The following is a 144179-nucleotide window of genomic DNA, read 5'->3' as shown; positions in this document are numbered from 1 at the left end:
AATTCATAGATGCATGGAAAGGGTTGCATGAACTGATTCAGAGGACAATAAAAAGTAGGAAGATGATATGCATAATTACATTCAACAATGTAAATAGAAAAAAATGAGATTGAATGCTATGTAATTATAATGACCAATCTTGGCTCTAGGAGAGAGATGAAAGCATACACCAGATTCCCTTCTTGGGAGAGGTTGGGTACAATGGATATGGAATATTGGATATGCTGTTGGGTGTGGTGGATATTCCAGTTGGTTTTCCTAGATTGTTCTTTACTTTTCTAATCTTGGTGATGGGCAAATGAGATGGATTATAGACTTTTTATGTCAATGTGATCCCCAGTTCAATTTTACCATCAGGTCATATTGCCCCTTAAGTGACCACTTCTTGACTTCATCAGTTTTGGGCGTAGGGCTATAACCTCTGATTCACTGTTCCCCAAAACCAGATCAAGATCTTCTGTTTTTAAGATGGTGAGGAAAGAGAAGGTAGGCAAGTAGCCCCCTTTTGGCCTATTGACTATTCTATAAGGTACCAAAGCTTGAGAATTCAAGAGAATATTCAAAAGAGATTTTTTTTGCTGCTATTGTAAGGGATAATCAACAATTTTCTATTATTAAGCAATACTTTTCCATTGAGCCATTTGAATTTAATTATAGTCTTATTTCCTTTCCCACCTGACAGGGCCCATGACACTCTCCTTAGAATGATAAAGCAGTATGTAAGCCTTCATTGAATTTTCACCCCACAACATTCCTCTTCTCTGTAGGACATTCATGACTTATCCCATGTGCTTAAGTGCACCCATGCACTAGTTTAATATAGTTTGTATTATTAATTCATTATTTCTGAGTGAGACAATTCTGGGGATGGCTGTCAAGCTGCTACCTAAATTAAGTCACTTTTACCCACTTCATTTGCCTCTACACCAAGATCAGTAATCATAATCAAAGAAACAATTACCTTTGTTTGGCATAATCTATTTTTAATTGAATCATGTTTTTTTTCTGTATTTAAAAATTCTTTTGTAATTATTTTTCTAATAGATCCTCATGCTCTAATATCTTGTAGAATAGGTATTAAGCAAAAAAAAAAAGTAAAAAGAAACTCAAGTAGATTTTGCTTCCAAAAAGAAATGGAAGCCTAGAAGCTTTCCAAGTCTTAGACTCAAAACGCTTAAGGTCTTTTAGAACACATATCAGTTGATCAACTAATTATAACCCTGAGTCATTTAAGTGGTCTCTGAACTTACCTCCTCCTACTAGGAGTGTCCTTGTCTTAAGCCTCTATCTGACTTAGGGTTAGAAAGTCTTTATAACTACTATTTTTCTGCCTTAAGGGCTTGTGACTCAACCCACTTCAGGAGACTCCTTTAAAGAAACTTTACAAAAGCTTTGTTTGAGACATCACAGTTTTCCTTCCATATTGTACCTCTTTCACCCATACAGAGTCTTCCATGACAAAGAAAGAGGGAGAAGGCAAGAGTAAACAAAGTCATTGTCTTCCATTTCAAATCTTTGTTCTAAATTCTTGTCATTGTCAAGCATATGTGGCCTGCACAAGCGTCCCAGGATTTGAATCAGCTTCTATTTTAATCATGTTATTCAAAAAATTCCATGTTTGAGTTTCAGAGGGCAACTTGGACACCAAGTCAGGATGGAACAACTAGAAAAAATGATCACAGTAACAAAGATTGTTGCACAATGTAAGGATTATGGCCAATCTATCTTAAAATCTACCCCTAATTCTTAAAGTGATTTCATCAGCTCTAGCTGTGTAACCCTGGGTAGATCACTTAATCTCTATCTGCCTCAGCTTCCTCACCTGTAAAATGAGGCTAATAATACAGGGTTGTTGTGAAAATCAAAGAAGACAACAATTGTAAAAGCATTTAGCACAGTGCCTGGCACAGAGTAAGCACTATATAAAATGTTAGTTATTGTTACGTTCCACCAACATGGCACCATGATATGCCCACAAAACCTCCTGTTGGCATTGTGGGATCATGACAACTTGTCCATTGAGATATTGTATGTCACAATACTATTTTTTTAAAGCGCCCAGTCCCTTGTTCCAATACTGTCTGTGTTTTGTTTTGTTTTGTTTTGCAGTTTTGCAAGATTCTTTAGCTATATGTAGCAGAGCAAGGCATTTTCCAAAGTTTTCTTCATTCTGGGCACATGCATTAAGAAAAGAAAAAGGAGAACAAGTATCCATCCTGCATAAAATCCAGATAAAATGGGCACATTTTTAAACATCTACTAAATGTTTTGCCTACTGAGAACCATTACTGAGTGTTGTGTCCCTTCCATACAATATGGTCATACTCCTAGAATCACCTTAATTGCCAATAATTTCCTATCCATTATTATATATTTTCTCTCCATGTGTATCAACTGGCATGAATGATAGATGACAGGTACACACACAGTTAGCAACTTGGGATTTTTTCCTTGCAATTTTTTCCCAAGTGTGTATCTATATGCCATACCTAGGGTTACCCTTGTTACATTAGTCTCTACTTGTTAATACTTGCTTATCATTAGTTACAAATATTAGGACTAGGATCACATCAGCAGCATCTTCTTTTAAGTGTGAAACACCCTTTCTTGAATTAGTCCCTATCTAATCTAACCTCTGTTAAAAGAGGTAATGGAACTCTGCAAATTGGGAGTACCTAGGAATAAGTGTGTGTGTATATGTGTGTGTGTGTGTGTGTGTGTGTGTGTGTGTTTGTATACACATGCAGGAGCAGTGATTTCATGTTTTAATCAATATAGGGAAAGTCCTATACAAATGCAGACCTGCACCTTCTCTGCAATTTGTAGTGGTGGAGAGATGCCTCAGCACTGATAGATTAGATGACTTGCTCCAGGTAAGACAGTCATTATGTGTCAGAGTTGGAACTTGAACCTAAGTCCTCCAGAGTCGGAGACTAACTCTTTGTAGTATACCACACTGCCTCAGAAATAAATTACCACTAGATATATGCAGTTCCAGAAAATTACTTCAAGGCTTTCAGTCCAAGGAACAGTCTTGTGTGACCTGTATTCTCTCTCTATCAGTTTAAGTTCTGTGTAGTCCTGAAACAATCTCCCAAATGTTACTTTACAGTAGTGAAAAATACATTTCTTCAAATTCCAATTCAGTCTATGATACCATAACCCTTTTGTTGGAGACATGCTGATGTTCATGCCATGGAAAATGTAAAAATGTCATTCAGAAATGTGATGAATTGATTCCGAAGATCATAAAGAACAAACTTTAATTAAATGCAGAAATGTTGTAAGGGCATTAGCCAACCCCAAAAGGCATAATCTCAAGAGTTGGTTTCTGATTGGTATTTCCCTTTCCTATCTCCTCTACCATTATTGGGGCTTATAATACATGGACTAAGGTGATTGGAATAATCCATTCAATTACCCAAGGTAGTTGCTTAAGAAAGAATTTGGAAGGAATTTATATATGTTGTCGGATTAAACCAAGTAGGCAAAGCTCTTTTGAGAAGGATATCATTTGCAGTATCCGAAAGGCAAGGCAAGGAACATTAAGATTTGTAGTCATTATACATAAATCTGGTATTAGTGACTGAGGTTCTCTGGGAGATGACTAATGGTGGGATTTCTTTTTCCTAGACAAGCTTCCACAAGGAGAAGGTCATAGGCTAAAGGAGAGAAAGTCCTATAACTGGGCACTGGGAGACAGTGCCTTAGAAGGAGACTTCCTCAGATGGAGTCACAACTGTGAGTGATGTATGACACCACTAGCAAGGACCCATGGGAAAATGTGGAAGGTGCTATAATATTATGCAGTATTGCCAAATGCTGAATATTATATACAATTTCTGTTCAGTCATGCCCAATTCTTTGTGACCCCATTTGGGGTTTTCTTGGTAGAGATACTGGAGTGGTTTGCTATTTCCTTCTTCAGCTCATTTTACAGATGAGAAACTGAGGCAAACAGGGTTAAGTGACTTACCCAGGATCACATAGCTAGTAAATGTCCGAGGCCAGATTTGGACTCAGTTCTTCCTGACTCCAGGCCTAGAACTCTCTTCACTGTACCACCTAGCTACCCTTGTAGAAGAATTACAGGAGAAGATGGTGGACTGAAGGCCTGCCTAATTATGGCTCTAACTAGATGAAACAGAGTTGGTCCTTAGGGTGCTATCCTATTTTCAGAAATTTTTATGGTGAACATCTTGGTATACATTTTTTTAACCTTTCAGCAACATTTTCCTTCATTAGTTTGTGAATTATATCATTATAAGAGCAGTTTTGTATCAACACTTTCAAAGATAGAAAGTAATGATTTTCCATGATTTTGTGGATATGGGCTATGAGCCAGAGAAATGATTTTTAAAAATCTCTTTTGTGAATTGGGCCTCTAATGCAGTGAGATTTTCTGATAATACAACCATTCATGGTGTCCAAATCTAGTATAGAAGGGTGTTTTGCACTGCTACCAGACCCTGGTTCTCAAAGGATTATAAATCCCATCTAAATTCAGATTAATATAAATGTAGGTTCCTGTGTACTTCTCTTTCCACTGTAGATCAGTGGTCTCTACTCTTTCTTGATCATATGGCAGCCATACCAATAAAAAATATTCTAAACACTCCCCAATAATTCTATACTTATTTATAAATTATAGTTTCATACTATATTAATTTATTTACATTATTCACTTACATTTATATATTTTCATATTTATTAATATTTACATATTACATGTTTACATTATAAAATACATACAAAAGAGATGTTTAAAAAGAAATGGCATTATTAAATTATTTAATTTTTCATTAATGGTACAAAATCTTTTTGATCTCACTAAATTATTTTCACATTAACAATATTATTAGAATATTTTAATGGGTACCACAATTTAATATGCTTTATTATTTTTCAAAATCAAAATGACTATACTTTATGATGTAGTCATTTGAAAGTGTGATTCTAAGGTCATTTTATTTCTGTATTTCTTTGTACTGACTTTTATCGCTGAAAGAGATACCTTACACACGTATATAGAACCAGGAAGAAGTTCATCATTTGCTAAAACATAATAGTCATTTTTCATTTTCAGCCACCAATTAAGCAAAAGTTTTTGTTGGAAGTCAGGCAGTAAATTTCCATCTTCCCCGATGTCATTTGGTTTTTCTTGCAAATTAATCAGAAGGTGTGTTTTTGTATTTTTTTTTTAACTGACTCAAAACCCAGTGAAACCCTCTATTTGGAAGATTTTTAAACAGATAGGAAAATTCTGTTTCCAAGTTTTTAAGTGAGCGGATGGAAATTCTTTTGCACATTTCACAATTACATCATTTGTAGGAACGATAGCTTAGTTTTTAAATGCCTTGCTAATTGTGATGGGTTCTTACTATCACTATCTCAAGGCACAATGTATAATTAGAGTGAAGTTAATCATTCACGATAATGCATATATAAATCCATATTGCAAATAGTCTTTGTTTTCTTTTGGAAGGGGGAAGGCAAGGCAATTGGGGTTAAGTGACTTGCCCAAGGTCACACAGCTAGTTAGGAGGAGCTCAGGTCCTCCTAACTCCAAGGCTGGTGCTCTACTCACTGCCACCTAGGTGCCTGGCAAATAGTCTTGATTGATGTTGAACGTACGGGGCCAACTTCTTGTCAAATCTGGCTAGGTCATTGTTTTTACTCTACGTTGTGGCTGATGGAGATCTCCTCCTAGCAGTAGGATGCCATTTTCTTATTGTTCACTTGGACTCACATGATCGATGTGTTCTTCAATCTAAGATGTTTTTAGAGTGAGGCTGGTGACTTTGCACGGCCCTGCCTCACTTAAATCCAATTCACTTGCAAGTCAAGACATCACCTTCCGGATGTCATTGGTCCTCTTCAAGAAAGAAGGATGAACAGCAGCAACAACAATCTTTGCAGGAAACTTCATAAGCTATTTCTTGACTCCCTGCCTTTGCAAAGACTGTCTCCATGCCTAAAATGCATTCCTTTGCCATCTCTGCCTTTCACAATCCCCGTTTTTTTTTTTCCAAGTTGTTGCCATTCACTAAGGGAAGACTTTGTTGATCCCCCTAGTAGTTAGCGCTTTCTTCTTCCTCACGTTATTTATATGTTTGTTATTTCCCATATTGTATTCCCACAGTGGGATAGCTAACTTTTAGATCTAGATTCTCTCCCCTCCCTCCTTAAGCAGACCTGAATATTCTAATTGACTTAGGATATTACATTAGCCTTCTTAGTCTTTTAGAATTAGAATTCCCTGAGGAAAAGCTCAAGATCTTCCATTAGTTCCTCTGTTCTCTCTGATTTTGATCCCCATTTTAAATTAGGCATTTGTTTTTTCCTGGTCCCTCTATTCCTGATTGGTTTACTTTTTCCATTTCTAGCTTAACTCAGATTCTCAGCTGTTGCAATTCTTGAGCCATCTTCATCCCATCCTGTACATGGGCCCCTTTCCCTTTAACCTTTAGTTCTGTGGACAAAAATGAATTTAGCCTCAATCTTGTTGTGCTCTCCAGTAACCAGCTACCTACCTTCCCTATCCCTGTTATGGCTTTGTCCCCAGGACTGGACCGGCATAAAGTTTTGCTGACAAATCATTTAGATCATAATGTACTTTAAAGGGTAGGGATATCAAATGGACTAAAATTGAAGTCAAATTTTGGGGGGAAGTTTTTACTGCCAGTAACTGGGAAAAAAATATAAATCAACACCGTCAGGAGTATTACTGATGATAAAATCATCAGAGCAGCAAACACAGAAAAAATACCAAACTGCAAAATGACCAGGGTGATTAAAACCAGGGACTGCTATTTGCAGCCAGAGAAATCAATACTCATAAATGCAGAGGCCTGCATGCAGGGAGAGGAAATAAACAGCCCACACACCCACTGTGGACATCTGTTCAGAAAGAAGGAAATTTACCTGCAAACTAGCCCACCCAACTGGAGCTCATGCTATTATTATGGATAGGGACATGTGAGGGGCCTGACTACATTCCTGGAATGTGACTGCTTGCACTGTCTGTGGGCGAAAGGGGTTTTGGTTTTGGTGTGTCCTGACGAGAGTTGGTCCCTGCACTTTCTAATTTTTAATGTTCAGATTCATTTTCCTTTTTAATAGAACACTAACTGTGTTTCCATCCATCAGATGTCAGCAGCTAATAAATGTATTCAATCTCTCCCTATGATAATATAGCTTTCTTGGGAAAAGAATTAACAGATTTTGCCCTTTCCTTCCCTTTTCAAGGGAAAAAAAATGAGGCTAAGGGGAATATAGCAGATAGATCTGGTAGGCCTTAAAGAGGGAGGTAAAATTTTACAATTTTTGGGAAAAACACCCAGAGGTCTTCAGAAATGAGCGTCTCTACTTAAATGTGTCTTTTTTATTTTTGCTTCAGAACATAGCTCTTCCTTCTATTGATGAGGTGAGCATATTCTGTCATTAGAGGTCATTTCTTCTAAGGAAACAATAGGAATAGACACTCTTTAATTTTATAGGCGAATATTCACTTGTATTAAAGGAAAAAAAGCCACAATTTAAAACTAGCTATCTCCTCTGGGGAGGATTTGAAGAGGGAAAGATTATGGAAAAGTCTGACTTTGCAGGCTTTATTTTTAATATGAAAATAACATCTTTTCACCAAAGACTTCAGAGGATTCTGTCTTTTTTTTTTTTTAAGAATTTCTGTTTGTAGCTCAACGGGGGTCCTACATGCACAAGCTCCCCCTTATCAATCAATTTACAAGCACTTATTAAGTGCTTACTATGTGCCAAGCAAGGTGCTAAGTGTTGGGGATAAAAAAAGCCCCCCCCAAAAAAAAAGTCCTTGTGATGAGGGAGTTGACATTCTAATTGGAAAGAAAACTAAGTATATACAAGATCCATATGGAATTGATGGAGGGTAACCCTAGAAGGAGAGGCTTTAGTAGGGGTGTGTGTGTGTGTGTGTGTGTGTGTGTGTGTATCTCTGTGTGTGTGTCTGTGTTTGTGTGTGTGTGTAGTGAGAAACAGGAAACATTTCTGCAGTAGGTGGTCAGCCTTGGAAAAACTCGGTGCAACTAAGAGGAGATAATGAGGAAGAGAGATCCCTGTATGGACATAGCCAATGAAGGGCTCAGCTCTAGGTAGTTTGGAGATGGGAGATGGAGTTTCAAGAGTGAGGAACAGCAAGTGAACAAGTATGGTTAGGTGACAGACTACACAAAGGGCAGTAAATATAAGAAGATTGGAAAAGTATTAAGGAATCAGGTTGTGAAGAGCCTTAAATGTGAAACAAAGGACATCATGTTTGATGCTGAAGGTAATATGGAGCCATTGCAGTTTATTGAGTAGGGAGGTTGTAGGTTCTTAACAAATGTTTAATTGATTGATTAAGTCACATGGCAAGACCTGTGCTTAAGAAAAATCACTTGGCAGCTACGTGGAGGATAGCTTGGAGTGAGGAAAGACTTCAGGCAGGGAGACCAACTAGAAGGCTATTGCAACGGTCTTTGCAAGAAGTGATGAAGGTCTGAAATAGGGTAGTGGTTATGTACTGGAGAGAAGGCAATCAATTAATAAATATTATTATTATTTTTAAAATTTTTATTTTATTTTTAACTTATGGGATAAACAAGCATTTCCATAACATACTATAAATACTATTCTAAATTCTTTCAGAATGCAAATTGTTAAATGGCTGAGTTCATATGTCTACCATATATATGTGTAAACATGTAGAAACAGTGTCACACGGTGGGTAGATAGCTGTCTTTGGAGTCAGGAAGACATGGGAGTCAGTTTCACCCATTACAATGATTTGCTGTATGACTGCTATAAGTCATTTAACCTTTTCATTATCCCAGGAAGTTCTCTAAGCCTAAAAGTTACACATAAAGTGCTAATTGTATTGGCAGAAGGAGTATTATCTTCTGGAAATTTCCAATATCAATAAAATCAAAGGTCTAACTAGGGGTGGAGAGCCTGCATCCTCAAACTCATGTGTGGCCTTCCAGATCCTCGGGTTTGTCCTTTTTACTGAGTGCAAGTTTTACAGAACAAGTCCTTTTATTAAGGGGATTTGTTCTGTGAAGTTTGAATTCAGTCAAAGGGCCAAATTCGAGGACCTAGAGAGCCACATGTGGCCTCAAAGCTGCAGGATCCACACCCCTGAGTCCTTTCCACTTGTTATATGTGTACAAGTATATATGTATGTATGAATAGCAAGAGTTCTGTTGTGACTATCTTAGCTCCTACTCCTACTGGTGAGCTGGGTCCCCAAAATAGGGAAATTAAATTCCTTCAGCAATCTAGAGGTAGCCCTGAAGGTTGAGGGATGTCTTTCTAATGTTATAGCTCACAAACCCCTCTCAGTGTACTTGTCACCATAAATATGGATGGATTATCAGTCAACTATCCTTACATGGCTTTTAGAAAGATTATATATAATGTATGCATATATATGTATGTATGTAGTATGTGTGTATGCATATACACACATATCTATATCTATATCTATATCTATATCTATATCTATATCTATATCTATTTCTATATCTATCTATCCATATCCTCCTCTGCAACGGCTGTGATACACTCACAAGTTCATACGGAATCCAGGTGAAAGTAATCCCAAACTTAACATATTAGCAAAAAGTGTAACTCAAAGCTCCTGGAATTTTTTTTTTTCTAGAATACTGAAGATGTTCTTTTAGGTATGGTGTCATTTTTTTCTGGGCCCTTTGTAGAGCTGTGAATCTGTGTTCAGTCTGACCTTGGTTTCCAATGCAGGGTTAACAGCTATTCCAAAAAAACTGCTAGGATGCTGATAGAAAGATGAAAATTCCTTTAGATCTCCCAGTCATGAAGTCCTCCTCTGGTCAATAGCTGTAGCATTGATGGTGGTGATGGGGACACCAAGGTCAAGGCCAAAGTTTTCTTCTTCCTCTCCTTCCCAAATGAGTCCTTCTCAGGAGGTTCAGCTGGAATGCTCACTCCATTTTTTTCCATTTGCTATATTCTGTCTTATCTTTGAATCTGTTTGCTGTTTTATGGAGACCTACAGAATTAGATTAAGTTTCTCCAGCAAATCCAAACATTTCCTGGTCAGTGCTACTCCCATTTAATCCAATGGCTCATCAGAGATATCTAAATTGATCATGGCCTTTGGAATGCCTTTGACTGATTTGATTCAATTAAGACATGCCCACTTGGTTAAGGTAATAAGGTGAAGCATTTTATCACTTACTTCTTTAGGTGGGGTGGAGTAATTTTATTTATTTACTTAATTGAACCACCCATATGTGTATGCATTACAAAGGCCAGTAACTTCCTCAGTATAAGTGTGTTCTTGTAGACTAAAAGTCCTTTTGATGTCCTCTCTATGTCACTCTATGTAGGTCATGCCTTATTTTACCTATAAATTGGATTGCCCTGGGCTGACATGGAGGTTGGGTGTAGCTGGTGAAAAGTTGATAAATATTTGAAAAAGTTGTGCAGTTTTTAACTTCTATGGTTTAGGTTGGTAGTGACTGAAGGTATAATTTATTCCACTTTACAAACTCTTTTGCCCAAGGAGCCTTATATTTTACAGGAATTCAAGTTTCAGATAGGCAGTAAGATGGAATGATCATCTAAACAGTTCCAACAGCAATGCTACTATGAGTTTATGATTCCTTCTAAACAAAAACAATAACTAAAGCTATAATTAGGACACAAATCAACATTTCACTCAATTTGGAGTTTTTCAACTAAAAGATAGGTTTCATTTGGAGCTGTTAAATTTGCATTAATTAAAATTGTAATTTGTATGTAAATAGACCATCATTAAAAACACTACCTTCCTTGGACTAGATTCAAACATCAATAGGCCACCATCATTCCACCTAAGTGGGACCACTGACCAGGTATGCTTTTCTAGGTGGGAATTAGTAGCTGATGAGATTTCTGTGAGATAAGCATCTGCTTGAAGATCTCTAGTGAGGGAGAACTCATCACTGAATGGGTAATCCACTGCTTTGTTAGACATTTCTAATGGCTAGGAAGCTTTCCCCTACATTGAACGGAAATCTGCCTTCTTGTGACTTCAACTCATTTGTTTTTCTTTTAGGTTTTGTTTTCCTCATCTGGGTCTCTGATTTTATTTGTGTAGAAACCTCCCCAGTGGGAAAATTTCCTCTCCTGCTGCCATTCTGCACCTTCTATATAACTTAAATTCTTAGAGTTACTTGGGATCCTGAGAGGTTGAGTCAGTGCGCAACACCACACACCCAGAGGTCAGATGTGAATGTAGCCTTTGCTGACTTTGGGACCTCATCCATAATTTTATGATACTCGTTATATAGTAGGAATTTATGCTAGCATTTCAGTAGTGCTTTAAAGTTTAGAAATTACTTTGCGTATGTCATCTCATTTGATCCTAACAACCCTGTGAGGTAGATACCATAATTATCCCCATTTTACAGGCAAAGAAACTGAGGCTAGGAGAGGTTAAGTGACTTTCCCAGAGTCATAATTAGTAAATCTAAATCAAATGCTCCATTTACTGCACTACCTAGCTGCATCACCCAGAGCAGCCCTTAATAGTCAACATAGATGTAATGCTTTACATAGGTTATCTCAAGTGATGCTCTGTGAGTTAGTAACCATAGGTATTAATATCCCTGTGGGCTGTGGGAGGCTATATACTTTGAGCAGTCGTAATTGGTAAGTGCTGTAGGTAGAAATGAAACCCACTTATCTTCTTACTCCCCATTCTGTGTGCTTTCTACTAGATCATGCTGGGAAACAGAAGAAACCCAGAAGGTAAGAATTACAAAGAATTGTAGCAAGGACACCCTGAACACACCTCAGGGGTGTACTGGACACAGCTCGAACCAGTTTACAAGAGCCAGTTGTTAAATTTAAATAACATTTTCACTGTGAGCATTGATATCTCAGAAATCAGTAAATGCTACAAATTGGTGTTTGATTTAATGTATTATCAATTGCACACACTTAAGGAAGTGATGGCAAAAATGTTAATAATGGAGATTAATCTTAAAAGTATATCAGGTGAAGGCAGTTAGGTACCACATTGGATAGAGCCCTGGCCCCAGAGTCAGGAGGACTGGAGTTTAAATGTGGTGTCAGATGCTTAGTAGCTGTGTGACCCTGGGCAAGTCACTTAACCCCATTTGCCTCCAAAAAAAGTATATCATGTATACATTGCTTAGCCCCATCTAATTGTTAAATATTTACTTAATAGCATCCTTCTGGTCCAGCCTGTACCTGAAAGAATCCCAACCAACCATTAATCATCCATCTTCTCTTTGAAAACCTCTAATGAAAGGATTGCCCTCTACTTCAGCCTGGTTTTGGATAGCTCTTAGTCATTAGAAAGTTTCTCCTTACATGAAATCGAGATTTCTCCTTGTTGCTTCTATCCCTAGCTCTGATTTTTGGGTGCCAAGTAGAGTAAATCTAACCATACCTCTCTATGATAGCACCTTTAAATATTTGAAGAGCTATTATATGCCATCTTAGTCCTCTCTTCTCTGGGCCAGATATCTCTACTTCCTTTAAATGTTCTTAATATTATGGCAGGAGGTATGGGGAATATTTACATAACCTTGATATTTACTACACAACTCAGTCACACTTCTTTTTGCTATCTTTTGAGATCTTGAGAGCTCTAATTTTCCATTCAAATTTTCTTTTTGTTGCAAGAAATGCTACCATTTTAAACAAGCAAGATTTCTAAATTCCCTCTGAAGTAAAAAAAAAATTTAAGATCTGCAAGAAGCCAATTGCTACCTGTTACTTGCAAAGTTTGATTTATGAAACAAACTTTGCAAGTGAAAACAAACATCAAATGAGACATATTATTCTGAAAAGAACAAAGTTATGGGAAGTAACATCAGGAAGAAAAAAAAGCTTTGTGTGATTGGGGGGGAATCAAGGCTTGTCATCTATGGCTCATAAATTATAGACCTTGGACCTGCTTATTTTCCTCAAAATATCTCAGATGACTAGTAACTGGGAAGCGAAATTAACTGAATTCTGGAGAACATAACTGAGAATGTAGAGTGAGATGATTCAGAGGAGAGGCAGGATTTTGCTGGGTTAAAGGTAGATAGAAATCTGGGAGTAGATAGAAATCTCTTTTGACAGATTCAAGAAGCAGATAGAGAGATCACATCAGGGAAGTAACTCCAGGAACTACCAACCTAACTCTGGTAATTAGTTCCAAAGACTCAACTCCAGGTGAAATACCATTGCTGGGTAGGTAGCTCCACGGCAACAGTGTTACAGATAGAAGAGCTGTTGTTGGGTAATTAAAATTCAGACAACAAAGGCTTAATATCTGTCTTCATGGAACTTTGAAAAAAAGACTATATAGGCTTCCCCTTGAACTGGGCTGCCTTAGCCTAGGCATGGCTATGGCTGCATCAACTGACCTCAGGTGTGGAGATTTGATACCTCAGATTATCAGAGGAGCCCTTGAGGTTTGTGGCTGGTGAATTCAATGGAGAAAAGCTAGAGGTTTTATCTGAAGGGTAGAATAGCAGTACGGAGATATCAAGAAACTAGGGAGCATAAGCAGAGAAAGGTGGTTCTCCGGATAAGGAGTTACCATGAAACAGGCTTCACCATAAGCTGTGGAAGGTGTTTGCAGAGACCTAGCAAAAGCTAAAGAGTCCAGCACCATTGTGGAAGTGGATTAGAAGAAGGAATAATTCATTCCACTTCAGTATCCCCTCCACTCGAATTGAAATTGTAACTAAAAATGAAGATTCTCAGGAAAGTTTAGTCATTGTTCCTCAAAAACAAAAGAAAGCACTCATGAGCAGGCATGAGTGCCCAAACACACACACACACACACACACACACACACACACACACACACACACACACATCTTTTTCTTTTATTATTATCAAGCTACATATTAGGTAGGAAGAAATTAAAAGCACTTCAACAAGAATTTATTAAGAGGATTTCAGTATAGAATGGGGGACAAAGGGACTGTGGTAATTGCTATGGTGACTTAATGTGGAGTAAGTGCAGCCTTAGGCAAGAAATGAGGTCCAGGTCAGTGACTGGGGTGGGGCAGGTGGGGTGAGTAGGGGGCGGGGGAGATCTACCTAGGCCTCGAATTGACTGGAACAGAAGCTCCAACTGACCAATAGGTTTTGAGGCAAGAGCCTTGGTATTCATGGAGGAGTTCAACTTCCTGGGCCCTTCTGGATAATGGAGGGTTGTAGCGTTCTGGGTTCAAAGAAGTAAGTTCAGTCTTAGTGACTGTACTCCAAACCTAGTCCCTGAGCAAAGCTGGAGCATGGGGGTCCACCCTAAATGGTCAAGCAATAACAGCTTGATACTAGGTTTTTAGGGGGTGTAAATGGGAGGTGGGGGCCTAGACACTGACAGGAGCACCCACCATCATAAACCAAACTGCTCCTGTTCCCAGCGCTATTGTAGAAGAAGTTATCATAAATCTATACTGTAAGTTGTTTAGTTCTTAGAAAATGAAATAAATTTATATTTCATTCCTTTAATTTAAATTTAAATCTTTGAAAAGTCTAAAACCAAAATGGATACAGTCTTAGAATAAAGCCATACATGTATATAATATATACCTGATTTCATGGTATTATTCCTTTTACAACCTTTCTGCAGCTGGAGAGAGTATAATCCATCACCACAAAGGAACAGAGCAATGGAAAAATTCTAATACCTAGTGTAACTCATGGAAGGGAGGGTAAAATGCATCATAACTAGAGCTTAGGATTTGAGGAATGAAATTCCCTGGATCTTCCTTTTTAAAGACTAGAAGGACCAAAGAACCAGTACCTTTAAATTTGCAGGAGTCTGGCTAAATTTTTTTTAAAACCTTAAGAGTTTTAAAATTTGTTTTTCCTCCACCAGAAAGAAGTAGGTTGAACAATAGAATCAATGCTACTTTGTTGTGAATAGAGCTGTTACTGAAAAGGTCATGTGATTTTTAAAAAAGCATCAAATATCATCTCTCTGAAATATTTAAAAATTAGAGTGAAGAGCAAGGAAGGTCTCAAACTGAGCACTGGGACTGATCCAAGCTGACTGAAGGACAGGCATGAAAGATGATGTGAGTTGTTTTTGCATTAGGTATTGTGAAAAGAAAGAACATATAATTCAATTACCTTGAAAAGGATTGTGCAGCTAGTTTAAAAAAAAAAAAGATGTGAAGTGCTGGGGCAAACTTCTCATGTATGGAACAAAGATCATATCCTTCTGGCAAGTCTTGAAATGAGCCAATTTCAAAATTTAAGAAATTGATGGAGAGTGGATGCACACCATAAATAAATGACTATATTTGCAGGGTTGTTGGTGACATTGCCTCATTGTATCACCTTAAGGAAGCCACTTAATCTTTTGTTTGTCAGAGATTTCCCATCTGCAAAATGAGAAACACAATACTTGTGCTTAAAAAGCCACCTAAGACTGAAAGACCATTAGTCAATCCCCCTATTATCCAGAGTTAACGTCTTAAGTGGATTTAACCAGATCTGTTGAAATGATTGCCTTTACCCAACAAATATAAAGTGATTGAATTATGTTACAATGACAAAATGCTACTTTTTGGCTAAACTTCTCAGAAGGATCTCTCATTCCTCTATGTAAGGTCATTACCCTACCCCAGAAGCCTATGCTTTCTTCCTCTTTTTTTTCTTTCCCTATCCTTTCTCCACTGAGATAAAGGTTGTGGTTGTTTAAAGTTCCAGGAGGAGAACAAATGTATAAGTGGCTACAACCTGATTTCAGAAATTGTCTGCTTTTTAAAAAATGCTCACTATTCTTCCATGATATCATGGTTATTTCCTCCAATGATCCTGATGAAAATCCATTCATGCCTTATCTTGTGAAATTCATACGCATTTTATCCCATAAATCCTCTAAGAAGTATCTATTCAATAAGCTTTGGACCTTTCTTCATGTCTTTTTATATTTGGGGGCTGTCAGTGAAGCATTTGGGCTCCCCATTTGCCTACATGGTCCTCCTTAAATGACAAGTCCACTTCCTTTTCTGATCTTATACTTTCTTGAAGACATTTTTATGTCCCTTATTTCATTCAGTTTATTGATGGTAATATGTTATGGTCAATCCATTTGGTGTTGGCTGTTAGAACACCCATTCTATACCTCTCCATTTTCCTTTGGGTCAGCTACAATTTTAGTGCTTAAGGGATTGTGATTTCTCATAGTTCTCAGTAATAGAGGAAGGGATTCTCTCAGGAACAGAGAATATTGATGTTGAAAGGATAAAAAAAATTCTATTTATGAAGAGGAGGGGAGGTCAAGAACCTAGTTAGACTTCTTGAAAGTACAGTACAATTCCCCAAGTGCAATCCAGCCTGCAATCTTCTCTCTTCATTTCTAGGTCCAGCTAATTGGCCAGCTTCTGTACCTGTCCAATATATATGCACAGATATAGTTTGGGAAGCATGCATTCTTCATCCATTTACTTTTATTGAATGAATTGTTGGAGGGATCTCTTTTGACTAATTTGCACAGTGGATAGAGCATCGGACTTGAATCAGGAAGACTCATCTTCGTGAGTTCACATTCAGATTCAGACACTTACTAGCTGTGTGAACCTGGGCAAGTACCTTAACCCTGTTTGCCTCAGTTCCTCATCTGTAAAAAGGGCTGGAGAAGGAAATGGCAAACCACTGCAATATTTTTGCCAAGAAAACCCTAAATGGGGTCATGAAGAGTTGAACACAAGTGAAATGACTCAACAACAAAAACAAATCTCATTGAGAAGGTGCTGTAATATTCTGGGGCTTGATATAGCCAGTATTTCATCTGTGAGTAGGATTATCTGGAGGACCTCACTATCAACAGGAAATCTCCCTTCTGCTTAGACTCTTTCTAGAACATCTGCTCCAAGAGAGTGGTAAACATCTCCAATTGACCACGCATGTTTTATGTTGCTCTTGATATTCATAATCAGAGGATCTTTGAACTAAATTATCTCCATGGTTACATCTTTCAAGGAATCTTGTTAAGATCATAACATGTGAAAAAAAATATAACGTGCCTGGGAAACATCTTGTTGGAGGAGAGCCTTCAAGGTTATGCTTTACTTAGATAATTTTTATTTTTATAAACAAACAATAAACACAGGAAGATTTTGTACTGTTTATATCATTCAATCAGTTCTGGAACTTGGGAAACGTGATCTGCTCAGGGTCATAACTAGCAAATTTGTCATTCACAAAAATGTGCCTTTACCAAGCAGCAAAAAAAAAAAAAATACTTCTAAATGAACTAATTTAAAAAGAATTCAGGTGAGGGCTGTGGAGAAACTTATAAGGCTTTTTTGAGGGAGAGACCTTGGGGCATTTCCCCATGTTGGAGAGACAGAAACCTCTGGAAGGTTACTCCCCATGGGCAAAAGCCTTGGGACATCACAAAGCCACTGTTGAGGTGGCCATCACAGTTTGTGATCACTGTGGGAGACTTGGAACAAGAAGAGGGGGCAGCCTTTGGGAGAAAAGGGAAGGAAGAAAACCATTTAGTATCTTTCTATTTAGCTTATTATTCTTGATAACTCAATCTTAAGCCGGAGGTATGTAAGAGCTGTCAATACTCTCTCAATTTTGATGCCTTAGTTCAAAGTTCTGGTTACATAATGCTGTAGATTTGTTGTTGTTCAGTCATTTTCAGTTGTGTCCAATTCTTTGGGACCCCATTTGGGGTTTTCTTGGCAGTCATACTGAAGTGTTTTGCCATTTCCTTCTCCAGCTCATTTTATAGATGAGGAAACTGAGACAAACAGGCTTACATATTTAAGTGTTTAAGGTTAAGTGCTAGTAAGTGTCTGAGGCCAGATTTGAACTCAGGGAGAGGAGTCTTCCTGATGCCAGATCTGACACGCTATCCATTGTGCCACTTTGCTGCCCTCTGTTGTAGATAACCATTTATGAAAAACTGCCTATTCCCTTCCCATATCTTCTTTAAAGTTATTCTGAATGTACATGTAGACCATTCCCATAAGGATTTTGTAGAGATAAAAAAGTAGCTATATGATATGATAGTTGTTTATGTTTCCTAGATTGCCTTTAAAAAAAAAGGAACAATATTGTCTGTGAACTTTTTTATTCTTTTGAGATATTCCCCCTTGATAACTGATTCCTGCATGTTTAAAATGTGGTGCCTTTAGCACTGCTTACTTTTTTTGTATAACTTGTGTCAAAGACCCTTCATGACATAAAGGGAGTAGGATATTTTCATTCTCTTGGCTTATAACTTCTATCTAGGAGGCTGGGACATATATACATTACACTGTGCAGTGTATGGAGAATGATTATTTGCAGACTTGTAGTTCACAACAGAAAAAAAAATTCTTTAAAGGAGGGAAACAAAGCAGATATTTTTAAGCAAATATTAACCTGAAAGCTATAAATAAATCCCCAAAACTCCTTATAGTCTTGAGTATAGGCATTCCCCACATGTCTTACCAGGGTCTACCTTGTTGCCTCAAAGGGAAGAGTTGTAATTCCTCTCTATTCTCTCTTCTCCCCTCTCTCCTCATTCTACTACTTTAATATTTATATTGGTATAGGACATGGTCTACTAGTTTCTCGAGTTAGATTGTCAGCCTTCTAAAGAGTTCCTTAATCCTATAATGCCATTTCACTAATACAAGATGGGGGCAACAAGACCAAAAAAATTCAAAAGGAAACAAAACAAACAAACAAACCACAATCCTCACTTGTTTGTCTTCTCTTAACCTCTATTCTCTTACTAAGACTACCTTTCACCCTTTCTCCTGGATCTTTCAATTCCCTCATTAGCAGCCTCATACATGACTCTCTATATCTTTTGAGCTGAGGGGTAGGATGTTTTTTGCTTGCCTTATTTACTAAAATGGAAAAGGAAGGGGTCAAATAGTCCAATAGCTGCTGTTTGATATATGTGTATTTGGTTCCCAACTTATTTTCTTAAGTGATGTTTCCACTTCCTTATATACCACATCAAGTAGTGTTATAGTGGATTTCAAGCATGATTGTTTCACTATCATCAGTGATGGTAGTTGGTTGTTACAGAAATGCTACCAGATCTATTTCACTTAAGACCTGTTTATTTTCATTCTCTCAGTTTCATCCGTAAATATTTAAGATTATCTTGCGTTTCTTGGGCTTATTCCTAACTTTCTACAGGCTTGTTTTCCCCTTTACTACTCTTTGTGTGTGTGTGTGTGTGTGTGTGTGTGTGTGTGTGCATGCACACACATGCACATATGCACACATGCATGTGTATTTTGTGGCTACTGTAATGTTTTGTGAAAGATATTGTTCTTGAAATAGCACCATGTGTCTTTTTTTTTCATGGTGATCACGTTTGTTGGCTCAGTCTCTTTTGGTTTCCTGGTTGTGATGACTATTTTATGTCAGGTAGACTTCTCTAAGAAAGGATTAGAAGCAGGGCCAATATCTAGACCTTCATCCATTTCTTATTTTTCAGTCAGTAGTTATTTTAGATAGGTTGGGTTGGAGCTCTTATAAAGTGAATGGTGTCTTTTTCAATCCCTAGTCATTTCGTGTCTGGTAAGATATAGTCTCTGTCTTTCTGTCTCTTTCTGTCTTGCTTGGTGTTCATCACATCCATCACCTTTCAACTCTCTTCTAGAAGAAAGAATTTATGTTATAAATTCTATTCTGATATTCTGAAGCAAAAGTGATAGGAGAAGCTAGCTAGCAGCTTATTTGCAACCTCAATAAAAACTGTATTAAATACATTGCAAGGTGTTTTTCCTTTGAAAGTGTACATAGAGAAATTCTAAATGTTAAACAGAGGGAAGCATGTATGGAGTTAAATTTGCTTCTTTGTCACCTTCTTCCAATTAATTCCTCAGATAAGATTGGGAAGCCTCAAAACGATTCTAATATTGAGCATATAGCAATTGTCAGATCAAAGAAGCAGATATTTTGTCAGTTATAATGTGGTGATTATAAACCACAGGTTTTGAAGTAATGACAAAATACATGATAATAATTATTGAAACAAAATTTAAGAAAGTTAAAAAACCTGTGACTGTAACAAACAATAATAACATCTAAACTAAACAGACTAAAGAAAGCACTTTACTTGAGAGACTTGGTGGAAGAAATCAGAACCACATGGAAAAGAAGAAGTAGATATCATCACTATCATTCTACCTACTACCACTAGGAAAGAAATAATCATTTATTATTTATTAAGCATTCACTATGTGTAAGGCACTGTTCTAAGTGCTCTACAAATATCTTATTTTATCCTCACAACAACCCTGGTAGGTAGATGCTATTTTTAGCCCCATTTTGGGAGGTTCAAGGATGTGGAATAATCCTAGGACAAAGGTGAGTTTGGCAAATTGTAGAGCAAAACAGAGGAATTGAAACATTTTCAATAAAAATGCCCCACACAACAAATTTTTTGTATATGCAGTATTTTGGGGAGGATGTCCAAATGGCATGGTCATTCTTTGGAGCTAGTGGAGTTCTTAAGACACCCTAGTTTGAGGATGTCTTTGTGCTGCCTCAGCCTTTGGTACATTGATGAATCCCCGAAATGAGATCTGAAAGTCTATATTTTGCCTTGGAGCATGGTACCCAGTTTTGCTGGGTAGGTGATTCTTGGTTTTAATCCTAGCTCCATTGACCTCCGGAATATCATATTCCAAGCCCTTTGGTCCCTTAATGTGGAAGCTGCTAGATCTTGGATTATTCTGATTGTGTTTCCATGATACTCAAATTGTTTCTTTCTGGATGCTTGCAGAATTTTCTCCTTGATCTGGGAGCTCTGGAATTTGGCGACAATATTCCTAGGAGGTTTCTTTTTGGGATCTATTTGAGGAGGCGATCTGTGCATTCTTTCAATTTCTATTTTGCCCTGTGGCTCTAGAATATCAGGGCAGTTCTCCTTGATAATTTCTTGAAAGATGATATCTAGGCTCTTTTTTTGATCATGGCTTTCAGGTAGTCTAATAATTTTTAAATTATCTCTCCTGGATCTATTTTCCAGGTCAGTGGTTTTTCCAATGAGATATTTCACATTGTCTTCCACTTTTTCATTCCTTTGGTTCTGTTTTATAATATCTTGATTTCTCATAAAGTCACTAGCTTCCACTTGCTCCAATCTCATTTTTAAGGTAGTATTTTCTTCAGTGGTCTTTTGGACCTCCTTTTCCATTTGGGTAATTCTGCCTTTCAAGGCATTCTTCTCCTCATTGGCTTTTTGGAGCTCTTTTGCCATTTGAGATAGTCTATTTTTTAAGGTGTTGTTTTCTTCAGTATATTTTTCAGTATTTTTTTGGGTCTCCTTTAGCAAGTCATTGTCTTGTTTTTCATGGTTTTCTTGCATCATTCTCATTTCTCTTCCCAATTTTTCCTCTACTTCTCTAACTTGCATTTCCAAATCCTTTTTGAGCTCTTCCATGGCCTGAGACCAGTTCATGTTTTTCTTGGAGGCTTTTGTTGTAGGCTCTTTGACCTTGTTGACTTCTTCTGGTTGTATGTTTTGGTTTTCTTTGTCACCAAAGAAAGATTCCAAAGTCTGAGACTGAATCTGGGTGCATTTTCGCTGCCTGGCCATGTTCCCAGGCAATTTACTTGACCCTTGAATTTTTCAGCGGGGTATGACTGCTTGTAGAGTAAAGAGTCCTATGTTCCAAGCTTTGGGGGATGTGCTGTTGATTTCAGAGCTCTTACAGCCAGCTTTGCCACACCAGCATTCCTCCTTCCCCAAGAACCCCCAACCCAGACTGGACTTAGATCTTCAGCAGGCTCTGCACTCATTCTCTGATCCCCCCTTAGTTCCTCTCACCAGGTGGGCCTGGGGCTGGAAGCAACTGCAGCTGTAGTTCTGTAGCTACCCCACCTCCACTGCCCCCAGGGTGGTGGCTGAACCAGGAACTCTATTCCCCTGTCCCCAGTAGCTTTTCCCACTAGCCTTCTCTGTTGTCTTTGGTGTTTGTGAGTTGAGAAGTCTGGTAACTGCTGCAGCCCACTGATTCAGGATGCTAGGGCACGCTCCTCCCGGTTCCTGGTCTGGTTGGTCTGCGCTGCCCACGCTGGGCTCTGCTCCGCTCCTGCAGTTCTAGAATTGGTTGAGAGCCATATTTTAATAGGTTTTTGGAGGGCCTTGGCAGGGAGCTCATGCTAGTCCCTGCTTTCCAGCCACCATCTTGGCTCTGCCCCCCACCCCCTCCTCAATGAGATCTGAAAGCAGTTTAGTCTAACTGTTCACCCAAATGGGAAAAAAAAATGTTGTGTAAAGAAAACCCATTGTCCAGATTATGATTTACAGTTGAGTCCATCAGTATACGTCTCTTGAATTGTATCAGTGCAGAGATTTTGTAACCATTAGCACATATATTTTGTACATATATCAGACTTAGACCACCAAATTAGTACTAGTTCTTGATCAATATTTGCATCGACTGTGTAGGTTGATGAACTGGACCCAGAAGGAGGAACAGGAAGAAAGAAGGCTGGATTGCATTTGGGAAATGGTGCCAAACTTTAGGAATCCCATTTTTACCTGAAACAAAGTCCCATCTTTTTAACACCAATATTCTTCTGGTTATGCCATACCACATTTTCTGAGGAATCAGAAATATGCATCATCCAAAGAGTAATGGAGAGACATATGGTAGATATAAAGAGGCTGCAGTGTTTTCAAAAGTTTTATAGCTGCCACAAAAATTACATGCTATTCAATATATATTCCCTGAACCCTCCCTAGTCACAATAAAGATTAGTAATTGAGCAACATCAACAGTCACAGCCATCAAATTTGACAGCATACACTATACTTGGCATCAGTAAGCCCTAACATTTCCGTGACAAGAAAGAATGTGCGTTTCTATCCACTTGACCCAAAAATATCATTGCCTTTCATCTAAATTCTTTTTAGGCTGCAGAATATGAGTAAAAAATTACACCCAATAACCAGCATAAAAGATATCATTAAAGAGATATCAACAAAAAAGGACATGGAGCAAGAGTAAAGAGTAAAAGATGTAAAAAATTCCCTAGTATGTGGGTGGTGCTTTTGTTGAGGACTTATGGGAACAGATGGACTAGAACCACAGGATGGGAAAGCACTGTGATTTGTGTCTCTGAAGAGAGAACTCATGTTGGTGAGATCACAGATCCATTGAAATAAATTATTTAATATTTTAGTTGAGAAGTGGTGTGGTAAGTAGATAGCACGTTGGACTTGGAGTTGTGAAGTCCAGGATTCAGATCCTGCCTCTGACATTTGGTAGTTGTGTGACCATAGAAATATCACTTGACTTCTCTGAGCTCCAGAAACCTCTCAAGATGTTTTTACTAAGTTATAGATGGGTTGTGATCTGTTTCAATGGAGTCAGTTGCCATACTGTTGGAATCCAGGTCCATGAATAAAATTATAGTTAGAAGTCCATCTTCTCATAAATTACTATTTATATTCCCCAGAAAAAATTTTGAAATGCTGTTTCAGGGATTTATCATACATATATGGACTATTTAAGTATACATATATGTACATATATACACACACCCATCAGTTTTTTCCCATAGTTATATTTTTGATACATATAAAATGTATACCCTCTTCTTTCCTCTGATGCCTCACTATTACTGGTTATATATGAATATATACTTATGAATATGTGCATGCAAGTATTTTTGTTCCTGATCCACCTACCACTAGTACCCTCCCTGCCTTATATTTAACTATCTTGTATTTATTTTGTAGTTATTCTGCATATTATTTATTCTGTATATAATTTCTCTCTCTGTCTTTCTCTTCTCTCTTCTGTCTCTCTCTCTCTTCTCTCTCTCTCTCTCTCTCTCTCTGTCTCTCTCTTTCTCTCTCTCTCTCACCCCACACTCCCATCATGTTGTCTCTCCCAAGAGAATGTAAACTCCTTGAGAACATGGATGGTTTAATCTTTGCATTGCAGTGCCCAGCACATCATAGACTCTTGTTGGTTGATTGATGAGTCTGTATGTGTATAATGAGGAAATACTAGCTCGTGAATCTTTTTGTTTTTAAAACTGGTGAGACAGAGATGGTTGTTCTTTTTCTGCCATACTTTCTGGCTTGTGCTTTTTACTTCTGCTCTTTCCTGAGTACTCCTTCCTGTGCACTCTTTCAGTGGGGCACCATGAACTGAACTGGTAAGAGGGGAAGGGCTTCTTTCTCTGCTCCCCCTCTTTCCTTGCCTCTGAGAATTGTCCTCAGTTTTAGGTGCCTGTAGTAATCCCCATCTGACTAGAATTCAAGCCTTGGTAACCTTGGAGCCAGGATTGCAGGTGGGGGGTTACAGCCATCCAGGCCTCCAGGGAAGCCCCAGGGTGCCTGTGACTCTAGCCTCAGGAGAGTTTTGGACTTGGAACTAGGACTGTGCTCTATAGGAACTGAGCTAAACTGTGAAACTAATCCCTATCCCTTTCCCAGTGTCCAAGGTGGTGGTTGTGCTGGAGGGAAGGATTATACTCCCCATATATCAGGGAAAATAAGTTACATATTTTGAAGTAAGTGTTCTTTTGTAAAAGCTAATCTGACTCTTAATAGTTAAATGGACCTGGAGTATAGGGGACTCACTAAAATTCGGGTAATACCATTGGTGGGCGGTGGAACTATTTGCAGAGAGGCTAGACACCAAAAAAACAGAGGTTCTTTACCAATTAGGATGACAACCACTGGTCACAACAAATGGAGAAATTTCGAATGCTGTGGATTACCTTGGCAATATACTTTCCAGGGATGTATACATAGATGATGAGGTTGACACATGCATTGTCAGAGCTAGCCCAATGTTTGGGAGGCTCTGATGGAAAGCGTGGGAGAGAACTGCCTACCAAACTGAAAAGTCTACAGAGCCACTGGACTGACCTCGTTGTATGCCTATGAAATCTGGACATTATGCCAGTGCCATGCCGGGAAACTGAATGCTTCCATTTGAATCTATACTGTCTGTGTCTTACGTCTTACAAATATTATGTGATGCATTTTATGTGTACCAAGTTAACATTCCTAAAAGAGCAAAGGTGATTACTAGCTGAATGACAACATTTTCAATGTCTTCCCCAAGTCAGAGTAAGAAAGGTTTATTGAGTCTTTATTTTTTGAATGATTACCTTTTATTGAATACAAAACAGCTATCTATCTCCCATAAGAATGACAAGAATTCTAAATTTTTATTTCAGAAATCCAGGACTTAATTGGTGTAAGAACTCCTTCCATTCACTGATGCTAACCATAGCTCCTCTATGCCTTTAGTGTTCCTGAGTTTCTGTGGTCAAAAATTTAATCACCCAATGATGAGCTTCTCTGCATTTATGTTGGTCCTTTAATGGCTAATATTCATTACATTGTGAACTCTAAATCTCTGACCCTATAGTCCATACAGGAAGCCTTCCAGTTTAGTAGGGCCTGGTAAAATGAGTATTCTGCTGTCATAACCCAGACCCTTTGAATTGTACAATAGTAGAGAGAGTAATGGATTCAGAACCAGGTATCCTGGGATTAAATCCCAGATCTGCTATTTACCTTTACTAGGAGTTTAAGCAAGTTACTTACCTTCTCTGGGCCTCAGTTTCCTCATCCGCAAAATGAAAAAAGTAGAGGAATTAAAAAAAATCCTTCTAATTCTAAATGTTATACACCTCTGAGAACCCAGTGTCACCTTTACCACATCAGAGGGTAGGGAGGAAGACCTTTATTGGAAGATTCCAAGGATGTAGTGAGATCTGTTAGGCGGATGCTTGATAATAGCAATTCTCTAATCTCTTCCAGCTCTAAATCCTATGACCCAAAGTACTGGTGCTGTGTGATAGAAAGCATGTGCTATCTCTATGATACCATGTTCTGGGTTGTTATTTTTGCCACACATGGAAGGAGGGCACATACCAAGTTACTAGTTCTTTGATGGATCCTCAGTTGCATTGATATAGGAACTCTCTCCACAAAGGCAAACATTCCAAATCCTCTTTTGTGGGATTCTGATGGACTTCCTTCCATAAAATTCTCCCAAAAGCCTCTACCCTTGTGATTAGAATTTCACGATTTAATAAGCTTTATTCTCCATCTTTATCAATTGGGGGAGGAAGTGGGATGTTTCCAAGGATACTCAAGGATACCTAATATCAAGGAGAATTTTCCTACTGTATAAGGTCACCACATATTATACACTTTATATAGCCTGGGGTGTGATCCAGATAGGGATGCATACCTGTGGTGATCCATCTCCCAGCAAAAGCACCTGGCCAGTCAACTGAAGGGAACATTGCTAGTCCCCTTTTTCATCAATAAGCCTATGATATGAAACCTCAGGACACTCTAACCAACAGGTATTTTCCTTGAGGGGAAAAAGGGAGCAGGATTGATTAGGGAGCATTCTTCACAACACAAAGTAGAGGAAATTGAGCTGCTTAGTCATTTTCTTCTGCATATGTAAAGTGGCTTATTCTGTTTAGATGGAAATTTGGCAGATTCTAATGGAATTTCATTTACTGGTTTAGAATTTATTGCATAAATGCTTCATAATGCAAGCATGGAATTATAGAAACCTGACAGGGTAATTTATTGCTGGGAGAACTTGAGAAGAAGAGAAAGGTTTTTTAGAAATGTTCAAAAGGCCTCGCTTAGTAGAATGTGAGGTGCAGTAGTCACATAAATAACCAATTCTATACGGGAATCTAGGATTGAGGCCATATTCTTCAAGGCAAATTAATTCTTGTGATATGTAAAGTGAATGTGTGTCTCTCTCACTTTTTCTTTTTTTTCCATAATAATTTCTTCCTTGGCTTCCACCTACTAGAGCACCCACCTTTCTATTTTCAATCCCCTTTTCAAACTATTTTATTGAAGCTCTAGGTATAAATGAAAACGAGCTAATTTGTCCATTTCCTCTGGGGCAAACACAGAGCGAGCTGGCATGAGCAGGCAGGCAGAGTGGTGAGAATACTCCTTGCCCTTAGCTTCAGGGTCCCAGGGAGTAGGGCTATGATTTCAAGATCTTCAAACAAACCCCTTGCACTTTAATTAGTCAGTCATTTATTAAGCCCCTAATACGTTAGGCACTGTGCTAAGCTCTAGGAATACAGAGAAAAATCCCTATTCTCAAGCAACTCACAGTGTAATGGGGGAAACAACATCCAATTAACTATGTAGAAACAAGGTATATACAGGACAGATTGGAAACAATCAACAGAAGGAAGGCATTAGAATTAAGGGGGATTGGGAAAGGCTTCCTGTAGAAGATGGGATTTTACCTGGGACTTGAAGGAACCTAGGAAAGGCAAGAGGTAGAGATGGGTAGCAAGATCATTCCACGGATCTGGGTTTGTTAGTGAAAATGCCCCGAGCTGAGAAGTAGATTGTCCTGCTTGAGGAATAGCCAGGAGGGCAGAATACACGCAGGGATGTGATGGATAAGAAAACTAGAAAGGTAGCAGGGAGAGCTAGTTAAGAAGGGCTTTAAACATCAAAGAGAGGATTTCATATTTGATAGGGGGCCACTGGAGTTTATTGAGTAGAGGACTGGTATGATCAGATCTGCGCTTTAAGAAGTTCATTTTGACAGCTGAGCAGAGGATGAATTGTAGAGGAGCATCGAGGCAAGGAAACCAACCAGCAGGTTACTGCAATAGTCCAAGCGCGAGGTGATGAGGGCCTGGACCAGACTGGTATCAGTGTCAGATGAGAGAAGGGCGCTTATGTGAGAGATTTTATGAAGGTAAAGTGTCAGGCCTCACAACATATTATATATGGGAGAGATATAGAAGATGACGGCTAGGTTGTGAGCCCGATGGTACTCTTAACAGCAGTAGGGAGATTAGGAAGAGGAGACAGTTGGAGGGAGGGAGAGGGGGAGGTAAGATAATTAATTCAGTTTTGTACATGTTGAGTTTAAGTTGTCTATAAGATACTCGGTTCCCGATATTTCATAGGCAGTTTAATATGTGAGACTGCAGGTCAGCAGAGAGGTTAGGGCTAGGTCAACAGATTTAAGAATCATTAGCATAGAAATGATAATTGAATCAATGGGAATAGATAAGATCATGAAATCAAAAAAGTATCGAGGGAGAAGACAAGAGGGTCCAGTGATAGAACCCCATGGGACACCCACAGTTAGCAGTCATGACCTAGGTTGTTTTTATCCGTTGTTTTAGAAGAGGACTATGACATCAGCGAAATGATGACATTACATGCAATTGACTTTGATTTGAGTGAGGGAGGGCTGGGCAAGGTCACCAGCCTCACTTTCTCCTCCAGAGCCATCTGGATCTAGTGATCAGATATTCATCAGGATGACTGGAGATGGCCCAGGATGCAATGGGAGACCTTGGCCCTTTTAGGCTAAGGCCTTCTCATGTACTCACTTAGAGTGAGGTAAAGGCCATTCCAGGCAATCAGCCTCTTTAAGAAGTGAGTCAAGGCTTGGCACCCTCTCCCTCCCCTCTCCTCTCCCTCTCTCTCTCCTTTCCCTCTTCCTCTCCCTCTCCCTCTCTTCTCCCTGTCCCTGTCCCTCTCCCATGACCTACACACACATATATGCAAATATGCGTATTCTTAGCCAATCTCTTTCAATAGAGGATGACTTTAATCCACACTGAGATATAAATGACTGATTCTGTTGTTTCATAGTTCTTCCTGGTGGTCCAGCTTAGCACAAAAGAGGAGAGATTTATTTTGAGGGGTTTGAGGGATAGAATTGGGGAGAAGAGGAAGTTTATGATTGATGGTTTCTATTTTCTTTGGTGAAGTATGAGAAAATTTGAACTCTGCCGAGTGGGGTTGGGGAGAATTGCTGTAGACAGCTCAAGAAGCAACTGTGGGAAGGGCCATAGAGATTCAATCACGGAAGAGTAAAGGATTGCTCTGTGTAGCAGTGAAAGTCCAATTAATATTAGATAACATACATTTCTAGCGGAGCTAGACAGAACGGTTGTATACTTTCCTCCAATGGCATTCATCAGCATAGAATTAGAAACAGAAAAAAATGGATGGTGGAGGTAACCCCAAGGTTTGAATTTAGAAAATCTGGGGAGAAAGTATGGAGCAAAGGAAAGTTAAAAATTTAACTGGTTAAGCTTAGAGTCATGGTTTTGAAGGGAAGAAGGTGAGAATAGAGCCAAAAAAATGGATTATGGGACAAGGGAGAAATTGAGTGACTTGAGGTTGTGGTGAGGACAAAGGTGAAGGTTTAGGGGACGAGAAAAAAGGGTGATATGGAAGGATAGGAAGTTTTGGTTGGAAAGGTCACAGGATTCAGACCTTGTAGACCAAACAGTTAAGGAGGATGGTGGATTGTTTGTATAACAATCTTGTATGGGCTGAGGTGGAGTCAAAGTTGGAGATCAAAACAATTTATTGAGAACAATGTATTTATTGTCCTATTTGAGGGGACAATATCATATCATAGGATCTTAATGTAATCTATTTAGAACTGGAAGGGACTACAGTGGTCATTTATTCCACTCCTTTCATTTTAAAGATGAAAAACTGAAGAAGGTTAAGTGATTTGCCCAGGATCTCATAGGTGATAAGCATTGGAGCCAAGATTTTAACCTAGGTCCATCAATTCCCAACACAATGCTTCTGTCCCCAAAATTAAGGATGCAGTTTGAATAGAGATGAAGACTTTTGATCAGACACTGAACTCCTTAAGGAAGGAGGAAAGCTGGTAGATAACAGTAACTACTATTTGCATAAGGAGAGAGAGAAAAATGGATGGAGGCAGAGGAAGGACTAGAAATGGGAGTGACGAGCAAGGACTATCTATTCCTCCTCCTAGGCTAGTATGTCAGAAACTTTAGAGAAGATGCATCCAGTTCAGATGGTCAGGGATACAGGGTCTTCTGGAGAGAGCAAAATTTCTGTGACTCTAAAAAGGTGAAAGGATAAAAAGGAACAGATTTAATACCGGGTATCCCCCAAATCTGTTTTGCTTATTGAAACAGCAGGGATTCCAGAGGATACAATGGAAAGGGAGGACAAGACAGAGCAAGATTGGGAAGCCTGAGTAGGCTGGAAAAGTAAAATGGGCCAGCCATTTAACAAGAGTGAAGGAGCGGAATCAAGTACTGGTTATGGTACTACTATTTTATTTTTTGTTTCTTAAAGCTGAAGAAGGCCTTTAGCAACTTGGATAAATTCTTTCTGGAGAGCTTATGGAAAGACCTGTATACTAAGAGCACAAGATGACATGGTTTAGGGGGATTGTATTGTGCATCAATAGAAGACTTGTATGATAGAGATCAATCCCAAAACATTTCCAAAATTTTCAAACAATTTAGGTTTCTTAATAACTTATGGTCATCATAATGAACATGGTGAAACGGATAGAGAACTGGATTGAAAATTGGGAGACCTGTCTGAAGCTGTTTGTTTCTCTATCACATCGTTCTGGTTTGTTAATTCCTTCTGATTACATATGTAAGCTTGTTAGAGTTTTTCTGTCTTCTCTTAAGCTTCACTCATGTTGGCAAGCTTGCCTGTAGTTGCCCCACCTCCCCTTTCCATTCACTAATACTACGAGTAGTGTAGCAGAACATTTAGAAGGAGCACAGAATAAAAGGGGAGGCAGTGAAGTGCATTGGATAGTACACTAAATTTCAAGTTCTGGTGACATGGGTTGATTTATGCCACTTACTGCCTATGTGACATTGTTAAAGTCTTTCAGCTTTCTCTGTAAAATGAAGGACTTGTATGGAAAATATTTCAAGTCCCTTCCAACTATAAACCTATGACTCTATGAATGGTCTTGGACCAGGCCACCATTGCTGCGTATGAAATAAGAACAATTAGGTTGTGAGTGAGGGGCTAAAGGGCTCTTGTATCACTAATGTACTTTGGTACATAGGCTTTGTGACATTTCTATAAATTTCATCTAAAAGCTACAATAACTATTACTTCAGTCTTTGGTCATGGCTGTGTTTCAGAGAGCTGAGATTGCTGGATCAAAACCTAGGAAACAATTCTGAGAGCTGGCGGCAAACATAGGAATTCTTAGTTAAGTATCCAGCAAATGCAGATAATAATACAGGAAAACCCCAGCTGCTCTGAGTCCTCAGAGTATGAGAATAAATTCTTGTTACCTCACTGAATTTCAGATAGGTAGCATGCTACTGGAAATGTCCAGGAGCAATGTAGATGACCAAGTGATTTAATTGAATGATTCTGGAAGCCTGGGAAGCAATGATTATACTCAGCTCATTTAAGCTTTAAGTTTCCTGAGCCCAGAGAAAGTCACTAGACCAATGTGACTATGTTATAAAGCATAAATTAAAATAAATGAAATTAACAAAATGAGAACATCATTTCAATATATGACAGGCTCTTGATCCAGAGAAGGGATTTATTAGGGTGAAATGACCATCATTTTAAAATTAGGATTTGATCTGTTCCAATCTAATCATCATTTATTAAGTGCTTTCTATTTACAAGGAACTGTGTTAGGTGTGGAGAATAAAAAGACAAAATAAACAAATTAAAAATAAAAAAAAATGGTTTCTGCCTATAAGAAGCATATATTCTACATGAGAGGAGAGTGGCTATAACATGTAAACAAGTAAGTATATACATAATAACTTGTGGAAGGGCAGGAGAGAATTAACATAATAGTGTTCTAGAGTAGCATCCCAGAGCTGATTTCTGGGAGCATTATCTGAACCATGAAGGAACCTGGGGATTTTAAAATATGAAGGTTAGGAGAGAGTGCATTCCAGGCAGTCAGATTTAATCTATAATTTGACAGGCAGCGTTGCTATATGTGTGTATTTTATGCCAATTAAAAATCCTTTATCTATGCTTTTATGAAATCAAGATTCTTCCATGGGGGTGAGTATGCTTTGATAGTCCATAATTTCACAATATCAGGAAAGACAAGATAGAGATGCCTTCTGTTCCTACTTCTGTTTTTATTGGCATTAGAATCATTTTATATAACTATTTGGAAAACCATTTGAGGCCAGTTGGAGCAGACGTGAAGAATTATGTTGCTAATATGGTTTAGCAGTATTATAAAATCAACCAATTATCATTTTAAAGGGCAGAGGGGTATGAGACTAAATGGTTCTCTTAACTGAATTCTATTAAATGTAACATTAATTTCCTGATATGGTCATTTAGAGAATATGATACATTTAAGATAGTATAGAGGAAAAATTAAAATTAGAGGCATACCCTGTCTAACATTTTCACTTGATTCAGCAAAACATCATTAGAGGAGGTAGTTAACTCTGAAGGAAAAAATGGCTATGCCCACATAGTAAGCAACATGCTAAGAAGACTGTCACTCAAGAGAGAAAATACCACTGTAGCTCATGGGTTATCCTGGATCATTGCCATCCCTCTGGTTTGTGTAATAGGATGAGTGCCTGAAAAAATTACAGTGGGGTTTAGAGGCTTTGGTTATAGCATATTAATGACATTATGGTGAAGTGATATTGGTTGTGATACTGTTATATGACAGTATAACTGTAATTATGTGTATAGAAGAGCCCAGAGTTAATGAGTTATTATAAATATATTAGAATCCCATTGTGGGCTAGGCAATATAAATACATTTTGCTGAATTCTGAGACTATTAATTCAGTTGTATGGGGTGTGGGGAATCTAAAATTCCTAATCCTAGAGACAAAGTCAATGATATTTCTCAGTTGCCAGATGCTAGAAAGAGCATGTTATTTGAATGAATGCTAAAATTGGTCCAAGGTTTTGCTATATTAGATAGTGTCTCTATGATAGATGGGGGGTAGTTTCTAAAAGTAAGGGAAATCTCACTTGCCAGCTGCTACTCCACTTTTGTATTGACACGATAAACAATCTTAATATGGCATTTCAGAGTATAAATGAATGTTTAGGAGTAGTGACTAAAACATGTGGCTCAGCCCCAAAATGGAGCCATCAAGATTAGTCAATAAGCATTTATTAAGTGTCTACTATATACCAGGCACTATACCAAGTGCTGAGTATACAAAGAAAGGAAAGAGACACTCTGCCCTCGTGGCATGTAAATAACTATATACAAACAAGTTATATATAAGATAAATACTGTTAATTACATACACAGTAATTATTTACTAGTGTTTTATGCTTGGCAAAGCAATTTTCATGTATAATTAATTTGAGCCTCACAACAACCATGGCAGGTATGTACAGCAAGAGGAACTCTGGACCCTATTTTATTGCTTACAAAGCTGAGATTCTAAAGAGGTTCTATGACTACTCTGTGGCCACACAGTTAATATCAGAGGTGGGATTCCAACCCATATTTCTCGAAGTCAAACATTCTCTTTACCATATCATGCAGTTACGAAAAGACTGGTCTGTTTCCAGAATTTCAGGATCTGCATCAAAGGTAAAGCTGAAACAGAAGTAGACCTTAAACTTACTGCCTTAGGAGGGAAAACAAAAACAAAAAGATAAATAGATAAATGTCGTTACTTTTATGTATTCCTTAACAGATCCTTAATTACTTAGACCCTGTTTCTTTGCAACAAATAACGTGGCTATGTGGAATGATTAGTTTGAAAATACCTATTAGCATAACAGAAACACATATTAATATATGCCATGGGTTACTCCTGGCTGTCATCTTCTGCATACATTCTCCATGGGGAGGAGGGAGGAGGAGTCTTTCTAGATCTGCGGCACAGGATAGGAAGTAGTGGAATCACGTGGGGTATGAACTTTGTTGTATGGTCACCCAGAAGTTCATCCCAAATCTAGACAGCTTGCACTATAAATTAGTAGCTGGGGGCAAATGAGCTAATGTGCTGCAGGGAGGGCTTTTTAAGAAAATATTTTTAATTTATGGAATAAAACAAACATTTACATAACAGTATAATAAAAAAGATGATAGCACATGAACCTGCAAATCTACTATGCACAACTTGCTATTCCTGTTAAATATACAACAACGTTATCATATAATGTATGTTTTTTTCTTCCCCCTCCCCCTGCCCTAGAGATGGCTACTATTAGACACAAATACATAAATATATGTAAAATTATTCTATACATGCTTCTATTTATTGGTTCTTTCTCTGGATACAGATAGTATCTTTCTTCATATGTCCTTTATAGTTAATTTGGGTATTTATAACAGTCAAAATAACTTATTTGTTCAACATTGTTCTTAAAACAATATTGCTGTTACTGTATACAGTGTTCTCTTGGTTCCATCAGATTGACTAAAATGATTGCAGGGAGGGCTTAGCCCCCAGAGACGCTTTGGAACTGACCCAGCATCTTGGAACTTCACTGAGACGGTCATACCAGCCTGATCTCAAGTTCCATGTAGTGGGTCTCTTGAGCCCCATATCTATCTCTTTCTATATTTTCAGAGTGATTGTTGGGCCTGGCAGATGCTGTAGAACCAGGCAAATACAGGCTATGGCTTCCCACATCTCATTTTAAGCATACATTTCTGCAAGATAGTAACTGTTCTAAGGAAAGAGATTGCCTTAACATTCTCTGTCACAATGAAATGACTAATTTCTCAAAGAACATATTTAAAAATTTTAAAAGATTTTTGGCTTCTATTTTTGAAGAACATAATCAATGAACAGATCTCTCAAGACAACATATCTTGGGTAATACAACAGATAGACAAAAATACAATCTTAAAGCACAGTATTAAGTGAGCAAAAAAATCTGTGCATTAAAACTAGTTTCTAGGCCAATTAAGACTTCATAAAATTACCAAGGGCAAGACTGTAGGGGGAGCTGATGCTTTACCTTAGATTTCTGTTTAAAATTCTATTCTTTCTTTTTAAGTTAATGAATTAACAAGAACAATCTACTTTGTTTATTTAGGTATGTATTTTGCAAAGAGAGAAAATATGCTGGGCAAAATCATTTAAACTTCTAATTTTTTATTCTGAAAGTGAAAATAATTAGAATATTATAGTATATTTCACTGATATTATTATACCAACATGATTGGAGATAGTGTAACAGGCCTTAGGTCAAGGCATGAGAGGCAGCATGGGGTTAGAGAGTTGACCTCAGTTATATACTGACTTTGTGACCCTGGGACCTTTGCCTTAGAAAAATGTACCTAAAACTTTCTCATCTGCACTCCTCCTCATCTCAAATCACCCAGTGATTTCTGACACTATTTCCTCCCTCATTCCCCTCTCACATGAAGAACCGATTCTCCTTGCCAAGGCTAAGCCTTCTCTATGTATAAGTGATCCTATTCTATCCCATCTTCTCCAATTGGTTGTCTTTTCTAACATTCTCACTCTCTTTTTTATCTTTAATCTCCCTCTGACTACTAACTGCTTCCCTACTACTTAGAAACATATCCACATTTTCCCCAGCCTCAAAAACTCTTACTTAATCCAGTCATCTCCACTGTCATCTTATAGCTTTCCCCTCTTCTGTGGTTTTTGAGACAAACATTTAAAATAGGTACCTCTACTTTCTTTCCTCTTATTCTCTTCTTAGCTCTCTACAGCCTGACTTTCAACCTCATCATTTAACCAAAACTGTTCTCTCCAAAGTTACTTAATGAGTTCTTAGTTGCCAAGTCTAATGGCCTTTTCTAAGTCCTCATCCTTCTTGATCTCTCTGCAGTCTTTACACTGGTGATCACCCTTTTCTTGAAATTCTTCTCTTACTAGGTTTTGGGGACAGTTTTCTCTCCTGATTCTCTTTCTACCTATCTGACCACTTCCTTTCAGTCTCCTTTGCTGAATCTTCATCTAGGACAGACAGCTAACTGTGAGTGTCCCATAGGGTTTTCTATCTAGGGCCCTCTTCTCTTCTCCCCATTATATTCTTTCACTTGGTGATCTCATCAGCTCTCATGAATTCAATTATCATCTTAATACTGATGATTTTCAAATGTACCTATTCAGTCCTAATCTTTCTCCTGAACTCTAATCTCTCATCTCCAACTTCCTATTAAACATCTCAAACTAGATGTCCTGTAAACATCTTAAACTCAATATGTCCAAAACTGAACCTATTATCGTTTCTCCAACCCTTCCCTGCCTTTCCAAATTTCCTGAGAGCATAACTATCTTCCCAAATCCCCAGGCTTGAAACTTAGATTTCATCCTCAACCCTTCATTGTCTCTCACTTTTCCCCATCCTTATGTTTCCAAGACCTGTCGATTATACCTTCATAACTTCTTTCATATAAATGCCCTTCTCTCCTCTGACACTGTTATCACCCTGGTGCAGGCTCTTATCACCTCATGGCAAGGCTATTGAAATAGCATGGTGATTGGTCTACCAGCCACAAGCCTCTCCCTACCCCAGCATATCCTTCACTCTGCTCTCAAAGTAGTCTTCCTAAAGCACGGGTTTGACCATGCTATACTCCACTACTCCATAAACTCCAGTTTCTAAGCTTCCTTTTACCTCCAAAATTAAACACACAATTCTTTTTCTGGCACTCAAAGCTATTTATAATCTAACTTAATAACCTACTACACTGAAACATAATCTTATACCTTATACCCTACCACTACTCTTTGATCTAAGAGACACTGCCTTTCTTGCCGTTCCTTAAACGAGACACTCCATCTCGGCTCCGAGCATTTTCTTTGTCTAACCCTCATGCCTGGAACCTTCTCCCTCCTCATATCTATCTCCTTGTTTGTTTGACTTCCTTTAAGTTCTAGCTAAAACCCCACCTTCAAAAGGAAGCCTTTCCCAATTCCTCCTTGTTCTAGTGCCTTCTCTCTGCTGAATATTTTGAATCTATCCTGGAGGCAGTTTATTTGCATAGTTACAATTGATCCTAATTATTCACGGGTTCCATATTTTCTATAATTCACCTACTTAGTAACATGTATTTGTAAGCCCCTAATCAATACATGGAGTGCTTTTGTGGTTATTCAGAGACATATGCTGAGGATCAAAAGAAAATGAGTCACCCAGAATACTGACACACATGTTCCCAGCTGGGGTCGAACCATCCTCTGCCTTGTTGTTTCAACTCTTTTACTGTAAACAAGTGTCTTTTTTGTGGTCTATTTAGTGCCACAGTTTTTGCATTTTTGTGCTTTTTTGTTGATGATTTTGCTGTTTAAAATGGCCCCCAAGTGTAGTGCTGAAGTGTTGTCTAGTGTTCCTCAGCACAGAAGGGCTGTGATGTGCCTAATGGAGAAAATACGTGGCTTAGATTCTTTCAGGCATGAGTTACAGCGCTATAGCATGAGTTCAATGTTAATGAATCAACAATACAGTACAACTAGAAAAAGGAAGAGGAAATTCACTGCTCTGTATGTGAGGATGCTCAAGAAAGTGCTAAAGTAAATTTGTGAGCAGAGGCTTGCAGGAACCTAACCCTGTATTTCTCCTAGGAGCAATGGTTTGGTATTTGTTAATTTGGTGTTTGGACGACTATTTATTATGTTATAATTACCGTGAATGACAAGAATTATTAAGTTTGCATATTGTTTGCTCCATTAGATTGTGAGCTCCTCAAGAACAGAGACTGCCTTTTACATTTTTTTGTATCCCCAGTGATTAACACAGTGTCTGGCACATAGTAGGTACATAAGAAATGTTTGCTGACTGATAGAGGAAGTTCCTCATTGGAAACTCCCTACACTGATGAAGTTACGTGTGTGGGTTCCCTCCACCTCTGCCCCACCCCCCCCAGTCCCCACAAAAACAACAGCAAGGCATACAGAATCAAATTCCCCTTTCCCTTTCCCTTTGAAAAATGAATAAACATATGCAAATGGATGCTACCGGTGGGTTTTTTTCTCCTGCCATAGTGGTTGATCTCTAAATAACCCAATGTAAAGTGAACGATCTAAGTGGCCGCATAAGTGCAATTTATATTTGATTTAAAAAAAAAAACAAGAAAGATGTGCCTTGGAAACATGATAAAACCAGAAATCATAACTGAGAAAAGATACATTTGATAGCTAATGATACTGAAAAGTTCGGAAGTCTTCCATACTTCCTTCTTTACTATCACTGTTTTTGAAACATAAAATTCAGCCAGGCAGTAGCCAGCATCAAATGCATTGCTGACAACTTAATGTAATACAAAGCCTAAAGCTCATCTGCATAAGACTCTATTTTTTTCATTGCTGGAAATTGGTTACTTAGTGCTCTATGCCTGTATAAAGGTTAGAGTTGGCCAGAGCTTGAGAGAGGAGAGATTTTGGTCTTTTGGCTTCCATCTTCAGAGAGAAATGTTGTTCCAAATCCTCTTCAGGAAGGGGTCCTTGAAAAGAGAAAAAGATTCTGTGAAGAAACTGACATAAAAAGGAGCTGGTACATGTACTTACTCCTACTAAAAACTTTGGAGAATTTTCCACTGGGAGAGATGTGGATCTCTCCATGCCATCCCCCCTCTCTTGGTTGAGCCAAGATACCTCACTCTCAGCAAGAAATCTTATTCACTCTGCATATTTCCTGTTATATTTTCATCTGTGTACTTTCTCTGATTTTTTATTTTTGCTTTGGCTTAGATAAATGTATGTATTTGCCATTTGCTATGTGTGGTCTTTGTGTAACTGGCATTGGGTAGGAAAAGAGTCAGCCCTTGGATATATAGCTTGGGATATTCCTTCTTTGTTAACGGATGGTTGTCAGGAGTGCAAATTAAATCTAAAATTATTTCCCCTAGACCAGGGGTGAGGAACCTGTGGCATTGAAGCCACACATGACCCTCTAGGTCCTCAAGTGTGGCTCTTTGTCTGAATCCAATATAAAATTAAAAGTATTTGTTTTGTGAAGTTTGGATTTAGTCTAAGGTCTGCACTTGAGGACTTAGAGGGCCACATGTGGCCTAGAGGCCACAAGTTTCCCACCCCTGGTCTAGACTAATAATATTCAGAGGGGCATATAGGCATAATTCTAGCCCACTATCCATTCTATCAGGAGCACAGAATGGCCAGTGTCTAGTAGCAATCTTCTGCTTCCTTTCCTGGCAGGAATTAAAGTCTTCCTTGAAGAAAGGTAGGTGGGAAATCTCTAGAGATATTTATCTACTCATGCTTCCCTGGTAACCACATCTAGACCTACCCATGTGTATTAGGAGGGCAGAGTTTATAATCTCAAAGAGGATCATAAACATGTCTGAAACGTTCGGAACCGCCGGATATAAGAAATTCTCAAAGTAGAAGGCAGAAGAATCAAAACATTTATTTAGGCTCCACAGTAACCAACCCATGAACCAGCAACCCCATTTTGATATATTGATCAAAAGCTTCCAGGCCCAATAAGTACGCCTTGAAAGAGTAACCAGGAGGCTACAGAGAAGCATGATTGCGTAAAGCAAAATCATGTTTCCCCCTCTATGGTAATAAGATTACCCACTGGCCTGAAGTCTTTGTTCAGCTTTCTCCCGTAGGTCAGCTCTGCTACTGGCAGCTCCTGCTTCAGCTGTGGCTGTGGCTGTAACTGTTACTGTAACTGTCGCTGTAACTGTCGCTGTAACTGTCGCTGTAACTGTCTCTGGCTCCAACCGGAAAAGGAAAAGAGGATCTTCAAGCTGTCCTCTCCCCTCTTATAGAGTTTTTGACATCATCAAGCACCGCCTGAACGACCAGGGCCGATTGGTTCTTGACTTGGCCCCTCCCCCTAGCGTAGCCGTTAACACCTCCCCTCAGCCAGCCCCATGACTCATCACACAGGAAGTTGTCTGCTTCCTGGAATGCTCTTTGGGCTTCCTGCCCCGGAAGAGCAAGCCACAGTGTCCAGAGGCTCAATGAGGTAAGCTGAGTCATTCAAAGAAAACAAAGGCCATTCTGGCTACACTCCACCCATTGTTATAGGATACATAATCTAATCAGCCATGTATCCTAGAACATACATTGTGATTCAATTACAAAGGAAACTAAAACATATCATTCACAATAAAGCAAAACATATCATTCAGTGACATTCCCAAACATTGGTTAACGATTCAAATGCGATCCACCCCTAGATCCCAGCAAAATAATCTCTTCAATCAATCATCCCCAAAATAATTATTAATAATTCAAATGTCCACCCCTAAATCCTTGTATCCATTACATAGGATCAATAATATCATAACAATAAAACAACACAGCAAGGATAACACAAAATAAGTAAACAGAACACTATCATCATTTCCACCCCCCTTGAACGATTGGGGCTCAAAATCTTGGGGTGAGGGGTGAAGGTCTCATTTTCCATAGCTTCTTCATGCTGAAATTGGATGTAGAGATGGCCCTGCCCCCAAAAAGTCCCATTCCAGAGGTCATTTCTTTAACGAGCTGGCAGGAATTCCAAGAATGCTACATGCTTAGGCAGTCACCGGAAAGTGCAGGGTGCTTAAGCCTGAAGGAAACAAAACTAGCAACAAGGTTAGCCAAAACAAAGGACAAAAAGAATAGACAAGTATGGACTATAATTCTTCAAATAAAATCATCTCAAGTTTGGTTGAGATTTCAGTTATGCAAAGATCCAACATCAGAGCCAAACTCAGGTGGGAAATGTTTCTTTTTAAAAGGAACATAATGAGGAAGCCAAGAGGATCCCACCCTAGATATAGACTAAGATTGTCCTCCCAGCCTTTCCCCAAATGTACAAGTTTTCATCCGTTAATCACACAAGGTCACCTTCAGTCTGAGTGGCTTGTAGGCTTGCAGGAGCAGTTCTTATTTCCCTATTTCTCGTGTTATCAAGGCCTTTATCTCTGTACATTCTATATAATTCATTGGTTGGAATTCCATCTATCATTTCAAAACCTACCCCTGCTCTCAATAAAGCAGTAAACATTTCTTTCCTTGTTACTCTCCTTTGGCGCCAAGTTTGCTGGTTATTCACCCTTCTCTCTCGAGGAGATCTATCCCTTCCCCAGTCACCTAAGTCATGTAACTGTAAAATCTTATTTATCACTGTTGTAAGACGGCTCCCTACTTCTCCAAGTAATAAATTCAAAATTAGTTGTTTATAAGCAGGGGGAGCTGTCCTAATTATTAAATTCCTATGAGGCAGTTCCATTGGATCATTGTAATATTTGTCTGCAGTTCCTATCATAATGGCAGTCTTCATTACCTCCTCCTTTAGTCTCATGATACAATCTCTAAGTGAATACCAGGGTCTGTGCTCAGTGGGCCACATAGAATCAGTAGCATATCTCTTATTGCATCCCACAGCGGCTAATGCCAACAGAGTAGTCCTGCTATCACCATCTCCTTGCTGATGATGTTCCCTAAAAGCTTGTTGAACTAGAGGATCATGGCTGATACCTATGAATCTCATGCAGTCTGTCCTATCCACTGATATTCCACTGGCCCCTTGATCACTGAGTCTTACCATCCAAGATATCAATGGTTCTCCTATTCTTTGGCTGAATCTACTCAAAATATCTGTGACCTCTTGCGGTGAGAAATCTTCCTGAATTTCCCTTGTAACTGAATCTTCACCTCGGGTTTCTGTCTTCCTCCTTTGTATGGGTCGAGCCCTTGTCTGATCATTTAACCATCTCCTATTCTCTGTGTGAGGCACATCCTGAACCCCAGTAGTGTTTTGTGCCTCAGCCCCTAACATTGTCTCATTCTCTCCCCACTCACTTCCTCTGCCACCATGGCTAGGACGAAGCAGGCAGTCAGGCTCTTTCTGGGCTGGGTTGAAATGCACTCTGGGCTTTTTTGGTCTCCTGTTGCTCTTAGCCACATTAATAGAAAAGTTCTCATTTGAGTCAGTTTGGTCTCCTGCTATCTGAGATTCCCCTTCTTCCTGTGGGGTAGGAGTGCCCCCATGTCTTTCACTTAATCTCAATCTTTCGTATACTAGCCGGTAGGCTGATAACACTATCCAGCTTTGCCTAGATAGTGATGCCCCTGACTGAATCCCAACTTCTCGTAAACACTTTTCCAAATCCCTAGGATCTCCTCTCCGTAGCCTTGGTTCCCAGTTTTCACAGGGTCCAGCTTTTTTAGCCAATTCTTTTGCTAGGGAGGAATAAAATGGATCCTCCCATCCTGGGATATTCATCTCTTCCTCTGGAATTGTTCTGCTTCTAAATAGAGATCTTATACCTAGCGATCCCATCCTGGTCGCCAAATGTATTAGGAGGGCAGAGTTTATAATCTCAAAGAGGATCATAAACATGTCTGAAACGTTCGGAATCGCCGGATATAAGAAACTCTCAAAGTAGAAGGCAGAAGAATCAAAACATTTATTTAGGCTCCACAGTAACCAACCCATGAACCAGCAGCCCCATTTTGATATGTTGATCAAAAGCTTCCAGGCCCAATAAGTACGCCTTGCAAGAGTAACCAGGAGGCTACAGAGAAGCATGATTGCGTAAAGCAAAATCATGCTTCCCCCTCGATGGTAATAAGATTACCCACTGGCCTGAAGTCTTTGTTCAGCTTTCTCCCGTAGGTCAGCTCTGCTACTGGCAGCTCCTGCTTCAGCTGTGGCTGTGGCTGTAACTGTTACTGTAACTGTCGCTGTAACTGTCGCTGTAACTGTCTCTGGCTCCAACCGGAAAAGGAAAAGAGGATCTTCAAGCTGTCCTCTCCCCTCTTATAGAGTTTTTGACATCATCAAGCACCGCCTGAACGACCAGGGCCGATTGGTTCTTGACTTGGCCCCTCCCCCTAGCGTAGCCGTTAACACCTCCCCTCAGCCAGCCCCATGACTCATCACACAGGAAGTTGTCTGCTTCCTGGAATGCTCTTTGGGCTTCCTGCCCCGGAAGAGCAAGCCACAGTGTCCAGAGGCTCAATGAGGTAAGCTGAGTCATTCAAAGAAAACAAAGGCCATTCTGGCTACACCATGTGGACATGCATAACCAACCTGAGCGATAAACATACCCCCTACCTCATAAAATCATAGGACGAGATGATAGTCTATCTGCATGGACCCTGTTTTATCATGGGTTAGTGTCCACTCCAAATATATCATTAACCTGATCATTTGCAGGATAATAGTTTAATCATCTTGGGATCTGAGAGGAGAGAACAAGGTCTGGGAGAAGAAACCTCAAGTTCAACAGACAAAATCATGTAAATAGATGCCTTTTCACTTCTTATACTCTTTACAAACTAGGAAAATGTTAAAATATTCATTTTAGAGATTGCTAAAGTTCCAGCCCCTGCTTGAGCCTTCAGGAGATATGATCTAAGATCATATCTCACCATGGTCTCCCCTTAAGTTGTGGGTTATTATATCCTTGGTTAAGTTTCTTTGAGATTGAGAAGTTCTTTGATTCGAAGAAAAATTTTACCAAGAAAATTAATGAGCTCCTTTTTTCTCAAATTCTTATCTCACAGCTCTTTGATATCACATTCCACTAACACCTCCTTTACTCAAGCAGGAGCCCTCCTCCTTGCTAAAGTCTTATGTATAGACTCCTGATCCTTATCTTTTCCTATAGCAGATTATCTTCACTGTCATCCTGGGTCTTTCTAATCTCCAGTCTTTCCCTATCTACTTGTTCCTTTCTTGCTGTCTACAAATATGCCCAAATCTTCCCCATTCTTAAAAACACTCATTGGAGTCTACTGTCCCAAATAGTGACCATCTTATATTTCTACTCCCTTTCTTAGTCAAACTACTTGTAAAAGCTGCCTAAAATAGTTGATTACACTTCTTCTCACTCTATGCAATATGGCTTTGGACCTAATCACTCAACCGAAATTCTTAATTTCTACAAGTAATGGACCTTTCTCAATCCCTATTCTTTTTTTTTTAACCTGGCAGCAGCATTTGACAATATTGACCATTTGCCTTCCTGGATACTTTCTCCTCTGGGTTTTATGACATTGCTCTCCCTTGTTTTTCCTCCTATCTGTCTGAATTTCTGCCTCAGGCTCATTCATGTCATGCACTCCAGTTATGGGTATATCTTCCAAGGATCAGAAATAGGTCCTCTTCCCTTTTCTTTTTATACTCTCTCACTTGGGGACATCATCAGCTTCCAGGGTTTCAAATATCTTTTCTATGCTGGTGACTCAGATAAATATATTAGTCTTTCTCCTTAACTCCAGCCTATTGGACATTTAAAACTGGATGTATTATAGGCATTTCAAACATAAAATGTCTGACATAAAAATAACTATAATTTTCCTGAAACCTGCTTTTCTTTTGAATTTCTCTATTTGTATAGAGGATACCACCATTATTCCAGTCACCCAGGTTCACAACCCCAGTGTCATTCTCTACTTCTGCTTCTTAGTTACCTCACATATTGAGTCAACTGTCAAATTTTATCATTTCTATCTTCACATTGTTTCTCATATAATTCCTTCGTCTTTGCTCACATAGCTCCTACCCTAGTTCACGTCCTCATCATTGCTCACCTGGACTATTACACCAGCCTTCTAATTGATTTCTGTGCTTCAAATTTCTCATCACTCTAAATTATGCTCTACGTAGCCATTAAAGTGATTTTCTGAAAGGGCAGTTCTGACCATGGCATCTCCCTACTTGATATATATTTTTTTCTTGAGGGGGAAAGGCAGGGCAATTTGGATTAAGTGACTTGCCCAAGGTCACACAGCTAGTAAGTATGTCAAGTATTTGAGGTCGGATTTGAACTCAGTTGCTCCTGACTCCAGGGCCAGTGCTCTACTCACTTCGCCACCTAGTTGCCCCACTACTCAATACATTATTTTTGGGGCTCCTCTGTTTGGCATTTAAAGTTTGCCACCACCTGACCCTTTCCTCTATTTCTAGTTTTCTTACATGTGACTCTTCTCTAGGCTCTCCACATTAACCTGTTTGTTGTTCCTCACACATAATGTTCCTTCTTTGGTCTCTCTGCTTCTGTACTGGCAATTCTATACATACCTTCTATACATTCCTTTCTCACCTCTACCTCTTAGAATCTCTGGTTTCCTTCAAGTGCTACCTTCCATGTAAGGCTTTTTTGTGGCCATCCTAGTTGCTAATGCATTCTTCTTTAAGATACCCTTGGATCTATTTTAGATATATATTTTGTACGTTCCTCTATCTGTACATGTTGTCTCACTCACTAGGATGTAAGCTTCTTGAGGGCAGCACCTGTTGTGTTTTTGTCCTTGTATCCATAGTGCCTAGCAAAGGGCCTGACACATTCAATGCATGCTTGGTAATTGGTTGAATCCAATTTACAGGTAAACCATTAGCAACATCTCCAAAGAGGTCTACTTTTTATGAGACAAAGAATTAAGTTTCTTTATAAATCTTGCTAGTTTCCTGAGACCTAGATGGCATTTGCTCTAAATGAATATTAATCTTATTGTCTATACATAAATAATCTGAAGACTAATGCCCAGGAGTACATGAAAATAGTTTGAAGGGGTATAATTGGTATTCCATTTTTTAAAAAGGATGTTGGTTCAGAATTATTCCTTGGTGATAGCACTAAAGAAGCATTTTTATTTGGGAAATTTGATCATTTCTTGCCAACCTCTCCTGTGACAAGCACTTGTATCTAATAATTTATATAGTGAGCTAATCCACTCTGGGGAGACCTGACTTAACAGAAGACTGCTATATGTGTAGGGAAGAGGGCTTGATTGATTAACTCCTGGGCTATGAGTGAACATCAGAATATTCTCCTGACACTGGTAATCAGTGGAGCAGGCATGGTTGGAAGCCAGCCCTGGGGAATCTGTGAATGAGTATATTATGAGCTGTGTTTGTGCGCAGAGGAAACAGAGTGTATAGAAAAGAGAGAGCAATTAGTTAGTGACTTCACAGGGGGAAAGCTGAAGGAATGTGCCTGTTATGAGTAAGGGTGGTGTCGCCTAGATTCATGGGCAGTTTCATTATGTGTTTTGAAGTTTGGGGTTTGGACCACCAGAGGGTTTGGCTTGTCATTTGAGTTGAGTCTCTATTCGGAAGCATGAAAGAAATTGAGAAGTAAAGTGGATCAGGAATGCTAGTGATTCACTATTCTCTCCCTTGCATTCAACCTGAAATGTGCTGGCTTCTAGTACCACATCCCAAGTGATGATTCCAGCATTTAAAGACTGAGAAACCTTGGCAGATGAAGATAAAGATGAACACACACACATATAGATAGCAATATCTCTAAGATATTATATGTATGGAATATACATGTATATCATATGCATATATATAATACACACACACATATATATATATAATATATATATTACTGGGGGCTTAAAACATGTCATATGTATTCACATATGTGTATGTGTATGTGTGTGGATATATATCTATATAGTTATAGACATATCTCTATCTTTCAGTCTCTCTATCAATCAATCTAGCCATCCGTCTATCTATATCTATCTATCTATCTATCTATCTATCTATCTATCTATCTATCTATCCCCCAGTACTCAGAGTCAGCAAGTGAGTGTGTATGTACATGGGATTTTGTATGTGTTATCTTTTCTATCTCTGTTAGTTTTCCCTCAGCATGGTGCTACAGTTGACTTTGGGAATACAGACTGGCTTTCTGGTAGTGCTTTGTAGCCCTAAAAGAATGTAAATCTGGTATGCAATGGATTATATCATACTTTGGTGTGTTTTAAAAGAGCTGCGTAAGACAATCACCCTTCTTTAGATAAAGTTATAGTATATTGGAATTTAAAGCCTGAATGTTCCTTAGAGACCATATCATGTAATATCAATGGAAATTCTATGTCTTCTCTCCTTAAATCATACCAATATTTAAAAGATGTCACTATCAGGAAATTATCTTTTATTTTTAAAAAAGCACTAAGTCCCACATATTCTTTATTCTTAGTATCACTTAATATTTACAGGCATGCCTCAGAGATATTGAAGATTCAGTTCCATTCTACCACAATAAAGCAAACATCACAATAAAGCAAGTCACACAAATTATTTGGTTTCTCAGTACATATAAAAGTTATGTTTACACTATACTTTAGTCCATTAAGTGTTCAATAGTATTACATCTAAGAATGTTTATATTGTAATTTAAAAAATAATTTATTGCTAAAAAATGCTACCCATTATCTGAGCCTTTGGAGTTGTAATCTTTTTTGTTGTAGAGGGTCTTGCTTCAATGTTAATGCTTACTGACTGATCATCGTAGTGGTTGCTGAAGATTGGTGTGGCTATGGCAATTACTTAAAATAAGACAACAATGAAGTTTGCTGCATGGATTGACATTTCCTTTCACTTGAACACTTAAAGGCCATTGCAGGGTTATTAATTAGCCTAACTTAAATATTGTTTTGTCTCAGGGAATAGGGAGGCCCAAGTTGAGGAACAGAGACTGGAAAATGGTGGATTGGTTGAGTAGTCAGAGCACCTACAACATGTATTGATTACATTTTTTGTCTCATATGGGTATGGCTCATGGAGCGCTAAAAAAACGATAATAGTAACACCAAAAAATACTGATCACAGATCACCATAACAAATATAATAAAAATGAAAAAGTTTGAAATATTGCAAGAATTACCAAAATGTGACACAGAAACATGATGTGAGCTCATGCTTTTGGAAAAATGGTACCAATAGACTTGCTCAACACAGGGTTGCCACATATTTCAGTTTGTAAAAAAATGCAATATCTGTGGGTTTTGAAAAATTTTACAGTGTTTTCTCAGTGAATCAACAAACATTTGTTAAGCAGTTACTCTGTGTTCAAGTGCTGGGATTACAAATGAAATTAATTAAACAATTGCTACTTGAATGGAATTTATATTCTAATAGAGGAGACAATAAGGACTATATATATATATATGCACACAGACATATGTACATGAATACATATTCCTATGTGTATATTAACAGTCTCAGATATATAGATGGTACCACTCTGATGGCAGAAAGAAGAGGAATTAAGAAACCTCTTGATGAGGGTGAAGGAGGAGAGTGTAAAAGCTGGTTTGGAGTTAAACATCAAAAAACTAAAGGCTTGGAATCTGTTCCCATCACTTTCTGGCAAATAGTGGGAGAAAAAATGGAAGGAGCGTCAGATTTTATATTCTTGGACTCAAAGATCACTATAGTTCAAGCTTGCAGCCATGAAATTAAAAGATGCTTATTCTTTGGAAAGTAAGCTATGGCAAATCTGGACAGCATACCAAAAAGCAGAGACATCACCTTGCTGATAGTGGTCTATACAGTTAAAGCTATGGTTTTTCCAATAGCAATATATAGCTTTGAGAGTTGGCCTATAAAAAAGGCTGAGTGCCACAGAACTGATGCTTTTGCATTGTGAAGAAGACTTTTCAGAGTCCTTTGGACAGCAAGGAGGTCAAATCAGTCAATACTTAAAGAAATTAATTTAGGCTATTCACTGGAAGGTCAAATACTGAAGGTTAAATTCTTTGGCCACATTATGAGAAGATGGAACTCACTGGAAAAGTCCCTGATATTGAGAAAGATTGAAGGCAGAAGGAAAAAGGGATGACAGAGGATGAGATGGATAGATAATATCATAGAAACAATGAAGATGAACTTGGATAGACTTCAAGAGATAGCAGGAAATACAAAGGGCCTGGCCTGCTATGGTCCACGGGCTCATGAAGAATCAAACACAAATGAGTGACTGAACAACAGTATATATATATGTGTGTGTGTGTGTGTGTGTGTGTGTGTGTGTGTGTATGTATACATGCACTCACATCTGTGTATGTACAGCTAAGTTAGAAAGACCCATCTTCCTAAGTTCAAATCTGGCCTCAGACATTTACTAGCTATGTGACCCTGGGCAAGTCCCTTAACCTTGTTTGCCTCAGTTTCCTCCTCTGTAAAATGAATTGGAGAAGGAAATGGCAGACTACTTCAGGATCTTTGGCAAGATAATACCAAATGGGGTCACAGATAGTTGGACACAACTGAAACGACTGAACAACAACAACATACATGTGTGTATATATGTGTCTGTATATACGTGTATGTATGTATCTACAAATTAAATATTAAGAGAATAAATACAAATGATTGCAAAGTAGTTAAAATAAAAAGTAGTTTAAGAGGGACAGAGCTAGTAGTTGAAGGGATCAATAAAGGCTTCACATAGAACATGATGCTTGAGCTGTGTCTTGAAGGAAGAGGTGAAGCTGAGGTGGGGAGAGAGTATATGGGGGTCAGCCAGGGAAAATAAGGAGATGAGAGATGGTTTGTTTTGTTCCAAGAACACAAGGCCACTTTGGCTGGCAGCGTTTAAGGGGGAAACATATACCACGATCTTGGAGAGGTAGTCATTTCTTTGTTACTTAAAAGAAAATGGGGCTTCTGTGAATTTTTTTTTTGTGGAATCATTCTTTTTGTCCTTGGCCTCTTTAGAATATGCATGTAGAGATGAAATTTTTGGATAAAATAGAATAAAAATAATATTGTTATTTTCTATTTTATGATCTCAAGTGGCTTTCCAGATTCTTAGGCCAATTTATTTCTCTATCAGTAGTACATTAGCATTTCTGTCTTTCTGCAAACCTTCCAACATTAACTATTTTCTTCTCCTGTTATTTCTGCCTATTTGATGAACATAAGGTGAAACTTCAGAATTATTTTGATTTGCATTTCTCTTATTATTAGTGATTCAGATCTTTTATTTGACTGTCAGTTGTTTTTGGTCCTTCTTTGAAGAATTGTACATTCACATTCTTTGATCCCTTATCTATTGGAAATGAGTGTGTGTGTGTGTGTGTGTGTTTTGGTTTACTATATATTTATTATATATATTTACTATATATTGGATATATTAAGTATCAGACCTTTATCAGAAATATTAGATACAAAGATTTTTTTTCTCAGAGTTTTCCTCTATTGTACAAAACCTTTTCATTTTCATGTAATTCAAATGATCTACTTAAATTTTGTGAACCCTTCTATTTCTTATTTAATTAAGAAATCTCTAACTAGTCATAGCTATGAAAGGTACCTTACTTTTTTCTCTTCTAATTTTTTTTAACATGTGAGATTATATTCAGATCACATATCCATTTTGAACAGCCTGTGATATATGATGTAAAATGTTATCTAAACCATATTTATGACAAACTGCTTTAAAGTTTTCACAGAAATTCTTGTGTAATAGGGAATCATTTTCTTCCCCCGCCTTATAATTTATGTTTTCAGGTTTATCTAATTGGGTTCTTGTATTTTTCCCACTGATCTACTTTTTGATTTTTAATCTATGCTAAATAGGTTTGATGATTATTGCCTTATAATAGGATTTGAGAGTATAAATGGTATTTTCTCTAAATTCTTACTTTTAAAAATGAATTCCCTTGAGAGTCTTTTATTTCTCCAAATGGAATTTATTATATTAATTAGCTCTATAAAATACCCTCTGAGGAATATGATTAGTCTAATGCTGAATGTATAAATTAATTTAGGTAGTATTATTATATAAACAAAGCTCAAATATGGACATCTCTCCAGTTAGTTGTCATTCAAGTATTTTCTATTATTTCTCTGAGTACTGAGATTGTATTAATTGATTGACCTACAGATATTTTGTGTACTTTTGGTTATTTTGAATAAGATTTCCTTTTATATTTTTTACTTGTATCTTGTTATTGTTTGTATACTTCTGCTCTTTTGAAGGTGTTGATTGTTTCAAAAGCTTTCCTGACAATTTTCTTCAATTTTCTTTTTTTTTAAATTTTATTTAATTTATTTAATATATTTAGTTTTCAGCATTGATTTTCACAAGAGTTTGAATTACAAATTTTCTCCCCATTTCTACCCTCCCCCCCATTCCAAGATGGCATGTATTCTGGTTGCCCTGTTCCCCAGTCAGCCCTCCCTTCTGTCACCCCACTCCTCTCCCATCCCCTTTTCCCTTCCTTTCTAGTAGGGCAAGATAAATTTCTACGCCCCATTGCCTGGGTATCTTATTTTCTAGTTGCACGCAAAAACTTTCTTTTTGTTTTGTTTTTGAACATCTGTTTTTAAAACTTTGAGTTCCAAGTTCTCTCCCCTCTTCCCTTCCCACCCACCCTCCCTATGAAGTCAAGCAATTCAACATAGGCCACATGTGTATCATTATATATAACCCTTCCACAATACTCATGTTGTGAAAGACTCACTATATTTTGCTCCTTCCTAACCTATCCCCCTTTATCCAATTTTCTCCCTTGACCCTGTCCCTTTTTGAAAGTGTTTGTTTTTGATTACCTCCACCCCCATCTGCCCTCCCTTCTGTCATCCCCCCTTTTTTATCTTCTTCCTCCTTCTTTCCTGTGGGGTAAGATACCCAAATGAGTGTGTATGGTATCCTCTCCTCAGGTCAAATCTGATGAGAGCAAGATTCACTCATTCCCCCTCACCTGCCTTCTTTCTCTTCCTACAGAACTGCTTTTTCTTGCCCCTTGACCCCATTCTATTTCTCCCTTTGTCCCTCTCTCAATATAATCCTCTCTCATCCCTTAATTTGATTTTATTTCTTTTAGATATCATCCCTTCATCTTCAACTCACCCTGTGCCCTCTCTCTCTCTCTCTCTCTCTCTCTCTATTTATATATATATATATATATATATATATATATATATGTACACACACACACACGTATATGTATATATACATACACACACACATATATATGCATATTCCCTTCAGCTACCCTAATACTGAGGTCTCATAAATCAAACACATCATCTTTCCATGTAGGAATGTAAACAAAACAGTTCAACTTTAGTAAGTCCCTTGTGATTTCTTTTTCTTGTTCTTTTTCTTGATTACCTTTTCATGCTTCTCTTGATTCTTGTGTTTGAAAGTCAAATTTTCTATTCAGCTCTGGTCTTATCACTGAGCAAGCTTGAAAGTCCTCTATTTTATTGAAAATCCATATTTTTCCTTGGAGCATGATACTTAGTTTTGCTGGGTAGGTGATTCTTGGTTTTAATCCTAGCTCCACTGATCTCCAGAATATCATATTCCAAGCCCTTCGATCTCTTAATGTAGAAGCTGCCAGATCTTAGGTTATTCTGATTATGTTTCCACAATACTCAAATTGTTTCTTTCTGGCTGCTTGCAGAATTTTCTCCTTGACCTGGGAGCTCTGGAATTTGGTGACAATATTCCTAGGAGATTTCTTTTTGGGATCTATTTGAGGAGGTGATCTGTGGATTCTTTCAATTTCTATTTTGCCCTGTGGCTCTAGAATATCAGGGCAGTTCTCCTTGATAATTTCTTGAAAGATGATATCTAGGCTCTTTTTTTGATCATGGCTTTCAGGTAGTCCAATAATTTTTAAATGATCTCTCCTGGATCTATTTTCCAGGTCAGTGGTTTTTCCAATGAGATATTTGACATTGTCTTCCATTTTTTCATTCCTTTGGTTCTGTTTTATAATATCTTGATTTCTCATGTAGTCACTAGCCTCCACTTGCTCCAATCTAATTTTTAAGGTAGTATTTTCTTCAGTGGTTTTTTGGACCTCCTTTTCCATTTGGCTAATTCTGCCTTTCAAGGCATTCTTCTCCTCATTGGCTTTCTGGAGCTCTTTTGCCATTTGAGATAGTCTATATTTTAAGGTGTTGCTTTCTTCAGTATATTTTTCGGTATTTTTTTGGGTCTCCTTTAGCAAGTCATTGTCTTGTTTTTCATGGTTTTCTTGCATCATTCTCATTTCTCTTCCCAATTTTTCCTCTACTTCTCTAACTTGCTTTTACAAATTCTTTTTGAACTCTTTCATGGCCTGAGACCAGTTCATGTTTTTCTTGGAGGCTTTTGTTGTAGGCTCTTTGACTTTGTTGACTTCTGGCTGTATATTTTGGTCTTCTTTGTCACCAAAGAAAGATTCCAAAATCTGAGACTGAATCCGGGTGCATTTTCGCTGCCTGGCCATGTTCCCAGCCAACTTACTTGACCTTTGAGTTTTTCAGTGGGGTATGACTGCTTGTAGAGTAAAGAATACTTTGAGGGGATGCATTGTTGTTTTCAGGTCTATTACAGCCAGCTCTGCCACACCAGCACTCCTCCTTCCCCAAGAACCCCCAAACCAGACTGGACTTAGATGTTCAGCAGGCTCTGCACTCATTCTCTGATCCACCAGTTAATTCCTCCCAACAGGTGGGCCTGGGGCCAAGCAACTGCAGCTGTAGTTCTGTAGCTGCCCCACCTCCACTGCCCCTGGGGCAGTGGCTGAACTGGGAACTCTATCCCCCCCCCCTCCCCAGCAGCTTTTCCCACTAACCTTCTCTGTTGTCTTTGGTGTTTGTGGGTTGAGAAGTCTGGTAACTGCTGCAGCTCACTGATTCAGGGCGCTAGGGCACGCTCTGCCCAGCTCCTGGTCTGGTTGGTCTGTGCGTCCCACGCTGGGCTCTGCTCCACTCCACTCCACTCTCAGCTCCATGCAAGATAGACCTCACCGAGCAACCATCCAGGCTTTCCTGGGCTGGAGCCCTGCTTCCCTCTGTTTTGTAGGTTCTACAGTTCTAGAATTGGTTCAGAGCCATTTTTTATGGGTTTTTGAGGGACTTGGAGCTCATGCTAGTCTCTGCTTTCCAGCCGCCATCTTGGCTCCAATTTTCTCCAATTTTCTAAGTAAATTGTTATGCCCCTGTACCTTGGAATAATTTTGTTTCCTCCTTGTTTATGTTTGTTCCTTTAATTTCTTTTTCTTGTGTTGTTGCTTTTTGTAGCATTTCTAGAATTGTCAAATGCTGTAGAAAGGGATACTTTTGCTTTATTCCCGTATTTACTGAAAATGTGCTTCCCTGTTGCATATAATGCTGGATGTTGGTAACACACACACACACACACACACACACACACACACACCACACTCTCTGACCTTTCTATACCTATTCTTTACCCTGATTGCATTCCTTGTTTTATTTTTTTTGATAAATGTACTTCAATATATTAGGCTTCTTTTGTAATCCCATCTTTTATTTCATGAAACATTATTCTGGGAAGGAACTCATGGACATCACCAGACCTCAAAAATTATATATTAGGCAAAAGGCTAAGAATCCCCTCTTTATATGTTATTTTTCTCAAAAATGAGTATTAGATTTTGTCAAGTACTTTCCCTGAATCTTTCAATATAACCATATCATTTCATATATTATTATTAATTGGTCAGATATCTCATGATCCTCTGCTATACCTTTTTATTATGATTATTTTAATTATTTTTCTAATATTGAACCAGCCTTATCTCCCTAGTATAAACATGACTTGGTCATAATCAAAAATTTTGGAGATTTGGGGGATGGCTTTAGTTTATTTTTGCTAATATTTGTAATAACAACCACACTGGCACACCCAGAATGGCTGCTAGTACAGGTTCTTTTATCTGCTTTAATAGGAAAGCAACTTAAAAAAGGTCAATGATCTTCTTTAATTAAACAGAAAAAAATACAGAGAAAAGAAATAAAGACCAACAGACAGGGCTCTACTGCCTGAATCAAAGCTTTGCATCTACCCCTGAATCAAGAGAACCTTTACCTCTGAGGAATTGGGAGGCCCTGAACATATGGCCACTCAGAGTCTCAACTAGGGAGTCACATCTTTCTCATAAGTGATTCCCCAAAGTAAAAGCTCACCTCTCAGAATATATACTCTTTGATCTAATAGGCTTAGTGCCTAATTAGAAATTAACAAAAGGTGTGTAAGCCTTCCTATGAACAAGCAAGCTTCCCTTAATGAGCTCCACATGAGGCTTATTCATGGGCAGGGAAGATCTTATTCGCTATTGACCTTACAATTATTTTATTTTAAAAATTTCAATAATATTAATTAGTAATCTTGCTCTATAATTCTCTTGCTTTATCCTTCCTTTGTTTTAGTATTAAAACTATTTTCGTCTCAAAAATGTTATAAAAATGCTTTATTTCTCAAATTCATAAAATAATTTTTTTATAGGATGAGTATTTATAACTTTTTAAACATTTGGTTTAATTCACTTGTAAAGCTTTCCGGAACAGGTTCCAAATATTCTTCAAAACCCTTGCTATTTCTACTCAGTGTTATACTATCGCTACCATTAAGAGTTACAGAAGGCTGTTACTGCTTCAGTTTTATGATACTGAATAAAGTCTTTCTAAAGAGGGAAGAGAAAGAGAGAAAATTAATTTGGGATTTTCTGGTGCAGTTTGTGCACTTTACTGTGGGAACAAAAATCATTGAACAAACAAGCCAAAGCAGCTCAGGATACAGGCTCTGGAAATGAAAGGCCAAAGAAGTAGGGATGTGCTAAGTAAAGGGATTTGTTAGCAGTTGGGCATGCAGTGAAGAGCTTAATGGACCAGAGCCAGTACTGATGACCAAAGAAGAAGTCAGGTAAAAGTAGCAGATTGGTATAAATGAATGAGATAAAGTCTGAGGTTTAGGAATCAAAACTTTGATACCCCATTAAAATTCCAAACTGCTGCACTTAATATTTATTGGCAAACTTTTAAGCTAAGCATGTGTAGACAGGCCCTCCCCTGTATTTTCTTTAGAACTCTTTTCTGCTGGAGAGCTTCCATTGCTACGGCTGCCTTCACTAGCTTCTATAGCAATTATAGACTCTTTGTAGAGTTAGACAGGTTAAAATGGAAGCTAGTGGATTATACATAATTGATGATTATACTTAAATCATCTCATAGCTTTCTCTTTTGTAGGCTGAATGAACTTGAGTACTTTAACCTTTACCCATTAGTCTGATTTTTACAGTCTTTTAGTCATCTTTGACTTTCCTCTAAATTTTCTCTAGTGGTACAGATTCCCAGTAGAAAATGAAGATAATTCAGTAACAACTGGAGCCCCAAAGATAAATCATATCAGTGATCTTCCTAGGGAATGAGGAGAGAACCATTCTTCAAGGGAAAAAATTATTGCCAATCAAATAAAAAATTGAAATATTCACCATTTTAAGTCTTGCTGAAACTCTGTCTGACTCACTGAATCTATCTGTCTGTCTGTCTATCTATCTATCTACCTACCTACCTACCTACCTACATCTATATTAAACACTGAACTTTGATTAGTACCTGATTCTAGATGTTGGTATGTGATTTCATTGACTAAATCCTTTATGCTGCCTTGAAAATCAAAACAGGCATAATTCAATAACAAGTGCTTTCCATTTTTATAGGTCTTTTCTTCCCAACCTCTCTCCTGGATAAGTAGTGTTAATACTGTTATCTGTATTTTATAGATCATTAATATGAAGTTTGGAGAAAGTACTTTTTTTCCCAATCAATCAATAAACATCAATGAAGCTCATACCGTGTTTCATATATAGGTGCTGGCGACACAAAGACAAAAAAAAAATGAACAGCTACCGTTCCACGGGAGTTTACGTTACATCTAGCAAGACAAAGCGTATTATGTACATGTGTGTATGTGTGTGTGTGCATGCATGTGTGTACATATGTATATATTGTGTGTATATATGTATTATAATGTATATGTGTATTGTACATGTATATATGTATATATGTATATATGTGTATATAAATATAAATACATATAAATTTAAAAAATAGCCTATGCTGTTATGCCCTTGCTAAAGAGAAGTTCTTCTTGATAATATTAGAGAATAATTAGTTATTGACTGGATGAGGATAAGCAGCATCTCCTAGTGGATTTTAACAAAACAGGACACACGTTCCAGATATAGACACAGAGTGTTGGGGCAAGAAGAAGCTTCAAGGGATGTGTCCTCTTTGGAAGAAAAGTGAATTGACAAGAAATTCATTTGTGTCTACTGTCAGACTATTTCAGATGTATTCACTGTATACTTTTACATTATTTAGCTTTAGGGATGTTGAGGCCCAGGGTACCTATTAACCTAGGTGTGGTAGCCCCCCCCCCCCCCCGCCTTGGAGATCTAACACTATCTTGTTAGTGCCAAGTTGGATAGGCAGCCCACAAAAATGATATATAACTATATATAAAGTAACAATAGAATAATTGAATATGAAGTAGTTAGAGATAGTACTAGCCGCTAAGAGATCAGGAAAAGTTCTGTATAATGGATGGTGGAGAGAATACGTTGCAGGGATGAGGGGCTGGTAGGTTCCAAGGCACTTTCCAAGATAGGAGATGAAGTGATGTGTGAGGAACAGAAAAAGTGATTTGACTGGATTGTAGAGTTTGGGAAGGGGAGTAATGTGTAACAAGCCTTGAAAGACAGATTTGTCCAAGGTTACAGAACTATTAAGGGTCAGAGTCAGGATGGATCCTAGGTCTTGGGGCTTCAGTTACAATGCTAGCTTTATTAGCTTGCTTCAATTTGTTTATGGTGCATGGTGGCCTTTTCCTGAGCAGAACATTTTATTTAAAACACATGTTTACCCTTTAAAATAGAATGTGAACAAAACTCCTATTCCTGATTTGAAGATTTCTATACATATCGTATCAGTTAGTTCTTGTCCTGATACTTCCAAAGAACTGCTGATCCCTCTTTAGGTCTCATCTTCCACCTCTGTATAATGTTCAGGGTAGATTTGATTACTTCCCCAATTATTTCAAGTTTCAAAGGTTCTAGGCAAATGGTTTAGTGGCAAGAGGCCTGGACTTGCAGGGAGTAGAGACCAGCAATACTTCTGATATTGCCTAGTATGTCATTGTAGCTAAGTTTCAGATCAAGAGTATTTTCAAGCCAAGGTCTTTACAAATTTAGCATTCATTCAATGTGTTTCTAAGCCTAGCAATTATTTCTTGCATGTTGTTTAGTTTTTAAATGCAATAATGTGCTATTTAATTCTATTGAAAATTATAATTAATCGAATATATTGACTAAATATTTCCTCTGCTTAATGAGTTTCAATGCTGCCCTATTGCCTATAGAATAAAATACAAACTTCTGTTTAAGCAGAGCTGGTTTGTATAAGTTTTAAATGCCAGTCTTTTGGGACTGATTTTGTATTATTCCCCCCACTGGCCTGCTTGCTCTTCCCTAAGCATGACATGTTATCTCCTACCTACATGCTTAGCATAAGCTATCCCCCATTGCTGGAATTATCTCCTTGGGGAAGTCATCAAACATCTCTGGGCCTCAGTTTCCACATTTATAAAATAAGGCATTTGGACTAGATGAGCACTTAATTTTAAATCCTAATGTCTTTTTCCTCACTTCAGCCTCTTGGCATGGAATAGCTAACTCTGTGAAGGCACAACTTATGTTCTGCTTTCTCCATAAGTGCCTTCCTGTTTGCCCCAGTTAATGCTTTTCCCACTCAATGAAATTGCATACTGTGTGTGTGTGGGTATGTATGTGTGTACATGTTATTTCTCCCCAGTAGAATGTAAGTTTCTTGAGGAAAAAGGTTATTTCATTTTTGTCTTTGTTTTCACAGTGCTTATCATAGTACTTGGGGCAGAGGTTAATAAATTATTTTAAAACTGATTTTAATTGAATAGATATTATAAGTTGGCTGCAATGTATAGGCTGTTTCTTATATTTTGTAAACATTGTAAGCATGAATTGGTGTGATATGTCACATACCCTTAAAGAAAAGTAAATAGTGACATTTTCTTGTAGTTAGCAAAAAATAGCTTTATTTAATCTGAGCTATTCATAGGTACATAATATACTCTATAATTAATGATAAGAAAGAATATTCCCATAGTGCTTTATGGTTTACAAAAAAGCTTCCTTTTAAATAATTGTTCATATAGAAACACACATTTATTAGGTATTCAGAAAATGTAAGAAGTAAGACTCTTAATATTAAATTATGTATTATGAATAATTTTATATATCATGGATATTATTATTATTATGTCTCAGGCGACCATGTTTTCACTCTCTACTTGAGGAGCTCATTGGTGTTCTTCTGTTTGTTCTACTCACAAAAGCTTTGAAGCCAAGGTAATGACAGAAGTCAGGGTAATGGTTCCTGGGTATGGGTCCTTGTGTGTTTTTTCTTTCTAGCTGTTTGGACCATACTTCAAGAATGAGGTAGTCATTTCCTGAGGAGCTGTCTTCCCCTAGAAAGCGTCAAGGAGACAGGATCACTCAAATGAGGGATTGGTGATTGGCCAGTCTTTCCCACACTCCTTTTCCTTCCCAAGAGACGCATGAAATCTCGAGTCACCTCAACATACTCTTTAGGAATTTTGTCTGGCCCTGGGGTAAATGTCTGCTGGCTTCCTGTGGTATCACTTGTGGAGAAGAGCTGACCTCAGCATTTTGGCTTGCCTGGACACAGAAGACTTGAGCTGTGTGTTTTTGAAAGGAGCTGTGAACGCTGAGCCTTTTGTTGTTCACTTGTTCAGCGGTGTCCAACTCTTCATGATTCCATGGACCGCAGCTCACCAATACTGTTGATGTCATTTTTTTGACAAAGATACTGAAGCTGTTTGCCAGTGGATTAAGACAAGCAGAGGTTAAGTGACTTGCCCAGGGTCACACAGCTAGTAAGTGTCTGAGGCCAAATTTGAACTCAGTTATTTCTGACTCCAGGCCCAGTGCTCTTTCCCCTGAACCAATTAGCTGCTCCTAGAATTTCGTCTAGCCCTGTAGAGAAGAACCTCTGGGTTTTGGCTTACCTGCCCACAAGAGGCTTGGATTGTCTGATCTTGAAAGGAGCTGCAAATACCAAGCCCTTTTTGGGTGCTTGTTGTTTTGTATTTTTATTTCTTTTTGAATATCATTTTAAAGGAACTATATGCCATGCCTTTGAATAAATTCCAGTAAAAAAACAAACAAGAGGGATATGAAAAGGAGTGAAATTTTCCCAGTGAATAGAGACACCATAAAACGTTGACTGGATAAATCCACATACCCCCTAAATCCTTAAACTGACGAGATGAGTACTGCCATATATGAAAATGGCAGCACTGTGGAAGAGGCAGTCACTGTGGCATGAGAGGTGGAAAGAGAGCCTAGCATTAGCCCAGTACACCCTCTGATATAGGGGAGAATGTGTAGCTGGTGGGGATTAGCATGGACCTGACTGTGTTGGGTCATTTTTACTGAGCAGTATTAGGAAACTAGTCAACAGCACTCCCAGAAGATTAAAATTATTTTTATTATGAAGGATAACCATTGGAAAGCCAACATAATCCCCTTGTAACCATGTAACAGAAGGAGACTCGAGGAAATGCCCCAGTGTGTTGGGTGTGTTTTCTGTGGCAAATTTATAAGAAGACATGAGTAAGAATGACACAGGAAGGGTAGGCGTGGATGGACTGCAGTCTGAATCATTGGAGGGAATACATGCAAAGATGAAATCACAGATCCATCGGAGAATGAGATATTAGAAATATTAGTAAGGCTGATACATAGACAATGTAAAAAATGTTTATAAAATTTCTCTGATGTTCATCAAAGGTTATGAAATAGCAGGTATATAATAATGGTACGGTACAAAAACCAAAACACCTGGTTCTGGGAAAAGAAGGCTTCCATATGTATGGTCTATATCTCTAAATATAAAGTAACCACAGAAGATCTAGCCCACTATTACATAGTAGGTACTTAATAAATGCTTGCTGATGGGTCAATTGATTAACCTAGGTTCAATTCTTGCCTCTGATTTTTACTATCTATGTGACCTTGGGCAAGTCATTTCATTTAATCCATCTATCAAATGAGGCCCCTGAATTCTCTTGGAACTCTACACCTATGAGCCTACGAAAAAGAAAAAAAAATACGGGGAAAGGGTAAGACAAACGTGAGAGAAAGGAAAGAGGCAACTAAGAGTGAAAGACAGAAAACAGACCTTGTCATTTTGAGCTACATACAAAATGAGGACTGGTTTCTCACTAATATTATTTCTCTTTTAAGGTTTTCAGTAACATTGGAGCTAAGTCTTATGCTTCTACTCCTTGAATCTTCAAGTTAATTCAGCCCCTGTCCCTCAGCCTTCCCCACTGCACAAAAAAAGGAGCCACCATCATTAATGTCTCACCTTTTTTTTCTTTTGAAATAAATGATAATTAAATGCATTGTAAATCAATACGGTTAATCATTTTTGCCTGAAATAAGTGGAGTTCTAGGCAGAACTGACTGTCATATTTCTCTAAGGTGGAATTATCATTCTGAAAACCAACAACAGACACTTTAAAATGTTGAGATAAATTGATTATTTGGCATTTATTTCTGTAGCTGTCTTTGAATATGTTCCAAAGTTTCATCTGGGTCCCAGATAAAGCCTTTGGGTATATGAAAGAAAAAGGCAAATGAGCATGACAGAATAACTCATGGAGGAAAAAAGTGGAGGAAAATATCTACAAGAGAGGTTAATAGAGAATACATTTAGCAAGTTGATCATATAAAGAGAACACTGAATATATTATTAGTGGAAAAGATGGAAAATATTTTAGATAAGCTAAACAATTTTCTTAGGAAAAAAGTAATAAAGGAGATAAGCTTTTAGCAGGAAAAGTAAATAAAAGGAAGGAAAAGATAAGTTATTGATTATCTGCTCCTGTCTTAGTAAGGAAATAAGACTAATGTAGCCCCTAAATGGCACTTTAGCAGTTTCATGGGAACTATAAGATCAAATAATTCAAAATAGTCATGAACAAGAGATTCCCAATTGCATATTTTCCTTATAGTAGAGATCTGGAAGAAAAGATGAAAAGCTTAGGAAAGAAAATGGCAAGTGTTATTAAACTGTTATAAAATTTTTTTGCAGAATACTTTGTTTCTTCCTCTGGTTAATATCTTGACAGCTTTTATGTGCATGTTATACTCCTAGTTCCGCATACTCCACTTGCATCACTTTGCCGAAGTCTTCCCATGCTTCTCTATATTTTCCACATTCATCAATTTTATAGTTCAGTAATATCACCCTACATTCATGTAGTATAGTTTGTCTAGCCATTCCCCAACTGATGATCATCCACTCCGTTTCCAGTTCTTTACTACTACAAAAGTGCTGATCTCAATATCTTTTTTTTTTTTAGATTTTCTGGAAAAAGAAGTCTAATATGCAGGTCTGATCATGACACTTACATGCCACCAAATACTCAGTGGCTGTCACTGCCTACAGGAAAAAAAATACAAACTCCTCCACTTGGCATCCAATGCTTTTTAGAGCCTGTTTTCAACCTATTTTTCCAACCTTATTTCATTTCATTCTCTCTTTCACTTACTCTTGTGTTTGAACAAAACTGTATTGCTAGCTCTTCCTTGGTTTCAGCCTACCTTTTATTCATTTGTTCCCTTCCCCATGTTTACAATGGATTCCTACCTCCTGTCTATTGAAATCTCTCCCTTCCTTTGAAGCCCTGTTTAGGGGCTTCCTTCTCCATGAGTCCTTCTCTGATCCACCTTTCTACCCCACATAGAAGCAGATGAAGAAGAAGAGCAATTGATAACATAATTTCCAACTGGAAAAGCCAGGAAAAGCTCATACAAGGAGAGAGTTTTGTGCTGTATTTTGAAGTATACAAGATAGAATCAACAGATAGAAATTCAAGAGAAGAGGCATTGCATGTTCAGGGAAAGATGTAAAGCAAAGACATAAAGGGGAGGGGGGAGGAAGTACCCTTTTGAATGCCTCCTCTTTTCCTTGGGAAAACAATATCTTTTCTTATTATTGCATCAATTGCTACAGGATAGCTTGGGAGAAAATATCTTGTGACTTGGGTGTACTATATTCAGGAATATATTGAGATTACCATGGGTGAAGAGCTAAAGTAAGATGTTAAAAATATGTCAAATACACAAAACATCAAGTAACCCAAAGAATGGAGATTAATTGATCAATGACAACAAGAAAGTCTCTAAAGGAGTGGCATTAGCCATTTTTATAACTATGACCATAGCTGCATATTCATACACCTGCAAGTGCAGGCAGGTCTGATTGTACCAAACAATGGGGTTTGGCCCATAAAATGCAGACCTCATAGATGGTAAAAGCCATCCATTTGTGCTGTGCTTCAGTTTAGGTGGCTTAACTTCAAAATTCTCTGTATTTCCCGTCTGCTCCATTCCCTTCAGTGCTCAGGTTTCATTTGGCTTTGCTTATTGATATCATTTCTACTCTTCTATGATCCAAGACTCAATATTAGAGACTGTAGTTCTTCTTCTTTGCTTTTAACACCTCCTTTTCCTCTTTTTTTTTTGGCTTACAACATGGTGTTCCTGGAACTAGCTCCAGAGCTTCCTTAGGAACTAAGAAAACTACAACATTGAGGCTTTCATTCAGGACATCCAAAAGGTTTTTGACAACACTCTTTAGACAGAAATCACAATCCTAAAAATAAGGAGACTTTGTCAGGGCTACAGGTTAATTATTGACAAAGTTAACATTAAAATCTTCCTTAAAATGAAGTGGTATTTATGGAATAATTTGTGACATGGCTGTATGACCTATTCAAGGACAAACTGATCTTCAGGGTGACAGTCACCATCCTTCCTATTCTTGTATAGCAATAAATGAGAACTGCAGTTCTAGCATTGGTCCACTCACATCATAAAACTACCGACAATAGATTAGCATGCTATCTGAAGGTGCAGAAGAATAATGTCTTATATTTATACAGGACTTTGGGCAGCTGAGTGGCACAGTGGATAGTGTCATGGGCCTGGATTCAGGAAGACGTATCTCCCTGAGTTCAAATCTGGCCTCAGACACTTACTAGCAGTGTGACCCTGGGCAAGTCACTTAACCCTACTTGCCTCAGTTTCCTCATCTGTAAAATGAACTGGAGAAGGAAACAGCAAACCATTCCAGTATCTTTGCAAAAAAAAAAAAAACAAACCCACATCGGGTCATGAAGGATTGGACATGGCTGAAATGACTGAACGACAACAATAACACAGGACTGCAAGATTAACAAAGAACTTTTACATATATCTCATTTGACAGCCCTGCAACATAACGCGCTATTATTATTACTACCGAGAGTTTAAATGACCTCCTTCATAGATGTCCAACGCAAGATTTGAACCAAGGTCTTCTTGACTCCGGGTCCAGCTTTCTGTCCCCCGTATATACCGAGCTGCTTCTCTAATGTCTGCAAAATGGAATTAAGCAAGGAGAGGGAGAAAAGAGTTAGACCTTGACTGACTTTCACAGAATGGCTCCGTTGTCTGTCTGAGGACCTCAGCCAGTTTGAACATTTTACCAAAAGCTTCCCGACCAAGGGAATGAAATGAGGTGGGAAAAAATTTTCAGTGCTGTAGCCGCTGGGATGGTGAGAGGATTTGAAACTATGCCACGTGTAAAGAGTATCGGGGGGCATGATGATGGTCTCTAAATATTTAAAGGAATATCATGAAGAAGAAAGATTTGACTTATTTGCTTGACCCCAGAGAATGGAATTAGGAACAATGGGTGGAAATTAAAAAGAGGATTTTTTCTAATCATTTAAAAAAAACTTACCAACTAGAGTTAAACAGAAGTGGACAGGGGTCACTGCCTTGGTAGGGAGTGAGTTGCTCATCACTGCCAGTCTTCAAATACTAGATAATCACTTATCATAGATGATGAAAAAGGGATTTCTGCTCAGGAATCATATAAGCCCCAAATCCCTTCCAGTTCTGATTTTTTTTTTTGTGATTCTAAGAAAAATGACTTGGTTTTCCATTTGTATCCTTTATCCCTGTGATTTTTGAGGGTGCACATTCCAATCTGTTTACATAAATTATTTGGCCTGAATTTCCCCCCTTCTTTTTGTATCGATCCATAAAGGTTTAGGGAAATGGGAGAAGTTGTTAATATCCTGAACTTGACAGAATCAAGAGAGTAAAAATAAACAGACCCCCAAAACTTTCGTTCCTCTTCCAGATGTTACTTATCCAACCCCCAGAGGAAACATTGTAGGGAGTACAAGCCAGGCTGACCAAATTTATATGAGAAATGAAAAAAACCCAAAATCCGCATCAACACACTTTATTACAAGCAGCTTTGGGAAAATGGGGTTAGAGTGGCCTAACCATAGCAAATATTCAAAAAGTAGTACTGGACTATCAACTGAGGAGGCCACCAAGGAGCAAAGGAACCCTGGGAATACCATAGCAAGAATGTTCTGATGCACAACAGCTGGATCTGCCTGCAAAAGAAATGGAGACCAGATCCCCGCCCCCCTCAAGTACCCCCACTAACACAATCCCACCCCAATCTCTCAATTCTTCTTGAAAGCAACCCTGTGAATTCAAGCTTCAGGTTTCTGTAAAGTGAGTTTTTCCATTTCCCTTGATTCTGAAATGTGATCATGTGGCATCTGATCTAAGTGAAGTTACTGGCAGCTTTCAATGCTGAAGTGACTGCATCCCCAAGGATGTACCGACTCTCTGGATCCTGTACAGATGAAGCCTTTGGAGGGAATTTTGGAACTACAACAAACCCTTTGAAGCATTTTCCTGATTCTTCATAGGCCTGTGCAGAGGAGACGTTACACTCCATACCTTTATAAAGAGGCAGCTGCAGGAGGAGCTCTCATGTGATATAATGCAGAGTAAAGGGAATTTGGCATTTAAGAGTACTGTTTATAGAAAGATATAAACCATGGCAAGCCAGCCTCTGAAGCATGATTAAGAGCAATTACTTCAAGCTACTTGATCCATGCACCACACTCCAGGAAAACAGAAGACTTCATGAGGGGGCAAGGGTTTCCTTGGAAGGTCAAAGAACTCCCTGGGATAGTAAGTCAGTCATATTCCAGCATCTAAGGGATTCTTTCTTTTAAATCAAAATAGGTATCTGGTACTGTTTCTGGTAATTCTGGGACTCTGACACTGCCTGAATTTCTCCTCTTTAAGGAATGAGAAGAAGCCAGGAATCAACAAAAAGGACAATGATTATATGGCTCCAAAATATTTGTCCACTGTCCAGTACCCTCTGTCCTCACAGCCCTTGAAATAATCCCACAGTAGCAACTAGTGAGGTAGGTGAGACATTACAGAGGCCTAGGAGAGTCTAAAAAGTGTTGGTCTGTGCATAGCCTGGCATATATAGTAAAGCTTCTTGATCAATGTACCACGTTCTGGGAAAAACAGAAGACGTCACAAGGTGAAACTAGATGCCTAGGATGAAAAGATGAAAATGAAAACGTCCTGGCACTTGAGGAGTTTACATTCAACTAGCCAAGAATAGCAAAGGCTGATTTTACCATGAAGATTTGAGACAGTAGTGTGTAGTGAATAAGTGGCAAGTCTACCTTAATGATTTTAAGAAATTCAATTTATTAATATGCTTGTCTTGGTAAAAAGGGTATCGTAGTTCAAGTTTTAGGGTACAAGTCAGTAAGAAAAGTTTTATTGATTTTACAGCCAATAGGGAGAGACACCAATTGACTCAGAGAGCAAACCTTTGTAAATGAAGCAGACTCTACAAATAAAATGAAGAAGTAAACATCAAGGATATTTATTCTAGGTTATGAATTCTTGCTAAGCACAAAGTGTCAAGGTACCACATAAAGAGAGATGAACAGAATACGCTGTTCTCAGAAAGGGGTTTTGTAATATCATATAGCCTATGTTGTCATTGTGAGAAGAAGAATACTCATGATAACATATAACAAAGGTCTTAACTCAGGGGTTTGGATTTAAAAGAGAGAGTGTCTAGTAATGAAAAAAATATGTTGTATATATAATGAATATATATTATACATATAATGAATATATACATACTTTCTCTGTATATGTGTGTATAGATAGAGATAGAGGTATAAAATTATAGTCTAATAATGGTAACTTTTAGCTTGTCTTTGGCAGCAGGTAGGCATAGGTGTAAATCCAAACACAAGGAAGAGAATGGGTTTCTCAATTTACTCTGAGATGGAGACTAGTTCTAAAATGGAATTACTCTATTTTCAAGGGAAAACAAAGAGGCCCCCTCTCTTTGCCTCCTTACTCTTAAGTAATAAGTGAATGTTGTGAGTTACTTCCAAAAATCACGTTTTAAAGACATATGGCTTTTATGGATCGATGACCTCTTTGGTGTGTGTCCTTCCCTAACTAGTGCAGATAACAACCCACTCATACCTTCTCATCTTGTGCATTTTCCTGTCCATCTCTTTCCATAAATCCACCACATAGAATATATCCAATGCAGTACTGGCGCCTTTCTCCCAGGTCTTTTAACATTTCGTGAATGCCAGTGAAACCCTCAGCTCTTCCATTTCTTGCTCTCGCAACAGGATCAATCTACTTCTCTTCCTGGTATTCCAAATTATTGTGTGCAAGTCATCATTGCAAAACTTTCCACGGGTCTTTGGCTCACCTACCTTGTTTCTTCTCAGATAATGGTGTTCTGAAATTTACAATACTGTAGTATCACCTGGAGATTATTGATGCTAAAGATATAGGTTTTCACGACAGTGAATAGTTTAGGATGATTGAAAGCAAAGCCTATGTTCCCCAGATAGAATCCGGCCCACTCTTCTTTTCCTTTTCGATATTCATTTGTTGTGCATGTCTAAAATATGTTTGTACTGATATCTTAATTTAATGGGCTGCATTTCACTTGCATTTCATAATATGGAAGATATGAATACATCATTCATTTATGTTACCCTTTGTGGCTTGCTAGGCTAATCTTGATGACCCAGGAAACAGACGGATAAGTTAAATGATTTAAAATAATTCTTATTAATTCCTTATTTTAGGATTGAAATCTCTGTTGTGACTAATAAAAAATGAAAATTAATTATCCTGAGAAAGGTTTTCTTTTAGTTTTGAAAATTTTATTAGATCCTAAGATCTCAATCAGGTATTGGTTTACATACCCCTGGAAGTCTGATATTATCGTGGTTATTGTCATTTAGGGAACAAATACTAAAATGGCCTTACTTTCAGCCTAGCTGTTGAGGGGGTCAACTCCTCTTGGTAATTATTTTTTCAGATGCTGCCACCCTTGCCTCCTCAGCAGCCACAGATACTGCAAATCTGAATAAAAGGAAGTTCTTTCCACCAAGGTCCTTGTCACTGACAAATGGTGTGACATCAGAAATGGATGTGCTCCTACCAAATTGAATCCCAGCAAGGGAAATTCATTCCTATCTGCTTTGTTGCTGCATCCTAAGGACCACTAGGTCTTTCCATCTGACTTGCTGCTAAAACTTCCTATATGTGGTGTCTCCCTCTGTTAAAATGTGAGCTCTTTGAGAGCAGTGACTGTCTTGCTTTACTATTTATATCTCCAGTCTAATGCTTTGCATATAGTCAATACTTAATAAATGCTTTTTAATTAGTTGATTGAATCACATCTCTTTTTCAGCTTAAGCAGTTGATTTTTAAAATCAAGCAATTAATTTTTTAAAGTCTTAAAAATGACAAAAGAGAATAGGTGTTGGTGGTATTAGTAGTATTAGTATTAGTGGCAGTAGTAAAAAAAAAAAAGAAACATTTGGAAAAAAAAATTTTCATGACCAAAATCAACCTTTTATAACAATTTTTCTTACTCTTACAAAGAGAATGAAACCAAGTTGGATGAAATAAGTATTATTTATCTTTTAAAGTCTCGTAAAAATGTCACATTTGAGAGGTTAAAAAATGTTTCCATGTCATCATCCAGGTATTCAAGTGCAGGGGATACTTTAGAGTTAAGTTAAGTTAAGACCAGGTGCCATTATTATGTATTTGCTTTGTAAATGAAAATGATAAATTTTGTAAGTTGAAAAATAGTTGTGAAAGGTCGTTGGCTCCAAATCATATCTTAACCTTTAGCTTTAAGATGGAAGAAAACAATAATAATAACCTGGATTTTTTTTCAGGTCCCAAAAGGCAAAGCACCAGGAGGTCCAGCCATCCTTACAAAGTGGATTTCACTGAGTTTTGTTGCGTCACTTCTACTGAACTTGGAATCAGGCTGAGGAAAGTCTATGTTCCACCTATCCTGTCCAGAGGTATGGTACTAGATTCCGATAGGGCTTCCTTTGTACAGCCTGTCTCTTATGTCAGGAATATCCTTCATTCTCACTTAGACCTTTTGGTCTAGGGTCCTTGGAATTTTTGGAATTTCTAGCTACTTTCAAGGCTGTATTCAGGTACCATTTCCTTCAAAGGCCTTTTCCATCTCCACCTTGATCCTTAGCTTTCATTCCACTGAAATTACTTTGAATTTGGTTTATGTGTATTTTGTCTTTGCTTATTTTTTGCATATTTGTTTCTTCTAGTAGAATGCAAGCTTCCTGAGGTTAAGGCCTTTTAAATTTTTTTCTCTGTTTCCCCATGTAATAGGAGGGCAGAGTTTATAATCTCAAAGAGGATCATAAACATGTCTGAAAGGTTCGGAACCGCCGGATATAAGAAACTCTCAAAGAAGAAGGTAGAAGAATCAAAACATATATTTAGGCTCCACAGTAACCAACCCATGAACCAGCAACCCCATTTTGATATATTGATCAAAAGCTTCCAGGCCCAATAAGTACGCCTTGAAAGAGTAACCAGGAGGCTACAGAGAAGCATGATTGCGTAAAGCAAAATCATGCTTCCCCCTCTATGGTAAAAAGATTACCCACTGGCCTGAAGTCTTTGTTCAGCTTCCTCCCGTAGGTCAGCTCTGCTACTGGCAGCTCCTGCTTCGGCTGTGGCTGTGGCTGTGGCTGTGGCTGTGGCTGTGGCTGTGGCTGTGGCTGTGGCTGTGGCTGTGGCTGTGGCTGCGGCTGTAGCTATAGCTGTAGCAGCCTCTGGCTCCAACGGGAGCTGCTTTTAACCATCCAGCTTCTGCGGGGGTGTAAGGTACGCCGGGGAAAGCACAGGTTCTTTCAATCTGCTTAAGCAAGGTGAAGGGGTTGACCGGGAAAGCACAGGTTCTTTCCATCAGCTTAAGCAAGGGAAGCAAGGTGAAGGGGCCGACAAGCTTGCTCCAGTCCAACATACAAACAGCATTCAGTTCAGGGGAAAAAGCCAAACTAGTCAAGGGCACTTGTTGACTAAGTGCTAAGGAGCCCATTTTTGGTTGCCAATACACCCCAGTGCCTGACCAAGAACCCGACACACATTAGACATTTAATAAATGCTCGTTGAGTTTCACTGAATGCTCTTCGTGGAGAACATCCTTGGCTGGACATAGGCCGTATTACAGCATAAAAATCAGAACTTTGTTTTCATGCCATAGGAGGAAAATGAACACTAGTTGCCATGACAAAGAAATTGTCCCTGTGGAACAATTCTGGTTTAATATGAGGAATTTGAGTGGGTAGTGTTGCCTTCAAAGGGGTTTACTTTCTGCTGCTACTGCTGCTACTCCTCTCCAGAAGCCAATAACTAGGCTTCAGTGCTTGAGGATTTGCTTTAGCCTGCCTTTCTATTGGTTTGAACACCCTCTTGGCCTTGTCCAAGGTTTAGATTATCGCTACACACATTGCTGGCCTTGCAAAAGGTCTTCTCAATCAAGCTCAATTGGAACTTTATTTTTGACACTAGTGGGTTCACTTTTGTCTGTTGGCAATCATGGAATCATTGGGTAAGAAGGAAGCTTAAGAAATTATCTGTCCCTTCCTAGTGAGTTTACACCATCTCAGAGAGAAGAAAACCTATGCTGTTTTAGAAGCTCTCTTGACTTGCATTTGATATTAATGATAAGAACTCACACTGTTGAATTTGTATTATTTGTAATAGGCAAAAATATGGTGGTTAGGAATTTCCAGAATTGAACCCACCTTGCCTCCTCTGCCACTCCACCCCATATCTCCTTGTATTTTTTTTAACCTGTTCTAACTACTGGTCATGGTATTAGAGGCAGCTAGGAGGCACAGAGTATACAGTGCTAGACTTGGAGTAAGGAAGAACTGAGTTCAAATCCTGCCTCAGGCACTTATCAATCGTACAATGATGAGCAAGTCACTTAAACGGTTTGCCTCAGTTTCCTCATCTGTAAAAGTTAGATAATAACAGCATCTACTTCCCAGGGCTGTCGTGAGGATCAAATGAGATAATTGCAAAGCTCTTTGCAAAGTGCTATATAAATGCTAGGTATCATCATCATCATTGTTGTCATCCAGCTTCATTAGAAACCCAGTCTTCTATAGAATTTAATATGATGTGTAACTCAGTTGAATGCTGGACGGGAAGTCTCAGGATGAATGGAAGCGACAGCCATAAGTAACCTGGGAGAAAATTCCTTTCTCTACTTCTTCCAGAGATTACAGCAGAACTTAAGAGTTTTACCTTGTTTGATGAAGGAACAGTGTTTCCCTGTGATTTCAGAGAAGAGGTAGAATTTTTGAACAAAAATATCCAGTGCGATAAAGACAAAATGGCTCAGTTAAAATAGCTAATATTTATTTAGCCTTTTTATGGTTTACAAAGTGCTTTATATTTGTTATCTCTCTTGATCATCACATGAACCCTGTAAGTTGGGTTCTATTACTATATTCATTTTCCAAATGAAATCAGGTCTTTCTAGCTCCAGGTCTAGCACTCTGTCCGCTATGCCAACCTAGCTGCCTCATGTTTAGTAGATATATTACTGGATATAGTAGGGAGCCAGGAAGATCTCGGTTCAAATCTGACAGGCACTATAGCTGTGTGACTCTAAGCAAATTAACTAAACTCTTTGTACCCCAGGCATCATCCAAGAACTTATTATTAAATCATACCTTTGAACGAAGGCATGAAATAATTGGTCCTTCTCCTATATTTGTATATACTGAATGCTGAGTATAGACTGAGAGTTTCCATAAGTTTTTAAACTTAATTACATATTTCATAGCCTCTATAGAATATCTTTGTTTCATGTAGTCTACCAGTGTACTTGTCTCTCAGTCCTAATCCACCTTTATAGATAGGTGTGATTGTCAGCTTCCTTAGAATCCCAAGAGATTAAAGAGGTTGGTTATGGTAATTGAATAGTCCCAGCACATCAGTCCTAGCTTACAGTGGATTGGTGGAATGTCATAGGAGAGTACTACTGCATCCCTCTATTCTATTTTGGGGGTTCCATTGAGGATTTAATATTTCAAAAATTCTCCTAAAATTACTTGAGGACAAAGCACTTATAATCCACAGATGTTACTTTTTATTTTAGTTCAGAGAATAAACTTCAGAAATTCAGATAGGTATAAGAACTATAAACACGTCATGCCATGGTCTATTCAGCTCAGAATTCTGTGAGAATGACACCAAGGGGCAGACTGGGATGAGGAAATCTCTGCAGGTGAGTTACCTGCTACATATGTAAATCTAAGTTAGAAAAGATAACCAAGGGAATATGAATTCACCTTCTAGGTTAACCTCTTTCACAGTTTGCACAAAAAGATTCTTGCCTAAAGTAACAGAAAAGACCTCAATTGAATGGGTTTACAGAATTGTCCATCAATCCAAGTGAGTTAAAAGAAAGACCTCTGATGTCACTGAAGTATAATTTATGTAACTTAGGAAAAAGATTCTGCTAAGCAAAATCTTACAAAAAAATTTTTTTATTAAGTACATTGATAGGGTGCACTAGCTTATTATGAGTTGGCAATCAATGTTATCCAACTGGATGCTCCATATATCTCCTTAATAATCTGCTATGAAAATAGAGCTTAAATACTCATGCAGCATTCCATCACTTTAATTTAATTAAGCTCATTTGGTTTTGTAAATCATACAATTCAGCCATTATTGATCTTTTTTTTTTTTGGAGTCACTCCTGAACTTTGTTGCTTTTCTTAGAAATTAATAAAAGTAGCAGAGCTGGTCTCTTCTTTTTTTTTCATTATGGTTGTGTTTTACTGCCCTTGAGTTGTTTTATGATCTGCAAAAGCATTAATTTGTTGGTATTTATAGTTAAAATTATGCAAAGACTATAAAAGGACAATTTATTTTGAATTAATGACAAAAGAATACAATTATCCTGACCACATCCCCAAGAAACCACAGTCCTGCTGTGGGCTTTTTAGTGGTTTTGGGAGAGTAGAGGAAATTCAATTCAAGAGACTTTAATTTCAAAAAATGCTCTCTCTCTCTCTCCTCTCTCTCTCTCTCTCTCCCCCCCCCCCCCCTCTCTCTCTCTCTCTCTCTCTCTCTCTCTTTCTCTCTCACTCTCTCTCTCTCTTTCTCTCTATCTTCCTCCCTCTCTCCCTCCCTTCCTCCCTTTCTCTCTCAGTGTGTGTGTGTGTGTGTGTGTGTGTGTGTGTGTGTGTGTGTGTGTGTTGGGGACGCAGTGAAGGGGGAGGTGGTCTTCTCTTTTTCTGGCCCAATTTGCCTTGTGTCCTCTTGATTCCATGCCTTTTCCCAGGTTGAATTCCTACTTGCCTTTTAAAGCTGATTTCCCTCTATAAGATCTTCCTCAATATCACCAATCAGTAACAGCTCCATTTTTCTAACTCAAATAGCACTTTGTTCCTAATGAATTTCATATGCAGTATTCTGTGCTCTGGTTTTTGTTTTCCCTCTTACTAGGCTATAAGATCCATGAGGGCAAATGGCATATCTCATTTAAACTTAATACCCAAGTGAACTTATTCAACAACTTTCACAGTGGTCTATAGATAACAGATACTTAATAAATATTTGTTGAATTAATTTATCACCCTGTAATGAATGATGGACCTACTTCCAGGCATACTTCCAGGCATAGCTCAAGTGCTATCTCCTTCAAGAGGTATTTCCTGATCCCCACAGTTGGAGGGCCTTTTTCAATTACATTAGTTTCTCTATATTTGTAATGCAATATATCTATCATATCAAGGAGGAATGTAACCTCCTTGAGATTAGGCACTTCTCTCCCCTCCCCTTCCTTTTCCTTCATTTCCTTTTCCTTGCTTTCCTTTTTGCCTTCCTTTCCCTTCCTTTCCTATCTTTTCCCCTCCTTTCCTTCACTAGAATCCTATTCTCCTGGTTTGCCATCCATTGGGCACTTCCAACTATGTCATGTATTATTTCTTGCTAAAATTCAATCATCAGGTGAGGTGTGTTGGCAAAATTTATTCAGTAGACCCTTGGACTTTTTTTCCTTTAGAAAATTAGAATATCGTAATTTTAAAATGCCATGTATATATTCATTCTGTTATTAGCACAAAAAGACCTCAAATGGCAATACCTTCCCCATTTGTCCTTCCCCAGTATTCAATCACTGTTCTCTGTGATTCATCTGGAGAAAATAAAATAGGTTTTTGGCAATATTTGGATATATTATTATAATTTTGGATAAATGCTTAGGTATCAGAGTAATTGGTACAATTGGAATAGCAAAGATCAGGCACAAAACTTAAAGTAAAGAAGAGAGACATTATGGTACAATGCAAAGAATGTTGGACTCAGAAGTCAGAAGGCCTGGATTCAAATATTGCCTCCAATGTCTACTAGCTGTATAATGATAGGCAAGACATTTAACTTCTTATAACCTCAGTTTTTTCAAACAAGGTTACCTTAAGGCATGCTGTATGGGTACTGTATAGATTTATAGTCATGGACTTGAGTTCAGATCTTGCCTTGGCTCCCTTTCTTGCTGTGAAACTACAGATAAGTCATTTAAACTCATTTCTCTCATATGTGAAATGGAGTTGAACTAAATTTCTCCCAAGTTCCATTCTAGCTTTCAATCTATGATCCTATGAAATGTGAGGTATTCCCCAGAAAGAATAAAGGTTTAGAAAAACTATTGTTGTGGAGAAAAAAAAATCTAAGGATTTTTTTTTTAAGAAACCACAACATTGTTTACTTGGGGACTAGTATTGATTTTGATTACTTTTTAAACAGAAGATTCAAAATCACAATGTGGATTAATATTATTACAATCCAATCTTTATTGTTGGCATTATATATATTTTTTATAAATTTATTTTTTATTTTCAGTTCATAACATTCAGTTCCACAAGTTTTTGGGTTCCAAATTTTCTCTCCCTCCCTCTCCTCCCCCCTCTCCCCAAGACAGCATGTAATCCAATGTAGGTTCTACATATACCTTCACATTGAACTTATTTATATAATAGTCCAGTTGTAAAGAAGAATTATAACCAATGGAATGAATCATGAGAAAGGAGAAACAAAACTAAAAAAGAAAAATAAAAAAGAGAGCAAATAGTTTGCCTCAATCTGCATTCAGACTCCATATTTCTTTCTCTGGATGTGCATAGCTTTTTCCATCACAAGTCTTTTGGAGCTGTCTTTGAACCTTGCGTTGTTGAGATGAGTCAAGTCTATCAAAGTTAGTCCTAACAGACACCGTGTGTCTGTAATCGTGTATAATGTTCTCCTGGTTCTGCTCCCCTCACTCTGCATCAATTCATATACATCTTTCCAGGTTATAATTAAGTCCATCTGTTCCTCATTTCTTATTGCACAATAATATTCCATTACATTCATATACCACAATTTGATGGGCATCCCCTTGATTTCCAATTCTTTGCCACCACACAAAGAGCTGCTATAAATACTTTTGTACATATGGGTCCATTTCCCACTTGTATGATCTCTTTGGGATATAACCCTAGAAGTGGTATTGCTGGCATTATATTTTTAAAAAATTAAATCTTAAAACTGACTATCTACCAGCTTCCTTATACAAATATCTCTGTGACTTTGCCATTAATTTCATTTTTGTTTCTAATTCTGTGGAACTTCTTAACTGTTTTACATGGAAAACCCATAGAGAACTTCAAGGTATTTCATCTACAAAGAAAAGTCAAGACACTAAAATTATTTTATGCAGATTGCACAGGTGCCTTTTAAACTTGGATGTTACATTTTGCTTTTAGAAAAGCTGAGGCACTTAGGGGCTTAGTAACAGGATTTTAGAAACATTTATATAATGCATTTTATTTGCCTTGGCACTAAAAAGAAGAAATTGCATTGCTACTCTTTTCAAATGGTGGCGGTTATTTTCAAGGAAGATGCTGTAAGAGTCCATGCTATCATTTTCCCATGATGTTCTTGTGGGAATTATTCTGGTTTTAGTTTTGCATGATTTGTAATTACAGAGGCTGACTGGTTCCCTGCTGGGTTAGCTGAATTCTTTTATCCTCCCTGGGATTCAGCCTGTAATATGCAACATGGAAAAAAATACATTAGGGTTTTCATTTTGCTAAAGTAAACCAAATGGTTGCAATTAAAAAACAAAACAAACTTGTTGAGCCAGGGCTAATTTTACAGAACCTTGCAACAGGCTAAATTCATAGAATCCCAGAGTTATGGAATTTTAGAATTGGGAGGAATCTCGTTACCCATTTAGTCTAACACATCCCTGAAAGAATCCCCACTATAACCTCCCTGATAAGTGGTCATCCATCCAGACTTTGCTTTGGAGGCTAGTAGTCTGAGGGATATCTTGTCTTTCCATGTCAATGAAAATAAGAAAGTAGGGAATTAGGGCACTTGAACACAAAAAGGAAACTGATAATGATGGGTTGTACTCTCAAGTGTACAGTAATTTCTGCCTGCCATTTTTTTCTTCCTAAAACCACTTTTCTTTCTCTCAGTGTGGGCCCATGCTAGAGGTTTTAGTATTAGACAAAGTTCCGTGTAAGTTATTAAGTTTCCAAGACACAGATAAAAGTGGATAAGAAAATAGGGCCACTTTGAAAGGCAAAATCACCAAGCGCATTCCAGAGGGGCAAAGATAATACCATAGGAGGTCACAGCACCCTATATACTAGACCTAGAGGCACCAAGGTACTGAGGAGGCTCTAAGGCAACACAGAAAATACTTTCCCTCGCTGAGACTAAGCACCGTTCTTTCTGACCCTGTATAAAGACACAGAGAAATGAGCTTTCCTGGAATCAAAACTGAAACATTTCCAATCAATTAACAGACCAATCAATAAAGATTTATTAAGTACTTACTATATGTCAGGCACTATGCTAAACGTTGAGGATACAAAGAAAGGCAAAAAATTGTCCCTGGGCAAAAGTGGCTTACATTCTAATTGGGGAGACAATATATGTGCATACACAGTAGAAATGAGAGGTAATCTCAGATGGAAGACACCTGCAGTGGTAGAGATTGGCAAAGACTTTGTACAGATAGGATTTGGGTAAATTGTGGAAGAAAGCCAGGGAACCTTGGAGGTAGAGATGAGGATGGAGAGCATCCCAGGCATGAAGGAAGAGCCATTGAAAAGGCACCAAGTATGGATGGAGTGTCATGTGAGCAGAACTTCAAGAAGGCCTTTTCCTCCTAGTGCATCCTCCATAATTAATGGAAAATAAATATGATCTGTGGATGAATGTTAGCAGTCGTGAATGATGTGTAGCTTCTTGGCAAATGAATCTTTGAAAATCAGAATTCTATGGATGCTGGTAATTTGTCTAAAACTCTTCCTCTTTCTTTTATTTCCATCATGTACTTGGCAGTTAATTATAAATCCTTTTTATGTGAATTCCCCTACTACTCAAGTTCTTCTGCAGAAGAGAATTTAAGTTTTTTCCCTCTCTATTTTCTGGCCCCAATCCATGAAAACAAAATGTGGCTCTTCTCTTAGGAGTTTAAGGGGTTTTACTACCAAGTATTTGTAATCCTTTATAGCCTAAAACTTAACACTCAACAACGAGCTGTCTAGGTTCTATTAACATTCCCTCCTCTTTTTTGATATCCTTTCCTTTCTTCTATTTCTCTTCTCTGGAAACCTTCATATCTGAATATTTTTTTCCAGACCATGACTTTGCATTTTCCTAGCTGACTGACACATTATAGTCTGTGACCCAGTGGTGAGAAACTAATAAAACCCATTTGAGCAGGAATGCCTTCTTTCTGTGTAGAAATGATCAACTGCCCTGTCACAGTTTCTAACTGGAGGACATGAACCATCAGCAAGAAAAGCACCCTTCAACCCCACTGGAGGAATCCATTCCAGGTCTTAACAAAATTGCTGTCTGCTGTCAGAAGAATAAATATGAACTCATACATCATACTCTAAAGGAAATCCAGCCTCCCTTGGAAATGGACATGTTGTACTGGGGCCTTCTTGCCCTCCAACTTAATCTCTTTCCCCTATATTGTATTAGTTTCCCTTGCCTTATTGGTCCTTAGGTGTATAACTAGAAATGGCCTTGTATGAAGTAGCTTCTTGGAACTGTTGAAAGCACTGGACAATATCCCAAATGCATATTTAGCCTTCTCTCTTCCACCCGCTAAATCCTGGGCCCGACTCATTCTGCTTGTATAATGCCTAGTACTTATACCCACTGATATACTAACTCAACAGGTTGGCCCTTGAACTTTATATACGATAGGTGTTTTTCACTTACTTACTTGTTCCTATATTTATTTTTAGGATAACAAATTTTGAATAATCATGGAACCCATAGAAGGGGTCCTGTAAAATTATGGAGTTTGATGATAAGCACATTCCCAAAGAATGCATCTGGAGGATTTTTCCATATATGAGACGGTGTGTTATAATGGGAAGAGTACTGGTCTTGGTCCTCTGTCTGCTTCTGAGGCTTTCTACCTATGTGCCCTGGTGAAATCACATAACTTCTCTGAGTTTCAGTCAGCTCATCTGTAAAATAAGAGGACTGAATTAATTGTCCTCTGATGCCCCTTCTACATTGAGATATACGATCTCTAGGAAACCTCCTATCTATTTGGATTTTGTGTGGGTTATCCTACAGGACAAAAAGACACCCCTAATTATTTTGTTCATGATTTGCTGTTAATAGTAAGAAACATTAAACATATATATATATATATATATATATATATATATATATATATATATATTTTGCATTGATTGAAGACTCTTGTATGATCTTAATATATTCATTAGAAAATATATTGAAATGTACATAATTCCACATTGGAATAGAATTAATTTTTTTTCAAATTATCCAAATGTAAAGACAATGATGTCAAATATTCTCTGCATCCCTTAGTCAGTTGTAAAATTGTTGAAATGTGATCTGATATTGCATGTAAAATTCAACAAAGGTAGACTGACGCATGTTTTCTCTGAGCAAGATAACATTTTATTAACAGGGGCACTCAATAGAATGGGTTGCCACAGTTTAACCACTGACCCTGCGATGAGGACTCAGTTCCTTTTTATACTATTAGAAAAAATTGAAGAACAGGTTAGGTAGGGAAATAATACAATTGGTTGTAAAGTTGATGACATCATGGGGCTGAGGACAACATGACTGGTTATGTAGCTGAGGTATGGGGAACAATATGATTGGTTGGATGCTGGGAATGATGGGCTAGCAACAATCCTCTCCTTCCCTCATGTGACCAAGAAGTGTTCATTGTTTGAGCAAGGTCAGATATAGTGGACCAGAGATCCTTTGAAGTATAGCTTGGTGGTATATGAATATTGGACCAGATTCCCTAATATCCACTGCAAGATTTCCACTAGCAGATTTCCTTGAGGCAAGAATACAATGTGATTAGCAGGAGAGCTGGATTTCTAAACTTAACTCTTTGCAGACCAGTTGAATTAGCTGAATTTTTGTACGAAGTTCAGAGACAAAGAAACCTGACTTAAGCAGGTACAGGACAAAACCAATTAATTTTAAATAGGATAAATAAAAAAAGATATGACTCAATTGAATCTTTTCACTGCTGTTGAGAATCTGTTTTTATCGTAATTTCATCAAGGATACCTCTTATACATGTGCATATTTTATTAAAAAAGTTTATGGAGATGAGAAAGTAGGCCTTTGGTTTATTAATTATTGGTATTTTTTAAATCACTTTTTAATATTAATTTCATCTGTGTTTTTTTTCCAATTTGGAAGTATTTTTCTTCCTTGATATATCTTGTAAAATGATCACTAACTCTTTCAAGGTTGTGTCTTCCAGCACACATTTCTTCATTTTGTTCTGGTCTAGCAGCTTTTCCTAACCAGCTCCTTGTATGGCATTTCAATTTTCAGAAATGACTTTTAGAGTTATGGTTCAAATGAGGTGGTTCCTGGGCACTGATGATGAAAACGGCTTATCTGAGGAGTATTAAGACATTTGTTCAATTTTCCATCTGTTTATCATTTTCCTTCCGGTTTCACCTATAAATAAATGCCTTGGGGGGTGATATAGCTTAGTTGGATGTCATGCCAAGTCTTATGTAGACCTGTTTTTGCTTCAACTTATTCATGCTGTTTTATAAGGTGATAGTGCTAGTAATGTTGTGTCATTATCCTCTATAGTGTTTTACAAATGAGTTAGTATTTTAAATCATCGTTGCTCTTGGCTGCTGTGACTCTACTCTTGGCAGGGAGTACTTGTTAACCATGGTGATTTGCGGCCTCTTTTGGCTTCTTTATTGTATCTACTGCTATATTTGAGTTAAGCTTTTGTAGGAAATGGTGATAATCAATGTCAATATCTTTGTCTTTCTTGTTTCCTATCTTTTTGTCATTAATTTCAATAGGTCAGGCTGAAAAAGGTATAATTGCTCACAAGATCTTTTCATCTTTGTTTTTCTTTCTAATTTGATGTAAATTGTACCATTTTTTCCAAGTAGAGACATTAAAGTCAGACTGTATGGGAGGCTTTAAAACTGTGATTTTTATAATTCTAGGGCCAGCCCTAAATAAAATCATGAAGAACATAAAGATATCTTCCATTTTTTGTGTCCTTCCCTCCATCAGCACTGCTCCCTACTCCCAGAGGTAAAATTTTAGGTGATATGTTGGGCCTATAAGAAAATAACTGAAATTGTCAGGATCAGAGTCTTTGTATAGGGTGAGGTAGGTGCAGTAGAGAAGAAAGAAGAGAATGTCAAAGAATGACGAGGAGAATGGATTATGTGGATCCTCTGAGAAGAAGCAGTCCCGGTGGTGAATATAGGCATAAGTACATATATGAACATATGCTGAGAAATATATTCCTTGTTTCCATTAGATGTTTTGTTCAAGAAATATTCACTGAGAGACTGAGGTGATGGCATAAACTCTTATAGGGCAATATATGCACTGAGTCCTGCCAATTCTTGCTTGACAAATGGTGGGAAAATAAGATAGAGCATTAGGGAGTACTACAAACTGCAATTTGGGCCATTTTTTGGAAACATTCAGGAACAGGATACTTGATCTAGAAAAACTGATGAATATCTTCATATGTCTCTGATTTGATTAAGGTTCAATGCACACAGATAGAATAGAAGAATGCATATGGATCTTACTCAGTACAAATAACTGGCCAACTAAGTGATAGTTGGGAGGAGGGTAGGGTGAACCATAACATAGCCAAATCTATACTTCTATGATTTAGGTTTTGGCAGCATGGATATTCCCTCCACCAATGCAGTTTGCAATCTGCCTTCCTAGCCAACTGATGAGTGTGAAGTAAAAAATCAGAAATACTTTAATTTATATTTCTCTTAATTGTGTGATATGCCATATTTTTCATATATATGTATATACTTATATACATATACATGCATACATGCACACACCCATAGATATGTATACACACATACATACATGCAAAGATGAGGCTCAGAGAAAAACTGTCATAAAAGTCCCATGTCCTATGCCAATGAAATTTCACTTTACTTTCATCACTGCCTCTTTCCTACCCCTCTATATATTTTTCTTTTCCTGTCAACCTTCAGGTAGTCAGAGCTCTTATGCTTTCTCATCTGTATTCTCTACCCCAGCTGTATGAGTGATAGATGTGGTGTCAGTCATTTGTTTTTAAGTATGAATGAGTTGCAAGTAGGGCCCTTCTGGATGTCTACTTCCAGGAACTCCAAGGCAAGAATAGAGTGTATAACTAAGAGGTCAAGTGGTATATTTGTATTAGATTGATTCTTATTATTTTGATTTAAAAATATGCTATTTCAACCACTTTTCAAATTAAACAGGTTTGCATAAGATGAACTGGAACCTTAACCACCATTTGTACCTTTTCACTTTTTTTTTTACAAGAAAATGTACTAAGTTCCAAATAATTAATTGTGCAGAATCATGGAAGACAAATCTCGGAGTTGGAAAGGACCCCTGTGCTTATTTAGTTCCACCCACAGCTTGACAAGTAGCACTTCTACCACATGTCTGATAACTGGCTGTCTAGGTTTGCCTGAAAGACTTCCAATGAAAGGTGATCCCTTACAGCCTGAGATAATCCCTTCCATTTCTGGACAATTTTAATTCTTAGGAAGGTATTCCTTACTTCAATCCTAAATTTACCTCTGTAGTTTCTATTAATTGTTTCTTCTCTTTGGGGTCAAACAAAATAAATTTGAATTCTTCCTTGACATATCTGCTATCATCCATTCTCCCCTCTGCCCCCCGCCCCGCTGCACTCCAAATATGCCTGTTCTCTTTTTCTGGATAAACATGCTCAATTTCTTTAACCAACACTCATATGGCATTTGGTGAAGGCCTTTCACCATTCCGATTACTCTACTCTAAACATTTTCCAATTTTTCTGTCTCCTGGCTAAGCTATACCATATAGAACTGAACATACTCCTCCAGAGGTGAGTATAGGTCCTGCCAGACCAAAAAAAAAAAACCCAAAAAATACTTAGTTGCCAAGTTCTGTTGTTTCTACCCTGCTGTAAGACTACAAATATATTCAGTGCCCTCTAACTTTTATGATCTGAGTAAAACCCCCAAATTCCTTACCCTAGTTATGGCTTTGGCTGGGAATACAGGTTGAGATTGAGTAAAGATAAATCTGAGTTCATGTAGGAAGCCAAGGACATAGTTACAAAATGTAATGAAGTTACAAGATGTAATGTAATGTGGTATAAAGACATATTTTTCAAGTGTGTCTAAGAAATTTCCCGCTTTTCCCCTTTGTCTCCCTAGTGCCATGATTATGATTAATAAGCTTAATAAGTAAGTGATTTATAAATACTTGTTAATTGATAGACCTATAAAGTGTGTTGAACTAATTGTTAACTATATTTGTAAAAAAGGTTATATTCTAGCCCCTAAAAGAGATAAGATGCATGCAGGGCACATGCTATGCTGCTCTGTGGTTATTTGAAAAGAAAATTTTGTTATAGTTAGTAGAATGTTTATTTTGATTTTATATTCAAAGAACATTTAGGGATATAGATACAATTTAAGATGCCTAAGAAATTTAATTTAGATTATTGACATTAATTTCCACTTACATTCTGACACTCATATTTTTTAGCCTTTTTCTTTCTCTTTTGTCTTTTCAGAAGAGAGTTCTTTGGCTCAGGCTAGTTGCTATAGAAACCAAAACTCTAGATTTGTCTATAAAGTGGACCCCACAGAGAATATAGCATTAACAGATTTTACACGTAGAGTTTTACCAATATGTCCTGGGTATCTATTCAGGGCAAAATAATAACCTTTTCAGCACGGTGACTACAAAACAAAATTGGAAGAGAACTTGAATAAATGGATGAGGCTAAATTTCAATCAACATCTGAAAAATTATGCTATCGAGAAGGCCTCTGGTAAGGCTCCAGGTTAGCAGAAGGTCTAGTAGCTGGATTTCATTTTCTCATTTATAAATTATTATTCCAACCAAAAATGTCATTCTATTTTTAGCTATTTGGAGAGTTTTTCACTAGATATATTATCCCTTTCACTAGGAAGAATGATTTGAATTCAAATATTGTTCTGAATCTGTTTAATATTATGAGAGATAAGTGGAGTGTAGTGCTTATGGTACTAGCCTTGAAGTCAGGATGATCTGGGTCCAAATTCTACTTCTGATGAATATGTCATGTGGCCATGGATAAGTCTCAACCTCTCTGAACTTCAGTTTCTTCACCAGTAAAATGAGAAAAATTATGGCTGCAGTAAGAAAATACACATATACGTATATATTAAATGAAATAGTATAAATTAGCTCAACATAGCCTTCTTGGGGTCATCGTTAATTTCATGGTTTCCCTCATTCATTAACATATTTTTTTCTTCTGAGGCTTTACCTTCTACCTACCATGTTATGTATAAAACTTTAAAGCACTATATTAATGAGTTTCTTTTTTTTGAGTTTCCTTTATTAGGTGTTAATATGTGTAGTTGTAAAATTAATTTGGGAGAAATGAGGAAAATTACTCTAGGTAATTATTTTTCTCTCCCAAAGGTGCCTATCAGAGGCATGATTTCTATTTTATGTACCACTCCTTATTCAACCTCCATAATGCAACCTTTCTTAACAAATATTTCCTGAACAACTTTTGCTAGTTAGCTCAGTTGCATGAATCAGGGTAAAATTATAGATTCGATCTGAGATGGCTAGCTTTGTTCTGTTTTGTAGACAAAGGCTATTCTCTAGCTAAACAGTGATCAGATTTCCCCTCAGTGGCAATTCCAAACCTTCCCAACTTTCCTCAAGTCTTCCCTCCCAACTGCTACTTTACTGAGAAGAACAAGATCATGTGAAGTGATGGGTGAACTGTTTAATATCCTCACTGTCTTTTCGCATAGTCTCAGAAGATGAAATGATCTTATTGCAAGGCTAGTCCTTTCACTTGCATCCTTGATCCCTTCTCTTTCTGTTTCTTCCTTGACTTTACTTCATCAATCAGTCTCTTTCTCCCACCTTAGATGTCTGTCTATACACTAACTCCTTTCCCCCAACTTAACTACATATTCAGGTCTTGCTGACCTTATAAAAAGCCTTCCCTTGATCCAACTTCACCTCTAAGCTATCCTATATCTCTCCTCCACTTCATAATCTAACTTCCAGAAAAAGTGGCTGGTTTATGCTGCTGGCTCCACTTCCTTGTCATCCACTCACTTTTATCCCCTTACTTCTGCCCCTACCATTCTACAGAAATAACATTTATCATGGTCTATAATGACCACCTTACTGCTAAATGCAATGTCCTTTTTTGTCCTTATCCTTGACATCTCTGTAATGTTTGGCCCTTGTCTAATGCCTTGCACAGTAGCCAGAACCAGAGAATCACAGAAACTTTTCATAGTGCAAGAGATGTATAAATGTGAGCTGAATAATTGTACAATTAGGTGGTTTTGGAACTGGTTGAATGATAGGATTCAAAGAACCATCATTAATAGTGCTATGTCAACAGTGAATAAGAGTCTAATAGTGTGCCCACAGGGATCTATGTTTGGCCTACTGGTATTTAAATTTTTATCAATTATTTGGATAAAGGAACACATGGCACAATCGTCAAATTTGTAAATACCACAAATTTAGGAGGGGTTGCTAATAGAGTAGATAATAAAGTTAGTATCTGAAAAGACTGTAGACCAGAACGCTGGACTTGGTCCAATAAGACTGAATTTAATAGGGTCATAAATGTGAAGTTGTATACTTAAGTTCAAAAAATTAACTTCATAAATGCGGGATGTGATTGGTGTGGCTAGACAGCACTGCGTTTGCAAAAGACTTGAGAGTTTTAGCAGACTGCAAGTTCCAGGTGAGTCAATAGTAGGATATGGCTAATGAGAAATGTTAATGCAGTCTAAAGAGAGGAATCACATGCTACAGTAATAAAGGTTTAATAATTTTACTATACTCTGACCAGATCAGACTGCCTCTAGAGCTTTGTGTTCAGTTCTGGATGCCACATTTTAGGGGGGGCTACCATGGAGCACATCCAGAATAGGGCAACCAAGATAGCAAAAGCCTGTGAGAATCAGGTGAAGGAATTTGGAATATTTTGTCTAGATAAGGAGAAGATGGGAAAGGACATGATAGATGTTTTCAAATGTCTAAAGGGCTGTCATGTGCAAAAGGAATTTTAAAGGCAAACCTGGAAGCAAAGGTTGAAACTGTGGAGAAGTAGATTTGGACTTGATATAAAGAAAACCTTAAAAAAATTAGAACTATCCAAAACTGGAATGGGCTGCTATGGGAAGAAGTGGCTTCTCCCTCACTAGGAGTCTTTAGGTAAATGCTAAAAGATCATTTGATGAAGATGAAATTCTTATTTTTAGATTAACACCAACTCTAATCCCTTCCAATGCAGGGATTCTGTGATTTTCTGATATTCTGACATGGTATATTTTTAAATAACCCACAACTGATAATTCATAATTATTCATAACTAATAGCATAACGAACCTGAGAAGAATTTTCAGTCTTCTTAAAAATTGAACCTCATTTCCAACATGATTTTCAGCTTTTAAGAGTGTCCAATATTACCCCCTGGGTTTTGAACAAAGTCACTGACCACAGAGAGACCATCTAGGCTTTTCACACTCACAATGCTCATTTCCCACAGCCTGTATTGCAGAGCACTCAAGCTTTCTCTTTGGCTGTTCATGTCTGACATGGATTATTTATAGGAGATGTCGAGAAAACCCTTTTTGTCCTTTTGTTCATTTACAAAACAAGCCTTGTAGTATTTTAAGTACATCATGCCCTATATTTGCCTCAAGTCACTTCTTTGTCATTTGTTATGGGACTCTGTTAAAATTAAAAACTCAGTGGAGCTTTTCGTATATTTTACTCTAGAGGCTTATGCCTTTGTATTTCTTAATTGGTATTTTTACACAATAGGACATTCTGTTACCCTGGCAAAGTCATTAATAGTTGAATTCAAGGGCATGGATTTTCTGTTTTCCCTGGGTGAGAACAGATAAATAGAGTAAGGTGAACCAAAAGAGGAAACTTCAGGTCAATTTTAAATGAGAGATCTGTCAGCTATAAGATTAAGATGCAGTTGCTCCTTTAGTGATGCAAAGTCAGAGTAAATTCTACAATCTTATCTAGGGCTCTGCTTGGTCTCAATTCCACAGAATAAGATGTCCCTCCCAGGATAAGCTGATCACCAGAAAGCTCATCCTGCTGATTAGCTCAGCCTTGGATGTACTCAGGACATTCCTCTCCCCCTCAGTCTCCTCTTCCTTCTGATTGGAGGGCAGATGGGTAGAGTATGAATCTCCACTCAAACCCTTCCTTTAGAGAGGGCAGAACCTTGACTTTGCAGGCCACTATACTCTCCATCTACAGCTCTGCTTGGTCTCAACTCCACAGATGCTCTGAGTATCCCATGATGGCCTCCCTCTGCCTGCTTCCAGCTTCCTTTTATATGCTGTCTTCTCGCAGCACACAAAGGTTCATGAGGGAAGGGACCATCTCTTTTTCTTATTTTTAACTCCAGCATTTAACACAGTAAAGATTTATTGTATTGTATTGAGGGTAACCAAAAGGCTTCAAACCTTTTGGGGAATTAGGGGGCTGTCTATCCCAAGCATGTGAAGATTTCCACTGGTGGAATGGGTGGATGAGAACAATTTATTCCAATGGCCATGAAAGTGGCTGAAGCAGGTGTTGTGGGGCACTAAGAGCTTGGTCAGACAATCAAAGACACCAACGTAATCTACTAGGTCCTGGGACATTGCCAGTCACCCTGACTTTTATCTCACCACTGGACTTGGATGACTCTGGAAGAGAGATAGAGGCTGATGACTGTGCAACTGTGCCTTACTTAAATCCGATTTATGCAGGAGTCAAGACATTATTACCCTGTGATGACAGTGGTCCTCTTAGAAAGGAAGGATAAATAACAATAAAAGAGAATCAGCCCATTTTGTAGAGAGATCCAGAGAGAGCTAAAACCAGGAATCTAAGAACAAATTTTGCTGCCTTGCTGAGGTTAGGAGGATGGCAGTTGATGCCTCAAAATGAGAATATTTCTCTTCCAAGGACTGATAGACCATTCCCACAATCAGTTCCAGAGATGGCAGCCTCTTGGTCCAAAAGACGGCATCAGTCCAGTCAGTGATAAAATAGCAAAAATCCCTGGGCCAGGGACAGATTTTCTAGTGGGATGCTAATCTCTTGGGGATAGGAAAGTCGCTTTATCTCCTGGGCCTCAGTTTCCTCGTCTATAAAATGAAAATCTAGCTCTAGAGCTATGATCCTACATTTTCAAGATAATTACCAGCCATGGCAGAGTACATCAGGCCTGTAACCTCCATCCTTAGGGACCCTACTTTATTAATGCTGTCTTAGATTGAATGAGTTCTTTTGCTGCCACGTCATACTGCTGACTCCATTGTAGGCCATTAAGGCCTTCAGGTCATTTTCATGTGAATATTTTCATGTTTATCCATATCTTCACCCATCCTCTGGCTGTGCAGTTGATTGTTTGAGCCCAAATTTAGAATTTTACGTGTATCCCTAGAGCAGCTTGGCGGAGTAGATAGTCAATCTTGGAATCAGCAAGAATTGAATTTGTTTTACTGTTAGTATATATTGGCTATGTGACCCCAGGTATGTTACTTAATAGGCACATCTCTAAGAACGTCAGAAGGAAGAAAGGAAAGAAAGAAGGAAGGAAAGAAGGAAAAAAAAACAATATTTATTAAATAAGTGCTTTGTGCTCATCACTGTGTTAAGCATTTATTATTATTATCTGATTTTTCCTCACAGTAACATTGGGAGGTGAGATCTATTATTATCTTGGTTGCAGTTGAGGAAACTGAGGCAGAGGTTAAGTGACTTGCCCAGGGGCATACAACTAGTAAGCTGTAACAACAATGCTGCTTGCAGCTACTGTGACTGTGTAAGGCCAATAATGCCAGCACCAATAACATCAGGAGGGCTGCTAGCACAAATTCTTTGATCTGCTTTTCTAAGGAAAGCAACTTTATGGATTCACAGTCTCACTTTAATCAATCATACATATATCATTCACTTAGTTCAGGGGGAAAAGTCAACACCCTGAACTTCGAGAAAACACAAGCAGAAATTATGTAAACAGAACAAGTAAATGCAAATCAACAGACAGGGCTTCTAGCAGTCTGACCAAGACATTACATACATAGTTACCAGAGAGAATAGCTCCAACATCCAACATCTGAGTTTTTAAAGCCCAGGGGCTCCTTAATGGTTACCCAGAGTCTTATCTGGCCAAATCACATGAATGCTCTTCCAATGAGTGAGCCCCCAAAGCAAAACCTCACTTCACCTCCTGCAGTTCTGACAGTTCTTGATTCTCAATTCTCAATTCTCGATTCTGAGTGGCTATCCTCTGGGTGTATATATAGGGCTTCATACCTCTTGTGACCTAACTAGCAAAAGGGTATGGGCCTTCCTGCGAACAAAGGCAAGAGTCACTAAAAGGCACTTGATTGCCTTAGTGCTGAGAAGCACTCCAAAAGAAAAAAAAACAGCAAAAAGTCCCACTTTGCTTGCCCTTACATAAGTGTCTGAGGCCGAATTTGAACTCAGGTTTTCCTGAGTCCAGTATTTTATCCGTTGCACTACCGAGCTGTCTCAAACAACTGTAGAACAGATGATCTATTTTGATAGACAATTTCCCATATCAGTTAGAAGTTTTCTTTTTGGTCCCATCTCCCAACATAATGTGAGCAGAGAACTGGGTCTGGTGTCAGGAACACCTGAGTTCTAATCTGGCCTCAGACACTTACTAGCTGTGTGACCCTGCGCAACTCACTTAACCTCTGTCTGCCTCTGCTTTTTCAACTGTAAAAGGGGGATAATAATGGCATCTGCCTCCCAAGGTTGTTGTGAGGATTGAATGAGATAATTATTGTAAAATGCTTAGCACAGTGCCTGGCACTTAGTACTTAATAAATGTCTGTTTCCTTCTTTCCTTCCCATTCTCCATCATATTTCAAAGATCATTGGCCATGGCTTCATAATCATATCTGGCAGTTCATTCAGTACTCTGAGATATAGTTTGATTGGGGTTTAGTGATGTGAACTCATAGAGGGCAGCTAGATGCTCGCTTCCCATTTCTTCCTTTATTTTTACTTCCAGTTCCCCATTTTTGATTTGTTTTCTAGTTTGACTATCATGCCTTGGAGAGAAAACAGGTAAATAACAGCTGATTAGTTTTGCCTTTTCTATATAATCCATTCACCCCAAACAGCAGTTATAGCCCTTCTCTAATCTTCTTGCCCTCAACATAGCTTGTTCTCTTTGCCATTCAATGTAAGTTTTGAATCATTTGTAACATTAGCTTTCTCAAAAGTATTTCTTATAGCTCCTTGTTACTCTTTGGCATTTATCCTCAGTTATTTGCCCTTATTTCTCTCTTCACCATGTCTTAAAAATCTCCATTGGTTCATGTTTTCTCTATTTAACCATCCCCCTGAATAAATTGATAAGGGATTAAACTAGAGTTAGTGCAAGGGGAATGAAAATAATGAAATGGTTATGAGAGATATGGTGAATAGAAAACATCTGGTGAGTGATTGGAATGGGGAGAAGGAGAAGGAGAGGTCAAAGATGCATTGGGATTTCCATGACTGATGAAGTAGTTCATTATTTGTGAAGATGTTTTTCCCACATTTAAACCTGCTGCTGCAGACAGTGTGCCAATCACCCAAACAGCTTAATAAGCATAGAACAGATAGCAAGGCTTAAAGCAATTACATTGTAAAGGGCCCTGGCATCTCTGGCTTCTATTCCGTATCTCTGATGCAACCAAAGCCTTCTAAGAGCTAAGAAGGAGGCTAGCTGTGAGTTCCCTGGGCCTTTTTTTTTTTTTACCGCTCCCTCCCCCATTTTTGTGGTGGTGGGGTCTGTTAATTTAGGAAAGGATAGCAAACAAAATCATATGTTTGAGTTGAGTATAATTTAAACTGAAATTCCATTTCTCAGTTATTTGATGAATTAAGGCAATTAGTAGCTTAACTGCCCTAGGGAGAATTGTGGCCTATGTATATGACTTCATTTTCGGCTTCCAGGGGTGAAGAGTACATATCCCTTTTAATCCTATATTTAGGAGCCATATTTATAGCATATCCTGGCTAAGTAGTTTTCCTGTATTTGGCACCTTTAAGGAAGCCATCTGTGATTATTTAGCTCAGGCAGAATTCAGGCTTATTAGGAGTGCAGGAAATGTTGCTTCATGGAGGTGAATTTTGTAATGGAATAAGTTCAAACACTAGGAAAAGCATAGAATTATAGAAAGAGAAAATAGCATACATAGGAGGCAGAACTTTGCTAACAGGTGTTTTGCTTTACTGATTCTAAGTGTAACTGAAGTATTCCAGATGCTCATCTCCTGCCCTTGCACCAACCAGAGTGGAAGTGTTATAAAACACTGTGCGTGTGGCCAATTAATTCATCCGGTTAGAAAATAGAACTAATAAGGTTGCATTTTGATCCCTATACCAGCTAATTCTGGCAATAGGCTACCTTCAGAGCCCTGGCTAGTTGTCTCACAATGGAGAGACGGAAAGAAACTGAAGAGAAAATGGATCATTGAAAATCTATCAACACTATTGGAGTAAAAACGAGCAAACAAATGAGTGAACAAGAACAAACAAACAAAAAATGCCAAATCCAAGCAGTCCGCAAGGTCCTTGATGGCAGGAACCATTTCCTTTCTGTTTCTCTATCTGCAGGGCTTAGCACGATGCTTGGCACACAGTCAACTCCTATTCAATGTCGTGAATGCAACTTGAGTGGAACTTTGTAGCATGAAAGATGCCACAGGAAAAAATTCCTAGGCAATGGAATTTGAGAGGCTATGTGGAGAGAGCTTGGGATTTGGATTTAGAATCAGACCTTTTTGATCTCTAAGACATATTACTTATGTGACCTTCAGAAAGTCATTTAAATTCCCTGGGCCTCAGTATCCTCATCTGAAAAATGTGAGGGCTGGGCCAGCTCATCTCTGATGTCCCTCCAAGCTCTAAATCTATGATCCTATTGCCTTGTGGTCTCTGGAACCCAGTTTCCCAATTGGTAAAATGAAGATAATAAAATTTTAGTACCTTTCTCACAGGGATGTTTTGAAGCTAAAAGGAGATATTGTATGTAAAGCGCTTTGCAAACTTTAGCATGGTATAGAAATGCCAGTTATTATGATTAATGGTAGAAAAGGTGAAAATCTCTGTAGGGCAATTTAAAACTCCACAGGGTGTACCTGTCTCAAAATATCTCCCTGTAATGGTCATCAGGGCAGGACTTTTTTGTTTTGTCATTTAGAATGCTAGGGTAATCAAGTACCTTTGATGAGTCTTGCCTTTCAAATATAATGACAAGCAAAGTAGACTTTTTTTGTCTTTTGTTTCTTTGATTGAATCAAGACTCTTTGACTTGCTTAAGAAACAAGAAAGCCTAGTTTACATAGGTTTGAGTCTCATGGTTGTGAAGCCTGAAGAAGCGTCACATGGCTTTGAGTTACATGGTTGTGATGCCCTTTGACCCTGAAGAAGTATACATAAACTCAGAGGTTAGTGTTTTTGCCTTTGGGGGCACACTCATTGAAAGAGTGTTGGTGACGAGACTCTGGGTAGCCTATGGAAGGAGGCCCCCGAACTTTGAAAACCCAGATGTTGGTGCTTCTCTGGTAACTATGTATTGTGATTTGGTTAGACAGAAATGTTGATCTGTTTATATTGTCTGTGTTTGTAATTTCTGTTTTATTTGCTCTGAAGTTCAGGGTGCTGGCTTTTCCCCCTGAACTAAGTGAGTGGTATACGTATGTTTAATTAAAGTAAGATTGTTAACCCCTTAAAGTTGCTTTCCTTAGAAAAGCAGATCAAAGAACCTGTGCTAGCAGCCTTCCTGTGTGCTGGTGTTATTGGCCTTACACAGCCATAGTAATGGCAAGCAGCATTGCTGTTATACTCCCCTACCAGTCAACCATGAAATCACTTCTGAAACACCCATCACTTTTGGATTAGACAACAAAATCTGGGCATTCTCTTTAAAAGTCTACTGTTTCAATTCACACATTAGCAGGGAGAGAAAGGTATGTCTATGGATGTCTTTTCCAACCTTTGCTTATTGGCATGTGAACATGAATTAATTAGTTGCCACCTTGGAAGTCCCAGGAAGTTTTTTACTACGTAGAGGAGGATGAAGAATACAGCAGTGAAATATCAGATCTAGGAGGGTGGGGGAATAGCAAAGAGTGACAACAGGAGGAGCAGACGCAGACAAGTGGTTCCAGTGGTTACCTTAAGCCACTGGTGTATTGTTTAAGGGTGCCAGGCCAGGAAGGGTAGAATGAATTTATGTGGCATTTGGGATGGGTACCAAACCTAACTGCATCTGAAAGAGAACACTGAGAAAACATTCCCAAAATTGCTTTGGCAAAACAATTGTTTTGGGAAGAGGTGCTTGTTGCTTAGACAGGTAGCCTCAAAGCCAGGAAGACCTGGGTTCAAACCTGTCTTTGCCATATACTGGATACATGACCCTGGGCAAATGAATTAATCTTTCAATTCTCTAGGTACCTCTCTGAGCAATATATTTCAGAGGAAGTGCTAGCCTGTATTAGTACAGGAGGTTTTTTCTTTGGGGAGTTCCCAAAGTGAACTAGTGAAACCACAGGTCCAGTTCTTATTCCTATGGTATCCTAGTCTGCGCTTGAACTTAATTAGGCCTGTGGAATTCCCTTTATCTAAAAATCTTATTACCATAGAATTTAACATGGGTTTTGAGAACATCTATAGCCTCAAAGAGATGACATTTCAAAGATTTCAGTGTTTACCATGGCCTCCGGGGCAGCTGATTTCCATTAAGCACAAACTTTGAAGATGATAATGAAGCATGGGTACTTTAAGAATTCTTGAATTAAAAAATATATATTTACACCATATTTTCCTATATAGTGACCCAGATTGGGCAATGAATTTGTGGAATGTTAAACATTTTAAAATAGTTTTGCATAAATGTGTAGCATGCTGTTAAGACCAGATTCAATTAAAAAGCATTTTTCTTAAGTGCTTTCTATGTACAGGGTATTCCTAAAGTCTGGACACATAGGCAAAAATGCATATTTTCAAGAAATGAAATTTTCAATAACATTTTATTTAAATAGAATCTTAACAAATAACATCTTCAATATGATTTCCATCATTTGTGATGCAAAGGTTGATGTGCTTTGCAAGATTCATGTGAACTCGATGTAATAACTCCCCATTTCCTATGTGTCTGGACTTTAGGAACACCCTGTATAAAGCACAGGGTTAAATTCCAGGGATACAAAGCCCAAACTGAAATAGCCCTTGCCCTCAGGTTGGTTACACTGTCAGTGAGGAGACCACATATACACAGATGAACATATATTGAGTATCTACAGAATGAACACAAGGAGTTTTGCAATGGGGTGCCCTGGCATGTGGAGGAGGTGGGAGGGAACCATGAAAAGCTTCACTAAAAGGGTGCTACTTGTCAGCAGGCAATTACAACTCCACAAAACTTATGTGAAAACTAGGTTTATTATAAGAGAAATGAACATGCTTGTGGAACCCAAAGAGTTTACAATACACACAGAAGTTTGCATTTTTATAACAGTAGGACAAAGGAAGAGGTACCAGAAATCTCCACCTAAATGGGTTTGGCATAGGGGGCGGGGTAAAGCAGTAAAGGTGGGAAAAGGACAAAATCCCTCCGAAAGGGGAGGAGTAAAATGCTGCAGAGTTGCATTCTTTTCCTTTCAGAACTGCTAGACAACAAAACTAGCATGGTTTACTTATCTACAGTGGTCCCAGCTGCACAAGCAATTCTCAGCCTAGTGCAGACTGATTGGTGCCTGTCTTGACTTGTAAGGACAACATAGGGGGTCCCGCTTGGTGTGCAAATAACACATTATGTCAGCTCAGGGGGGACTTTGTCCTTGACACATTCAGGGCCTCCTGCATACTCTGGGTCCAGTGTTTCCGGAAAATATGGCAATCCAAAAAGACAAGTTCAAGGGGCCCCCTTAACATTTCTCAACACACTTGAACTGAGTCTTGATAGATATGTGAAGCTACATAATTTATATTTTCCTGAATTACCAGTATAATTCTTGACAAGTACAATGTTGGATCAATCTAGTATTCCCTTAACTTTTTCTTGTGTAGGTGGCCAAAGTTTCCAAATCTTGAAGATTTTTAGCTGTGCACAATCAGTAAAGCAATCTTTGGCTATGTATGGATTTGCTGGCATATTATATTGTAAATTCCTTGACGTTAGAAAAGGTGCCTAACTCATTTTATTGATGTCCAAAGCCTCTCCTGTGGTGTTGCCACGCACTTTCAAAGAACCCAAATATTTGCTGCTAATAATGGAGGTGGCTAAATGGCCTTAGTATTCCAGTATGTTATATCAATCCGATTCAACAAATACTTATTGAGTGCTTGCTTTACGAAAAGCACTGTTATCATATCCTTATGAATCTATAAAATTATTCATACTTCTTTTCCTCTTTTATTATTTCAAGGAAAGTTGTAAGTATTGAATAGTCAGCATGCAACTCCCTTGAAGATTCTTGAGCAGGCTGACATCTTCACTGCCTCACCCCAACATTTGAAAAATAAATCCAAATCAAAAAAGCTTTGTAGATGACATGTAGAACTAGAGAATGCAGGAATAAAAGCATGCTCTTGTCAGAAGGAAGGAAGTTATTAGGCACAAATGTACAAATGCAAATCATATATTAATTACTTCAGACCTTTTCTTTTTAAATTTCAGTGTTTCTATGACATATTGCTCTAGCATATGGGGCAAAGTTACTGATACCTATTTTAAAAGGAGCAAAGGTGTCATTTCACAGGCAAAACAAACATCACAAGCTCAAAGTGTTGCATATGAAAATATTTCAAGATACTCATACCACAAAGATAGTTATTCTTTACTAATGCAACACATGCACATGCACACATGCACACAACTGAACTCTGAAATATATGCCATGTCACAGTATGTTTAAAGAAGCACCATTTCAGGCAGGCTCACAGCTGACTTTTCACTGCTTTGCAAGATAGTATTCTCATTTACAATTGTTTGATGAGCATAAAATGGTGAAAAACTTCCAAACTCTTTGTACTTCTGAGGAGGAGGGCTATAGCAAAGGTTTTCAGTGCTGACAGGGCTTGCTAACTCCTTTATGTACTCCTTCCATGCTGCCTCCATTTCATTGACTCTTGGGGGTTGGTTGACTTCCAAGAAAGCAGCTATTCTTTTCCCACTCCTCCACCTCCACAAATCACCATGTTTTTCACAACTGCTCCAGCTGTACATTTTTTATGGCTTTTTGGGCAAGGATCCTTGGCTGGTGGAGGGTGAGAATGGAAAACATGAAGAAGGCAGAGTTTCTTTTCAATTGAAGAGTCTTGAGGGGTTTGGGATATGGGGGACAGGACACATTAGTGGAATCTGGGAGGTTTCTAAAGGGACTACTGTGGGATGGGGCATATTTTAAAATCCACTTATCACTCTGTGAACCAGTACTAATAGCCCATTCTTGGCTGTCTGTTTTCTGATAAGAGTAAAACAGGCTTCATACTCCCATTCCCAGGTAGGGTGAGCCATTTTCCACCTCATTGACTGATTCATTCATTTATTCCTCTTCTTTTTTCTTCACACACACAAACACACATAGAGTTAGCAGGTAATAATCAGTGTAAGCTTCCTAATTCTTTTTCTGGTTGACTGGCTTTTTCACTACAGGCAAATTATTTAGCTGATTAAGGCAGCTCAGAGAAGGAGGCAGAGATAACAGTGAGGTTCAGTGGAAGGAGAGCTAGCTTTGGATATAGAAGACCTGAGTTCTGAGGGTTCAGTTTCCATCTTTGCCACTTGCATACCTCCAAGGTGCCTTTCAGCTCCAAATGTATGATATTGTGATTTTCTCATTTTATTAGTCCTCATTCTTCTCCAACTCTATGCACCATTCAACACTATTAAGCACTTATTCTTTGAACCTATATTCTCCTTTAGCTTTAGTGATATTATATCCATCCTTTAATTTATGAATATATGGATAGCTGTTTTTGGTCTAATGAGCTAAGTATTTTATTACCTTTGATGCCAATTTATGAACAGAAATTTTGGTGGGGTGAAGGAATTCCTTAGTTTTCAAATGTCTTCATAGACACTTGGTGTTTCTTGCCTTGTTCCTGAGATGAATTCAGTAAGTACAAATGCATAAGAGGCCCATTCCACAGTTTCTAAAAATAGACTTTTAATCTCCCCTGAAGAGGAGGAACTTCCCTAGGTGATGGGTTTAGTGTTTCCTCTTTTGTCTTTTATTCCGAATGTGGAGGATAGGACTTAGGCCATAGTAATTGCTCAGTTCATGATGGTTATACTCAGACTGACCTAAGTCTTATTCATTTAACCACAAGAAGGATCTTATTGTGAAGTAACTGATCTAATTCATTTACAAAGGATGAATGATAATTGTCTCATTCTTATCAACAGTTATACACTCAACCCAATGCTGGAAAACACTTGTGAGTAACCATCGAGCTCTCTATCTCTCTCCCAGATATGGCTTCCTTTATCCACTAGTCCTGGCCCTTTCATGGGTTGCAGAACTTGTTTCTTTAGTCTAAGGGCATGTTACATACGTATTTATCCAATAGAACTCATAGATCTTATACTCACTAGGGAAAAAAACTTCTTGATTTTCTTAATATGTTTCAGTGGACTTCAATTACCCAGGTGTTGCTTAATTTTTTGCAGTTTTATTCACAACAAAAAAAGAAGGGAAAAAATACAATAACATAAATATTCTAAGAGTTGGGTGCTCGCAGTTCTTCCTAGATCCAGATAGTACAAAACCTATGCATTCAAGAGGCATACTTCAGGTGCTTGAAGTTAAACCTCTTAACTTCTGTGTCAAAAGGAAGGAATAGCCTTATCTAACTTGGGTTCTGGATGTCTGGGTGTCCTAGATCCCTAATGGCTCCTATTGCTACAACTTCTTCCTTTCTACCACTAAGTGTAGGGGTTGAAATCTCCAAAGAGAATGTATAGCCCAGGTCTCTTAGTCTTGTCTGGTGGCTGGAGTGAAATACAAACCCTGGTGATGGCTCTCAGGTCATTACCTCATGCCTACTTCTCTATCTTTACCTCTCCAATTTTTTTATCAGTCACATCCCGGATTGCTTTGGCTCTTGGGACACAACTCCTTGTTCTATGGCTTTTTGGAGTCCTACTTCTACTACCATTACCATTAGGGAGAAATGCCCACTTTTAAGCAACTATGGAAACTTTCCTAAATCTGGTAATTTTTCAAAGTTCAGTCTTCAGAACTTTATTCTTTTCTATCTATACTGCCCTTCAGAGAGTTCATCTCTCTTCATAGTCTTTAACTATCGCATCTAAACTGACCACTCCCAAATACATACCTCTAGCCTCAACTTCTCTTGTGATCTGCTACTGCTTATCGTGTACCTACACCTGCACATCCTACAGGCACCTTAAACTAATCATGGTGAAACCAAACTAATCTTACATTAGCAACCATGTCACCCTCACGACCTCTTTCTTTTCAGAGATACCATATTTCCTCAGTATCTACAGATTGAAAGACAGATACACTATCATTCTCCACACCCCTATATACCATTTACAAAAGTGGTTGGTAACTGGACACCTCTCCTTGAGTTCTGACAATCCTAACAAACTAATAGAAAACTTCTCTTTTTATTATCACTCATAATTATTGCTTAACCACCCACCCACCCAATCAACCAACTGCCACCACCACCAACCAAACTTTGCTTCCATCTCAGTTTTTTTTCCCCCAAGGGAGGGAGAGATGTTAATTACAGTGTCATTATGTGAATAATTCATTATTAAAAACTTGTTTTTAGCTTGCTTAGAAGGCTTTCTATTTCATTAAACTTATAACTTTGTCATTAAAGTAATGAACAATGACTCTTTCATTTTATATTGGTCAGGAGACAGTATGCAAGAATGGATGGCATTGATTTACAAATATTTGCCAAATAAACTGGGTTTTTGTTGTTGTTTCTCTCTTTTTTGGTTAAACTATTTGACCTCATAAATCAAAAGATATTTGTATACTTTATTGGTTGTCAAGAGATTGGGACTCTGGGTGCAAGGAGGCAGTAAGTGATGATCAAAAATAAGTATGTTCTGTCCACAATTCCTGCCTTTGTAGGAACAGCTCATGAAGTCATCATTTCTGTAGAATTATTTAGCGGTGGCAGAGTAGGTGGTAGCAGAGTAGAGATGAATAAGACCAGTGTTGGTGCAGAGAGATCTGAGTGATGATAGATTAATGAGGGAGAGTCAGTGGACTTGTGCTGAGTGGTGCTTTCTTTGATATGAAATGATCGTAAGAGGAGAAAAAGAAATAATTATGGGGAAAAGATGTAGAGGCAGGGAGATTTAGTTCTCTGGTGTCTTAACCTGAGTCTCTTCCCCTTGTGTCATTATTGCTAGTGTGTGTGTGTGTGTGTGTGTGTGTGTGTGTGTGTGTTTGTATTGAGGTTGGAGGTGTGGTGCTGTTTCGAGTTTCAGTAATGCCTTGTATTGCTACAGAATCCCTCCCCTCACCTGTCTGCCATCACACACTTAGGTTATGCCAGCACAGGGATCAAAAGATGGTCATCTTTCAATATCCACTCTACCTTTTCAAAATTGTATCATTGAATTTGGTTCCATTTTCTCTCCCCAGGGGAAGACGTTTCTTATGAGGTCTATGCTAGACAACTTCACACCAGATTTTCTATCTCTTTGGCCTGTACTGTCTCCTTCAATGGCCTAATTTCATTCAACTCTGTAATGTTTGTCATGTCCTCTACCATTTACCATTCCCTCTAGGACTAAGGCTAGGATAAGGAAGAGACTTATCATGAACTGTGCCTGGGATCCAGTATGGTGCAGGATGATAACTTTATGAATTGGCGGATGGATGAGCGAAGCAAAGAAAGCCTGTTGCTACATGATCCCCCAATTAGAGAAACTCCAGACACATTGTGAAGAGCCAGAGGTTGGTTTCCAATTTTGTATGCTGTGAATTGAGATCAACAATTAAGGTCCAAAAAGCACCTGTTAGGGAAATTGTGTCCTTGTTCAAAAATGACAGCTGTCATTTTAAAAGATTTACTTGAAGCATATCACCCTACCTCACATTTAAGAAAACTTGATGCAAGCATAGCAATACTCTTCTTGTCCCAATTGGGCAGAGCCCCTCCCCTAATTAAAAGAAAAAAAAATGTGTCATATAGTTTTCCTTTATTTTGGGCAGTATTACTTTTTGAGGTCTCATCATAGCTATATGATAAGAAGTTTTGCTAAGACCTTGAAAACCTTGGGTATACCAAGGAACCACTCAATAAACAATGCCATGACCAATAAAAAGACCAGAGATACATAAAATAGAGATTGGGGGACAGTGGCTAGCAATAATGTCCCAAATATGACTAAAAAATAAAAAAGATGGACATTAGAGCTATGCTTTCTCCATTTACTACCATTTTGTGGTTTGTGTTAACATGGACTACACAGGACTAGGCCTGGAAAAATGTTCCTACTCCCACCCCAGGAATCTGTATATTTGCATTCACTAGGAGGCCAAAGATAGCATTTTTCAACCTAAGCAGGATCTGTCAGCTGTAGAAGGGTATCTTTACAGTATTGCCAAATAAAAACCAAGGACTGACAACTATGTGTTGTATTATTTTCAAACTTAGGGGAGCATGATGTCTTCTAAAGGTGTAGATGTCAAACATGGAAGGTAGCAATCACTTCTCTTATGTGGGCAGAGCTGGACATAGTGTTGGCACCTTGACCAGGTGCTGTGAGCTAGATTCTTACCATTCCACAAACTGGGTATTAAGCAGAATGAAGTCAGGAAGCAAGTGGAACCTGAGACTACAGTAAGAACTCTAGGATTTTAGTATGGTATCAATTGAGTTTGAAAGTATCATTTAGGATTAGGCATAATTCTCAAATACTGGAAGAATGAGGTGATTCTGAGATTAATAGAATGTGAAATAATTTGCCATGATTTTTTCCCTTTAAGGGTGAGTGAAATTGCCTTTTTTTAGGTCATGAGACTGGCCCTGTCTCCCATCTTTTCCTAAAGAAACTTCATATTAATAGCTTTCTGTCTCCATTACCATCACCTTTAGGGGAAATTTCCTCTTTTAAGCAACAGTAGAAAATTTAAATCTAACTATAGTCTCAAGGCTTGGATAAGATGGGAATCACCAACTCTCTTCCATCTTGTGAAATGGAAAACTATAAGCTCTTTATGTTTGCCCTGCTTCCACATTCTGAAGAGCCCCAGAATTATGTGACCCACTTAGTTAAACTAAGGATCCCAGGGTCTTGAGATATGCTTCTTTGCTAAACCCTTAGGACTTCTGGGCTTTTCTATCCACTTTGCAGCTGAACTATTTTGTGAGGTAACCCTGGAGAGCAGCACCTGTCCTGTTATTTATTTATTTGGTATCTCCATTGCTTAACACAATGTGTCAATAACTCTTTTTTTATTCATTCGCTCTTTTATTCATAGACCTTTGCTCTTTTGTTCCTATCCTAGAGCTCATCTAACTAACTTGGGTTCAACTATTATCTCTAGACTCTTGACTCCCAAACCTATCATTCTAATTTACTTTGTGTACTTTAGTCTTGATATCTTCAACTGCTTGATAGACATTTCCCTCTGAATATCCTAAAGGCACGTGAAAACCATTACACTGAAAAAAACCTTATTTTTCATCCTCAGGCATTTTATCATTATGACTTTCCTTTTTTATGGCAGTGGTACCACCTTTTCTCAGTTTCTCAGGACTAAAACTAAACATACCAAGTCCATTCTTGACTTTATTTCTTTGTTGGCAATGAACTCCTGTGGCCAGAATGGCCTTTGTTTTCTTTGAGTGACTCAGCTTACCTCATTGAGCCTCGAGGGGTGCTGGGGCTTGCTCTTCTGGGGCAGGAAGCCCAGCAACCATGCCAGGAAGTGGATAACTTCCTGTGTGATGAGTCATGGGGATGGCTGAGGGGAGGTGTTAACTCCAGAGCCATGCCCTATTGGGTGTTAACCTGGTCTACGCTAGGGGGAGGGGCCAAGTCAAGAACCAATCAGCCCTAGTCATTCAGGCAGTGCTTGAGGATATCGAAAACTCTATAAGAGGGGAGAGGACAGCTTGAAGACCCCTTTTCCTTTTCCGGTTGGAGCCAGAGACGCCTACAGCTGAAGCTGAGCTGCTGGTAGCAGAGCTGACCCACGTGGAGCCAGGAGTGCTGAGTAAGGACTGGAGGCCAATGGGTAATCTTCTTACTGTAGAGGGGAAGCATGTATACGATTTTGCCTTATACCATCTCGCTTCTCTGTGGCCTCCTGGTTACTCTTGTGAGGCGGACTTATTGGGCCTGGAAGCTTTTGATCAAAATATCAGAATGAGGGTGTTGGTTTGTGGGCCTGTTACTGTGGAGTGTAAATACATGCTTTAGTTCTCCTGCCTTCTGCCTAGAGAATTCCTTGTATCCTGCGGTTCCGAACCTTTCACGCACATTTGAGATTCTCTTTGAAATCATAAATTCTGCCTTCCTAATATAACTCCCTGTCTGGATTGTCCTTCCTTTTTCCTGCACTTTCTTTAAGGCCCAGCTAAGGTTACATCTAGGCCTGTTTCTAGTCCTCAATGATCTCCCTTTTCTGAACTCTCATATATGTAATATTATATATGTAAATATATACACACATTTTCTTTTATATACATCATATTATATGTATATTTGTATATATGTCCATGTGTATATATGTGTATGTACATATGTATAAATGCACGTATACGCACGTATTTACAGATATATTATTGGCAGCTAGGTGGCACAGTAAATATAGCACTGGATCAAGAGTCAGGAAGACCCGAGTTTAAATCTGGCCTCAGACACTTACTAGTCGTATGACCCTGGGCAAGTCACTTAACTGTTTACCTCATTTTCCTCATCTGTAAAATGAGCTGGAGAAGAAAATGGCAATCTTCTCCAGGATCTTTTCCAAGAAAACCCCAAATAGGTCATGAAGAGTCAGATACAACTGAAAGAACTGAACAATAACAATGATATATGTATATATGCATATGTATCTGTAATGGTTATATATGTATATATACATATATGTGTCAATGTAAGCCATTTTGTATTGTTATTTATTCTTGTCTGTATCTGTTCTCTCTCTATTGGATGCTTAAGACCCTCACTTGGACTTATACTTTTTTTATCCTTTACACTCAACTGATGTCTATCAAAGGAACCTAGACTTATGCATGTATAAATGTTTGGTGATGAGTTTGGAAAAAAGTACTATAATAGATGGTAGTATATAATTATATGATAAATTGTGTATAGCACCAAGATCAGAGTGATTCAATGTACATTTATTAAGTGCTTCCTATATGTAAGTTTCTGCGATAGACCCCAGTGATAAAAATAACAAAAGGGACTCAGTCAATTCCCAAGGAGCTTATATTTTATTGAAAGCAGAGTGGGATCAAGGTGTATTATACAATGATACACTGATAAGTATCATACAAGTACAAGGTAGGTAGTGATTGGGGATAAAGAAGAGCTCTATACTCTATAAATATTTAAGAAAGCGGAGAAGACTTGTTGGGTTGGGGAGAGCAAAGAATCAAGGAAGAATACATGGAGGAGGCAGATGTTGAGTTTAGGCTTAATGAATGAATGAACAAATGAAACATTTGTTAATTACTTACTATCTGCAAAGCATTGTACTAAGTTCGGGGATACAAATAGAAAAGTAAGACAGTTCTTGCCCTCAAGGAGGGCATTCTAATGGGGAAGACAACACAAAATCACCAATATGGGTTGGAGTAGTCAGTGATACCCTGACATAATGAGTGGCATTTGAATGATGAGTAATGACAATTATAGACAAAGAGGAAAAAGGAAGTCTATTTTAGATGAAGGACCCAAACTGAGAATGAGCATGGTGATTTTATGAAATATTTGTGCTTTGTATTAATAGAGTAGTAGGTGGGTGATAAGATGATTGGAAACTGATATTGAATGGGAGGAGCAGAAGTAAATTATAAAAGGATTTAAAAGAAAGCAGATGAGTTTCAACCTGACTCAGGAGGAAATAAAACATTTTAATCTTTGCCAATTATATGTGCTAAAATGTGTTGGAGAGACAAAGTCAGAATTGAGAGGAATCAATATGTATCAGAATAATCTTGGAAAATTTCATGAAAGAATTGAGATTTGAAAGGTGGAGAAGATGTAGATAGGCAGAGAATGCATTCCAGGTTAGAGAAACTCAAGTGATCTCATGGATCATGGCCCTCCAACAATGAAGGTTACAATCTGTCCCCATCTGCCCATTCTCTTTGACAGGCACCTCTCCAAGGTGCCAGGTCTTTCCCTGATTTCTCTTAACACCATAAAGTTGCCTAGTACATATGGACAGTTCCTTGGTTATTCCATGAAAAAAGGAATTGTTTCATTTGTGTGTATGTGTGTGAGTGTGTGTGTGTATGTGTGTGTGTGTGTGTGTGTGTGTGTGTGTGTGTGTGTGTGTCTTCAGCACATTGCACAGTGCCTGGAACATTAATTAAAATGCTTCTTTGTCGATCCCTTCCTCTCACTACTTGACCAGCCCATCTTCTTTTTTCCTCCTAAATTTCTTTGATCACATCTTGTACACAGCTTTGCTTTCAGCGCGTGGCAGCCTATTCATGCCCACTGTAAGCCTCTCCATTGCCTTTTTGGTGCTACTCAGTTTTGGAATAAACAGCACAAAGAAACTGTACCTCAATTTTGCTCTAGTTCCACACACTATCAATCTCTTCCCTGCATTCTACTAATTGAGAGCCTTTTGACAGTTCTATGGCTCTCATTTTAGTCATCCTTGCTGGTGCTGAGATGGGAATTTAATATACAGGACATGATTCATAGGAGCGGGGAATCAAAATTTATTTCCTTTCCCTTTCTATTTGCTTCCCTTTTGTTATGGCTCATGTAGTCAAACTAATGTTACACATCTCTGGATTTAGTGAATTGAGTTTTCTCTACACTTAAATCTATCTGCCTTGATTTATACCAAGGTATTGTGCAAATGGCTTTAAGTTGACTGTCACAAATACTGTTCTATTTTTCTTCATGCTGAATAGGAAATTCTAAAAGGAATTTACAGAATACCAAGGCAACATGGTACTTTTTAAGTGAATTTTCTTTGCTTAGATTCGCTAGAACAGCAAGGAGTCAGCTCAGAGTTGAATTTGTATTTTGAGAACAAGAAAAGATAGAGGACTGTGGAAGATCAGCCAGCCCTAGGGATTAGTAATGGGATGTTAATTCCATCTCTCCAGGTCATCATTTTGAAAATAGGCTGGGTTGGCAGTTTCTCAGAACATCTGTTATCTGACAGCTCTTTGGTAGATTCTAAAGGAGTTGATCCAGATGTGCATAGTGGTAGGAGAGATCCATCACCCCAAATACCCCAAAGAAATTTTACCTGTCATTGTGCACCTAAAGACAGAATTCAAATGGTGGTATAGAGGTTGGGGTCAAGGCATGGTTTTTGTCTGTAGCCCTGCAGGGCTAAAAAGAGGCCAGTTATAATGAGTGTCACTTGCTAAACATCACTTGCCATAGGTTTGGTGAGGGACAGATAGATTAGTATCTCACTAGTGCTGCTGCTTGCTGGGACAGTAGCTAAGCTGCACAGCAGATTTGAGGAGGATTTGCTCATTTTCACATTTTATTTCAATTTTTATTTCATTTTTTATACTTCTGCCTCCTTTCTTTGATACTATTCCCTAGCTCCACCATCACAGGAATATATCTCTAATTTTTAAATGGGAGATAGTAGACAAGTCTCACCCATGTGCTAAAATCATACAAGAATCTGTGACAGATGTGAATGTAGAAATACCTATGGTTATTGATCTTCTGAATATCAGACTCAATTGAGGCACAAAATAGGGAGATACACTCACTGAAGGTATTCGCTAATGTGTTGGGGGAATATCGCATGCAGAATTCAAATGGAAGCATTTCCTATATATACAAATGTTCCTTTTTAGCTGATGACATAGTGCTAATTGAATTGAGTTTGAGAACACCACAAGGCTTCATCTGTGAAATGCAGAGATGTGTGAGAAAGATCAGTCTAAACATCCATAAAGTAAAAAACCAAGTGAACAAAATTCACTTCAGTTCAGGCATTGATTAAAAGAGATATAGTCCAGATTATGATGTGCAGCTGATTGCTACATGCATAAACACACATATGACACACACATATGCACATTCTCTCTCTCTCTCTGTCTCCTCTCTCTGTCTCTGTCTCTCTCTCTCTGTCTCTCTCTCTCTCTCTGTCTCTCTCTCTCTCTCTGTCTCTCTCTCTCTCTCTCTCTCTCTTTCCCTCTCTCGCTCTCTGTCTCTGTCTGTCTCTGTCTCTGTCTCTCTGCCCCCCCCCCCCAACACATATCCCTAGATATATAAGGATAGTTATTAGGAGTGGACCTGTGATTTCATTGGTATAAGAAACACCTAAGAGAGGAAATTCCCTCTACCAATTGCCAACAGGCAATTTATCTGCAACTTACAGTCTCACGGAGTTGCCCAGAGCACTGAGAGATTAAGTGTCCTGCCCAGAATCATAAGCCAATATGTTCCTGGAGATTGGACTTAAACTTAAGTCTTCTTGATTTTGAGGTCAGTTCTATCCACTGCACCATATCACATCTACAAATACAAAATATATACAACTTAAGTGGTTTTTTTTTATTTGTTTTTGTTGAGTATGGTGTAGGCACAAGAAGCTAAGGGGCTTAGGAAAGGTCTCAAGGACTAACTGATGATGGTCTGAGTTTTGAAGGAAACTAGGAATTCTAAAAAGGGAGGGAGTACTACCGTGATTGCCTTTTCCCTCTGTCTCCTCCTTCTCCCTAGAAGTTCTAAAATGTTTAATATCTTTTATTCTTACATCAATTTCAATTCTAAAAATTTCCTTTCTCCTACCAATGAGCCATTTTTAATATTCTTTGTTAAAATTTTTAAAAAAGGGAAAAGTTCAGCAAATCTAAACAACATATCAACTCAGTCTGAAAGTACATGAAATATTCAACGCTCCTTGTCTCACATCTTTGCAAAGAAAGGAGTGAGGCATGTTTTCTTATCTCTTCTTTGCTTCTAAAAAGTCTTTTTTTAACCTCCTAATAATCCTGCACCACAAGGATGCAGTCTCATGGGAACTGAAGAGGCCTAGGATCTCATGAGAAATGTAGTTCTTTCTCCTTGGGTGTGTCTTTATTTTATTTGTATGTCCTCCAGCTTGGTTCCCAGATAATAGAACAAATCTAAGGATCCTTCAAAATATCATCCTGTTTGTAGTTATTTATTCAACAATTCAGGAAGATGTAAGGCCTGGTTCTTTGCCAATTAGGCATTTGTTGAGCTAAAGTGAATTTTTCATTTTAGTCTCTTTTTATACTGAACACAGATATCATTGAAAATAGCAAAATATAAATATTAAAATACATTTTATTGTCATCAATTAATTAGGAAGGAAATATTTTAAAACCACTTCTAACTTCAGGAGAAGGCATACTTTAAAAATTAAGAATTTGATTTAGAATTCTTTGGCAACATTGGGTCAAAATATTAATTTGTTAAAATGCTGAATTTCTTACAAGGTGATAACCCATATATAACAATCAATGATTAGACTGTTATTTATACAGAAAGTGAACAGGGAAGTATATTCTTTTGGGTAAGCCATGGCAATTAATTAAGCATGTTAGCCTTAACATTGTCCTATCCTGCCTGTTATGTTAACATTTATGCCATTATTGAGGGTGAGAATGTGCCCCCCCCACCTCCTGCCATATACCCAAACAAAGTTCCTTATGGAAAAAGATTTATTTTAACAGATTATGTAGAGCTCATTGCTAAAGGAATATAGTAAACATTCTATAGAGTAAGGGAAGTTCTATGCATAAAACTGTGTTGGCGACTGAGGGCTCAAAATAACTGTAAATAAATGTTCAAGTCTAGTCATTGATCTATCTTGACATCACTCACATATGGAGAACTAACAGTTCAGCCTAGGCTATTACAGCATACAAAAGATCTTCTAACTTGGCAAAAAGACTTCTCACTTTCTCATATGGCAAGATATGAAGCAGTAATAGGGTAAATGTGTTTCTTCTTTCATGACAAGATAATACAGGGAAGATGCAGAGCCGGAACTTTTAAATGTGCGAAGGCTCCTTAGCATATCTGTTCCCCACCCTATCCACCTAGGTCATTGTATCACATGAGCAGGTGTGAGCTATTTAGAGTTGCCAGGAGTCCTTCTGCAAATATTCTGTAATCTTTCCACCCTGACAAAAGGCAAGGTCCAGGAAAAATGGAAAGATACTTGTCAGGTCTGACTGGGGTGGGGAGGGTTCCCTGCCTGTTTGGGCACAGTTGTCACAAATGAAGGCTGCTCATCTAATGTTTGTTTATACATCCCTTGGTTCTTCCTTTGCATCTGCTTTCTCAGGAACAGAGTGTGCTTGCTAGTCAAATATAATCATGCAGCTCCTTACCACATACTTCAGGAATGAGAATAGCAATTTTTCCCATTTTGAAGCTGGGGGAATTTAATTTGTTTGAGATTTAATGATGTAAATTTTTATGTATTCCATCCTCCAGGACATTTTCATTATACCAGTCCTTTGCTTAGCAACCTACAATGTCTCCTCAGTGTCTTAGACCCAAATGTTTCTGTTTGATTTCCACCAGTTCCTCCTTCTAAACATAATACTTCCTTACTTCTCACGATCGCCAGGTGCAGATTCTTCATCTTAGAAAACCAGAGAAGTTTGTGGCCCTTGACATCATCTACTCCACCTTCTTGTGTCATCCCACAACTCAAATCATATTATTTCCCTTGATTCCTCTTTGGATCCATGTGTCTTTTATAATGCAGTTCAAAACTCATTTCCCCATGAAAATCCTAATGTGCTCAATCCTGCACTCCATCTCCTGTGAGTCCTCCCCTGTTCCATTTAGATTATCTTCCTCCATGTTTTCCTACAACCTGAATTATGTCTATGCACTGTCCATTTGTACTACATTAAATTGCACTATTTGTCACTTCATGGATATTCTTAGTAATTCTCCCACTTTTAGCTTATAGATAGAATTTTCTGTTTCTCATATAGTTTTTTCACACTGCATCATTTAGTATTTAGCCTACAGTAGGCCTTCATATTAAAATACCTGAGTCAGGTAGAGGCAGAGCAGGGTTAGACCCACATCTTCTCACTCTCAGTTTCATAGTTACCCAACAGATACTTCTTTCTTCCCCTTCTTTTTTCTATACTATATAGACATCAATATTTGGATGAGAAATAATTAAATGAAGAAAAAAAGAGAGATTTTCTCATTATATACAATATACTTTCTGCATTGAAAATCTCCTGTGTTCACCTTAACATTACTCTTACAACTCAACACATGATTTGAAGGTTAACTTGACATTTGACATGGCTCTTTTGCCTTAGAAATGGTCTTGCTTGGGATGTGCAGTTATAACTAAACACCTTAAGGATCAATGGTTTCAGTAGTGTCAGACTTCTTTTCACAAAAGCAGATCACAATGCACCAAGTAAATGGGCTATATTTGTTATTCTGTTCCTCACTGCCTTGGGGAAAAATCACTATCTTGTTGCTATCATGAAAGAATTTAGTGTAGACACCATTTTGCCTGAGATAAAAAGTCACAAGGTTAACTGAAGCTTTTTGGAATTTAGCTGAGACCATCAAAACTTGAATTCAGGTGATTAACTGGTTAATGATAACAAAATTTCTGCCTCAGCTTTATTTATTCATGATGAGCATTTCCTGGCTAGTTGCAAATTTTTGAGCAGATCCCCTAGTGTTTACTAATCACTTTACGATTTCATCAGAATTTGATCTTTCCCCTCTGCTCTTTAATATATAAACCTGTTCCTTTCCTTTGCCCTATGTAAAATTGCAACCATATTCTTCCTGTTGATGTTATTGAAGACTATATAAACATTTTGGAAACTCTACTTTGGGATCACTGATTATTTGGATGCTAAGGGCCTCTGTTGAAGTGGAACCAAGATGGTGGCTTAGAGACAGCAATCCAGCTGAACTCTTAATATTCCCCTCCAAACAACTTTAAAATAATGCCTTAAAATAAAATTTTGGAGTAGCATAGCCAACAAAAGGTCAAGGTGAGACATTTTTTTCCTGGCCTAGTCAAAATTAGGAGGTCATCAGAAGAGGTCTGTAACACTGGGATGGAGGCCTCTCTAGAGCCTATAGGGGAGGCAGCAGCAACAGTGGACATAGCAGCTGCTGGAGCAAGTTTGGGAGCTCTCAGCCCATAGGTGGTGAGCAGGTCTGACAGCTAGAGCAACCAGAAGGAGGTTACAGGGGACCACCTGCTGATACTGGGTATAGCTGGCACTGATTGGCAACTAGGTCACAGTTCCAGGGTGAAGAGGAGCACTTGTGATCATTCACAAGGGAGCAAGGGCCCTGGTTGCATTTCCAAGGCAGAGAGGAGCATTAGAAAGACATCTTCAGGAGTGCAGGGGACTTGGTCACAATTCCAAGGCCAAGAAGAGTGCTAGTGTTTGCAACTGGAGGGGAGCAGGGGCCCTTCCTAGGTAAAGTTCAGAGCAGAGGCAAGAAGGACAGTGACCACACCTCTCCCCATATCACACCATGTTAGAAGCACTGTAAATTTGCAGACACCAACCCCCCCGCCCCGCCCCACTGCATTGGCTCTGAAAATAGCAGTACCAAAAAGCCTGGAGCTTGGGACAGTGCTTCCCCATCTCCAAGTTATCAGAACTCAACTTTAACATATAAAGTTTGAAGTCAAGAAATAGACTGGAAAATTAACAAGCAAACAACAACAACCAAAAAAAGTAATCATAAAAAGCTACTATGGTGGCAGGGAAGACCAAGACACAAATTCAGAAGATGTGAAAATAGCTACAAGTAAGCCTCAAACAAAAATGCTAATTGGACACAAAGCCAATAAGAATTCTTGGAATTGTTATAGAAAGAGATGAGAGTGATAGAGGAAAAGTTGGGAAAAAATTAGTGTGATGTAAGAAAATTCTGAAAAGAGAATGAATAGTTTAGTAAAAGATGCACAAAATAGTGCAAATGGAAAAAGAGGTACAAAATCTCACTGAAGAAAATAATTCTTTAAAAATTGGAATTGGGCAAATTGAAGCTAACAACTCCATGAGTCAAAAAAAGTAAAAAAAAAAAAATAGAAGGGAATGAGAAGTACCTCATTGAAAAAACACCTGACCTGGAAAATAGATTGAAGAAAGATAATTTAAGAATTATTGGACTGCCAGAAAGCCATGATCAAAAAAAGACTCTAGACATCATAGTTCAAGAAATTATAAAGAAAAACTCCTCTAATATTTTAGATCCAGATGTTAAAACAGAAATTAAAAGAATCTGCTGATCACCTCCCGAAGGACATCCCAAAATAAGAACTCCAAAGAATATTATAGTCAAATTCTAGAGTTCCATATCAAGAAGAAAATATTGCAAGCAGTCAGAAAGAAACAATTCAAATATTGAGGAGGCACAGTCAGGATCACATGAGATTTAGTGGCTTCCATGTTAAAGCAAGGCTTAGAATGTGATATTCTAGAAGGCAGAGGAACTAAGATTATAATCATGAAAACCTATCCAGCAAAACTGAGTGAAATCCTTTAAGGGAAAAATGAACATTTAATGAAATAGAGGACTTTCAATAGTGCTTGATGCAAAGATCAGAGCTGAATAGAAAATTTGACATTCAGACACAAGACTTAGGAGAAACATAAAAAGGTAAACATAAGAGAGAAATCATAAGGAACTTAATAAGGTTCAACTGTTTATATTCCTATGTGGGAAAATAATACATGTAACTATTAAGAACTTTATCATTACCAGAGCAGTTAAAAGGAGTTTACATAAACACAGGGTATGGGTGTCAGTCAGTTATTTTGGAAAGATCTCAAGAAAAAAGGAAAGTGTGAGAAAGAGGGATACACTGGGAGAAGGGGGTAGGAAGAGGTAGAATGGGGAAAATTTTCTCATGCAAAAGAGCCATGCAAGGAAGTGCTTTAATAGTAGAGGTGAAAATGGGGGGTGGGTGGATGAAGGGCAATGCTTGAACCTCATTCTCATCAGAATTGGCTCAAAGAAGGAAGAACATAAATATACATTCAGTTGTATGTGAAAATCTATCTTACCTTAAAAGGAAATAGGAGAAGGGGATAAAAGAAAAGTGTTGGGGAATAACAAAAGGGAGGATGGATTAAAAGAGGCAGTGGTTAGAAGCAAAACATACTTTTGAGGAGGGATAGGATAAAAGAAGAGAGAAAAATAAACTGAAGAAAATAGGTTGGAGGGAAATATGCAGTGATCATAATCGTGAATGTGAATGGGATAGGCAAACCCATAAAATGCAAACGGACAGCAAAATGCATTCCAAACTAGAGTCCAACAATATTTTTACGATAGACACTTGAAACACACAAAGTTAAAATAAAGGGCTGGAGCAGACAAAACGAAAGCAAAAATAGATCCAATTAAGATAATCAGAGAAATTATATTTTGCTAAAAGGAACCATAAATAATGAATATCAAAAAAATTCAGCAAGTTTCTCTGACAAAGGTCTCATTTCTCAAATATATAGAGAAATGATTCAAATTTATAAAAATGGGAGCCATTCCCCATTTGACAGTTTTCAGAAGAAAAGAATCAAAGTTCTGTATATTCATATGGAAAAATGCTTGAAATTGATTAGAGGAATGCAAATTTAAAAAACTTTGAGGTAAAACCTCAGACCTATCAGAAATGACAAATGCTGGAAGGGATGAGGGAAAAGGGGTAAACTAATGAACTGTTGGTATAGTAGCGAATTGGTCTGATCATTATGGAAAAAAAAATTAGAACTATGCCCAAAGGGCTATAAAACTGTCTCTACCCTTTGATTCAGTAATAAACTACTATGTCTGTATCCCAAAGAGATCATTAAAAAGGGAAAAGGACCCACATGTACAAACATATTTATAGCAACTCTTTTTGTGGTAGCCAAGAATTGGAAATTGAAGAGATGCCCATCAATTGGGGAATGATTGAATAAGTTGTGGCATATAATTGTGATGGAGTACTATTGTGTTATAAGAAATGATGACAGGGGTAGTTTCAGAAAAAAATCAAGTCTTATATAACCTGATGCAAATTGAAGTGGAAAGAACTGGGAGATCATTGTGCATGGTAATGACAATTTTATAATTATGATCAACTGTGAAAGACTTGGAAACTTTGATCAATACAATCATCCAAGACACTTCTGAAGGACTCATAAAGAAAACATGCTCTCTACCTCAAGAAAGAGAACTGATGAACTCCGAGTTCAAATTAAAGTATAGTTTTCTCAATTTCTTTATTTTTTTGATTTTTATAATATGGCTGATATTGAAATATGTTTTGTATGATTTCACATATTTAATTGATAATATATTGCTTGCCTTCTTAGTCAGTGGGGCAGGGGATGGGAGAGAGGGAGAGAATTTGCAACTCAAAATTTAAAAGGAAAAAGATGCTAAAAATAAATAAATAGTAACTTTTTTTTTTTAAAAAAAGAGGCCATGTTGTGCAAATAGTAAGCTGGTTTTTAAAATGTTTCAGTGTCTTGATAAGTATGATTGGAAACAATTGTTGTTGAGTCATTTTTCACTCATTTGGGTTTTTTTTTTTTGCAAAGATACTGGAGTGGTTTGCCATTTCCTTCTCCAGTTCATTTTACAGGAGGAACTGAGGCAAACAGGGTTAAGTGACTTGCCCAGGGTCACATAACTAATAAGTATCCAAGGGCAGACTTGAACTCAGCTCTTCCTGACTCCAGGCCCTGTGCTCTATGCACTGTGCCACCTACTTGCCCGACTGGCAACAGTACCTATCGATGAATCTGTGGATATTTTCATATCATACCTAACTCTGTAGTGCTGAACCTTTTCAAACTTGACAGCTGTTTCTCAGGCAAAAGTTATTCAATAAACATTTAATAAATGTCTACTGTGTTTCAGGTCCTGTGCTAAGTATTGGGGATACTAATATAATGAAATAAACAGAGAATCTTATGAAACCTGTTCTTGAAGGCCTTCTTTCTTGATATGACCTGTCAGAGATTGTCTACAAGAATAACAGGACTTTAATGAAGTGCCATTATTAGCGTGCAAACGTTTGATCATATGTTGGTGGATTGAAAAAATAATCCTAATTTTATTCATTTCAGTGAAAATCCCCCTTTCCTTACTCCCCACCAAAACACACACACACACACACACACACACACACACACACACACACACACACAGCTGTTCTATTTTGTCTCCCTTCCACTTTCTTCATTTGGGATTGTGGGGAGGGGTTGGTGTAGAGTGTGGTGGAGAAAGAATCCTTGTAACAAAAATGCACAGTCATGCAAAACAAATCCTCACATGGGACATGTCAAAAATGTCCTATTCTTCTCTTTGTCCATTTCATTTTTGTTAGGAGGTGTTTAGCATGTTTTATCACATGTCTTCTGGAATTATGCTTAGTCATTACATCAGTCAGAATTATTAAACTTTTTAAAGTTGTTTCTGAAATAGGGCTTGGTTTGTGCATGCCCAGATCTTCCATCATGAAGTCATTTTGCTTGTGGGATGGATTCCCCTCTCCTCCTTTGTTCTATTAATTAAGACATCAGTCTTGACTCAGCCCTCCTATTGCAAGGATGAGCCTCAGGTTCCGGGTGAGGAAAAAGAAGCTTTAAGTTCTTTACATAAATTGAAAAGTTCATAATCTATTACTACAAGTGAAGTGAGCCGAGCCAGGACCACATATTATGCAAAAACAACTTTGTAAAGACAAAAATAACCCTTGATCAATCACTCTGGCCTCTACTGCCTGGAAGCCAGGGAGGTTACCTCTCACCCCTCCTCCAGGGTTCTCCTTTACCCTTAAGGTTGTTTATTGGTGGATGGGAGTAACTTCCTTCAATTGGTTTTGTGGACAGAATAGACGGCTTCTTTAAATCTGCCTGACTGGAACCATCTGTCTCTCTCTTCCCTAAATTCTTTCCTACTGTGACCAGAGGGTAATGACACTTTACCCATAGCATGGGCTCACCCTGCTCTCCCAGGAGGGAGGATGGCTTCCTTCCTTCTCCTGCTGTCCCTTTACATCTTGCCAGGAATATTTGTCTTGCTTGGTTTTGTTTGTCCTTTCTTCTTTCCTTCCTTCCTTCCTCCCTTCCTTCCTTCCTTCCTTCCATGGGCTTTCATCACTTCTTGCCTGGACGATTACAATAACTTTCTAATTGGTTACTCTCCCTTAAGTCTCTCCAAACTCCAATCCATTCTCTACTCAGTTGCCAAAGAGATCTAATTAAAGTACAGATCTGACCATGTCATCCCCCTACTCAATAAATAGCTCCCTGTTACCTCCAAAATAAATTATAAAATGCTTTGTTTGGCATTGAGAGTCCTTTGCAACTTGGCCCTTTCTACTCTTCTAGTCTTCTTATACTCTACTCCCTTCCATATACTCTAATCCCAAATGACACTCCCATCTCACAGTCCCATAACTGGAATATTCTCCCTCCTTATCCCTATAGCCTAGCTTCCCTGGAAAGCTTCCTATAAGATTTACATCAAATCCAGGCCTTTCCTGGACCTCCCTCCCCTAACAAATGCTAGTGTCTTCCCTCTGAGATTGCCTTCCTATTACAGAATATATATTTTATGTGAACATGGATTGCTGCTTCCATTAGAGTGTGAGCTCCTTGAGAATAGGGAATGTGATTCCCCCCACCCTTTCTTTCTATCCTTAACACTTAACTCAGTGCTTAATAAATGCTTGTTACAAAGAATAATAGTTAAGTAAAACTGCTGACACAGTTTGTACCTGATGGCATTTCCTGCACTAGTAGTTTTCCCATCTTTCTATTGAGAAGAGGGAATCATGTTTCCTCACCTATCCTCAAGCACCAAGGTGGTTAATTAAATTTAACCTAAGTCCAGCTGCCTTCTAGTTTAGTTATTTATATTATAGTTGTTTATATTATTCTTTTGGTTCAGCTTTTTTCCTTGTGCATCACTTCATGCAGATCTTCTTGTGTCTTTAAATTATTCATATTTGTCATTTCTTACAGTGAAAAATTCATTTTAATCACATATCACAATTTATGAAGCCTACCCAAGTCATGGTAACCTACTTTTTTCTAGTTTCTTTTTTTTCCTACTGTAAGACGTGTTATATTCAATATCTTCACATATATGGAGCTTTCTTTTCTGTCCTTGATTTCCAAGGAGTACATGCCAACGATGGAATCATTGAGTCAAAGGATATGACTTCTTGATATAACACTTGACATAACACTTCTGGAACCACTGGACCAATTCATAGCTCTATCACTGACATGACTTTCTTCTGTGTTCTTTCTAAGGTATTGATATTGATGGCACATTACACATAGTATTCCCACCTTATTCATCCTTTCTTTAAACTTGTGACCATTGCATTGTGATTTCAGTTTCCTAGCACTGAGTTGAGCAGTGACAGATAAATATGTACTAAATGGATTGAAGGAGACACTGTGTGCATTGTAATGAGCTCCTGAAATTGTTGCTAAAATTTCTGCCTCTGGGTTCTGAAAATATATTCACAGAAAAACAAAAACTCCTATCCAATAAACAAAATTTTCCCCTCACTGGCATGTATCAGTGCCATCCATATTAGGATTAGGAGGTCATTCTGTTTCAGTATCATATTCTACCCTTTGTATTTCAGACAGTAGAAAACGACTTGCTACTCCAAAGCAAAACAACTTCAGTGAAACGGCGTTCTACTGAATTGAGTTCTTTTTAGTTCCATGTTTAGGGTTTTATTGAATCCTCCAAAACAAATTGGCCATTGACCCTCATTGACAAGAAAATAAAATGCCCAAAGGGGCAAAATATGAGAATTTCTTGGAGTTAGGTGAAATATGCCAGTGGTTTACATCTATATGAGATTTCATTAGGAAATAATTAAAATTTAGTCAGCATTTATTAAATACCCACTATTTTCTTTTTTTGATATAATTTATTTTCAGTTTTTAACATTCACTTCCACAAGATTTTGAATTCCAGATTTTCTCCCCCAATGCTCCCCTCCCCCTACCCCAGGACAGCATGCACCCAGACCACCCCTTTCCTCAATCTGTCCTACCTTTCATCAGCCCCCCCCCTTTCCCATCCCCCACCCCTCTATTTTATTGTAGGGCAAGATAAATTTCTATACCCCATTGCCTGTACATCTTATTTCCCAGTTGCATGCAAAATGCTTTTTTTAACATTCATTTTTTTTAAAGCTTTGAGTTCCACATTCTCTCCTTTCCTCCCTCCCCACACACCCTCATTGAGAAAGCAAGCAATTTGATACAGGTCATACATGTGTAGTCATGCTAAACACTTCCATAACAGTTATGTTGCAAAAGACTAACCACTTTTTCCTCTGTCCTGTTCTTCCCTCCATTTATTCCATTCTCTCCCTTGACCTGTCCTCCCACAAAAGTGTTTGCTTCTGATTGCCCCTTCCCCCAATCTGCTATCTCTTCTATTATCCCCCCCTCTTGTCCTCTTTCCCCCTGCTTTCCTGCAAGGTAAGATAGATTTCCATATCCAATTGAGTGTGTGTTATTCCCTCCTCAAGCCAAATCACATGAGAGTAAGGCTCACTTATACCCTCTCACCTCCTCTCCCCTTCCCCTCCATTGTAAAAGCTCTTCCCTCTTTTTTGGGAGATGATTTACTGCATTCTATTTCTCCCTTTCTCTTTCTCCCAGTATATTCCTCTCAAGAGTTAATTTTATTTTTTAGGTATCATGCCTTCATATTCCCCTCACCCTGTGCCCTCTGCCTATGTAGACATACATGCATACACATACATATATATACATATATGTAAACATGCATACACATAAACCTACACACATATATATATACACATATATACATACACATACACACATACATATTTATATATTCCCTCTAACTACCCTAATACTGAGAAAGGTCTCATGAGTTACAAATATCATCTTTCCATGTAGGAATGTAAACAGTACAACTTTACGTCCCTTATGGCTTTTCTTTTCTGTTTACTTTTTCATGTTTCTCTTGATTCTTGTATTGAAAATCAAATTTTCTATTTAGCTCTGGTCTTTTCAACAAGAATGCTTGGAAGTCCACTATTTCATGGAAATTCCATTTTTTTCCCCTGTAGTATTCCACTCAGTTTTGCTGGGTAGGTGATTCTTGGTTTTAATGCTACCTCCTTTGACCTCTGGAATATCATATTCCAAACCCTCTGAACCCTGAGTGTAGAAGCTGCTAAATCTTGTGTTATCTTGATTATATTTCCATAATACTTGAATTGTGTCTTTCTGGCTGCTTATAATATTTTCTCCTTGACCTGGGAACTCTGGAATTTGGCTATAATATTCGTAGGAGTTTTTCTTTCGGGATCTCTTTCAGGAGGTGATCAGTGGATTCTTTCAATTTCTATTTTACCCTATGGTTCTAGAATATCAGGGCAATTTTCCTTGATAATATCTTGAAAGATGAGTCTAGGATTTTTTTTGATCATGGTTTTCAGGTAGACCAATAATTTTTAAATTATCTCTCCTGGATCTATTTTCCAGGTCAGTTGTTTTTCCAATGAGATATTTCACATTGTCTTCTATTTTTTTCATAATACCCACTATTTTCAAGACACTATGATAGGTTCTAGGTATACTAAGATGTTTTTGTCCTTTAGATGCTTACATTCAGCTGGGGAGGAGGGACGCAACATAATTACAGAATAGTATAATGTAGGTAGGGAGTGAAGGAGGCAAAGGGCAAACAGAATGGAGACAGAGTACAAGGAAAATTGAAAGAGAAAGAACTTCAATAATGTGGGGAAAATCATGGGAGATGTTTTGGAGAAAGAGATAATTAAACAGAACCTTAAAGGAAGATAGATCCAGGACTGCTCAGATTCAAACGGTAGTTGTTAATGATTCTGTATCAGCCTAAAAGGAGGTTTTTAATGGAGTGACTCATGGATCTAGCCAGGAGAAAGGCTTAGGTGGAATACTTATATAATGTGCAGATGACTGAAAGCTGGGAAGGACAGCTAGCATCTTGAATGACAATCAGGATTCTAAAAGATCTTTATAAGAAAGAATGTTGGATTGACTGAAATAAAATGAAATTTAATAGGAATGGCTATAACATCTTACTTTTAGGTTAATAAAATTCAACTTTGCATGTACAAGTAAGTGAGGCAATTAATCTTTGCAAATGACCTGGGGAATTAGTGGACTAGAAACTCCATTTGAGTTAGCAGTGCAATATACTTGCTTAGGCTTCATTAAGAGAGGCATAGAGTCCAGAGCTAGTGAGGTGACAGTTCTGCTGAACTCTGACCACAGCTGGCATTTTATATTGAGCTCTGGGTGTCACATTTTAGGAAAGATCGATAAGAATGGAGGGTATCCAGAGGTAGGCAAACAAAATTGTGAAGAGAGTCCAGTTTGTGCCATATTCAAACTAACCCACTTCAATTTAGCACTGTTTATTATGAACAAAACATTGGTCTAGGCACTGAGGATACAAAGACAAAACAAAAACCAATCCCTGTTCTCAAGGAGTTTATATTTATATGAGGAGTGCATGAAGGAATGAGGAGGTTTATCCTAGAGAAGAGAAAAATTAAGGGCTATCTTATCCTTAGATAGCTGTCTTCAAGTGCTTGAACGACTCTTATATGGAAGAAGTTTTAGACTTTTCCTCTTTATCCCAATAGGGCAAAACTAGAAAAAGAGGGAACAAGTTACAGAAAGGTGAATTTGTGCTTAATGAAAGTAAGTACTTCCCAAGGATAAAAGCTATCCCGAAATGGAATGTGTTGCTGACCTCTGGAAGTAACAAGTTATTAAGCTAAGTCTGTACAGTCTTTTATTGGGAGTGTTGTAAAATGGATTGTTCAGGTATGGACTGGACTTGATGATTTCTGAGATCTCTTCCAACACCGAGGTTTTGTGATTTTGTGAATTTTCAGGATCAAAGAAAGGGTTTTCACATGTTTTGTTTGGTTTTTATTTTTTAAAGGATAGGAGGAGATAATAGTAGTGATGTAATGTAGTGATGCAGGTAATAGAGGAAGATTTGGTATGCAGAGATAGATTAAAGATGAGAGTGAGAGATGGATGACTGATAAAACAGGTCCTGAAAGAAGATAAGAAGGGAGAAGACCAAGAACTCAAGTGGAAAGGTTAGCCTTAGCAAGTAAAAGGGCTGTCTCATCCTCAAATATTCATGCAGAGGAGAAGATGGGTGATAAAATATTTAATAATAATAAAAATAAGCATTAGTCATTATTATTATTAAATATTAATCTTAAATCAATTCAGTGTCCACTGTTTCAAAACTCTTTTTCAGCAGTGTTCAGCATCTTTTGTGTAGGAATGGAGAAGTTGGGTGGTGGCATTGATCTGATGATGGGATTTGGCAGGGTATAAATGGTAGGACAAAGGGAAAAAGGATTCAAGGTTTAAGGATAATTAATAGTTTATCTGGTCAGCTGTTAAGCGTGAAGAGAGGGCAGTGAGGACCAAGCTGAGCTGACTGATCAGGAGACTAGGGTGAAGGAATAGAGCTCAAAGAAAAGATAAAGAATAGGATTAGAATAAATGAGAGGTAGAAATTCAGGAGATTGACCAGAAAAGGGATTGTCAATGTTCAAGATAATGGTGGTATGACCACCCCTCTGGGTGACTTCAGTAGCCTGAAGAATCAAGAGTAGAGGATGTTGGTGAACCGGGAGATAGTGTTAAAAAAGACAACAGTATGAATGAAGTCACTAAGGAGACGGGCAGAGGTAGGGGTATAGAGGAAGAGGGTGAGCCAGGTCCTGAACTCTTTGAGAAAGGAGAGAGAGAAAAAACTGGACTTTGAAACTGGGCAGGTTACACATAGATGGAATAAACCTCAAACGAATAGAGGTTTTTAAGAGCTAGTAGTAAAAGGGAGGGTCAGAAAGTAGTATTAGGGAGAAAGCAGTCTACTGACTCTTCCTCCTGTCCCAGGGTAGGTGTGTCCAGGCATGGAAGATGGTGGCCAGGGATATACTCTTCAAAAAAGCAAGGTTTCTAGGATGTTAAGAAGGTGGAAAAAAGTATGAGAGGAAAAGGTCAAAATGAGAGAGACTTTGGTAATTATACATCAAGGGCTCTAGAGAATAAATCTTTGTTGTTGTTCACAATTTTAAGGTCAACTTAATTTAGAAAAAAATCATTCTTGTTCATGGCTTTGGATTCAATTTGTCTATTTTTCAAAATTTCTCTAAATCCATTCTTCATCTAAGACATATACTTAGATTCACTTGTTTTACTTCCAATATAGTGAATCTTACAGTGAATCTACTGACTTTAAAAAAAATGAGCTTTTATTGAATGCCTACCTGTTTTGTATTTTTTTGTTTGTTTTTTTGGAGGGGGGAAGGCAGGGCAATTGGGATTAAGTGACTTGCCCAAGGTCACACAGCTAGTAAGCATGTCAAATGTCTGAGGCTGGATTTGAACTTAGGTCCTCCTGACTTCAGGGCCAGTGCTCTACTCACTGCACCACCTAACTGCCCTTGTTTTGTATTGTTATTTGCTTTTTATTTGATAATAAAACAGAGTCCATTAAAAATACAAAAACGGTTATGGCACATGTTGTTGTTGTTGAGTCATTTAAGATGTGTCTGACTCTGTAACCCATTTGGGGTTTTCTTGGAAAAGATCCTGGAGTGGTTTACCATTTCCTTCTCCAGATCATTTTACAGATGAGGAAACTGAGGCAAACAGGGTTAAGTGGCTTGCCCGGGGTCACACAGCTAATGAGTGTCTGAGGCCAGATTTGAACTCAAGAAGATGACTCCAGACCTGGTAGTCTATCCAGTATGTTAGATATTTAACCACCACCAAAACTGAAAGTTTATAGTCAGTTTCTTATCATTGCTTCTACCAACATTTAAAAATATCATTTAATGCCTTATTATGCCAGGGCATTATGAATTACAGAGAACTGAACAGTTCTTTTCTATAGAAATGTAAAATCTAAAGCAGATACACTGATATTGGCACAGAGCTACTTGGAGAACATGCACGTTGAATAAAAACAATACAAATCAATGTGCCATATACAAATAGATAGCTAGGTATTTAATTCCTGGTCAGGCCAAAGTTAATGTCTTTTAGGGGAAGAGAGTAAGTTACCCAGAGACCTCTACTGACCTGTGCCATTTCCCCCAACCATTGTTGGGACACTATAACCAAGTCCCAGAGCAACTTCATGATATCTTACTGTCATTTCATTTAGCTTGAGACAGAAATTCCATGGTCTCATTATGGAACTAACTGCTTCCCTGTCACAGGGCTTTGCCTAATATCATGTTTTCCTTGAATCAGTGATCACCTTTAGGTAGGGTAAATCTGTACAGTGTTGGGGAATGAGAGGGACATATTGTGGAAATTGCATTGGGTAATTGTAGAGAGAAGCAGTTACCTGTCTGTTCTCTGATTAATATAAATCACTGAGGGTGAAATTCTCCCCCCACCTAAACCCAACTGCACTTAAAACAACTATAGCAAAAATGCCCTCCCTCACACTTAACGTTTGTCATGCATGAACAGAAACTGGTCAAGTAAATGGGGAAGTATGTACATGTTTTTCAGTGACTGTGAGGATTGTCTTAATTATAATCAACCCCTTTAGTGCTATTGGAAATACATAGTGATGGCAAAATATGGCTTTTCTCTTTCTTCTAAAAATAAGGAAAGTTCACAGTGGTCTTGATGAGTGCCATGGGTAATGAAACAAGATGCGGACACTTGAAGCCACTGCTTTGATGAGCTGCCACATATAGAGATTTAGAGCCTGCCCTCAGCGTGTTGGATGGGCCCCTTCAAGAAGATTTATAGAAATCTATGGGCAAGACTCATCGAAGAGGAAGCCATAATTGGTGCCATGGGAGGAAACCAACCATATTGAAGAAATCAGATGCCCATAGATTTGTTAAAATCATATAGTAGAAAGACTAGAGGCTGGACAATATGTATGTCTCTATATAAGCAGCATGAGTCCTGTTTACCTGAGATGCAGATCAGAAGGCATTAGCACTTCATTGAAGGGAGGTATTGAGGTAGCATGACCTAGTATGGTGAGAGAGCTGACCTTAACATCAGAAAAGCCTAGGTTCAAGTGCTGTCTCTGACCTATACTTGCTGTGTAAACTTATAGTCACTGAATCCTGGGCAACTCACTATGACTAAGTAGTAGGAATGGGAGCAGATCTGCATTGATAGAGGGAAATCTTTGATCAATAACATCATAGGTCCAGTCCAACCCATGCCCCCACCAAATCCTGTGGAGTAACTTGAGTTGAGTGATAAACTGTTTGTTGTTGTAGTTCTTATATCAGCCAAATGGTAAAAAGGAACCTTGATTATTGAATGATTTTCTAGGTGTGGTAGTACCTTGGTGGTATGTGAGCGCATTGACTCTTTTGTTGTTGAGTCCTTTTAGTCGTGTCAGATTCTCCATGAATCCATTTTGGGGTTTTCTTGGAGAAGATCCTGGAGTGGTTTGCCATTTCCTTCTCCAGCTTATTTTACAGATGAGAAACTGAGGCAAACAGTATTAAGTGACTTATCCAGGTCACATAGTTAATAAGTATCTGAGACTGGATTTGAACTCAGTTCCTCCTGACTCCAGGATCAGCACTTTATCCATGGCACTGAGAAATAAAAATGCACAGTGAATGGTTAAACTAGATTTTTTTAGTTATCTAAATGAAAAAAAAAATCTCACAGAACCAAGAAGAAAAAGGTGAGAAGGAAAAGTAAAACCTATATCAGGTTAGTATAAGAATTATTTACTCAGGTATAGGGGAGCTAGGTGGCATAGTGCATAGAGTGCCAGGCCTGGAGTCAGGAAGACTCAACATGGATTGGGTATATTTGTGAGTGATGGCAAGATCAAGGGTAGGACATTCTTTGTATATGGCTGAGGTGGATTAGAGAAGTAACTCATGGGAGGTGAGTAGATTGAGGACCTGACTGGTTAGGGTATTTGAGGGAGAATCTATATGTATATTGAACTCCCCTAATATGAGAGTAAGAGTTCAGGAGGAGAGAAAAATTATAAGCCAGGTAGCAAACTCATTGAGGAACAAATGGGAGTGACCTGGGGGGTCTGTAGAAAACAGCTACCAGAATTTCAGTTGCATGGAAAATATGGGTAGCATGAGCCTAAAAGGAAGAGAGGATACTGAATGATGAAGGAAGGGGAAGAACCAGGAACTGGCAATGGGGAGCAAAGAGTATTTCAACTTCCTCTCCTTGACCAGTGGGCCAAGGAGAATGAGTGAAAGTGTAGCTAGTATTGGAAAGGATGGCTAGGGAGACTGTGTCATCAGGGGGAAGCAAGATCTCAGTAAGGGCTAGTAGATGGAAGGAGCGGGAGAGGAATAGATGGAGGGATGGAGAGAAGTTTGTTGCCTGTGACATAGTGGAAAGTTTGGATAGAGTTGGGATGAATGTGTGGGGTAGCAGGTCGATGGGGACAGAAATGATGAATTTGGCATTAGGGAGTATGGAATGGGGTATGATGATCATTTACAGGCATTTAGGGTCACTGGGATATGAAGGCTATTACTAGGTGTGAGAATGTTCCTCATTGAATGGAGGGTGCCACTCTTCTATCCTCAAAGGACAGACACAGCAGGAGATGGGAGGCCTGAAACTGAAGGGACAGTTGCTTTATTTTGCACTAAAGGTTCTCCACATCCCAGTTGTGATATTGGATTGGCAGCAGGAGGCAGAAGATGCCTTGTGCTGGTACAGATGGAAGGGTTTGCTTTGGGGAAGATAGAAGATGTCTGATGTGGCCTCTAGCAGCCAAAAAGGCATCTGGGGGCAAGAGAACTTAGGATAATGCCTAAGCATGCTCAAGAATTCTTCACCTAGTTAAAAAAAAATTCAGTCTATGGAACTTATACTAGGTGCCCTAAACTACAGCTTCAAGTTTTGGTCTTTCTCTGGTGATCCTAGAGGACTCCACAATATCAGGTAGTTCACTCAATGCAGAAGCAAAATCATATACTTTTTCTGAATACCATTTTTAGTCCCCTACATTCCTGTAAAGCAGCTATTCTCTTTTTTGGTCTCCTTTTTAAATTTCATTTTTAATTTATGGAATAAAACAATTTCCATAACATGCTACATTAAAAAAGATTATTGTACATGAAATTGTAAATCTACTATGTATAACTTATTATTCCTTTCAAATACACAATAAAATTGTCACATAAATTTTTTTCTTCCCTCCCCCCACCCTAGAGAGAGCTACCATTAGGAACATATAGGTGTGTGTGTGTATGTATGTGTGTGTGCATATATAAATATATACATTTATATACACACACATACAATACACACACGTATGTATACATATATAGGTAAAATTATTCTATACATCTATTAGTTCTTTCTCTGGATGCAGATAGTGTCTTTCTTCGTACATCCTTTATAATTAATTGAAGTATTTATAATAGACAAAATAAATTATTTGTTCAAAGTTGTTCTTAAAACAATGGTGCTATCACTGCATGCAATGTTCTCTTGGTTCTGCTCATTTCACTCTATTATTTTGTGCAAGAATTTCCATGTTTTTCTAAGATCATTGAGCTCATCATTTCTAATAGCACAGTAGTATTGCATCACAATCGTATACCACAACTTATTCAGGCATTTCCCAACTGATGGACATCCTTGCAATTTCCATTTTAAAGCTGTGCTTCTTAACTTAGTGTCTATGGACCCACAAGCAACCCGGTGATAGATTTTAAGGGATTCATGAACTTGGATGGGAAAAAAGTCTTTATTTTCACCAAACTCTAACTGAAACTTAGTATTTCCTTTGGTTATTTTAAAACATTCAGAAAAATAATCCAAAGATTTTACCAAATTGCCAAAAGGGTTCACAACAAAAAAGTTAAGAAGTCCTTCTCTAAGGAGTCTATAGACATATGTAAATTCCATTCAGAGTTGGCTTTATCACAGTCCAAAGGCACATTCCAAAGAAATAGTCCTTTGTTTGATGGGGTACAGACTTTATAAGTGGTCAACCATAGTGATCACTCACCACCAATACATGATTATTTAATGTTCTTCTAGATCCATATTGGAGCTCTGATACTTGCAAGGGTCTCTTTAAACTCATCTAGTGCTAGAACGGGAAACCCAGGCCCTTGACAGAAATCTGTTTCCTAGATGAGCCTCTAAAATGCAACTCAGTGGCTATAATTTGGGGTGAGGGAAAGTCCTTCTTCATGCTTTCTAGTACTGGCAGCCAATACCTTAGGATGAAAATAAATAAATACCTGGTGAGCCCCATAAAATGTGACTGTTGAACTCATATATGGGGCAAGAACAGATTGCCCAGGTTCAATCTAGAAAACAACAATGACAAAAACTACTACTACTACCACCATCACCACTACTACCATTAATACTACCACAAGCAACATTTTATTGTGCCTTAAGTTTTGCAAAGCACTTTACAAATGTTATCTCATTTTATCTTTATAATAACCCTGGGAGGTTGGTGTTATTTTTCAGTTAAAGAAACTAAAGTGCAGAAAAGTTAAGTAATTTTCCTAGGGTTACACAGCTAGTAAGTGTCTGAGACCCAATTTAAACTCAGATCTTCCTGACTCTAGATCCAATGCTCTATCCACTGGGCCACCTAATTGCTTTTATATGTTAATAATAACATATTGCTTTATAACTTATAAACTCGCCAAGGGTTGCTCTTGGGAATATTAAACTTTGGCTTTTGTGTAGGAAGGGGAAAGATCTCTAAATCTTAATGCAAATATGTCCAAGGTTCAGCAAGGTCTTTAGAAGATACCAGAAATGCTGGAGGAGGAGGACAAAGTTTAACATTAGTACGGTCATCCACAGCTCTCTGGTAAAGGCAAAAATCCCTGTTGTATGTAGCCATAGATCTAAAACCGAAACTTTGATTCTTACCACCTGAATTTTAACCTCTGAAAACTGCAGAATAGTAATAGCCAACTCATTATGAATCAAAATAAAAAATAAGGAAATACACCTACCTTTTTTTTTGTTGAGATGTTTCAATTGCGTCTGATTGTTTATGACCCCATTTAGTACTTTCTTGGCAAAGATACTGGAGTGACTTGCCATTTCCTTTTCCAGCTCGTTTTATAGACGAGGAAACTGAGGCAAACAGGGTTAAGTGACTTACTCAGAGTCACACAGCTAGTAAGTGTCTGAGGCCAGATTTGAACTCAGGAAGATGAGTCTTCCTGACTCCACACCCAGTGCTCTGTCCACTGAGCCACCTAGCTACCAGATTTTCTCTCTCCTTTCCCACCTCTCCCTCTCCCCCTTTCTCTCCCCTTCTCTCCTTCTCATTCAGATCTTTGCAGGTGCTGTTTTGATGAACAAAATATAAAATTATTTAAAAACATTACTGAATTTACAGTATTTTTTGTCAGTCAGGGAAGCTAGGTGGCACATTGGATAAAGAACTGGACCTGGAGTCAGGAAGACCTGAATCCAAATTTAGTCTCAGATTCTTACCAGCTGTGTGACCCTGAGTAAGTAACTTTACCTCTGTCCACTTTAGTTTCCTCATCTGTAAAAATATGGGGATACACTTATCTCTCAGGGTTGTTGCAGGATTAAAAATGAAATAATATTTATAAAGTGCTTTTCAAATCTTAAGGCACTATGTAGATAGAAACTATTATTAATGTTATTATTATTATTATTAATAGGATGTTTTCAAATTGGTGGATACTAATGTTATAAATACTAGTGGAAGTTCACAGGTTTTTGTTGATGTTAAAAAGTGGCAGTAATTTCAAAAAGATTGAAAAGTACTGGCATGGTGTACAGAGAATCAGAAAACCTAGATTCAAGTCCTGGCTCTGTTGTTTACTAGCTGCATAATTATGAGCAAGTCATTTAATTTCTCTTGGCCTCAGTTTCCTCATCTGCATAATGGAATGATTGAACTTATACTACGTCTTCACAGGGCTTGTATGAAGAAAGCATTCTGAAAACCTCAAAGCTTTCTATAAATGTTAACAATTATTGTTACGCCAATAGAATTCCTTTGATCGAACATGCCAGCAACACTATCATAAAAAGGAAACAGCATTAGTTTAACATGACTTATTCTTCCTTTTACATAAACCATCTGTTTTGTAATCTATTCCAGTGTTTTGCCAGAGATCCATGCCAAGCTCACTCAGCTAAAGCATTCCCAGCATCTATGTTTCACTCCTTTTTGAAAATTGGAATGACATTTGTAAGACTCAAGGTTCTGCCACCTATTCCTTTCTCCATGATTTCTCCAGTGTTGCTGACAGCAGTTCCTCAGTTATATCTGCAACCCCTTTGAATACCCCTGATATCATTATCATATAATATATTTATGTAGTACTTTAAGGTTTACACAAGTTCTTTTACTAAAATAATATCAAGAGGCAGGTAATACAAGTCTTAGTCTCTTTATCCTCCAGATAGCGAAACAAAGCTCAGAAAATTTAAGGGAGGTGACCATGGTTATACTGGTGGCCACGTAATGAGAAGATGGGACTCGTTGCAAAATACCTTGATGTTAGGAAAGATTGAAGGCAAAAGGAAAAGAGGATAGCAAAAGATGAGATGGAGAAATAGTGTCATGGAAACGATGAATGTGAACTTGGACGGACTTTGGGAGACAGTGGAGGAAGCGCTTGGCATGCTATGGTCCGTGGGGTCAGGAGGAACCGGACATAACTAAACAAAACCATGGTTACATATCTCGTAACTGTCAGGGCCAGTGTTTGAATACAGATATCCCCACTCCAAGTGTATTCTTTTCATTACATCAAGCAATCCCTCTGATAATTAATCTGAAATTGGGCTAATTTTACAGCTGCTAATTCCCTTCAATAGCATCTTGACAGTATTTGTTCTATCTTTCCAGTTTCAAGAATCATTCTTTTTGATAGAGAAGGCAAACAAATTAGGAATGAGTGGTCCTTCATTTTCTTTCTCAAGGGTCAAAACCATCTAGTCTGTCTTTCCAGGCTTTCTACTACTCCCATTCACCTAGTTTATATTCCTGTGAAACTGGACTGTTTGTGCAAAATGTAGTAGAAGGGAAAAACCTGATATGAGTCAGATAGCCTGGGTTTGAATTCTGCATCACCCACTTCCTTTCTCTATGACCCATTTAGTAAGTCACTTGATCTCCCTATGCTGCGGTTTCCTCATAAGTTGTGGGGGTTGTGCTAGATTATCTCTGGTGGCTCTTCTTCCTCTAAATCTACCATTCTATGATCCTTGTTCTTGTCTTACCCTCTCTTATCCTCCATTCCTGTGCCTAAAGTGGATTCCTTTCCCTCCTTTCTCTGCTTTAGCTGTTGAGGTCCTGCTTTGAGGACTGACTCAGTTACTATCTCTCCTTCTTCAAACTTCATATAGAACTTTGCCTGCACTTCTGGTTTGAACTGATCTCTCTCTCTCTCTCTCTCTCTCTCTCTCTCTCTCTCTCTCTCTCTCTCTCTCTCTCTCCCTCCCTCTCTCTCTCTCTCTCATTCTTTTCTCTCTTTGTCTCTCCCTCTCTCTGTCTCTGTCTCTCACCTCATTATTATTTGTATACATGTCTTTTCCCCTCACTCCCATTAAATTAACTATCCCACTCCTTGATAACTGGATCTGTTATATTTACATATGTATCACCAGTGCCTAGCATAATATCTAGCACATAGTAGGCACTCAATAAATGCTTATTCGGTTGAATTGAAATATGTCAGCCTTATAACATCTGCCTTAATGGGCAGATGAAAACAAATTGTTCCAGTGAGCTAAGAAGGTGGCAGAAACAGGTGCTATGGAGTGCTTAGAGCTTGGTCAGACATCGAAGATGTCAAGGTCATCCACTGCATCTTGGGTCACCACCAGTCATTCTGACTTTTTCCTTGCCATTAGATTTCGATGACTCTAGAAGAGAAGAGTGAGGCTGATGACTTTGTGCAACTCTGCCTCACTTAAATCCAACTCATGCCTAAATCAAGACATCACCTCATGATGTCATTGATCCTTTATCTCTTCTTCTGAATATGCCTAAATAGCTCACCCCCTCACTATTTTTTATAAGCCTTAGTTCATTCTGTGCTTTAATTTATTTTATACTATTCTTGCAGATTTTGTGGAATAGCTACATGGTGTAGTAAATAGAACACAGGATCCAGAGTTGGGAAAGGGAGGTCTGGGTTCACATTCCCGCAACTGGCACTATATGACTATGGATAAGTTAATTAAAATTTTTAAGCCTCAGTCTCTTCATTTATAAAATGGGTATTAAAAAACGTTACTTCCTTATATCTGATGAACAGTTTCCTGCAAGGTTCCAATTTGATAGGGGTGAAGTGATCTTTCCTATAAATAACTTCTGATTTGTTGGGATCTTTTCCATGGCTGATCCTTCCCAGGCTGCTGTCCCAGATACTGTGGACAAATGCAGAAGTGCTGGAAATAAGGTGGTCATGGTCACTGGGGATGTGTTCACCACTAAAACAATTGCCAAAGAAGTGGACATCACCTCAGAAGACAATAAGGCCATGGGAGATATAGTTGCCTGCCTTGTATAAGCCAAAGTACTATAGTGAGGAGAGATAGGGCCATGAATGGAGTGCTGGATCTGGAGTCAAGAAGATGTGAGTTTAAATACAGCTTCATACACTTACTAGCCGTGTGACCCTAAGCAAGTCGCTTAAACATGTTTGCCTCAGTTTCCTCAACCGTAAAATAGGGATAAAATAGCACCTCCCAGGGATGTTGTGAATCTAAAATGAGATATTATTTGTAAAATGCTTTGCAAACCTTAAAATACTACAAAAATCACAGAATCTTAGAGTTAGAAGAGACCTCAGTAGGCATCTAATCCAACACATTCCAGAAAGGAATCATCACTGTAAAGTACTTGACAAATGGTCATCCAGACTCACCCTAAAGGTTTTCCAAGGCAGGGCTGGAGGGGTTGCGCTTCTCAACACAGTCTAATGCACTCTTGGATGGCTTTAACTGTTTATAAGTTTGTTTGTTTTTCCCCAAATGAAACTTGCCTCTACAACTTCTGCCCATTGCTCTTGGTTGTGACCTCTTGGACCAACAGAATAAGTCAAATCCTTCTTCTTCATGACAGTCCTTCAAACATTTGAAGTCTACCTTTGCTCCTCACCCTCATGTAAGACTTCTCCAAATTAAACATTCCTTCAATAGTTCTCCAAGTCTTTCACCATCCAGGTTGCTCTTCTCTGAATAGTATCTAGCTTATCAATAGCCATTTTAGAATATTGTGCCTGCAACTGAATATAATACCCTAGATGTGATCAGACTCATGCAGAATGTAGACAATCACCTGCTTATTCCTAGAAGTTGTGCATTTCTTTAGTGAGCATGAAATTTTATTAGGTTTTATTTAGAATTATAAATAATGCTATTTATCATTAGAGATATATGTGACTCATATTCATAGTCATTAAGTGCCCCTTCTCCATTTTTAATGAAATATTATTAAACTGAACTTATTGAAACTTCCTGTTGTAATCACATTAATTCTTTAAAATAACTTGAGCAGGTATTTGCCTGGCATTGGGCTAGGCACAGAGGATACCAAAACCAAACAAAAAACAACCCAAAAAGCAATCATTACTTGCAAGGAGCTTCCCTTTTAATGGGGAAGACAAGTGAATATTTTATATATATATATATGTATATGTATGTATGTATATATATGTATACATATGTATACGTACATGCATAGATATACACATATACATACATATGTATATGTTTATCTATATATATGGAGACAGAGAGAGAGAGCAAGAGACAAACACACAGTATACCATTAGCTATCTGGCTATAGTTTGTAACCATGACATGATAGAGAGAGTATTTTCTTCAGATGCTCAAAAAAAGGTCGTTTTTGTATGCATTTGGGAAGTAAGATATACAGGCAATGGGGCATAGAAATCTATCTTGCCCTACAAGAAAGCAAGGGGAAAAGGGATGGGGTGGAGGGGGAGTGGGGTGATAGAAGGGAAGGCTGACTGGGGAATGGGGCAATCAGAATATATGCCATCTTGGAGTTGGGGGGACGGTAGAAAGGAGGAGAAAATTTGTAACTCAAAATCTTGTGGAAATCAATACTGAAAACTAAAAAATATCAAATAAAAAATCATTAAATCTGAAAAAAATAAAAAAAATAAAGCACAAGTGAAGCTAAAAAAAAGACATGATAGAGAGCCTGCTATGGCTGTTAAATCCTTCAATCATAACCCACTTCTCCTAATTTGACATCATTCATTATGGTGTCATCCAGAAGAAACCCCAAAAGTATATCTAGTGATTTTGCAGTGCTAGATGAGAAACCAAAGGAATCAGGAGCTCAAATGCGGTGGTTTCATCTCTGCTTATATTTACTATGTATGAAAGTTTCATCTTTTCTCACAAACTGGGTCTAGAATAGTGCTCCTCCACCCTTCTTCAGCAAGGACATCAGATTGTACCTAATATGCACATAGTTTGTGAATACATCTTTATTGCACTTGAACTGTGGATTTCAAGTGAACAGTTAGTTCACTTCCATAATTCCTCATTCTCAAATGGAAATATGGTCCTTGTATTTCCCTTGAAACTTTTGCTATTCACTCATTGAATTCCTAGTCCAAGAGACCTTGGAAATCTTATTTTTAAAGAAGCCTAATATAATACTAGACAACTAGCATTTACATTACATACATTATCTCATCTGATCTTTATAACAATTCTGTGAGGTTGTTGCTATAGTGCTATTATCATCCCCATTTTATAGAAGAAGGAACTAAGACTGGCAGAGGTTAGAGGTACCCTTCCATTCTCTGCAAATATGCTTAGAAAGGGCAGAATTTCAGAGTTAATATGGTGCTAGATTTGAAGTTGGGAGAGATGAGAGTCTGAACCCCTTATAAGATATTTGACCTAGCTGTGTGGCCAAGGGCAAGGCAATGTATCTCTCTGAGATTCCTCTCTTTATCTGTAAAATGGGGATGATACCTAGAGTGCCCACCTCCCGGCTTATTATGAGGCTCAAATGAGGTAAAATATATAAAGCACTTTGCAGACTTCAGAGGGCTCTACAAATGGCAGCTATTATTAATCTGCGTAGTGCACTTGACTAGTAATTAACACTAGTTACCTAGTTTGTTCAGCTGGATGCCTGTTTGCCCACGCTCCTTAAATAGCTTGTAGCCCTAAGCAGCACAGGAGGTCCTCTGAGCAGAAAATTAAGACTCACTCATGTGCTCCTTTCTATTTTGTCTACTGTTGGGCTTCTTGTGTATAAGTTAATCAGATCTTTCTTGACAGTGGAGTTTCATAGCAGAGGGTGGGGAGGGGAATAAGAATTTCAGAACTTTGGGCTCTTGAAGGAAATACCTCATACCACAGAGGAGGCAGGGAAGGGGAAAGCAGATCCCCAAAGCACGATTTTCTTCCCACCTTCAGAACTCTGTGCATGGCCTGCTTGCCCTGGCCATCCCTGGGGATGCTTTTGTTGTCCTTTACTCCTTTAGCAACAGCTGACTTTAGGCCCAAATTACAGCTGGCTCTTAGAAACAGAGAGCATTCCTAGCAAGTCACCTTAGCAGATGTACAATCTTTTGGGAATAAGGAGACTTCATTTAAAAACTAAACCAAACAAAGCAGGGTCTTTGCTTTACCAATCATTTCCTGATTATTTCCTTTTCTCCTGCTTGGTCTTGCTCTCTAGGTGTAGGGCTTCTATCTCCTTCCTCCACCCTGAAGAGGCCCACAGGCTCTTTACTGCATCCCTTTCATCTGTGAAGCAAAGAAATTCTGGTTGGCAAGTTGATAAAATGGCTAGAAGTGGAAGACTCCTTGCTGCTGAGGTCTCACTGAGGCAGAGAGAAGCCTGGGGCTATTCCTTTTATATCAGTGTATGAAATTTGAAAGGGAACCTATCTTCCTGTTAAAGCTCTTTTTATGTTTATCTTTACATTCAGAGAGAAGCTTCTGTTCCATTTTCAATAATGAGACTAATATAAAATGACCTTCAAATTGTTTTTTTTACCGTAGTTCCTCATTGTGATTGTTCATCCCACTATAAGCACATGGGCTCTCGCCATAATATGCTTTTCAAAACCTCTCCACAAAACCCATTTTCGTAAGTTTTCCTTGGCATTCCCTTCTTCTACTACCAGTTCCCCTAATTCCATTATTATGTCTTCTAATGCCATTAACTTGTCTGTAATTAAGATCAAAGGAAGCTCATGAAAGGTTGATTATTAACATCCATCAACGATTTATAAATATTATTATATTTAAAGAGCCTGGGACTCCCCTTATGATCAAAGTAAAAGCCCTCCAGTATCCTCTATTTATATTTTATTTGGATTTAAGAGTTAATGAGAAGCTTGATATGACTTGGAGTGTGCTCAACACTGCCTGAGTGATAGGATTGAGGGAAGAGAGGATGTCTGAGAACTCAGCATTTTCCTTTCTGTCTGTCATCCCATCCCATGCCTCAGACTCTTGATAGATGGAGGAAGATGGTAGAAACTGGGACACTGCCCAGAGGGGGTATGTATAGACTCGTCTTTCAGCCTGCTTATATATAACAGGACATATGGCAGTAGAATGTTGGGGAAAGAGGGCCCTGGAGGAAGGAGTTCACAGATTCTAAGATAAAGGGAGAAAAATAGTGCTGCTGGATCATTACTGGTCTCTAGAGAGATCCTTCTCTGCTTGAATTTTACTTCACTGCTACCAAATCCCCAAAGGTCATCCATGCTGTTTTATCTCTCTTTCAAGCTTATGTGCTATAGACTGAGAACTCAGTCTGTCTCTGCGCTCCTTGTACCAACAGTGTCAGTACAGGATGAGAGCTTAATAAATTTTGGTTGTCTATTCAGAGATTGTTTATAATTTGTTGTAAATAAGTATTTTTATTCAACACCCTAATACTGATAGATTTTGACTTACCAGTTGACTGTGTTCCAAAAGTTCATTTCCAAGTAGTTTTTGGGGAAACTTGAAATTTATTTTCCTGTAATATATTCAACTTTCTTTCAATTTTTCTTCACAGATTACTATGTGTAATAGAGAGTAAATTCCAAGGTTAATTCTGCAAATGCCATGTTAATCTACCGTGTAGCCAATGTCAGCCTGACACCAAAGGAAAGATAACCAAATCATGCTGTTTCAGGGACACCATTATAAAAGTAAAGGAATGTCTTGCCAGCTAAGAGAAATTGCTTAATAGGGAGCCACTGAAAATTTTGGGGAAGAGGGGAGCGACATTGTCAGATCTACGTATGAGATGCATTATGATCTTGTGGGAAGAACAATAGCCTTGAAGTCAGCTGAGAATCTTGCCTACAGTCTTTAATGGTTGTGTGATCACTGCCAAGTACCACCTCTAAGGTTCCATATTCTCATCTGTAAAATAGAAGCAGTAATTGTACCTCTTTTACAGGATTGTTGTGAGGAGCACATATAATAAAGTATGCTAATAATTTTGTAAAAATAATTATTTAAATGTTAGCTCTTATTGTTATTAAGAAAAGCTTTTCTGGTTAGACACTGAGTAAAAGACTGGAGGGAGAGAGAATAGGGGTAGGGAGAACTATTAGGACTAGTCAATACATGTGGAAATAAAGGTGGCAGGAGAAACAAGAGAAGAAAAGAGATGCAAGGCATTCCTCAGGAATATTACCCAAAGGTCTTGTTAATTGATTAGAAATGAGAGGTGATGGAAGGAAGACTCCTGGAGAAGAGAAGATACAGGGGAGTGGTGTACATGTATGTGGAGAGGTTAAAGAGGATAATTATGCTCTTCAGGTACATGAAAAGCTGCCATATGGAAGAAGAATTAGATTTGCTTTTCTTGGCCCCAGAAGATTTAGGTTTAATGCAGGGAAATACTTCTGAACAATTAGATGTAACCATAAGTAGAATGGCTGATTTTGAGAGGCAGCATGTTCCCCTCTCATGGAAAGTCTTCTTGTAGAGGCTGATCAATTGTTGGGGATGTTTGGAGGGAATTCCGTCCCAAGGACAGGTTGAAGCAAATGTCCTAAGTTTCTTTCCAATTCTGAAATTCTGTTTTGTGGAGTACTAATGTATTTATTGGATCTATTTGTTTTAAAAAATTTGTTTGGGAAAATATTTTAGTTCCAAATTGAGGAACACATGCTGCTCTGTTGAAGTCCTGGCAATGGAACCAGAGATACTTCCCTCATCTCAGCTACAAAATACTAATAATGGATTCTGTGTCCAGGGACAGAGGCCAGAACATCTGGGGCTACTAGGGTGTGGGGACTTCAGAGAGACATGAAGATGGGTACTCTGGGAGCTAAGGGGTGAGTCTTGGGGCTGGTGAAGAGTAAGAAAGCAACCTTGAGTTATTAAAAAAATTCTCTCCATTGCCTCTCAAATTCTCTCTCTCTCTCTCTCTCTCTCTCTCTCTCTCTCTCTCTCTCTCTCTCTCTCCTTCCCTGTCAATGCTAAACATAAAGCAACAATAATCTATACTTCTGCCTTTACTTTCTCACAACCCACTCACTCCTTAGCCTCTCCACTGAAACTATTCTCTCAAAGGAGACTTCCAATTCACTTTTCCCATGATCACACTCTATTTTCTGTTAGTGATTCATTTTTCTCTGCCTCTTCCTCTCCCAAAATGTGGGAAACCCCCAAGATTCTGTCCTCAGGCTTCTTTTCTTATTTTTTCTCTATGTTCTCTTCTTGGCAACTGAATCCACTCCCATGGGCTGCAACTTCCACCTCTATGCACTGACATAATTGGAGTGGTATGTTAGAAAAATGACCCAGATATCAGTGTGGATGATGGATTGAAGAGGAGATAGGCTGGGGGCAGGAAGACCACCTAGAAGGCTATTTTAATAACTGAGAATGGCTGCAATAGAAATAAAAAGTAGAGAATAGGTATGAGAAATATTATGGGGATAAATTCAATAGGATTTGGCAACTGACTGAAAATAAGGGGTGAGGGACCTGAAAAAGCCAAAGATTATAAGGTTACAAGCCTATATGATTAGGGGGATGGTGGTCTCTATCTATAGAAGTATTGAAGTTCAATAAATGAAAAACCATTTCCTAATGTGTCAGGCTGTGGTAGGCACTGGGGATGCAATGAAAAGAGGGAAATAGTCCTCGTCCTTGAGTTTATATCTATTGACAAATAGCTTGCACATATTTGGGTAGAAACAAAATATATACACACATTTTGTGTATGTATATATGTAAACAAAATGTATATGTGTATCTATCTATATCTATGTATGTGTATATGTGTGTATGTATGTATGTATCTATGTATCACTAGCAGTTGAGACAGACTTGGCATGGTATAGTGGATAGGGCACAGGATAAAGACCTAGGTTGAAATACTACCCCAGATGAACTCAGTGATCTTAGAGAAACTTGGATAGACTTGTACAAAATGATGAAGAGTAAAATGAGCAGAACCAAGAGAATGCTGTATAAATAGCAATATTATCTTAAGAACAACTCTGAGTGAATAAGTCATGTTGACTATTATAAGTACCCAAATTATCTATAAAGGACATATGAAGGAAGACACTATCTGCATCCAGAGAAAGAATTGACAAAGAGAAATATGTATAGAATGATTTTACACATCCATACACATTTTGGTCTAATGGTGGCCATCTTTAGGGCAGGGGTAGGGAGAGGGAAGAAAAAAAAGGAAAAAAAAATATACGATAACTTTATTATATATTTAAAAGGAATAGCAAGTGTACATAATAGATTTGCAGTTTCATGTACAATCATCTTTTTAAAAAAATTTTATACTATGTCATGGAAATGCTTGCTTTATTCCATAAATTAAAAATAAATCACTCACTCACACACACACACACACACACACACACACACACATACACACACAATGCTACCTCAGATACTTATCAGTTGTGTGACCATGGGCAAGTCACTTAGCCTCTCTGAGTCTCAGGTTCCTCATAGACAAAATTAAGAAATTGGGCTAGATGGTTTCTGAGATGCCTGCTAGCTTCAAATCTATGACACTACAATATGTGATCAAATAGGAAGTGGTACCAAAGGGAGCATTGGGAGTGGAAGGGACTAGAATAGGGTTCTCCACCCCTGAGCTAGAAGATAGTGGGCTGGTGTATATAGGAATAAGAGCCCCCGAGGGGTATGGGATGAATAACACAATCAGGCTTGCCTACCTGGTTGGCAGTGATTAAGGAAGTAGAGTTTGGGGAGGCTCCTAGGAGGAAGGGAGAGGGAAGAAAAGAGAGAGAAGTTTGGGGAAAGAAGAGATAATTAACTGAGAAATTAATATGGCCAAACAGCCCAGAAGTTCCATATAAAATGTGTGTGAAGAAACTTCCACAGTTTGGAAAGGTACAGGTAAAGTTCCGCCTATTATTTCTTGGGCAATCTCAATGCAAAAAGAGGAAGAGTGGAGTCAGATAGAAAATGACTATCTGTCAATGCTCAGGATCCAGATTCATCTCTTAAACCTCCTCCCTTATACAATGATCCACATACAACCTTAGCATATTAAAATCTGTGCACTTTTGCATAACTAAATTACTCCTTTCCTATGAGATTCTTTAAAATTTTTCATATCAGATATATGATTTATTGATATTATAGAGAAACTCCCTCTATCCATGTGATTTGCCATTTATGTTCTCAGAATTGATTTCTTAAACTAGCTAAAGATCTCCAGGTCCCTCTGGTTTGTCAATGCAGAATACCAAACCATTTCTTCTAGAAGTCTCACTGAGAGAGAGAAAGAGAGAGAGAGAGAGAGAGAGAGAGAGAGAGAGAGAGAGAGAGAGAGAGAGAGAGAGAGAGAGAGAGAGAGAGAGAGAGAGGAAGAGTGTGTTTGGACTCATTTAAATTTGTCAGCTCACCAAAAATGTAGGTCACATTTTAAAGTTTAATCTTTCATTATTAATATTTTCTCTGTAATTTTCTTAAGTCTTGACGATCAACAACAACAATAAAAATTGATCCCTTATTTGTAGCATTGGCTGATTTCTGGGGTTTAAATGTTCACTCTGAAAATTTAACAATCAGTTCTGATGAACTGATCCAAACTGGCCCTAGCGCAACCTCTGCAGGTAGGGGAAATTACAAGACCAGATCATCTATCCAGGATAGGCTGAAGAAAATCATGATTGTCCTAGGTCTCTGTCTTGATGGTGTAGAATGTCTCTCTAAAAACTTTATTCCTTTTCCTAAGATATTGTTGAGTCTGGCCCTTGGTTTTAGGGATACTGGCATCTCTTCTAATTCATTCCTACCCTATCTCAATCAGTTGAGTGTTCTCATTCCTTTTCCTCTTTGTGCCCCTCACACTGGATCCCAGCTGCTCTTCGGTGCCATCCTGGTCTTTGTCTGACAGGTCAATCAATCATTAATCACAAAATGTTTATTAAATTCCCACTACATGTCAGGCACCCTGCTAAACAGTGGAGACCTATCTTGTATTCCATGTTGAACAGCAACATATGCCATTTAACACTATGACCTCTTGGGGGAGACGTTTTGATATCATCTTGATTCAGGAACAAATTTCTGCTTCTGCGCCTAGGGCGGTCCTTGACTGTCAGAAAGAATAATAGACGATTCAAGTGTAACTATTGCTGGCATGGGGAAAACTGCCAAGCAAAACAATGTTTGTCAGCATATCTTTTAGGAATAATGTGAAGAGCAAGGGTGGTGTATCACCACCTTGTGACTGATGTGGTGATAATATGGAAGGTGGTAACAATTGTGTGTCTCTCTAAGAGCTGAGTTGGCATGGACTAAACAGTAACAGGTTCCTGGGTGATATAGCAGCCCAACTTGAATGTCAGTTTATTAGAGAGCTCCCAAGAGGACAGGCACACCTACATCACCAACCTTCCTTCGGGGCACATTTCAAAGCACACAGCAAAAGCACTTGGTGCCTCTTCCCATTCTTCTTAGTCATCGTTTGCCAAATGATATTAAATTCAGTTTAATCCAAAAAGCATTTATTACTCTGCTGTATACCAGACACTGTGCTAGGTATAGGGGATATAAGGACAGAAATGAAAGTCTTGAAATACAACATGCACTTTCTTTGTTTCTTTTTGGGGGTGGATGGGGATAGGGGTTGAGTTGGACCTATGCTTTTATCAGTGTAGTTTTATCAACTTGTAGTGAAGAAGCCTTCTCTTCTAAGGTTTATTATTGATAGCTGTTCGACAACTTATAGTATTTGAGAATTGCCTGAGGTACAAGCGACTTGCTTTAAGTCACACTGATAATGTGTATCACTGGTAGAACTTGACCACAAGTCTCCCGACTCCCAGGCCTGTTGCCTCTCCATTATACCAGGCTCCCTCTGCTTACATAGATAAGGAAATACGAAACTATTTCTTTAGTGAGGTGGGCAAAGAGCCCTAGGAAGCAAGGAGAGGTGGAGGGGCTATCAGGAAGGTCTTTGTTTAAGTCAGGAAGTGGCTCCTGAGGCGAACCTTGAATGGAACTTGGGGTTCCATGAGGTAAAAGGAAGGACGAAGGATGTTCTAGGCATGAGGAGACCCTACCTGGGCAAGGTTATAGACATGGAACATGGAATGGCATGCATGGAAAAGAGTGAGGAGGACAATTTGACCAGATAATACCTTTTCCTCAAAACCTTCCTTGATACCTATAAGTAGTAATGACTTTCTTTCCTTAGACTTCACATGGAACTTCCTACCTCACTCTGTGGTCTTGCCGGACTGGCTTGCTTGTTGCTCCTCACATGTAACATTACCCAGGCTGCCCTCTAGGCCTGGAACATACTCGTTTTCTCCTTCTGCCTCTTAGATTACGAGTGTTCTTCAAAGCTCTGCTCGACCATTACTTCTTACACAAGGCCTCCCCTGCTTTAGCTGCTAGTGCTTCCTCCTCCCCTCCCCAAATTACCATGTACCTATTTTTATTTCCTTACATGTGTGCATATTGTTTCGTTGTTTAGAATGGAAGTGTCTCAAGGTCCCCCAAAGGCTTGATTTCACATTTGTATTTTGAGCAAGTAGCATAGGGCCTGGAAGTCTGGATATAAGTATTTAAATAAGTTATTTATTTAATATTTAAATATTTAAATATTTAAAAATATTTATTGAGTCATTGACTGCCCTTTAACATAGTACTAAAATATACTTCATATGTATAAAAGATATTTTAAAATATACTTTTAAATGTGACCAATTTACTTAATTCTTTGCTACAGTATACTTTTGTGTGTGTTTTTGGAGTTCTTTTGGTTGCTCAGAATCTCTTGCTGTTACTTAGAGACAAAAGGGCTTAGTAGTTAACCTTTTATTTTTAAAGAAATTAAATGTTTCAGCATAGAATTTTGCATGCTAGAAGAGATTCTAGATTCTAGATTCTTCCAGCCCCCTCATTTTACAAGTGAGCAAAACTGTTGTATTTCTGTGTCATGGGAAAGAGTATTATTTTACAGTTCAAATAATCTGATTTTTATCTTTGAAGTTCAGGGCAGTATGTTACGTGGTGGAGTAATGCATAGAATGCTTTAAGGGTGATATTGACTAGCAATAGTGATAGGCTAATAATGATACAAATAATAATATTTACATAGTACTTACATAGTGTCTTCCAGGCACTGCACTGAGCACTTTATGTTTATTATCTCTTTTGACCCTTACAACAATCCTAGGAAGTAGATACTACTATTATCTTCATTTTACAAATGAGGAAACTGATATAACTGGGCTTATGTGACTTGCCCAGGGTCACACAACTAATAAGTATCTGAGAATGGATTTGCAGTTGAGTCTTCCTGACCCCAGGCCTGGCATTCTATCAACTGTGCCATCTAGCTGCCCAAACATAGTAAAATGAAATTGATAGGAATAAAAATATGTCCTACAGTTGAGTGAAAAAAAATTACATGACCCACATATAAAAAGAGAAAGGTAGGATTAGGTGATAATTATATGAAAAAGGCCTAGGGATCTTAGTAGACTGTAAACTTTATATGAAACAAATAGAAGCATAGGATATAGATTAATAGATGTGATAATCCCATTCTATTTCCTGATGGTCTGATCACATCTTGAGTATTCTGCTCCACATTTTAAGAAGGACACTAGCAAGCAGAAGTCTCAGCTGTAGGGTGAATAGACTTGAAACCAGGCTACATGAAGGCAGATTGAAGGAATTGAGGGGAATTCTGTAGACTAAAATACTTAGGCAGGAACGTGACACATATCTTTTGAGTTTTTGAAGGCCTGTGCTGTTATGATTGAAAGGGATTAGGTTTATTTTGTTGGTCCTCAGCCCATGAAAATTTTAGAGAGGCAGAGAGTAATGAATGGAAGTGGTAGAGAGATAAAATGAGGAACCCCCTCTTAACAATTAGAGTTAGTGGAATATTTTGTCCTTCAGAGATATTGAGAATCCCCATTGATATAGTTTTTTAACTTGAGTTTATATGGTCACTTATGCCACATCTTGTAGAAAGGATGCCTGTTAGATAGAGCTAGACTAAATAGCTAATCAATCTATAAACATTTCTCAAGAATCTCCTATGTCCCTGGATTCTTCAACTATGAGTTTCTCTCATTTTAAGATGAGTTTTGAGTTAATGATATTTAAAAGAGGTTAAAAAAACAGGCTTCTAAATGTATAGTTTGAGGAGCAATGGATATTTGAAGAAGTAAGGGAAGGGTTAGGGAACGAACATTCAGCTCTAAGTATTATCTTTACACTTCCTTAATATTGTTGATAGGAATGTTTGGAGACCAAGATGCCATATTGGTTTATAAAGCTCCTTGGAGACATTAAAGGATAACTGGTGCTTGACCAAATGTCATGGAGTTTTATTTACTCCCAAATGATCAACATTTTTCTACAACCAATAAGCTAAGTGATGAACTCTTTTAAAGTGCCAGTTCAAATCCCAGTATAGTTGATTCAGTTTTTTTTTTTGTGTGTTTCTGAGATAAGTTAATACAGTACATGTGTGTTTAGGGATGGGAATGTGAAACCAGTTTCCCATCTGCTTGGCTTGAGCATTAATTCTCTTTTCTGCTTTTTTAGATTCTGGCCAGATATAATTTTTATATATGCACTTTAAGTGAACTTTCCCTCCAAATGCAATATTCCCATTATGCATTATATTTTCAAAAAATATGAAGATTCTTTATGCCACTGTGCCTCAGGACACCTACATTAAAATATTTGAAGATTAAATATCATTAGATTTTGAAAAATAGTCTAATAATGTCAAAGCAACTATCCCTATAGCCTAACTATTTGTGGACTAAAAGTAAATGGTTTTGGATTACATGCTAAAGGTCAAGAGATTCAAGTTTTGTAAGAACTATGTGGGAGGCAAGCCTGGAGTTTCAGTAGGGAGAATGAGATGTTTCATGGAAAATACTCTATTATATCATTCATTGAAAGTAGAAATGTGGAAGCTTTTATCAGAAATAGATTTGGTTTCCAGTTGGTTAAAGGGGATGCTAATTGTTATTTATGTGCAAGATATATTGTGATAGAATGCATTTTATTTGACAGTTACATTATTTATAATATTAATTGACTTTATATTTGTATAGATCTATGGTTTGCTAAGTGCTTTCTAATTTTTCTGCCATCCTGATATACTCAAATCAGTGCTTGCCATGAACTTGCGAAAGAATATGTAGCTGGCAAAAAAAAAAATCAGTCAACAGTCAAAAAATATTTATTAAGCACTTACTATATGCTAGGCACTATGCTGTACCCTGAGCCTACAAAAAGGTAAAAGATAATCCATGTTCTTGAGGAGCACTCAATCTAATCGGGGTGACAACATACAAATAACCATGTACTAACAAGCTATATATATACAGTAAAGGACAAATTGGCAATGATCCAACAGAGGGAAGGCATTAGAATTAAGAGGGCTTGAAAAGGGCTTCTTACAGAGGGTGATGTTTTAGCTGGGATTTGAAGGAAGTCAGGGTAGCCAGGAGGTAGAGATGAGGAGGGAGAGCATCCCAGGCATGGGGGACAGTCAGTAAAAAAGGCCCAAAGTTGGGGTATCCTGTTCAAGAAACTGCAAGGAGGCCAATGCTACTGGATCAAAAGAGTAAGGTATATGAAGACTGGAAAGGGGTGTGTGTGTGTGTGTGTGTGTGTGTGTGTGTGTGTGTGTGTGTGTGTGTGTGCATGTGTGTGCGTGTGTGTGTGTCTGTGTGTGTGTGTGTGTGTGTGTGTAGTGGGGTAGGTAATGAAGAACTTTGAACATCAAATGGAGGCTTTTGTATTTGATCCTCAAGGCAATAGTGAACCACTGAAATATATCGAGTGTGTGTGTGTGTGTGTGTGTGTGTGTGTGTGTGTGTGTGTGTATGAGACATAGTGAGACCTGCACTTTAGGGTAATTGCTTTGGCAGCTAATTGCAGGATACATTGGAGTGGAGAGAGACTTCCAGAAGGCAGGCCAACTAGCAGGAGATGGCAGTAGTCCAGGTATGAGGACATGAAGTCTTGCACTGGTGGGGTGGAAGTGTCAGAGAAAAGAAGGAGGTGTATGCAAGATATGTTACAAAGGTAAAGTCAACAGGCCTTGGTGACAGATTGTATATGGAGTTCAAGATGACATCTAGATTGCAAGCCAGGTCTATTGAGAAGATGATGGTGCCTTTGACAATAATAGCAAAGTTTGGAAGGGCTATTGGAATTGATAATCAAAGGGTTGAGGA

Source organism: Trichosurus vulpecula, chromosome 1 (assembly GCF_011100635.1).
Source record: "Trichosurus vulpecula isolate mTriVul1 chromosome 1, mTriVul1.pri, whole genome shotgun sequence".
NCBI lineage: Eukaryota > Metazoa > Chordata > Mammalia > Diprotodontia > Phalangeridae > Trichosurus > Trichosurus vulpecula.
This window is presented reverse-complemented; position numbering follows the sequence as displayed.